The following is a 115266-nucleotide window of genomic DNA, read 5'->3' as shown; positions in this document are numbered from 1 at the left end:
GTAGGTTGGGGAGAACATTTCTAGAAATAATTTTTTTAAGAAATGTATTTTGCCAGTAATTTCTTGGTACAGTAGGTTGGAACACTGTTTTCATTCCAGCCCAGGCTAATGGAATGAAAGTCTCCTCTCCTGGCCGGCTGTAATGGTCCTGTGTGAAGCGAATTTTGGTGCTCCAAATCCATTCGTAGCGTGCATGGGGGCCCACTGCACGAAGCTGCCCACAATTCAGGATACAGCGACACTAAATTAGCAATTACACAGAATCTGTAAAGATTGCTAATGTGGAAAGTGGAAAAAAAAATCATCCTGGTTCAAGAAGTGTTCCTCTGAGGTTTAGGTACTGCTGGGGCAGAATAGTGGAAGCTTTACACCGAATCTGGTCAGTGATGTATCTGAGCTGAGAGTACTTGGTGCTGACATTGGTGCCTAAAAAAAAAGAAAAATGTGTTCTATTTATTCCTAGCTCTAAATTCTCTTTAATTAACGAACAAAAAAATCGCTCAAAAGAGAAAAAATCTTAGAAAACAGTGGCTTTATGAATCTTGGAAGAGCATTTGTTGTAATAAAGATAAAATTGTATGTATTAAAAAATAACTTTTGCCCTATAACTAAGAACATCCTTTCTGAAATTGTGATTATGTTTTCCCTGTTAATATGTTTACACAATGAATTCTGCTAAAGTACCCTTATTTACAAATGAAAATTACAGCACTTGCCAGACTTTCCTTTATCTCTCAAAAAGATTTTGTTTGCGTGTTTTCCAGGCATTATGTTATGGAGATAACAATGAATAAATTATACCAATTGAACCTAACTTGAATAATTAAATATGAATAATTGTAAAATAGACTTTCCTTAAAATGCAAAAACATATGTCCGATCTTTAGGAACATAAATGGATATATTAGCTATGCTAAAAGGGAGGACTTTTAATGAAACTAAATATTATAAATTCATTTGCAATTTCAAATGAATTATTTTAACTCGTGCTTCATTATTTGGCAGTTTTTTCTACTCATTAAGAAGGATACAAGTGAATGAACTATTCATCCACTTTGTGCAACCAGTTTCACCATCGTGTACTCCCAGATCAGGCATAGTATGGTTCCATCGACTTAAATTAGATAAGTCACCAGGTACGGATGGGATGCATCTTAGATTGCTGAGGGAATTACGGGTGGCAATTGCGGAGATACTGGCCATAATCTTCCAATCATCCTTAGATAAGGGAGTGGTGCCAGAGGACTGGAGAATTGCAAATGTTACAGTCTTGTTCAAAAAAGGGTGCAAGGATATACCCAGCAACTACAGGCCAGTCAGTTTAATGTTGGTGGTGGGGAAACTTTTTGAAACAATACGGGACAAAATTAACAATCACTTGGACAAATGTGGATTAATTAAAGAAAGCCAGCACAGATTTGTTAAAGGCAAATAGTGTTTAACTAACCGGATTGAGTTTTTTCATGAGATAGCAAAGAGGGTTGATGAGGGCAATGCGATTGATGTGGTGTATATGGACTTTCAAAATGCATTTGATAAAGTGCCACATAATAATCTTGTCAGCTGAGTTGAAGCCCATGGAATAAATGGGGCAGTGGCAGCATGTATACGAAATTGGCTAAGTGACAGGAGACAGAGAGGGTGAACGTTTGTTTTTTGGAGGAAGGTATACAGAGGTGTTCCCCAGGGGTCGGTACTAGGACCGCTGCTTTTCTTGATATGTATTAATGACTTGGACTTGGGTGTACAGGGCACAATTTCAAAATTTGCAGATGACACAAAAAAAAGAAGTGTAGTGAACAACGAGGAAGATAGTAATAGACTTCAAGAGGGCATGGACAGGCTGGTGGAATGGGCGGACACGAGGCAGATGAAATTTAACACAGAGAAGTGCGAAGTGATACATTTTGGTAGGAAGAATGAGGAGAGGCAATATACACAAAATGGTACAATTTTAAAGGGGGTGCAGGAACAGAGAGACCAGGAGTATATATGCACAAATCGCTGAAGGTGGCAGGGCATGTTGAGAAAGGAGGCATAGAGTACAAAAGCAAGGAGGTTACGATGAAGCTTTCTAAAACTGGAGTATTGTGTCCAATTCTGGGCACCGCACTTTAGATGTGAAAGCCTTAGAGAGGGTGCAGAAAAGATTTACTAGACTGGTTCCACGAATGAGGGACTTCAGTTACATGGATAGACTGGAGAAGCTGGGGTTGTTCTCCTTAGAGCAGAGAAGGTTGAGCGGAGATTTGATAGAGGTGTTCAAAATCATGAGAGGCTAGACAAAATAGATAGGGAGAAGCATTGGCAGAAGATCGAGAACCAGAGACATAGATTTAAAATAATTGACAAAAGAACCAAAGGCGACATGAGGAAAAACTTTTTTACGCAGCGAGTGGTTATGATCTGGAATGCACTGCCTGAAAAGGTGGTGGAGATGGATTCAATCATGGCCTTCAAAAGGGAATTGAATAAGTACTTGCAGGGCTACGGGGAAAGAGTGGGGGGATGGGACTATCTGGAATGATCATGCAGAGAGCTGGCACGGACTCGATGGGCCGAATGGCCTTCATCTGTGCTGTAACCATTCTATGGTTAGATGCAAAATAGAATAATTGTTGACCATAGTACAAAATTGTCATTTTAATGATCAGCTATAAACATACCTGAAAATAACTCCCCCTCCAGTATCAATTTTTAAAATCCATTTGATTTTAGCCCTGTTAGCGTGTGCTAGATTGTATAGAATCATAGAATCATAGAAGTTTACAACATGGAAACAGGCCCTTCGGCCCAACATGTCCATGTCGCCCAGTTTATACCACTAAGCTGGTCCCAATTGCCTGCACTTGACCCATATCCCTCTATACCCTTCTTACCCATGTAAATGTCCAAATGCTTTTTAAAAGACAAAATTGTACCCGCCTCTACTACTGCCTCTGGCAGCTCGTTCCAGACACTCACCACCCTTTGAGTGAAAAAATTGCCCCTCTGGACCCTTTTGTATCTCTCCCCTCTCACCTTAAATCTATGCCCCCTCGTTATAGACTCCCCTACCTTTGGGAAAAGATTTTGACTATCTACCTTATCTATGCCCCTCATTATTTTATAAACTTCTATAAGATCACCCCTAAACCTCCTACTCTCCAGGGAAAAAAGTCTCAGTCTATCCAACCTCTCCCTATAAGTCAAACCATCAAGTCCCGGTAGCATCCTAGTAAATCTTTTCTGCACTCTTTCTAGTTTAATAATATCCTTTCTATAATAGGGTGACCAGAACTGTACACAGTATTCCAAGTGTGGCCTTACTAATGTCTTGTACAACTTCAACAAGACATCCCAACTCCTGTATTCAATGTTCTGACCAATGAAACCAAGCATGCTGAATGCCTTCTTCACCACCCTATCCACCTGTGACTCCACTTTCAAGGAGCTATGAACCTGTACTCCTAGATCTCTTTGTTCTATAACTCTCCCCAACGCCCTACCATTAACGGAGTAGGTCCTGGCCCGATTTGATCTACCAAAATGCATCACCTCACATTTATCTAAATTAAACTCCATCTGCCATTCATCGGCCCACTGGCCCAATTTATCAAGATCCCGTTGCAATCCTAGATAACCTTCTTCACTGTCCACAATGCCACCAATCTTGGTGTCATCTGCAAACTTACTAACCAAGTCTCCTAAATTCTCATCCAAATCATTAATATAAATAACAAATAACAGCGGACCCAGCACCGATCCCTGAGGCACACCGCTGGTCACAGGCCTCCAGTTTGAAAAACAACCCTCTACAACCACCCTCTGTCTTCTGCCGTCTATAGGATGGAGAGCTACATGTGTGGATGGCAATGATTAACTTTTCCAGCGCTTCAACTATTTCAGTGTATAATACAGGAGTCTAAGTATAGGAGTATTTTTAAATGACAAGGATCAAAGCATGCTCTTCAGGTACAAGTCAATCCAGCTGTCAGGATGAAGTGCATATTGTTGGCTAAACTCATAAGATTTAGATCCTTTGTAACAATCCATGTGTTTCCCTTGGCAACTCCCCAGTGCAAAGCAAAACTGATCAGTATTGATTGTAATGTTATTGGTACACGTCTGATATCATTGTCCTGCAAAATGTAGGGGCCTCAAACCGAACCTTTGCACGGGGCCCCCTGCCGTCAACGTAGCACTTCCTCAATACTGCACTGGAATCTCACCCTACGTTATGCACTTAGGTTCTGGACTGGGGCTCAAGCTTACTATCTTCTGACCCAGTGCTACCAACCAAGCTGAGTGACAAATCCTTTGGGTTGCTTCTGGTTTTGACATGATTCAGTCAGTACTGCAGTGAAGTGTTCGCCTAGATATTGTACTTAAGTCCTCGATGAGGGCTTCAAACTCACAACCTGCTGACTCAGAAGAAACTGAGCAAAGACAACATATCTAGACAAAGATTATGTAGGTCACTACAATTGAGCTTTGTGATCAAAAAGCTAACCTTGACTTCATAAGAATATCTATAGACCAGAATGATCTATCCATTTTCAATACCCATTTCTCAGTAGGATCTCCCAATTAATGACAAAATATGGGCAGCTCCGTGCGGTTGGAGTCTATAAATATCATTTATAGAATCAGTATGTCCTCGATTTAAAAAGGATAATTTTTTCAAGAAACAATTGTTTGGTAAACCCTGTTGTTTTTTGAGGAAAGACGAGAGACATAAAAGATTTGCATTATTTTCATCACGATAATATCACACGGGAAGTGATGCATTGATACATCCACTTGCAACCTGTGTCATTGCTTCACAAGTTTGTAAATAAACAAAAGGTTTCCCCAACAAGAATTTTATCAGGACAGCAACTTACTGCCTCTCCGATCCTGCTGTTTTTTTAGCAGACACCTGCTGGAAGGCAGTGACCACAGGTGCTTCCCACAGGGTTTGAGCAGGAGGCGAAATCTCAGGAGTTAAAATCTCGCGGGTCTCAAGCTGTAGGGGGAGGGGCTGGATGGTTTACCCTACACCTTGCACCTTGTCCCCACTCCCCCTCCCCCCTCCCACCACTGCACGACTGGGAGTTAAACTCTGAGGTTTATAATGTGGAAGATACATGGTCTGTTAATAGAAATTGCTGATTTGAAAGGGAACATATAGATAAATGACCAATTTATCTCAGTGGAAAAAAACGCTTGTCCTCAGGAATACTGGACTGGGATTGTTCCTTTATTGTCGTGACTTTTAATCAGCCTTTTTATTATTAGGAGCTATTAGGTCTTCAAATTAAAAATAGTTTAATTTCTAGCCAGTTAAAGTACCAAATCATTTATAGCAAAGCCATTGGAGTGTAATATAAATTACAAAATGTGAGCTGAAAGTTCCATCTTGGGGGGTTGGGGAGAGATCTGTGGCTTATGAATGTGGAAGCCCATCTATATCAAAGAATTGCAGATGATACAAAGATGGGAGGGAAAGTAGAGAGTGAGGAGGACATAAAAAACCTGCAAGGGGATATAGACAGGCTGGGTGAGTGGGCGGAGATTTGGCAGATGCAATATAATATTGGAAAATGTGAGGTTATGCACTTTGGCAGGAAAAATCAGAGAGCAAGTTATTTTCTTAATGGCGAGAGACTGGAAAGTACTGCAGTACAAAGGGATCTGGGGGTCCTAGTGCAAGAAAATCAAAAAGTTGGTATGCAGGTGCAGCAGGTGATCAAGAAAGCCAACGGAATGTTGGCTTTTATTGCTAGGGGGATAGAATATAAAAACAAGGAGGTATTGCTGCAGTTATATAAGGTATTGGTGAGACCGCACCTGGAATACTGCATACAGTTTTGGTCTCCATACTTAAGAAAAGACATACTTGCTCTCGAGGCAGTACAAAGAAGGTTCACTCGGTTAATCCCGGGGATGAGGGGGCGGACATATGAGGAGAGGTTGAGTAGATTGGGACTCTACTCATTGGAGTTCAGAAGAATGAGAGGCGATCTTATTGAAACATATAAGATTGTGAAGGGTCTTGATCGGGTGGATGCAGTAAGGATGTTCCCAAAGATGGGTGAAACTAGAACTAGGGGGCATAATCTTAGAATAAGGGGCTGCTCTTTCAAAACTGAGATGAGGAGAAACTTCTTCACTCAGAGGGTGGTAGGTCTGTGGAATTTGCTGCCTCAGGAAGCTGTGGAAGCTACATCATTAGATAAATTTAAAACAGAAATAGACAGTTTCCTAGAAGTAAAGGGAATTACGGGTTATGGGGAGCGGGCAGGAAATTGGACATGAAGCTGAGTTCGGATCGGTCAATGCCCTGTGGGTGGCGGAGAGGGCCCAGGGACTATGTGGCCGGGTCCTGCTCCGACTTCTTGTGTTCCTTAGATTTGTGGTTGGGATCAGATCAGCCATGATCTTATTGAATGGCGGAGCAGGCTCGAGGGGCCGATTGGCCTACTCCTGCTCCAATTTCTTATGTTCTTATGTTCTAATCATGCAGCACAGAAGGATGCCACATAACTCATGTCCCTCATCCCTGGTACTGTTCTGGTAAATCTCCTCTGCACCCTCTCCAAGGCCTTGACATCCTTCCTAAAGTGCAGTGTAAAAATTGGCTGAGGTCTAACCAGTGATTTATAAAGGTTTAGAATAACTTCCTTGCATTTGTACTCTATGGGCTCGATTTTCGCACCCGCGATCGGGTGCGCTCGTGGCGGGGGGGCTGCGAAAATCGGGGATTCCCGGAGCGGGTCCGGAGCCAACCCGCCCACTTCCGGGTTTCCCCACTGACGCGCTGACACGCGCGCGCAGCCCCCGCATGTGAGACTCCCGCCGGCAATTAAAGCCGGCAGGGTGCCACTTAAAGTACTTGAACAGGTACTTCAGGTTGTTTACAGACCTGATTGACCTGTTATTTTAGCAGGGATCGGATTTTGCAACTGATTGAGACTGTTTCCCGTACTGGGGGAAACACTCCCAATTCAAATGGACGTGTTGCAGCCATCAGCCTGTGGCAGCTGCAAAGGTCCATTTGACAGGTGTCGGGGGGGAGACCCTCACTCATTGCAGGAGGCCACTCTGTCACTTTGGACAAAGTTTGGCCTCCACCACCCTGCTCCTAACAACAAAATTCACCAACTTGCACACTTACCCCGGTGTCCAGACACATTTACCTACCTTGCGGACCCCCTCAGATGTACATCTTCCGGATGGGGCCGCCGTAGCTGCAGTCATGACCTCCTCGGAGGGCGAACAGCATCACCAACCTCGCCAGCCACGCCGTCCACCTCTGAAACGTGGAGCTCCACAACACAGTGCTGTGACACATCAACCTGCACAGCAGGAGGGAGGGCAACCCCAGAGAGAAGCGTCGCAGAGGGCACTATCCTCGCCACAGGGTCCACAGACCGAGGCTCAGCTTCCTGGACCTCTCTGAGCAGCAGTGCACACGGAGGCTCAGAGTCACTCGACATGTAGTCGTGGACATCTGCAGCCTCCTTCATGCCGAGCTGCTCCTGGCTGGCCTGAGCACCATCTTCTTACCTTTCGCTGTCAAAGTCACCACTGCCCTCAACAACTTCTCCTCCGCATCCTTCCAGGGTGCCACCGGGGACATCGCCGACGTCTCTCAGTCGTCTGCACAAAAGAGCCCTACAAATGTACCTACACCCACTCTGCAGTGACACAATGGGTGGCATCAGTTGTGGGTCTTCATTGTGATCCTCAGGAAAGGGCATTATTGCACAAACCAGACAAGATTCGCAAAGATGTGGCAGTAGTGGTGCCAATATAATATGTAATGAGTTGATCAGAAATTAAATAGAAGTAAAAACCATGACAAACCCTCAAACACCCTTGTGCATCCCCTTCATGCTTACGACACGTTTGCCTTACGCTTCCTACTGCACATATGTGATGCATGCCCGGTGGCTGCAGCACAGGTTGTGGCAGGTTGAGTGAGATTGACTGTGAAAGAGATGCATGAGAGGGTGAGTATGAGATAGAGCCATGAGATTGTATGAGGATTGGGTTGAGTGGTAGTTGAGGGATGAGTGCTGGCGAGGTGGGTAAGTGCAGGTAAGATGAGGATGAAGTTTGAGTGGGTGTGAGGAGTGATGTGATAGAGTAGTGTTGGCTGTGCAGAAGGAGATGTGGGGTGGGGGCGGTGATATGGCAGACGGAGTGTAGGGGAATGAGTAACTGCACTCACTTTGGCTGACCTACTTAGGTCATTGAAGCGCCTCCTGCACTGTATGCAGGTGGGCGATATGTTGGTGGTGCAGGTGACCTCTGCCACCTCGAGCCAGGCCTTCTTGGTGGCAGAGGCAGGCCGCTTCCTCCCGCCCGCCGGGGGGAAGATCTCTGTCCTCCCCCTCCTCCTCACCCTATCCAATGATACCTGGAGTGAGGCATCATTAAACCTGGGAGCAGCCTTCCCCCTGGGCTGCTCCATGCTGTAATTTTTCCTATTTCCTGCAGCATCAGTCAGTGGAGGACTGCCCCTTTAAATAGGGCTCCTTCAGCTGACAGACCTCACTGCACATGCGCAGTCCGCCTGCCACACAGCTTAGCAGCGGGGAATCCGAAAGACCAGGTAAGTGGATCCAATTAGCCTGCGATTGCATGCGGATCACACTGATTTCAGCGGGCGCGTTACCCACACGCTCAATCGACCCCCCGCCCCGAAACCGCCGCCATGGTAATATAGGGCCCTATGCCTCTGTTTATAAAGCCAAGGATCCCGTATACTTTTTAAACATCTTTAACTACTTGTCCTGTCACCTTCAAAGATTTGTATATGTGAATCCCCAAGTCTCTCTGTTCCTGCACCTCCTTTAAAATTGAACCATTTTGTTTATATTGCCTCTCCCCATTTTTCTTTACAAAATGCATCACTTCACACTTCTCTGCATTAAATTTCATCTGCCATGTGTCTGCCCATTTCACCAGCCTGTCTTCGTCCTTCTGAAGTCTACTACTATCCTCCTTACTGTTTACTACATTTCCAAGCTTTGTGTTATCTGCAAACTTTAAAATTATGCCCTGCATACCCAAGACCAGGTCATTTATATTAAAAAGAGCAGTGGTCCTAATACTAATTTAAATGTTTCAGATTTGGAACAAATTTCATCTGTCTGGGCTGAAAATCCATACCTCAAACTACTACAGTCCATTGAAATTTAAGATCACCTTCTGCCTCTGGATTTCCAAACTCCAAATAGCTTTTCTGACTCTTCCCACCCTCCTTCCTACATGTATTTTTATCTGTTAAGCACTAGATATGAGCATTTTATGGATATTCCCCACCTGGTCATTGTTAATTTGCCCATCCAAAAAAAATTGTTTGCCAGTGGCCTCGTCATAAGATATACAGCAGCCTCTGCAGAAAGCGGCTGTGCCTGCGACTGCTGCTCTATATCTTACGGAGATTTCACCCACTGACAGGGGAGTACGATCACTTGGGCTCTGACCGGCAAACTAATAAAATAACAGAAAGAAAGACTTGCATCTACATAGAACTTTTCAGGGCCTCGGGACGTCCCCAAACGCTTTACAGCCAATGAATTGTAGTCACTGTTGTAACGTGGGGAGCCGCAGCAGCCAATTTGTGCACTGCAAGCTCCCTCAAAAAGCAATGCAACAGTGACCGGATAATCATTTTTTTAGTGATGTTGGTTGCGGGATAAATATTGGCCCAGGACACCAGGAAGAACTCCCCTGCTCTTCATCGAAATAGCACCCATGGGGTCTTTTACGTCCACCTAAGAGCCAGAATTTCTCCCTCTTTGCTTTAAGGGCATCATGGAATCCCTGACCTCCAATGGATCATGTTTAGAACCGCGACACAATAGAGTGTAAAGGTCCCGCAGCATCCCCTTCCCCCGACAATTCAGGAAACACAGCAGCAGTTATAGGTCCTCCGGCTATAACTGTACCAGAATGATGGGATGATCTTTCTCTCCGATAATTTATTATTTTTTTAAAAACATTGGCCCAGATTTCGCTGCAGTGGAGCACCTTGCAGCTTGCTCAGTTAGTTAGACGTTTTCCTTGCCCTTCAGCTTGAAAATTGTTTGCCCTGTAACTTGCTGATGACGCGCGGCGAGGGCAATGGGGCATCTGGGACCGGACCAACAGTCTATCGCCTTAATCAACGAGATTTAGAGGAACAACAGAGAATGGGGTGAATTAGAGCCAAATCAGGTACAGAAAAAGAAATAAAATGAGGGAAAGAAAGATTGGATTAAGACAGCGAGAAAAAAAGGACAGAAAGGAAAAGTAAGAAAAAAAATTAAAATTTTACAAAATTTAATTTACTACCTGCAGGAATGAGACTCCACAGTTTCAATTGTTCCCTTTCTGGGCCGGAGTGGCATTGCAGGAACGTAAATCTCCTCATTAAAAAGGTACTTACCCTATTAAGTACCAGCCCTAACTTTCTGCAGCAAGTTTAATGGGTAATTAATGCGCAAGTGCAGCAATTTCATGAACGTCACAGGGAGGTTGAGGATGAGGTACCATTTTTGCGAGGCTAACGGCGGAGCGGCGCAAATCGTGCAGCAACTTATGGCGATTCGCAACTCATGCGGTATCTCTCCCTCAGCACAAGTTGCTAGACGATTTACACACCAATAACGGCGATTGCAATTAAACTCATTGCTATTTTGGCAGCAAAATCTGGGCTATTATATTTTTTTCTTTTTCCACAAGTTTCTGCTTACCAGCTCCAACCTCGCAGCATGGTGAGATTGTAAATTCTCTCTGTGATATGAGTTGCTAGAGCAATGACAGACCCTCCTGACGTATCTAATTTTAAAAAGCCAAGCTGATTCTTGTGGGTATCACAGCTGAGCGCAATCGTGTCCTCACGCGGTGTCCACAAACATAACAACAACTTGCATTTATATAGCGCCTTTTATTTTAAATTCAAGGCATTGCTAGACCAGGAGCCAATGTAGGTCAGCGATACACAAACTTTCCAGTAGGAGAGTTATTGGTAGTGATCAAAAGCAGTATATCATGGTTGATTTTTTTTTTCCCCTCGCTTGCCAAGAGAAACTGATGCCGATTGTAATGCCCTGATTACCAGCCCTGGCTCAGTTAATTCAGATGGCACAAACCAGAGATCAAACCTGGGCTGTATGGCAACAAATATTTTAAAAGCCTTTTTGTCCTCACAAAACACTAGAATATTTTTGAAGAAAAAAATTTGGGGAAGAGTTTGATTTCTGTGAGTTTTAAAAAACTTTCAAAAGGGAATTGGATAATTACATGAAAAGGAAGAATTTGCAGGGCTATGGGGAAGCAGCAGGGGAGTGGAACTAATGGGATCGTTGTCAAAAGAGCTGGCACAGGCATGATGGACCGAATGGCCTCCTTCTGTGCTGTGTAATTCTATGAAGTTGTCCAGAGCTATTTTTAATGTGTTGTTCAATTGTGTTACCATAATATGATAAAATAAAAAAAATTATTATCCCCTGAAGCCAGAGTCTGAGTGGGTGGTAAGATTCTCCAGATCACAATATCTTCTGAAACCCTACTATTTGACAATAATACAATATGCAAACTCACCGATGGGAATTTCTTTTATTTGTTTACAGAAAGATCACTGATGAAAGAACCAAGATTCTAATTGTTAAATCTTTCACTACATTTGTTTCGTGGGCATTACGCCTCTATTTCCCTCCTATTGCTCCTCCTCCCCTCCCGTCCCCCACCTCTCTAGGCAACATGTCACCCACAACTCAAGTCGGTGGGATGTTGCCACCACCAACCACCAGGCAACCACCAAGGAGCCAGCCACCTGAAGGCATGAGGTGGGCCTTGGGATATCTGCCTCCAAATTCTTGCGCCACTTATTGTATTTTTCAACATTCACCAAAAATAAGCTAAATCCAGAAGGCACATAGAATCATACAGCGTAGAAGAAAGCTATTCAGCCCATCGTGCCAGTGATGGCTCTTTGAAAGAGCTATCCAATTAATTCCACTTCACTGCTCTTTCCCCATAGCCCTGCAAATTTTTCCCTTCAAGTATATATCCAATTCCCCTCTGAAAGATACCATTGAATTTTCAGTCAATGTTGTATTTGGTGATCTCAGTAAGGGCGATGGGAGGAGGAGAGTGGGGGGATCTAGAGGGGGCTAAAGAGAGCCTTGGTTCTTGTCCAGTAATGCTTGTAAAGTGCGAGTGTGTGGGGAAAGAGTGGGGTGTGGGGTGGGGGGAGAGTGGGACAAATTGGATTGCTCTTTCAAAAGAGCCAGCACAGGCACGATAGGCTGAATGGCCTCCTTCTGTGCTGTATGCTTAGGTGGGAACAGGATTGGACTAGCTATAATTCCCACGATGGTCAAATCAACTGCTGATATTCAGTATCTTGAGGCCCGCATGGGAAGAATGACCATTTGAGTGAGAAACAAAAGGGTGACCAGCACCTATGCAGCCGTTCCCAGCAAGATTTGAGTATTCAGAGGGGGCTGGGGGGGGGGGGGGGGTGAAAATAAAATGATGAGGAATTAGTTATCCATTTAAAAACCAAACACTCCAAGCATCTGGACACACGTCCCAATTAAAATAGAGCACTGAATATTATATACTGGAGAGCAAGCCTGGGATATCCTGGTCTGTGTGGCTCAGTACCACATCTATGGGGGTGATTGTTTCTGGCCGTCATGTGGGGTGAAATATTAAAACCAATTTGAGATTTCCTCTGGGTGGTATGTCTGGAGACTTTTCCTTTGTTTGAACAAGTTTTACAATTTTGCTAGGAACTAGGGGCCATAAGATAGTTACGAATAAATCCAATAGGGAATTCAGGAGAAACTTCTTTACCCAGAGAGAGGTTAGAATGTGGAACTCGCTACCATGAGGAGTAGTTGAAGCGACTAGAATAAATGCATTTAAGGGGAAACTAGATAAACACATGAGGGAGAAGGGAATAGAAGGACCTGTTGCAGTCTTTGACACGGTTGACCAAACCATCCTCCTCCAATGTCTCTCTGTCGTCCAGCTGGGTGGGACTCTGCTCACCTGGTTCCATTCTTACCTATCCAGTCATCACCAGAGAATCACTTGCAATGGCTGCTCTTCCTGATCTGACACCATTACCTCTGCAGTCCCCCAAGGACCTTTTCCTAGCCACCGCCTATTTCCCATCTACGTGCTGCCCCTCGCCGACATCATCTGAAAGCACAACGTCAGGTTCCATATGTATGTTGACAACACCCAGCTCTACATTACCACCACCTCCCAAACCCGCAACCTCTACCACCTAGAAAGACAAGGGCAGCAGGCACATGGGAACAACACCACCTGCACATTCCCCTCCAAGTCACATGCCATCCCGACTTGGAAATATATCGCCGTTCCTTCATCGTCGCTGGGTCAAAATCCTGGAACTCCCCACCTAACAGCACTGTGGGAGAACCTTCACCACACGGACTGCAGCAGTTCAGGAAGGCAACCCACCACCACCTTCCCAAGGGCAATTAGGGATGGGCTATAAATGCTGGCCTTGCCAGCAACACCCACATCCCATGAATGAATAAAAAGCGGGCTGCTTTGTCCTGGATGGTATCCAGCTTCTTGAGTGTTGCTGGAGCTGCACTCATCCAGGCAAGTGGAAAGTATTCCAGCACACTCCTAACTTGTGCCTTGTAGATGGTGGAAAGGCTTTGGGGAGTCAGGAGGTGAGCCACTTACTGCACAATTGACCAAAAAATTGATAAAAAGGGAGAAAATAGAATATGAAAGTAAATTAGCAAGGAATATAAAAACGGATTGTAAGAGCTTCTACAAGTATGTAAAAAGGAAGAGAGTAGCAAAAGTAAACGTTGGTCCCTTAGAGGCTGAGACAGGAGAAATAATAATGGGGAATCAGGAAATGGCAGATGCAGGCCAGTTAGCCTGACATCAGTCGCCGGGAAAATGCTGGAATCCATTATTAAAGAAGTGATAACAGGGCATTTAGAACATCATAATATAATTAGGCAGCGTCAACGTGGTTTTATGAAAGGGAAATCGTGTTTGACAAATTTATTCGAGTTTTTGAGGATGCAACCAGCAGGGTAGATAAAGGAGAACCAGTGGATGTAATATATTTGGATTTTCAAAACATATTCGATAAGGTGCCACATAAAAGTTTGTTACGCAAGATAAGGGCTCATGGGGTTGGGGGTAACATATTAGCATGGATAGAGGATTGGTTAACGGACAGAAAACAGAGAATAAGGATAAACAGGTCATTTTCAGGTTGGCAGGCTGTAACCAGTGAGGTACCGCAAGGATCGGTGCTTGGGCCTCAGCTATTTACAATCTATACTAATGACTTAGATGAAGAGACCGAGGGGTATCCAAGTTTGCTGACAATACAAAGCTAGGTGGGAAAGTAAGCTGTGAGGAGGACACAAAGAGTCTGCAAAGGAATATAGACAGATTAAGTGAGTGGGTAAGAAGGTGGCAGATGAAGTAAAATGTGGGGATATGTGAGGTTATTCATTTTGGTAGGAAGAACAGAAAAACAGAATATTTTTTAATTGGTGAGAAACTATTAAATGTTGGTGTCCAGAGAGATTTGGGTGTTCTGGTACAATAAACACAAAAACTTATCATGCAGGTACAGCAAGCAATTAGGAAAGCAAATGGCACTTGGCCTTTATTGCAAGGGGGTTGGAGTACAAGAGTAAGGAGGTCTTACTACAATTGTACAGGGCTTTGGTGAGACCTCTCCTGGAGTACTGCGTACAGTTTTGGTCTCCTTATCTAAGGAAAGATATACTTGCCTTAGAGGTGGTGCAATGAAGGTTCACTAGATTAATTCCTGGAATGAGAGGGTTGTCCTATGAGGAGACGTTGAGTAGAATGGGCCTATACACTCTGGAGTTTAGAAGAATGAGAGGTGATCTCATTGAAACATATAAGATTCTGAGGGGACTTGACAGGGTACTGGTGAGAGGTTGTTTCCCCTGGCTGGAGAGTCTAGAACTAGAGTGCGTAGTCGCAGGTAAGGGGTCGGCCATTTAAGACTGAGATGAGGAGGAATTTCTTCACTCAGAGGGTTGTGAATCTTTAGAATTCTCCACCCCAGAGACCTGTGGATGCTGAGTCATTGAGTATATTCAAGGATGAGATAGATATATTTTTGGACTCTAAGGGAATCAAGGGATTTGGGGATTGGGCAGGAAAGTGGAGTTGAGGTTGAGGATCAGCCATGAACTTATTGATTGGCAGAGCATGCTCAAGGGGCCGTATGGCCTACTCCTGTTCCTATTTCTTATGTTCTTATGAATACCCAGCCTCTGACCTGCTCTTGTAGCCACAGTATTTATGTGGCTGATCCAGTTAAATTTCTGGTGAATGGTTACCCTCAGGATGTTGATGGTGGGGGTTTGGAGATAGTAATGCAGTTGAATGTCAAGGAGATATGATTAGACGCTCTCTTGTTGGAGGTGGTCATTGCCTGGCACTTGTCTGGCGCGAATGTTACTTGCCGCTTAAAAGCCCAAGCCTGGATGTTGTCCAGGTCTTGCTGCGTGTGGGCACAGACTGCTTCATTATCTGAGGGGTTGGAATGGAATTGAACATTGTGCAATCATCAGCAAATATCCCCACTTCTGACCTTATGATGGAGGGAAGGTCATTGATGAAGCAGCTGAAGGTGGTTCGGCCTAAGACACTGCCCTGAGGAACTCCTGCAGCGATGTCCTGGGGATGAGATGTTTGGCCTCCAGCAACCACTACCATCTTCCTTTATGCTAGATATGACTCCAACCACTGGAGAGTTTTCCCCCTGATTCCCATTAACTTCAATTTTACTAGGGCTCCTTGGTGCCACACTCGGTCAAATGCTGCCGAGGGCAGTCACTCTCACCTCACCTCTGGAATTCAGCTCTTTTGTCCATGTCTGGACCAAGGCTGTAATACGTTCTGAAGTGGAGTGGTCCTAACGGAACCCAAACTGAGCATCGGTGAGCAGGTTATTGGTGAGCAAGTGCTGCTTGACAGCCCTGTTGATGACACCTTCCATCATTTTGCTGATGATTGAGAGTAGACTGACGGGGCGGTAATTGGCCGGATTGGATTTGTCCTGCTTTTTGTGGACAGGACATACCTCTACAATATAGATTGTAAATAGCTGAGGCTCAAGCACCAATCCCTGTGGCACCCCAGTAGTTACAACCTGCCAACCTGAAAATGACCCATTTATTCCTACTCTCTTTTCTGTCCATTAATCAATCCTCAATCCATGCTAATATATTACCCCCAGCCCCATGAGCCCTAATCTTATGTAACAATCTCTTGTGTGGCACCTTATCGAATGCCTTTTGAAAATCCAAATATACTACATCCACTGGTTCCTATTTATCTACCCTGTTAGTTACACACTCAAAAAACTAATAGATTAGTCAAACATGATTTCTCTTTCATAAAACCATATTATGATTTTCTAGTGCCCTGTTACTACATCCTTAATAATAGATTCTAGCATTTTACCTACTACTGATGTCAGTTTTAGAATCTAGGGAATTCTGGAAGATCAAAACCAATGCATCCACTATCTCTGCAGCCACCTCTTTTAAAACCCTAGGATGTAGCCCATCAGATCCAAGTGATTTGTCATCTTTTAGTCCCATTAATTTTTCTAATACTTTTTCTTCACTATTCGTAATTACTTTGAGTTCCTTGGTTCCCCATTATTTCTGGTATGTTTTTTGTGTCTTCTACTGTGAAGGCAGATATAAAATATTTGTTTAACGTCTCTGCCATTTCCTTTTCCCCCATTATAATTTCTCCCGTCTCTGCCTCTAAGTGACCCACGTTTACTTTTGCTCATCTGTTCCTTTTTATGTAATTGTAGAAGCTCTTACAATCTGTTTTTATATTTCTTGCTAGTTTACTCTCATATTCAATTTTCTCCTTCTTTATCAATTTCTTGGTTAAAATCATCGAAATCATAGAAAGGTTACAGCAGGGAAGGAGGCCATTCAGCCCATCGACTCCGCATCGGTTCTATGCAAGAGCAATCCAGGTGGTCCCACTCCCCAGCCCTATCCCCGTAGCCCTGCAAATTTTTTACTTTCAAGTACATCCAGTTCCCTTTTGAAGTCCATGATTGAACGTGCCTCCACCACCACCTCCGGCAGTGCATTCCAGATCCTAACCACTAATCCTAACCACTGTGTAAAAATGTTTTTCCTCATGTCACCTTTGGTTTTTTTGCCAATCACCTTAAATCTATGCCCTCTGATTCTTTACCCTTCTGCCAATGGGAACAGTTTCTCTCTATCTGCTCTACCTAGACCCTTCATGATTTTGAATACCTCTATTAAATCTCCTCTCAACCTTCTCTGTTCTAAGGAGAACAACCCCAACTTCTCCAGTCCATCCACGTAACTAAAGTCCCTCATCCCTGGAATCATTCTAGTAAATCTCTTCTGTACCCCCTCTAAGGCCTTCACATCTTTCCTAAAGTGCAGTGCCCAGAACTGGACACAATACTCCAGTTGTGGCCGAACCAGTGTTTTATAAAGGTTCATCATGATTTCCATACTTTTGTACTCTATGCCTCTATTTATAAAGCCCAGGACCCCATTTGCTTTTTTAACTGCTTTCTCAACCTGCCCTGCCACCTTCAACGATTTGTGCACATATGCCCCCAGATCTCTCTGTTCCTGTACCCCTTTTAGAATTGTGCCCTCTAGTTTATATTGCCTCTTCTCGTTCTTCCTACTAAAATGTATCACTTTGCATTTTTCTGCGTTAAATTTCATCTGCCACATGTCCGCCCATGCCACCAGCCTGTCTATATCCTCTTGAAGTCTATCACTATCCTCCATACTGTTCACTACACTTCCAAGTTTTGTGTCATCTGCAAATTTTGAAATTGTGCCCTGTACACCCAAGTCCAAGTAAATAATATGTATCAAGAAAAGCAGTGGTCCCAGCACCAACCCCTGGGGAACACCACTGTACTCCTCCCTCCAGTCCGAAAAACTACCGTTCACCACTACTCTCTGTTTCCTGTCCCTTAGCCAATTCTGTATCCATGTTGCTACTGCCCCCTTTATTCCATGGGCCGCAATCTTGATGACAAGCCTACCATGCGGTTCTTTATCAAACGCCTTTTGCAAGCCCATTTACACCACATCAACTGCATTGCCCTCATCTACCCTCTCTGATACCTCATCAAAAAACTCTATCAGGTTAGTTAAACACGATTTCCCTTTAACAAATCCATGTTAGCTTCCCCTAATCAATCCACACTCGTCCAAGTGACTGTTAATTCTGTCCCGGATTATCGTTTCTAAAAGTTTCCCCACCATCGAGGTTAAACCAACTGGCCTATAGTTGCAGTGTTTATCCTTACACCCCTTTTTTGAACAAGGGTGTAACATTTGCAATTCTCCAGTCCTCTGGCACCACCCCTGTATCTAAGGATGTTTGGAAGATGATGGCCAGCACCAGTGCAATTTCCACCCTTACTTCTCTCAGCAACCTAGGATGCATCCCATCCGGACCAGGTGACTTATCTACTTTAAATACAGCCGGCCTTTCCAGTATCTCTTCTTCATCAATTTTTAGCCCATCCAGTATCTCAACTATATCTTCCTTTACTGAGACTCTGGCAGCATCTCCTTCCTTGGTAAAGACAGATGCAAAGTACTCAATTTGTACCTCGGCTATCCCCTCTGCCTCCATGAGTTGATCTCCTTTGTGGTCCCTTATCGGTCCCACCCCTCCTCTTATTACCTGTTTACTATTTATATGCCTGTAGAAGACTTTTGGATTCCCTTTTGTGTTGGCCGCCAATCTATTCTCATACTCTCTCTTTGCCCCTCTTATTTCCTTCTTCACTTCCCCTCTGAATTATTTATATTCTGCCTGGTTCTCACTTGTGTTATCAACCTGACATCTGTCATACGCCTCTTTTTTTCCACTTCATCTTACTCTCTATCTCTTTTGTCATCCAGGGAGCTCTGGTTTTAGTTGCCCTACATCTCTCCCTCGTGGGAATGTACCTAGACTGTACCTGAACCATCTCCTCTTTAAAGGTCACCCGTTGTTCAATTACAGTTTTGCCTGCCAATCTTTGATTCCAATTTACCCGGGCCAGATTTGTTCTCATCCCACTGAAATTGGCCCTCCTCCAATTGAGTATTTTTACTTTAGAGTGGTCCTTGTCCTTTTCCATAGTTATTCTAAACCTTATGATGCTATGATTGCTGCTCCCTAAATGCTCCCCCACTGACACTCGCTTCACTTGGCCTGCCTCATTCCCTAGAACCAAGTCGAGCAATGCCTCCTTCCTCGTTGGGCCGGAAACGTACTGATCAAGAAAGTTATCCTGAAAGCATTTCAAAAATTCCTATCCCTTATATTATTATCCCAGTCTATATTAGGATAGTTGAAGTTCCCCGTTATCACTACTCTATAGTTTTTGCACCTCTCTGTAATTTCCCTGCAAATTTGATCCTCTATATCCTTCCCACTAGTTGGTGGCCTATAGAATACACCCAGTAGTGTAATGACACCTCTATTGTTTCTTAACTCTAACCAAATAGATTCTGTCCTTGACCCCACCAGGACATCCTCTCCTTAATCAATACTGCCACCCCCTCCTCTCTTTTCTTTCCTTCCCTATCTTTCCTGAACACCTTGTATCCAAGAATATTTAGTACCCAGCCCTGCTCTTTTTTGAGCCAGGTCTCTGTTATCGCCACAACATTGTATTCCCATGGCTATTTGCGCCTGCAGCTCACCAACCTTGTTTACCACACTTCGTGCGTTTACACACATGCACTGCAAACCAGTCTTAGACTTTCTTGTACTCTCTCTTAGTCTGATCCCTCCTAATACTGTTATTCTTTGCTGATTTCTAAAACCTTCCTATCCTCAAGCTTACTAACTACTCTTTTTGGCAACATTGTAAGCATCTTCTTTTAATCTAACACTATCCTTAACTTCTCTAGTTAGCCACGGTTGGATCATCTTTCCCGTGGAGTTTTTATTCCTCAAGAGTATGTATATTTGTTGGGAATTATGAATTATTTCTTTAAATATTCACCATTGCTGATCTATCATCATATCTTTTAATCTAATTTTCCAATCTACTTTAGCCAACTTGCCCCTCCTACCTACATAATTGGCCTTGCTTAAATTTAAGACCCTAGTTTCGGACTTAACTACATCACTCTCAAATTCAATATGAAATTCTATCATATTATGATCACTCTGTGCCAGAGGATCCTTTATTATAAGATTACTAATGAATCCTGTCTCATTACACAAAACTAGATCTAAAATAATCTGTTCCCTGGTTGGTTCCTTGACACATTGTTCTAGAAAACTGTTTTGGATGCACTTCATGAACGCATCCTCCAAACTACTTTTGCCAATTTGGTTTGCCCAGTCAATATCAAGATTAAAGTCCCCCATGATTATTGCATTGTTACATGCTCCTCTAATTTCCTGATTTACACTCTGTCCAACACTATAACTACTGTTCGGGGGCCTGTAAATTATTCCCACCAGTCTTTTCGGCCCCTTGTTATTTCTTAGCTCCACCCATACTGATTCTACATCCTGATTTTCTGAGCTAAGATCCTTTCTCACTACTGTCTTTATCTCATCCTTTATTATCAGGGCTACCCATGATTCCCCCCCCCCCAACTTTTCCATTTTGCCTGTCTTTTCTAAGAGTCAAGTACCCTGGAATATTTAGTTCCCAACCTTGGTCACCTTGCAACCATGTCTCAGTAATGGCTACTAGTTCAAACCCATTTATCTCTATTTGTGCCATTAATTCATCTATCTTATTATGAATGCTTCGTGCATTCAGATATAGCGCCTTTAATTTTAACTTATTTACTTTTTTTCCCTGATGTGACCTTAGTCACTAATGGCCTATTACATTTATTGAACTCTCTGTCCCTTCCTGACACACTCTGCTTGTTTTTACCCAAATCGCTACTCTGCTCCACAGCCTTGACTTTTCTTTTTATACTGAAAAAATTACCCTTACCTGAACCCTCCCCTGCACTTATTAGTTTAAAGCCCTATCTACCGCCCTAGTTATTCGATTCGCCAGGACACTGGTCCCAGCCCGGTTTAAGTGAAGCCTGTCCCAATGGAACAGCTCCCTCTTTCCCCAGTACTGGTGCCAGTGCCCCATGAATTGAAACCCCCGCTTCCCACACCACTCTTTGAGCCATGCATTTCACCATTTAATCTGTTTGTCCCTACGCCAATTTGTGGCTCAGGTAATAATCCAGAGATTATTACCTTTGAGGTTCTGCTTTTTAATTTGAACCCTAGCTCCTCAAACTCCATCGGCAGAACCTAGTTCTACCTATATCGTTGGTCCCTACGTGAACCACGACAACTAGATCCTCTCCCTCGTGCTCCAAGTTCTTTTCCAGCCGCGAAGAAATATCCTTAGCTCTGGCACCAGGCAGGTAACACAGCCTTTGGGACTCACGGTCACGACTGCAGAGAACAGTGTCTATCCCCCTGACTATACTACACCTTACCACTACCACATTCCTTTTTACTCCCCCCAGTTGAATGGCCTCCTGTACCACAGTGCTGTGGTCAGTTTGCCCATCCTCCCTGCAGTCTTTGTTCTCAGCCACACAGGTAGCAAGTACCTCGTACCTGTTGGACAAGGTCAAAGGCTGAAGCTCCTCCATCACTGCATCCTGGGTCCCCATAACTGCCTGTCTCGCAATCACATCCTCCTGTCCCTGACCACTGACCAAATCTAAACTACTACCTAACCGAAGGGGTGTGATTGTCTCCTGGATCAAAGTGTCCAGACAACTCTCCCGCTTCCTGATGTATTGCAATATCCGCAGCTCAGACTCCAGCTCAACAACTCTGAGCCGAAGTTCCTCGAGCCGCAGACACTTACTGCAGATGTGGTCGCTCGGGATCTCGCTGGTCCCCACAAACTCCCACATGCAGCAATTATGACACACCACCTGCCCTGTCATCCATATCTTGTTTTATATATTTAATTAGTTAAAGTTTTTATTCACTCGATATTTTTAGTTTTATTAACTAATTAGTTTATCTAGTTTAAGTTATTGATTTAATAGAGTAATAATTAGTTTCCCAGCTCTTGAGTTTAAACCATTGCCCAAGTTCAGAGAGCTACCAATCACCCACCTTCTGTCCTGTGACATCACACCTCGATTAATTTTTTCTCTCCCTCGACACTCTCTATACCCGGGTCGCTGTGAGGGATTCCCACACTCTCTCTATACCCGGGTCGCTGTGAGCGATTCCCACACTCTCTCTATACCCGGGTCGCTGTGAGCGATTCCCGCACTCTCTCTATACCCGGGTCGCTGTGAGGGATTCCCGCACTCTCTCTATACCCGGGTCGCTGTGAGCGATTCCCGCACTCTCTCTATACCCGGGTCGCTGTGAGCGATTCCCGCACTCTCTCTATACCCGGGTCGCTGTGAGCGATTCCCGCACTCTCTCTATACCCGGGTCGCTGTGAGCGATTCCCGCACTCTCTCCATACCCGGGTCGCTGTGAGCGATTCCCGCACTCTCTCTATACCCGGGTCGCTGTGAGGGATTCCCACACTCTCTCTATACCCGGGTCGCTGTGAGCGATTCCCGCACTCTCTCTATACCCGGGTCGCTGTGAGGGATTCCCACACTCTCCCTATACCTGGGTCGCTGTGAGCGATTCCCGCACTCTCTCTATACCCGGGTCGCTGTGAGGGATTCCCACACTCTCTCTATACCCGGGTCGCTGTGAGCGATTCCCGCACTCTCTCTATACCCGGGTCGCTGTGAGCGATTCCCACACTCTCTCTATACCCGGGTCGCTGTGAGGGATTCCCACACTCTCTCTATACCCGGGTCGCTGTGAGCGATTCCCGCACTCTCTCTATACCCGGGTCGCTGTGAGCGATTCCCACACTCTCTCTATACCCGGGTCGCTGTGAGCGATTCCCACACTCTCTCTATACCCGGGTCGCTGTGAGCGATTCCCACACTCTCTCTATACCCGGGTCGCTGTGAGTGATTCCCACACTCTCTCTATACCCGGGTCGCTGTGAGCGATTCCCGCACTCTCTCTATACCCGGGTCGCTGTGAGGGATTCCCACACTCTCTCTATACCCGGGTCGCTGTGAGCGATTCCCGCACTCTCTCTATACCCGGGTCGCTGTGAGCGATTCCCGCACTCTCTCTATACCCGGGTCGCTGTGAGCGATTCCCGCACTCTCCCTATACCCGGGTCGCTGTGAGCGATTCCCGCACTCTATCTATACCCGGGTCGCTGTGAGCGATTCCCGCACTCTCTCTATACCCGGGTCGCTGTGAGCGATTCCCGCACTCTCTCTATACCCGGGTCGCTGTGAGCGATTCCCGCACTCTCCCTATACCCGGGTCGCTGTGAGCGATTCCCGCACTCTCCCTATACCCGGGTCGCTGTGAGCGATTCCCGCACTCTCTCTATACCCGGGTCGCTGTGAGCGATTCCCGCACTCTCTCTATACCCGGGTCGCTGTGAGCGATTCCCGCACTCTCTCTATACCCGGGTCGCTGTGAGGGATTCCCGCACTCTCTCTATACCCGGGTCGCTGTGAGGGATTCCCGCACTCTCTCTATACCCGGGTCACTGTGAGCGATTCCCGCACTCTCTCTATACCCGGGTCGCTGTGAGCGATTCCCGCACTCTCTCTATACCCGGGTCGCTGTGAGGGATTCCCACACTCTCTCCATACCCGGGTCGCTGTGAGCGATTCCCGCACTCTCTCTATACCCGGGTCGCTGTGAGGGATTCCCACACTCTCTCTATACCCGGGTCGCTGTGAGCGATTCCCGCACTCTCTCTATACCCGGGTCACTGTGAGCGATTCCCACACTCTCTCTATACCCGGGTCGCTGTGAGCGATTCCCGCACTCTCTCTATACCCGGGTCGCTGTGAGCGATTGCCGCACTCTCCCTATACCCGGGTCGCTGTGAGCGATTCCCACACTCTCTCTATACCCGGGTCGCTGTGAGGGATTCCCGCACTCTCTCTATACCCGGGTCGCTGTGAGGGATTCCCGCACTCTCTCTATACCCGGGTCGCTGTGAGGGATTCCCGCACTCTCTCTATACCCGGGTCACTGTGAGCGATTCCCGCACTCTCTCTATACCCGGGTCGCTGTCAGCGATTCCCGCACTCTCTCTATACCCGGGTCGCTGTGAGGGATTCCCACACTCTCTCTATACCCGGGTCGCTGTGAGCGATTCCCGCACTCTCTCTATACCCGGGTCGCTGTGAGGGATTCCCACACTCTCTCTATACCCGGGTCGCTGTGAGCGATTCCCGCACTCTCTCTGTACCCGGGTCGCTGTGAGCGATTCCCGCACTCTCTCTATACCCGGGTCGCTGTGAGCGATTCCCGCACTCTCCCTATACCCGGGTCGCTGTGAGCGATTCCCGCACTCTATCTATACCCGGGTCGCTGTGAGCGATTCCCGCACTCTCTCTATACCCGGGTCGCTGTGAGCGATTCCCGCACTCTCTCTATACCCGGGTCGCTGTGAGCGATTCCCGCACTCTCTCTATACCCGGGTCGCTGTGAGCGATTCCCGCACTCTCTCTATACCCGGGTCGCTGTGAGCGATTCCCGCACTCTCTATATACCCGGGTCGCTGTGAGCGATTCCCGCACTCTCTCTATACCCGGGTCGCTGTGAGCGATTCCCGCACTCTCCCTATACCCGGGTCGCTGTGAGCGATTCCCGCACTCTCTCTATACCCGGGTCACTGTGAGCGATTCCCGCACTCTCTCTATACCCGGGTCGCTGTGAGCGATTCCCGCACTCTCTCTATACCCGGGTCGCTGTGAGCGATTCCCGCACTCTCTCTATACCCGGGTCGCTGTGAGGGATTCCCGCACTCTCTCTATACCCGGGTCGCTGTGAGGGATTCCCGCACTCTCTCTATACCCGGGTCACTGTGAGCGATTCCCGCACTCTCTCTATACCCGGGTCGCTGTGAGCGATTCCCGCACTCTCTCTATACCCGGGTCGCTGTGAGGGATTCCCACACTCTCTCTATACCCGGGTCGCTGTTAGCGATTCCCGCACTCTCTCTATACCCGGGTCACTGTGAGCGATTCCCGCACTCTCTCTATACCCGGGTCGCTGTGAGGGATTCCCGCACTCTCTCTATACCCGGGTCGCTGTTAGCGATTCCCACACTCTCTCTATACCCGGGTCGCTGTGAGGGATTCCCGCACTCTCTCTATACCCGGGTCGCTGTGAGCGATTCCCGCACTCTCTCTATACCTGGGTCGCTGTGAGGGATTCCCACACTCTCTCTATACCCGGGTCGCTGTTAGCGATTCCCGCACTCTCTCTATACCCGGGTCACTGTGAGTGATTCCCACACACTCTCTATACCCGGGTCGCTGTGAGGGATTCCCGCACTCTCTCTATACCCGGGTCGCTGTGAGCGATTCCCGCACTCTCTCTATACCCGGGTCGCTGTGAGCGATTCCCGCACTCTCTCTATACCCGGGTCACTGTGAGCGATTCCCACACTCTCTCTATACCCGGGTCGCTGTGAGCGATTCCCGCACTCTCTCTATACCTGGGTCGCTGTGAGGGATTCCCGCACTCTCTCTATACTCGGGTCGCTGTGAGGGATTCCCGCACTCTCTCTATACCCGGGTCGCTGTGAGCGATTCCCACACTCTCTCCATACCCGGGTCGCTGTGAGCGATTCCCACACTCTCTCTATACCCGGGTCGCTGTGAGCGATTCCCACACTCTCTCTATACCCGGGTCGCTGTGAGCGATTCCCGCACTCTCTCTATACCCGGATCGCTGTGAGCGATTCCCGCACTCTCTCTATACCAGGGTCGCTGTGAGGGATTCCCGCACTCTCTCTATACCCGGGTCGCTGTGAGCGATTCCCGCACTCTCTCTATACCCGGGTCGCTGTGAGCGATTCCCACACTCTCTCTATACCCGGGTCGCTGTGAGCGATTCCCACACTCTCTCTATACCCGGGTCGCTGTGAGCGATTCCCACACTCTCTCTATACCCAGGTCACTGTGAGCGATTCCCGCACTCTCTCTATACCCGGGTCGCTGTGAGGAATTCCCGCACTCTCTCTATACCCGGGTCGCTGTTAGCGATTCCCGCACTCTCCCTATACCCGGGTCGCTGTGAGGAATTCCCGCACTCTCTCTATACCCGGGTCGCTGTTAGCGATTCCCGCACTCTCTCTATACCCGGGTCGCTGTGAGGAATTCCCGCACTCTCTCTATACCCGGGTCGCTGTTAGCGATTCCCACACTCTCTCTATACCCGGGTCGCTGTGAGGGATTCCCGCACTCTCTCTTTACCTGGGTCGCTGTGAGGGATTACCGCACTCTCTCTATACCCGGGTCGCTGTGAGGGATTCCCGCACTCTCCCTATACCCGGGTCACTGTGAGAGATTCCCGCACTCTCTCTATACCCGGGTCGCTGTGAGGGATTCCCACACTCTCTCTATACCCGGGTCGCTGTGAGGGATTCCCGCACTCTCTCTATACCCAGGTCACTGTGAGCGATTCCCGCACTCTCTCTATACCCGGGTCGCAGTGAGGGATTCCCGCACTCTCTCTATACCCAGGTCACTGTGAGCGATTCCCGCACTCTCTCCATACCCGGGTCGCTGTGAGCGATTCCCGCACTCTCCCTATACCCAGGTCGCTGTGAGCGATTCCCGCACTCTCTCTATACCCGGGTCGCTGTTAGCGATTCCCGCACTCTCTCTATACCCAGGTCACTGTGAGCGATTCCCGCACTCTCTCTATACCCGGGTCGCTGTGAGCGATTCCCGCACTCTCTCTATACCCGGGTCGCTGTGAGCGATTCCCGCACTCTCTCTATACCCAGGTCACTGTGAGCGATTCCCGCACTCTCTCTATACCCAGGTCACTGTGAGCGATTCCCGCACTCTCTCCATACCCGGGTCGCTGTGAGCGATTCCCGCACTCTCTCCATACCCGGGTCGCTGTGAGCGATTCCCGCACTCTCTCTATACCCGGGTCGCTGTGAGGGATTCCCGCACTCTCTCTATACCCGGGTCACTGTGAGTGATTCCCACACACTCTCTATACCCGGGTCGCTGTGAGGGATTCCCGCACTCTCTCTATACCCGGGTCGCTGTGAGCGATTCCCGCACTCTCTCTATACCCGGGTCGCTGTGAGCGATTCCCACACTCTCTCTATACCCGGGTCGCTGTGAGCGATTCCCGCACTCTCTCTATACCTGGGTCGCTGTGAGGGATTCCCGCACTCTCTCTATACTCGGGTCGCTGTGAGGGATTCCCGCACTCTCTCTATACCCGGGTCGCTGTGAGCGATTCCCACACTCTCTCCATACCCGGGTCGCTGTGAGCGATTCCCACACTCTCTCTATACCCGGGTCGCTGTGAGCGATTCCCACACTCTCTCTATACCCGGGTCGCTGTGAGCGATTCCCGCACTCTCTCTATACCCGGGTCGCTGTGAGCGATTCCCGCACTCTCTCTATACCAGGGTCGCTGTGAGGGATTCCCGCACTCTCTCTATACCCGGGTCGCTGTGAGCGATTCCCGCACTCTCTCTATACCCGGGTCGCTGTGAGCGATTCCCACACTCTCTCTATACCCGGGTCGCTGTGAGCGATTCCCACACTCTCTCTATACCCGGGTCGCTGTGAGCGATTCCCACACTCTCTCTATACCCAGGTCACTGTGAGCGATTCCCGCACTCTCTCTATACCCGGGTCGCTGTGAGGAATTCCCGCACTCTCTCTATACCCGGGTCGCTGTTAGCGATTCCCGCACTCTCCCTATACCCGGGTCGCTGTGAGGAATTCCCGCACTCTCTCTATACCCGGGTCGCTGTTAGCGATTCCCGCACTCTCTCTATACCCGGGTCGCTGTGAGGAATTCCCGCACTCTCTCTATACCCGGGTCGCTGTTAGCGATTCCCACACTCTCTCTATACCCGGGTCGCTGTGAGGGATTCCCGCACTCTCTCTTTACCTGGGTCGCTGTGAGGGATTACCGCACTCTCTCTATACCCGGGTCGCTGTGAGGGATTCCCGCACTCTCCCTATACCCGGGTCACTGTGAGAGATTCCCGCACTCTCTCTATACCCGGGTCGCTGTGAGGGATTCCCACACTCTCTCTATACCCGGGTCGCTGTGAGGGATTCCCGCACTCTCTCTATACCCAGGTCACTGTGAGCGATTCCCGCACTCTCTCTATACCCGGGTCGCAGTGAGGGATTCCCGCACTCTCTCTATACCCAGGTCACTGTGAGCGATTCCCGCACTCTCTCCATACCCGGGTCGCTGTGAGCGATTCCCGCACTCTCCCTATACCCGGGTCGCTGTGAGCGATTCCCGCACTCTCTCTATACCCGGGTCGCTGTTAGCGATTCCCGCACTCTCTCTATACCCAGGTCACTGTGAGCGATTCCCGCACTCTCTCTATACCCGGGTCGCTGTGAGCGATTCCCGCACTCTCTCTATACCCGGGTCGCTGTGAGCGATTCCCGCACTCTCTCTATACCCAGGTCACTGTGAGCGATTCCCGCACTCTCTCTATACCCAGGTCACTGTGAGCGATTCCCGCACTCTCTCCATACCCGGGTCGCTGTGAGCGATTCCCGCACTCTCTCCATACCCGGGTCGCTGTGAGCGATTCCCGCACTCTCTCTATACCCGGGTCGCTGTGAGGGATTCCCGCACTCTCTCTATACCCGGGTCACTGTGAGCGATTCCCGCACTCTCTCTATACCCAGATCACTGTGAGCGATTCCCGCACTCTCTCCATACCCGGGTCGCTGTGAGCGATTCCCGCACTCTCTCTGTACCCGGGTCACTGTGAGCGATTCCCGCACTCTCTCTATACCCAGATCACTGTGAGCGATTCCCGCACTCTCTCCATACCCGGGTCGCTGTGAGCGATTCCCGCACTCTCTCTGTACCCGGGTCACTGTGAGCGATTCCCGCACTCTCTCTATACCCAGGTCACTGTGAGCGATTCCCGCACTCTCTCCATACCCGGGTCGCTGTGAGCGATTCCCACACTCTCTCTATACCCGGGTCACTGTGAGCGATTCCCGCACTCTCTCTATACCCGGGTCGCTGTGAGCGATTCCCGCACTCTCTCTATACCCGGGTCGCTGTGAGGGATTCCCGCACTCTCCCTATACCCGGGTCGCTGTGAGGGATTCCCGCACTCTCCCTATACCCGGGTCGCTGTGAGGGATTCCCGCACTCTATACCTGGGTCGCTGTGAGCGATTCCCGCACTCTCTCTATACCCGGGTCGCTGTGAGCGATTCCCGCACTCTCTCTATACCCGGGTCGCTGTGAGCGATTCCCGCACTCTCTCTATACCCGGGTCGCTGTGAGGGATTCCCGCACTCTATACCCGGGTCGCTGTGAGCGATTCCCGCACTCTCTCCATACCCGGGTCGCTGTGAGGGATTCCCGCACTCTCTCTATACCCAGGTCACTGTGAGCGATTCCCGCACTCTCTCCATACCCGGGTCGCTGTGAGCGATTCCCGCACTCTCTCTGTACCCGGGTCACTGTGAGCGATTCCTGCACTCTCTCTATACCCGGGTCGCTGTGAGCGATTCCCGCACTCTCTCTGTACCCGGGTCACTGTGAGCGATTCCCGCACTCTCTCTGTACCCGGGTCACTGTGAGCGATTCCCGCACTCTCTCTATACCCGGGTCGCTGTGAGCGATTCCCGCACTCTCTCTGTACCCGGGTCACTGTGAGCGATTCCAGCACTCTCTCTATACCCGGGTCGCTGTGAGCGATTCCCGCACTCTCTCTGTACCCGGGTCACTGTGAGCGATTCCCGCACTCTCTCCATACCCGGGTCGCTGTGAGCGATTCCCGCACTCTCTCCGTACCTGGGTCACTGTGAGCGATTCCCGCACTCTCTCTGTACCCGGGTCACTGTGAGCGATTCCCGCACTCTCTCTATACCCAGGTCACTGTGAGCGATTCCCGCACTCTCTCCGTACCCGGGTCGCTGTGAGCGATTCCCGCACTCTCTCTGTACCCGGGTCGCTGTGAGCGATTCCCGCACTCTCTCTGTACCCGGGTCGCTGTGAGCGATTCCCGCACTCTCTCTATACCCGGGTCACTGTGAGCGATTCCCGCACTCTCTCTATACCCGGGTCACTGTGAGCGATTCCCGCACTCTCTCCATACCCGGGTCGCTGTGAGCGATTCCCGCACTCTCTCCATACCCGGGTCGCTGTGAGCGATTCCCGCACTCTCTCTATACCCGGGTCGCTGTGAGGGATTCCCGCACTCTCCCTATACCCGGGTCGCTGTGAGGGATTCCCGCGCTCTCTCTATACCCGGGTCGCTGTGAGGGATTCCCGCACTCTCCCTATACCCGGGTCGCTGTGAGCGATTCCCGCACTCTCTCTATACCCGGGTCGCTGTGAGGGATTCCCACACTCTCTCTATACCCGGGTCGCTGTGAGGGATTCCCACACTCTCTCTATACCCGGGTCGCTGTGAGCGATTCCCACACTCTCTCGATACCCGGGTCGCTGTGAGCGATTCCCGCGCTCTATACCTGGGTCGCTGTGACCGATTCCCGCACACTCTCTATACCCGGGTCGCTGTGAGCGATTCCCGCACTCTCTCTATACCCGGGTCGCTGTGAGGGATTCCCGCACTCTCTCTATACCCGGGTCACTGTGAGCGATTCCCGCACTTTCTCTTAACCCGGGTCACTGTGAGCGATTCCCGCACTCTCTATACCCGGGTCGCTGTGAGGGATTCCCGCACTCTCTCTAGACCCGGGTCGCTGTGAGCGATTCCCGCGCTCTCTCTATACCCGGGTCGCTGTGAGGGATTCCCGCACTCTCCCTATACCCGGGTCGCTGTGAGCGATTCCCGCACTCTCTCTATACCCGGGTCGCTGTGAGGGATTCCCACACTCTCTCTATACCCGGGTCGCTGTGAGGGATTCCCACACTCTCTCTATACCCGGGTCGCTGTGAGCGATTCCCACACTCTCTCTATACCCGGGTCGCTGTGAGCGATTCCCGCGCTCTATACCTGGGTCGCTGTGACCGATTCCCGCACACTCTCTATACCCGGGTCGCTGTGAGCGATTCCCGCACTCTCTCTATACCCGGGTCGCTGTGAGGGATTCCCGCACTCTCTCTATACCCGGGTCACTGTGAGCGATTCCCGCACTTTCTCTTAACCCGGGTCACTGTGAGCGATTCCCGCACTCTCTATACCCGGGTCGCTGTGAGGGATTCCCGCACTCTCTCTAGACCCGGGTCGCTGTGAGCGATTCCCGCACTCTCTCTATACCCAGGTCACTGTGAGTGATTCCCGCACTGTCTCCATACCCGGGTCGCTGTGAGGGATTCCCGCGCTCTATACCCAGGTCACTGTGAGTGATTCCCGCACTCTCTCCATACCCGGGTCGCTGTGAGGGATTCCCACACTCTCCCTATACCCGGGTCGCTGTGAGGGATTCCCGCACTCTCTCCATACCCGGGTCGCTGTGAGCGATTCCCGCACTCTCCCTATACCCGGCTCGCTGTGAGGGATTCCCACACTCTCTCTATCCCCGGGTCGCTGTGAGGGATTCCCGCACTCTCCCTATACCCGGGTCGCTGTGAGCGATTCCCGCACTCTCTCTATACCCGGGTCGCTGTGAGCGATTCCCGCACTCTCTCTATACTCGGGTCGCTGTGAGCGATTCCCGCACTCTATACCCGGGTCGCTGTGAGCGATTCCCGCGCTCTCTCTATACCCGGGTCGCTGTGAGGGATTACCGCACACTCTCCGTACCCGGGTCGCTGTGAGTGATTCCCGCACTCTCTCTACACTCTCTCTATACCCGGATCGCTGTGAGCGATTCCCGCACACTCTCCGTACCCGGGTCGCTGTGAGCGATTCCCGCACACTCTCCGTACCCGGGTCGCTGTGAGCGATTCCCGCACTCTCTCTTTACCCGGGTCGCTGTGAGGGATTCCCGCACTCTCTCTATACCCGGGTCGCTGTGAGGGATTACCGCACACTCTCCGTACCCGGGTCGCTGTGAGCGATTCCCGCACACTCTCCGTACCCGGGTCGCTGTGAGCGATTCCCGCACACTCTCCGTACCCGGGTCGCTGTGAGCGATTGCCGCACTCTCTCTTTACCCGGGTCGCTGTGAGGGATTCCTGCGCTCTTTCCCCGGGTCGCGGTGAGCGACTCCCGCGCTCCCTCCATACCCGGGTCGCTGTGATCGATTCCCGTACTCTCTCTCCGTTCTCTCTATACCCGGGTCGCTGTGAGGGATTCCCGCACTCTCTGTACCCGGGTCGCTGTGATCGATTCCCGCACTCTCTCTCCGTTCTCTCTAAACCCGGGTCGCTGTGAGGGATTCCCGCACTCTCTCTCCGCTCTCTCTATACCCGTGTCGCTCGCAGTAAAGCTGAATTCCAGTGATGGGGCGAGAGTGACTGCCCTTGACCTCAAGGCAGCATTTGACAGAGTGTGGCATCAAGGAGCCCTAGTAAAATTGAAGTCAATGGGAATCAGGAGGAAAACTCTCCAGTGGCTGGAGTCATACCTCGCACAAAGGAAGATGGTAGTGGTTGTTGGAGGCCAATCATCTCAGCCCCAGGACATCGCTGTCCGAGTTCCTCAGGGTAGTGGCCTAGGCCCAATCATTTTCAGCTGCTTCATCAATGACCTTCCCTCCATCATAAGGTCAGAAATGGGGATGTTCGCTGATGATTGCACAGTGTTCAGTTCTATTCACAACCCCTCAAAAAATGAAGCAGTCTATGCCAGCATGCAGCAAGACCTGGACAACATCCAGGCTTGGGCTGATAAGTGGCAAGTAACTAACATTCGTGCCACTCAAGTGCCAGGCAATGACCACCTCCAACAAGAGTCTAACCACCTCCCCTTGACATTCAACGGCATTACCATCGCTAGAACCCGATCATCAACATCCTGGGGGTCACCATTGACCAGAAACTTAACTGGACAAGTCACATAAATACTGTGACTGCAAGAGCAGGACAGAAGCTGGGAATTCTGCGGCGAGTGACTCACCTCCTGACTCCCCAAAGCCTTTTCACCATCTACAAGGCACAAGTCAGGAATATGATAGAATACTCTCCACTTGCCTGGATGAGTGCAGCTCCAACAACACTCAAGAAGCTCAACGCCATCCAGGACAAAACAGCCCACTTGATTGGCACCCCATCCACCACCTTAAACATTCACTCTCTCCACCACTGGTGCACCGTACCTGCAGTGTATACCATCTACAAGATGCACTGCAGCAACTCACCAAGGCTTCTTCGACAGCACCTCCCAAAACCATGACCTCTATCACCTAGAAGGACAAGACCAGCAGGCGCATGGGAACGGGAACATCACCACCTACACATTCCCCTCCAAGTCACATTCCTTGTTTTCAAATCCCTCCATGGCCTCGGCCCTCCCTATCTCTGTATCCTTCAGCCCTACAACCTTTCAAGATCTTTAGCGGCTCGTTGGTCTAGGGGTATGATTCTCGCTTAGGGGATTTCATTGAATAATATGCGAGAGGTCCCGGGTTCAACTCCCGGACGAGCCCTGGGGGGAGTCGCTCTGCTTTAGGTCCGGCTAGCTCAGGCGGTGGAGCATGCGACTCTTAATTTCAGCGTCGTGGGTTCGAGCCCCACGTTGGGCGAATTCTGTTGACAGGGCTTGATGGCCGGCGCGGACACGATGGGCCGAAGGGCCTCTATCCGTGCTGTATAACTCTATGACTCTATACCATCCTGACTTGGAAATATATCGCCATTCCTTCATCTTCACTGGATCAAAATCCTGGAACTCCCTTCCCAACAGCACTGTGGGAGTACCTTCAGCACACTAACTGCAACAGTTCAAGGCGGTGACTCACCACCACCTTTTCAAGGGCAATTAGGGATGGGCAATAAATGCAGGCCTTGCCAGTGACGCCCACATTCCAAGAATGAATTTAAAAAATCCGCTCCATCACCAAGACCGCCTACTTCCACCTCCGTAATATCACCAGTCTCTGCCCCTGCCTCAGCTCATCTGTTGCTGAAACCCTCATCTATGCCTTTGTTACCTCTAAACTTGACTATTCCAATGCTCTCCTGGCTGGCCTCCCATCCTTCTCATCCTTGTTTTCAAATCCCTCCATGGCCTCGGCCCTCCCTCTCTCTGTAACCTTCAGCCCTACAACCTTTCAAGATCTCTGCACTCCTCCACTACTTGCCTCCTGCGCATCCCCTATTTTTATCGCTCCATCATTGGGTGGCCGTGCCTTCAGCTGCCTAGGCCCTAAGCTCCGGAATTCCCCCTTTAAATCTATCCACCCCCCACCCCACCCCCACTACTTTAAAACCCTCCTTAAAACCTACCTCTTTGCCCAAGCTTTTGGTCTGGTATAGGGTGCATTGTATACTTCCTGGACAATTCTCAATACTAACCATTTATTGAATGGAGCCAGCGTTCGATTTTTTTTTCTTTTTCTCAACCCATAGTTTGTGAGCATTTAGATTGCCCTATGAGAAGTTTCATTTTTTAAAACTAATAACCAGAACCAGATTAAGCACATTATTTCAGAAACCACAGGCTGCATCTAATGCAACATTTGCTCTGGATTTTTGCCTGCTGGAATAAAAAATGTGTAATAATGAAAAACATTCCTAACTTGTCTAACCACTGCTTATATTAATCACTGTGTCAGAGCCACATGTTGCCAGTTGTCTAATAACACTGGCATTGAGTTCCAGCACATAATACATACTTCCTACTGCAAGAATCAGATCTTTTCAAAGCATTATGTTCAATTCTGACAAAACCAAAAGGCATCTTTCCTCCTTTAAGACCTTCCTTAAAACCCACTTTAGCCAAGCTTCAGTAATTTATCGTCCTCTGGTTCAATGTCCATGTTTTGATTACAGCTTTGTGAAGCGCTTTGGGACTTTTTCCTACATTAAAGGTACTTATGAATACAAGTTGTTATTGATGGGTTATTTCCATGCTGTGCCCATTTCTGGAATGCTAGGTCTACCACTTGACAAAGGAGTATCCAATGCTCAATCTCAAGATCATCCTTGGAAAGGATTAGCAACCTCAGAATCTTAATAAATCTGACTTCTTTGATCTGCCCACCAAAAAAAATATTTCTTTTGTATTGGAAGAAGGAAGTATTGTTCACTCGAATGCTCTTGACTTCAATGTATCTCTTAAAATCACTACCTACACTGTGCCTACCTGTCGAATGCTAGACATTGAGTGGAGCCGGGCCAATTTATAGTGCTGATTTATAGTCTGTGACCTGCTATTTCCACACTGAAAACCTTTTGCAAATATAGCATCCGTCCATACTAGCTGGGGTGGTCAAGAATGATTAGGTGACCACTTGTCATTAGATCCCAATGCATAGTCTGACAATTCATCATCATGAACAATGCCGTTACATCGAGCGGCAGACTTTTGTTATTAGCCTATGGCCCAGTGAGAAGAATGCCAGTTATTGCTAAAAGGGCACAGAATAATGACAGTCATGGAATTCAATCCCCAAAGTGCCAATAATAATCCCAGAATAGCATTCAATAAAAATGGAATTGCTCAATTGATTTAAAGAAGCAGTGTCATCTGCATCCTCGTCTAGAACTGGCATGAGATCATGGACTTAGAAGTAAAGTTCATAAATAAACAAGGATTTAAAATGGTCAACAGACTATACAACTTGTCTAACCTTGATGGAACTATATTCTTCTGGGTAAGATTTTCCACAACTTAATTGCTTTATTCCAAATAATTCAGTAAAACCCTGTCTGATAGATTTATTTGCATATATGCACTAAAATCACCTGTTTGGGTGGATGGTTTTGACATTAGCTAAGAAAAGCAGCAAAATGAAAAAACAATATGCCATTTGTTCAGCTGAAACTCTCCTGCTCCACCCTGCTTACCTGTATAGAGTTTCTCCAGCAACTGGAGAAATTATTGGAGCCCCCTTCCCCCAATGTATTTTATTATTGTGGTTTACAGTAATACAGTAACTGACAGCAGGACTCCAGTTTTTATCTCTGCCAGGAAACCCACCCAGAGCTGGATTTTTGAAAAGACAAAAGCAACAAAATAGTCACAGAGACAAAATCTCCACATTTAATGTTAATTTAGCTCCTGGTTGCTGCTGTATTGGGGGTTACAAACCACTAATAGAAAATGGCACAAAACATTCTCACACTATGGTCCCCATTAATCTCACCTTATTTATGAAACTTCCTCTCTATACCATGCACTTATGACCTTTTAGCAAGTCCTAAAAGTAGCCTTATTAAAGCCAGCACTCTATAAATTTCAACTTGATGAACAATATTTTTGTAAGCTAATAACATTTTGTGCAGTGAGTCAGCAAATATTAATCCATTTGAAATTAAATGGAGAAGCAGCCAGTCAACTGTTTCAGTTATATGCAATAAATGTTTCAGAACTGACAAAAATTGAAAAGTTGCTTGGGCTTTAAAACTGAATAAAAAGTATCAGGTAGGCCAAAATTAAAGTCAGCAAAATAGAAAGAGTGAGTACTTCTTAGTAACATTAAATGTAATACTTGAAAGATACATTTAAAGAAATGTATCCTGCTCCACCAGAAAGTGATGAAACATTGCATGGTACCTGAAAAAACTAAAATTCACCATTATATTAATAAAAAGTGTAAAATATTACTCTATTAGAAAAGGAAACCAGTACATTTAGTCCAGTGTACAAAGGTCTTCTGTTTAATGAATTGCACAGAAGCAATGAATTTACTGTTGGCTCACTGCTAACTATTTGAATTAATGGCTTTCCATTTCATTTTTCTATTGCAACTCTCAAATCTCAAAACAAAATTTACAGTATGCATCTTTAACTTGAAAATGATAACACTTTCAAATAAAGTATATCCAGGATTTGGAACACTCCAGTAACTGTATCTGTTATCTTCACAAAAGTTTAAAACTTATTTAGATACTTCAGGGTGTACAAGCTATATTCTGTAGAAGCTTCACATTTTAAAGAAGTGCTTAGTTTTTAAAACAAGGCAACTGACAGATACACATGTAGCAAATCGCATCCAGTCAATTTTAGACAAATAGTCTTTCTTTTGATTTCCCCCCCCATCCCCCAATAAGAAGTTTTATTTGCAAAGGACCATGTAAACTGCAAAATAACACTAGCCACAAATACAGTTATTTTTTCTAGAATTACAAGACAGTAAATTTTCCCCTGGAAATTCCATTGTCGTAGATCAGTAAGGTGGTGAACACAGGCAGTGAACCGGTCAACTGCAATGATCTGTTCTTCCCAATCTTCCCACAAATGGTGCTTCCAGTTGGAATGGAAAGAGAGATCTTCTGCTCTACTGTTTTCATCCCCACAGCAAACTACAAATAGAAAATACAGACAATTAATTCATAAGATTACCCATTGCTTCATTCACAATGTCTTTTATCTAAATGTTTTCATAAAAACTACTGATCAGATATGGCTGTTTGGATTTCTTCTTTTAAATAGGTATTAAAATGTTATTTAAAAACTACTGAAAACATAAGCTAAAAACTAAGCATTGTGTAAAGCTTCCTTTAATGATATTTTAAAAACCATTTACAACTGCAAAGAAACAAAGGTTATACAAAGGTCACTAACATGGTAGATAAGGGAGTGTCTATGGATGTTATTTATATGGACCTCCAGAAGGCATTCGACGCTAGGAAAAATGGAAGTGCATGGAATTGGAGGCAACCTATTGACGTGGGTAGGGAATTGGTTAGGAGATAGGAGACAGAGAGTAGGGATAATGGGTATATACTCCAATTGAAACATTTGTGGGAAGATTGGGAAGAACAGATGATTGCAGTTGATAGCTTCACTGCCTGTGTTCACCACTTTACTGATCTACGACAATGGAATTTCCAGGGGAAAACTTACTATCTTGTAATCCTAGAAAAATTAACTGTGTGACACAAAGATAGGTGGCACAGTAAGTAATGTAGCTGGGTACAGAAATTTGCAAAGGGACATTGATAAATTAAGTGAGTGGGCAAAACTAAGGCAGATGGAGTTCAATGTGGGAAAGTGTGAGGTCATCCACTTTGGACCTAAGAAAAATAGATCAGAGTATTTTCTAAATGGTGAGAAGCTAGGAACTGTGGAGGAGCAGAGAGATTTGGGGGACCACGTACAGAAATCACTAAAAACTAATGGACAGGTACAAAAAATAATGAAAAAGCCTAATAGAAGGTGAGCCTTCATCTCAAGGGGCTGGAATACAAAGGGGTAGAAGTTTTGCTACAGTTGTATAAAGCTCTGGTTAGACCGCATCTGGAGTACTGCGTTCAATTCTGGGCACCGCATCTGGAGTACTGCATTCAATTATATCTGGGCAACATAATTAAGTGTTTAAGTTGAAGAAAGGATTTGATAGGGTAGATAATTTGCCTTCATTCTGTAGGGACGCATTTAGCTTCTGCTCTATCTATGGCTCCCACGATGGCCTAGACTGGCAATGCAGTGTGGGAAATTGCAGGTATGAACTTGTATTGTGCCACTGTTCAAGAGAGGGCATTTGTGCTCTAAAGAAACTGCATCATTGCACCACTTCTCGGTTAAACAAATTAATATGATTTTAAAAATCTACACTACAGCAACCAACTTCTATTTTCCACCCATTTCATAGCAAACCCCAAGTAATTTTAGTTTCTAACAATGAGAGTCAATGAGGAACTGAATACTACAAATTCTCTTTTTTAAATCTGGGATTATAGGATTTTTTTAAATCAGTTTTTGGAAATCATAGATTATGGTATGTGCTCAAAACACATACCATAATCCATAAATTTAACTGTCGGCAGTTCCACTGAATTTTTTGCTCCTAAACTGGGTAGTTTTTTCTTTAAAAAAGATCTCAGCTCATACACTCAGTGAAAATCCCCTAACAGGAGTTGCTTTATTACGGTAATATCAATGTTATGTTACAAAAATAGACACTTTTTAAAAAATATATAAATAATTAAGTGCTGTGGTCTCCTTTTTCTATTTTCCCTACTTTTTCCCAGTTTCTCTTTTTCCCCTATTTCACAATTTTATGGTGTTTTTTCTGACACATACCATTTCTTTTGAGATTCCTTTAAGTTATTTCTTATTTAATGTTACTTTTAAAACCTGCCTCTATGGAGTCAATGTCCATTCCTGGACTGTTAAGTTTGATACAAAATGGTCCTCGATTGGCTGAAAACAGGCTCCATAGGCCAAATTTTCAGCCAATTAAAGTTTTAGGACACTGAAGATTGACCTGATCACATAATTGGAGTGATCAGATTAATTTTATGGCAAGTGTTTTTACAGATCCAACCACTCATCAAGGTAAACAGGTCAGCAACTTAGTGGGCAGACATTGTCAAAACCGGTTATTTTATTAGCAGTGAACATAAGGTTAATATAAATATTCTTTAACATTTTCTTAATTTCACTTTTTACACAGATCATTAGTAAGTATGCGTAATAGTAATTGAGAAGCAGCACATTTCACAGTGGTTCAATTTGTCTGATGCAGTATGAGGATGCACTAAGATCTACAAAGAATGAATGAATTTCCTCAGCATATCCCAAAGTGGTTCACAACCAAATGGACACAGCAAGGTCTTACAAACAACAAATGAATCAATGAATAGATACATTTTTTTGGTGCTGGTTGAGGTGGGTATGTTGGCCAGAACACAACGTAATTGGTACAAAAACTGTATTTTGTATTCACAAAGAAATATGGTTACTTATTTTTTGAGAAGTATTTTCAGTCAAGTTAAGAAGAATTCAAAGCTTTTACCGTTGGTTTGTTAGTCCCTTGCAAACTAAAACTTCTATTATTTAATGAACAGGGGAGGAGTAACCATAGAAGCTCACAACACAGAAGTGGGTCATTTGGCCCACCATGTCTGTGCTGGTTCTTTGAAGTGTAGCGATTATTACATTCCACAACAAGGTCCCACAAACAACAAATGAATCAGTGAATAGATAATTTGTTTTTTTGGTGCTGACTGATGAAGGTATGTTGGCCAGGACACAATATAATTCGTACAGGCTGCATTCTATTTTCACGAAGAAACCAGGTTACTTATTTCTTTGAGAAGTTTTTCAAGTCAAGAAGAATTGAAAGCCCTAGTCCAATTGGTTTGTTTGATTAACCCGTTGCAAACTAAAGCTTCTTATATTTAATGTACAGGGGAGGAAGAACCATAGAAGCAGGTCATTTAGTCCTTCCTGTCTGAGCTGGTTCTTTGCTAGAGCAAAAAAAACAATTCCACTGCCTTACACTCTCCCCATAGTTCTATATTTTCTCCTTCCAATGTTTATCTACTCTCTTACCTTAAAAGACATAATAATCTGTCTCAACTACTTCCTGTGGCAAAGCATTCCATACTTGGAACATTTTGCATTAAAAAAAATTCTCCTACTCTCTCTTACTCTCCAAAGGGACAGGTTTAAATTGATGATCCCTTGCCACCAATTCCCCAACCAGAAGAAATAGTCTTTCCCCATTCATCCTATCAAAACCTTTCACAATCTTAAAAACCTTGATTAAATCACCTCTTAAAACTTTTCTGCTCGAGTGGAAATAGTCCCAGTTATCTCGAGTCTCATCAAAACTACAGCTTCTCATTCACAGCATCATTCTGGTCTTTATGGCATTAATGATCTTTCTATAATGGAGTGCCACAAGCACGTACAGTACTCTAAACTGTGGTCTAACCAAACCTATACAAATCGATTACTACTTCTTCATTCTTGTTATTTAGAAATTTTAGAAACCCCTATTTAGAAAACTTAATGCTGTTGGCCTTTTTAATGGCTTTATCTACCTGCACTCTTACTTTCAGAGAATTATGTATTTGAACCCTAGGTCTCTCTCTTCCTCTACACCCTTTAGCATCATTCCATTGAGTATATACCCATTCCTTGTTTTTCCTGCCCAAATGCATCACGTCATACTTCTCCATATTAAATTGCTTCTGCCTATTCTGCAAGCCAAGGTATCAGTTTAAATTTGCCTTGTCTTTCTGATGAGACGTTAAATCGAGACTCTTTCTGCCCTCTCAGGTGGACGTACAAGATCCCATGTCAATATTCGAAGAGGAGTTCTTCTGGTGTCCTGGGCCACATTTATCCCTCAACCAACACCACCAAAATAGAATACTGGTAATTTATCTAATTGCTGTTTGGGGAACCTTGCTGTGCACAAATTATTACCACATTTTAGAACAATGACTACATTTCAAAAGAACTTCATTGGCTGTGAAGTGCTTTGGGACCTCCTGAGGTTGTGAAAGGTGCTATATAAAGTTGTTTCTTTCCTGAAGTCTTTTACAGTTCTCCTTAATGTTTATCAAGCCTTTACCTTTATATCATCAGCAAATTTCGATATTGTGCTCTCTATGCCCAAGTCCAAATCATCTATTTACATTGAGAATCAAAATGGCTGCAGCACTGATCCTTGGGCTACACCATTTCCAACCTTTCTTCAATCTCAGCAACACCTATTAACATTAACCCTTTATTTCCTGTCTATCAACCAACTTTCTAAATGATTAACCTTGTCTGATAACATTCCAATGAAGCGCCTTGGAATGTTTTACTATGTTATTGTAAGTATAAACACACTGGATTTTAGACTTCAACAATTACTTAAGTAGATCTTGGACAAATTTACCCAGCCAGACACAATTTTCTTCTGGGGACTGTCAGAGAATATATCGTTCATTGGCAACAGTGGGATACTCCCAATATTGGAAGCGCAGGTCTCAGCTGTATGCAGATGCAGAAACTTGTAAGTGAACAGTGTTACTAGGTTGGTGAGTAGTTGTAATTCATATGTCAGTCCCATATGACGTGAAGTAGCCATTTATCCTGCAGAACTGAGTGAAGCAAGGCAGTGAAACGACATATGGGCAGAGAAGCCCAAAAGGCATGAAAGGGGAAAAAATGTGTTACAGGAGATAATAACAGCAACAATGAAGGTCATACGGATAGCACAAGTGAAGGCCAAAGAGAACAAAAGGAGCAGTGGGAACACAGCACAAGGCAAGGGTGAATTTGTTGAGAAAGGGGAGGCCTGCAGAGACAAAAGTTGGTGAATGTACGACAAGATGTAATGGTTAACTGCATTGCTAAGTTTTATACTTGTTTTCAGAAATCTTGAATTGTATGTGATGATTATATACAGTCTACTCAATTCTAATTTTTCTAGTATCAAATTCCCACTTTGTTATATTTATGTTCCTTACCTCAAATTATTGGATAATTCAAATTTTTAAGTGCAAAAACATGTGTCAGACAGACAGCGAGCAAGCGGGCAACAGACACAGACATGCACCCACCGACTGACATGCAGAGAGAGAGACACACACAGTCAGACGGGCAGGGCCACAGAGGGGGGGGACACGAGACGGGCAGGGCCACAGAGGGGGGGGGGGGGGGGGGGGATGAGACGGGCAGGGCCACAGGGGGGGGGGGGGGGGGGGGATGAGACGGGCAGGGCCACAGAGGGTGGGGGGGGGGGGGGGATGAGACAGGCAGGGCCACAGAGGGTGGGGGGGGACGAGACGGGCAGGGCCACGGGGGGGGGGGGGGGGACGAGACGGGCAGGGCCACAGGGTGGGGGGGGGGGACGAGATGGGCAGGGCCACAGAGGGGGGGGGGGAACGAGACGGGCAGGGCCACAGGGGGGGGGAACAAGACGGGCAGGGCCACAGATGGGGGGAGGGGGGGACGAGACGGGCAGGGCCACAGAGGGGGGGGGGACGAGACGGGCAGGGCCACACAGGGGGGGGGGACGAGACGAGACGGGCAGGGCCACAGAGGGGGGGAGGGGGGGACGACGAGACGGGCAGGGCCACAGGGGGGGGGGGGGGGGGAACGAGACGGGCAGGGCCACAGAGGGGGGGGGGGACGAGACGGGCAGGGCCACAGAGGGGGGGGGGGGGCGAGACGGGCAGGGCCACAGAGGGGGGGGGGGGGGGCGAGACGGGCAGGGCCACAGAGGGGGGGGGGGGACGAGATGGGCAGGGCCACAGGGGGGGGGGGGGGGGGACGAGACGGGCAGGGCCACAGAGGGGGGGGGGGGGGGGGGGGACGAGACGGGCAGGGCCACAGGGGGGGGGGGGGGGGGGGAGACGAGACGGGCAGGGCCACAGAGGGGGGACGACGAGACGGGCAGGGCCACAGGGGGGGGGGGGGGGGGGACGAGACGGGCAGGGCCACAGAGGGGGGTGGGACGAGACGGGCAGGGCCACAGAGGGGGGGGGGGGGGCGAGACGGGCAGGGCCACAGAGGGGGGGGGGGGGGACGAGACGGGCAGGGCCACAGGGGGGGGGGGGGGGGGACGAGACGGGCAGGGCCACAGGGGGGGGGGGGGGGGGGGGGGAACGAGACGGGCAGGGCCACAGGGGGGGGGGGGGGGGGGGGGGGAGACGAGACGGGCAGGGCCACAGGGGGGGGACGACGAGACGGGCAGGGCCACAGGGGGGTGGGGGGGGGGACGAGACGGGCAGGGCCACAGAGGTGGGGGGGACGACGAGACGGGCAGGGCCACAGAGGGGGGGGGGGTGGGGACGACGAGACGGGCGGGCAGGGCCACAGAGGGGGGGGGGGGGGGGGGACGAGACGGGCAGGGCCACAGGGAGTGGGGGGGGACGACGAGACGGGCAGGGCCACAGGGAGCGGGGGGGACGAGACGGGCAGGGCCACAGGGGGGGGGGGGGAGGGACGAGACGGGCAGGGCCACAGAGGGGGGGGGACGAGACGGGCAGGGCCACAAACATAGAAAATAGGAGCAGGAGTAGGCCATTCGGCCTTTTGAGCCTGCTCCGCTATTCAAAATGATCATGGCTGATCCTCTATCTCAATACCATATTCCCACTCTCTCCCCATGCTCCTTGATGCCTTTTGTGTCTAGAAATCTATCTAGCTCCTTCTTAAATGTACTCAGTGACTTGGCCTCCACAGCCTTCTGTGGTAGAGTATTCCACAGGTTCACCACCCTCTGAGTGAAGAAATTTCACCTCATCTCAGTCCTAAATGTCCTACCCCGTATCCTAAGACTGTGACCCCTCGTTCTGGACACCCCCCCCAGCCAGGGGAAACATCCTCCCTGCATCCAGTCTGTCTAGCCCTGTCAGAATTTTATATGTTTCAATGAGATCCCTTCTCATTCTTCCAAACTCGAGTGAATACAGGCAGAGTCGACCCAATCTCTCCTCATATGACAGTCCTGCCATCCCAGGAATCAGTCTGCACACCCTCTATGGCAGTAAATCCTTTCTTAGGTAAGGAGACCAAAACTGCACACAATACTCCTGGTGTGGTCTCACCAAGGCCCTGTATAACTGCAGTAAGAAATCCTTGCTCCTATACTCAAATCCTCTTGCAATGAAGGCCAACATACCATTTGCCTTCCTAAGTGCTTGCTGCACCTGCATGTTTGCTTTCAGTGACTGGTGAAGAAGGACACACAGGTCCCTTTGTACATCAACATTCCCCAATCTATCACCATTTAAATAATACTCTGCCTTTCTGTTTTTCCTTCCGAAGTGGATAACTTACACATTTATCCACATTATACTGCATCTGCCATGTATTTGCCCACTCACTCCACTTGTCTAAATTGCCTAGAAGCCTCTTTGCATCCTCCTCACAACTCACGATCCCACCTAGTTTTGTGTCATCAGCAAACTTGGAAATATTACATTTGGTTCCCTCATCCAAATCATTGATATATATTGTGAATAACTGGGGCCCAACCACTGATCCCTGCGGTACCCCACTAGTCATTGCCCGCCACCCCGAAAAAGACCCATTTATTCCTACTCTTTTAACCAATTTTCAATCCATGCCAGTATATTCCCCCCAATCCCATGTGCTTTAATTTTGCACACTAACCTCTTATGTGGGACTTTATCAAAGACCTTCTGAAAATCCAACTAAACCACATCCACTGGTTCTCCCTTATCTATTCTACCTGTTACATGCTCAAAAAACTCCAGTAGGTTTGTCAAACACGATTTCCCTTACATAAATCCATGTTGACTTTGTCTAATCCCGTTGATATTTTCTTAGTGCCCTGTTATCACGTCCTTTATAATGGACTCTGGAATTTCCCCTACTACTGATGTTAGGCTAACCAGTCTGTAGTTCCCTGTTTTCTCTCTCCCTCCTTTTTTAAATAGTGGGGTTACATTTGCCACCCTCCAATCTGCAGGAACTGTTCCATAATCTATAGAATTTTGGAAGATGACAACTAATGCACCCACTATTTCCATGGCTACCTCTTTTAGTACTCTTGGATGAGATTATCAGGTCCTGGGGATTTATCGGCTTTCAGTCCCATTAATTTCTCCAGCACTTTTTTTTTACCAATACTAATTTCCTTTAATTCCTCCTTCTCACTAGTCCCTTGGTTCCCTAGCATTTCTGGGAAGTTATTTGTGTCCTCTTCCGTGAAGACAGAACCAAAGTATTTGTTTAATTGCTCTGCCATTTCTCTATTCCCCATTATAAATTCGCCCATTTCTGAATGTAAGAGACCTACATTTGTCTTCACTAATCTTTTTCTTTTTACATACTTGTAGAAGCTTTTACAGTCCACTTTTATGTTCCTTGCAAGTTTACTCTCATACTCTATTTCTCCCCTCATAATCAATCTCTTGGTCCTTTTTTGCTGAATTCTAAACTGCTCCCAATCCTCAGGCTTGATACTTTTTCTGGCAACTTTATATGACTCTTCTTTGGATCTATCCTTAATTTCTTTTGTTAGCCATGGTTGGGTCACATTTCCCTTTTCTGTTTTTGTGCCAGAAAGGGATGTATAATTGTTGCAATTCATGCATTCGTTCCTTAAATGTTAGCCATTGCCTATCCACCGTCATGCCTTTTAATGACGCTTCCCAATCTATCATAGCCAACTCACTACTCATACCCTTGTAGTTTCCTTTGTTTAGATTTGGGACCCTAGTTTCGGATTGGACTACTTCACTTTCCATCTTAATGAAGAATTCTATCATGTTATGATCACTCTTCCCTTAAGGACCCCGCACAACAAGATTGTTAATTAACCCCTTCTCATTGCACAATAATCAATCTAGGATAGCCTGTTCCCTAGTTGGCTCCTCCAGGACTGGTCTAAAAAAACCATCTCGTACACACTCCAGGAATTCATCCTCCACAGTATTATTGCTAATTTGGTTTGTCCAGTCTATATGCAGATTAAAGTCACCCATGATTACTGTAGTACCCTTGTAACATGCATCTCTAATTTCATGTTTGATCCCATCCCCTACATTACCACTACTGTTTGGAGGCCTATAGCCAACTCCCACCAATGTTTTCTGCCACTTTGGTGCTTCTTAACTCCAGCCAGACTGATTCTACATCTTGATTTTCTGAGCCAATATCCTTTCTCACTATTGCTCTGATTTCATCCTTTACTAACAACGCCACCCCACCTCCTTTACCTTTTTGCCTGTACTTCCTAAATATCGAATACCCTTAGATATTCAGCTCCCCGCCTTGGTCACCATGCAGCCATGTCTCTGTAATTGCTATTATATATTATCCATTTACATCTATTTGCGCTGTTAATGCATCTACCTTATTACGAATGCTCTGTACATTCAGATATAGTGCCTTTAGATTCTCTTTTTAACATTTTTAGATACCATAACATTTTTTTGTACGATGGCCCTATTTGTCTTATTACCATTTTTTCTTACCCAGACCCTTTTTGTTGTCTTCTGTTTGTGCGCTGTGTTCCTTCCTGACACAATCTGGTTATCCTTATCCCAATCACTTTCTTGCACTACTTCTTTGTCTTTTCTCTTTAGCGTTCTAGATTTCTCTCCACCAGGACCCTACCCCCTTATTTAGTTTAAAGCCCTATCGACCTCCCTCGTTATTCGATTCGCGAGAACTCTAGTCCCAGCATGGTTCAGGTGTAGTCCGTCCCAACGGAACAGTTCTCTCTTTCGCCAGTACTGGTGCCAGTGCCCCACAAATTGAAACCCCTGTCTCCCACACCAATCTTTGGGCCAGAGACACGGGGGGGGGGGGGGGGGGGGGGGGTAGAAGAAGGGCAGGGCCAGAGGGGCAGAGAGAAAAATAGGCACGGGGTAAAAGAGAGAGAGGGAGAGAAAGAAAAATAGGCATGGGGAGAAAGGGAGAGAGAGAGAAAGAGTGAGGAAAAGAGGCATGGGGGGAGAGAGAGAGATAAAGAGGCATGGGGGGAAGAGAGAGAGATAAAGAGGCATGGGGGGAAGAGAGAGAGATAAAGAGGCATGGGGGGAAGAGAGAGAGATAAAGAGGCATGGGGGGAAGAGAGAGAGATAAAGAGGCATGGGGGGAAGAGAGAGAGATAAAGAGGCATGAGGGGAAGAGAGAGAGATAAAGAGGCATGGGGGGAGAGAGAGAGATAAAGAGGCATGGGGGGAGAGAGAGAGATAAAGAGGCATGGGGGGAGAGAGAGAGATAAAGAGGCATGGGGGGAGAGAGACAGAGAGAGGCAGACAGACACAGACAGACAGAGAGAGAGAGAGGCAGGCAGACAGAGAGAGAGGGAGGCAGGCAGACAGAGAGAGAGGGAGGCAGGCAGACAGAGAGAGAGGGAGGCAGACAGAGAGAGAGGGAGGCAGACAGAGAGAGAGGGAGGCAGACAGACAGACACAGAGAGAGGGAGGCAGGCAGACAGACACAGAGAGAGGGAGGCAGGCAGACAGACACAGAGAGAGGGAGGCAGGCAGACAGACACAGAGAGAGGGAGGCAGGCAGACAGACACAGAGAGAGGGAGGCAGGCAGACAGACACAGAGAGAGGGAGGCAGGCAGACAGAGAGAGAGGGAGGCAGGCAGACAGAGAGAGAGGGAGGCAGGCAGACACAGAGAGAGGGAGGCAGGCAGACACAGAGAGAGGGAGGCAGGCAGACACAGAGAGAGGGAGGCAGGCAGACACAGAGAGAGGGAGGCAGGCAGACACAGAGAGAGGGAGGCAGGCAGACACAGAGAGAGGGAGGCAGGCAGACACAGAGAGAGGGAGGCAGGCAGACACAGAGAGAGGGAGGCAGGCAGACACAGAGAGAGGGAGGCAGGCAGACACAGAGAGAGGGAGGCAGGCAGACACAGAGAGAGGGAGGCAGGCAGACACAGAGAGAGGGAGGCAGGCAGACACAGAGAGAGGGAGGCAGGCAGACACAGAGAGAGGGAGGCAGGCAGACACAGAGAGAGGGAGGCAGGCAGACAGAGAGAGAGGGAGGCAGGCAGACAGAGAGAGAGGGAGGCAGGCAGACAGAGAGAGAGGGAGGCAGGCAGACACAGAGAGAGGGAGGCAGGCAGACACAGAGAGAGGGAGGCAGGCAGACACAGAGAGAGGGAGGCAGGCAGACAGAGAGAGAGGGAGGCAGGCAGACACAGAGAGAGGGAGGCAGGCAGACACAGAGAGAGGGAGGCAGGCAGACACAGAGAGAGGGAGGCAGGCAGACACAGAGAGAGGGAGGCAGGCAGACACAGAGAGAGGGAGGCAGGCAGACACAGAGAGAGGGAGGCAGGCAGACACAGAGAGAGGGAGGCAGGCAGACACAGAGAGAGAGGCAGGCAGACACAGAGAGAGAGAGGCAGGCAGACACAGAGAGAGAGAGGCAGGCAGACACAGAGAGAGAGAGGCAGGCAGACACAGAGAGAGAGAGGCAGGCAGACACAGAGAGAGAGAGGCAGGCAGACACAGAGAGAGAGAGGCAGGCAGACACAGAGAGAGAGAGGCAGGCAGACACAGAGAGAGAGAGGCAGGCAGACACAGAGAGAGAGAGGCAGGCAGACACAGAGAGAGAGAGGCAGGCAGACACAGAGAGAGAGAGGCAGGCAGACACAGAGAGAGAGAGGCAGGCAGACACAGAGAGAGAGAGGCAGGCAGACACAGAGAGAGAGAGGCAGGCAGACACAGAGAGAGAGAGGCAGGCAGACAGAGAGAGAGAGAGGCAGGCAGACACAGAGAGAGAGAGGCAGGCAGACACAGAGAGAGAGAGGCAGGCACACACAGAGAGAGAGAGGCAGGCACACACAGAGAGAGAGAGGCAGGCACACAGAGAGAGAGAGAGGCAGGCACACACAGAGAGAGAGAGGCAGGCACACACAGAGAGAGAGAGGCAGGCACACACAGAGAGAGAGAGGCAGGCACACACAGAGAGAGAGAGGCAGGCAGACACAGAGAGAGAGAGGCAGGCAGACACAGAGAGAGAGAGGCAGGCAGACACAGAGAGAGAGAGGCAGGCAGACACAGAGAGAGAGAGGCAGGCAGACAGAGAGAGAGAGAGGCAGGCAGACAGAGAGAGAGAGAGGCAGGCAGACACAGAGAGAGAGAGGCAGGCAGACACAGAGAGAGAGAGGCAGGCAGACAGAGAGAGAGAGAGGCAGGCAGACACAGAGAGAGAGAGGCAGGCAGACACAGAGAGAGAGAGGCAGGCAGACACAGAGAGAGAGAGGCAGGCAGACACAGAGAGAGAGAGGCAGGCAGACACAGAGAGAGAGAGGCAGGCAGACACAGAGAGAGAGAGGCAGGCAGACACAGAGAGAGAGAGGCAGGCAGACACAGAGAGAGAGAGGCAGGCAGACACAGAGAGAGAGAGGCAGGCAGACACAGAGAGAGAGAGGCAGGCAGACACAGAGAGAGAGAGGCAGGCAGACACAGAGAGAGAGAGGCAGGCAGACACAGAGAGAGAGAGGCAGGCAGACACAGAGAGAGAGAGGCAGGCAGACACAGAGAGAGAGAGGCAGGCAGACACAGAGAGAGAGAGGCAGGCAGACACAGAGAGAGAGAGGCAGGCAGACACAGAGAGAGAGAGGCAGGCAGACACAGAGAGAGAGAGGCAGGCAGACACAGAGAGAGAGAGGCAGGCAGACACAGAGAGAGAGAGGCAGGCAGACACAGAGAGAGAGAGGCAGGCAGACACAGAGAGAGAGAGGCAGGCAGACACAGAGAGAGAGAGGCAGGCAGACACAGAGAGAGAGAGGCAGGCAGACACAGAGAGAGGGAGGCAGGCAGACACAGAGAGAGAGAGGCAGGCAGACACAGAGAGAGAGAGGCAGGCAGACACAGAGAGAGAGAGGCAGGCAGACACAGAGAGAGAGAGGCAGGCAGACACAGAGAGAGAGAGGCAGGCAGACACAGAGAGAGAGAGGCAGGCAGACACAGAGAGAGAGGCAGGCAGACACAGAGAGAGAGAGGCAGGCAGACACAGAGAGAGAGAGGCAGGCAGACACAGAGAGAGAGAGGCAGGCAGGCAGAGAGAGAGAGAGGCAGGCAGGCAGAGAGAGAGAGAGAGACAGGCAGACAGAGAGAGAGAGACAGGCAGACAGAGAGAGAGAGAGAGAGGCAGGCAGACAGAGAGAGAGAGAGAGGCAGACAGAGAGAGAGAGAGGGAGAGAGAGAGGCAGGCAGACAGAGAGAGAGAGAGAGAGAGAGAGAGAGAAAGAGAGAGAGAGAGGGAGGCAGGAAAAGGGAGAGAGAGAGAGAGAGAGAGGCAGGAAAAGAGAGAGAGAGAGAGAGGCAGGAAGAGAAAGAGAGAGAGGCAGGAAGAGAAAGAGAGAGAGAGAGGCAGGAAGAGAAAGAGAGAGAGAGGCAGGAAGAGAAAGAGAGAGAGAGGCAGGAAGAGAAAGAGAGAGAGAGGCAGGAAGAGAAAGAGAGAGAGAGGCAGGAAGAGAAAGAGAGAGAGAGAGAGGCGCAGGAAGAGAAAGAGAGAGGCAGGAAAAGAGAGAGAGAGAGAGAGGCAGGAAAAGAGAGAGAGAGAGAGAGAGAGAGAGGCAGGAAAAGAGAGAGAGAGAGGCAGGAAAAGAGAGAGAGAGAGGCAGGAAAAGAGAGAGAGAGAGGCAGGAAAAGAGAGAGAGAGAGGCAGGAAAAGAGAGAGAGAGAGGCAGGAAAAGAGAGAGAGAGAGGCAGGAAAAGAGAGAGAGAGAGGCAGGAAAAGAGAGAGAGAGAGGCAGGAAAAGAGAGAGAGGCAGGAAAAGAGAGAGAGAGAGGCAGGAAAAGAGAGAGAGAGAGGCAGGAAAAGAGAGAGAGAGAGGCAGGAAAAGAGAGAGAGAGAGGCAGGAAAAGAGAGAGAGAGAGGCAGGAAAAGAGAGAGAGAGAGGCAGGAAAAGAGAGAGAGAGAGGCAGGAAAAGAGAGAGAGAGAGGCAGGAAAAGAGAGAGAGAGAGGCAGGAAAAGAGAGAGAGAGAGGCAGGAAAAGAGAGAGAGAGAGGCAGGAAAAGAGAGAGAGAGAGGCAGGAAAAGAGAGAGAGAGAGAGGCAGGAAAAGAGAGAGAGAGAGGCAGGAAAAGAGAGAGAGAGAGGCAGGAAAAGAGAGAGAGAGAGGCAGGAAAAGAGAGAGAGAGAGGCAGGAAAAGAGAGAGAGAGAGGCAGGAAAAGAGAGAGAGAGAGGCAGGAAAAGAGAGAGAGAGAGGCAGGAAAAGAGAGAGAGAGGCAGGAAAAGAGAGAGAGAGAGGCAGGAAAAGAGAGAGAGAGAGGCAGGAAAAGAGAGAGAGAGAGGCAGGAAAAGAGAGAGAGAGAGGCAGGAAAAGAGAGAGAGAGAGGCAGGAAAAGAGAGAGAGAGAGAGGCAGGAAAAGAGAGAGAGAGAGGCAGGAAAAGAGAGAGAGAGGCAGGAAAAGAGAGAGAGAGGCAGGAAAAGAGAGAGAGAGAGGCAGGAAAAGAGAGAGAGAGAGAGAGGCAGGAAAAGAGAGAGAGAGAGAGAGGCAGGAAAAGAGAGAGAGAGAGAGAGAGAGACACAGAAAGATTATTCGTAGACGTTCATAGTTGCATAGGTGAAGAAACATTAGCCCAGATTTTGCTGCAACAGGGCATCTCGTGGTGTTCCCCATTAGTTAGACTTTTCCCCTCATCTTTCAGCTCAAAAATTTTGTCCTGCTGGATGCTGCAAGTGCGAGCTGATAGTGGCATGTCGAGGGCAATACAGCATCAGGAATCTTGGTGAATGATGGGACCAACCATCTATCTCCATAACCAATGAGATTTAAGGATCGAGAAAGAAAGAGGAACGACGGAGAAGGAAATAGGGCGAATTACAGTCAAATCAAGTACAGAAAGAGAAGTAGAGGGAAAGATTGGATTAAGAAAGGAATAAAAGACAGAAAGGAAAAGAAAAAGAAAATTGAAAAATGTAAAATTTTATGTTTTAAAAATCTCTTAACAACAATTTACTAACTGTAGGAATGAGACTCCACAGTTTAAACTGTTCCCTTTCTGGGCCGGAGAGGTTGAGTGGCATTGCAGGAACATAAATCTCATTAAAAAAGTGCTTACGCTGTTAAATACCAGCCCCAACTTTCTGCGGCGAGTATAATTGGCAATTAATGCTAAAATGCAACAATTTCAAGAAACTCAGGGAGGTTGTTGGCGAGCTGCCGTTTTTGCAATGAACTTATGGCAATTCACAATTCACAAGATATTTCTTACCTTGCTACAAGTTACTGGACGATTTACACATTATTAACGCAAACACAATTAAACTCCCTGTTATTTTAGCAGTAAAATCTGGGCCAAGCTGCCTGCTGCTGCTTTTCCCACCTGTCTATATTTTGGCTAATCAGGAAACTGACATTTTTCCTACTTGTAACACATTTCTAGGTTTGCACAAGATATTTAATTAGACAGACAGGTAGGCAGTCAACACAAGAGTAGCTTCTGTAGCCGCTTAGAAGAAATATCCTGATATTTTTCTCCATGCATTAGTTGTTTGTAAACATACCAACAATGTTAAAATTATGCAGAGGGGAGAAAAATTGGCAAAAGTAAAAACTGGCAGTAATTTCTTTCAGAACTTGTTACCACAGTAACTGAGGCAATGCTTGCCACCTGCCCCTCCTCCAAACACTGACAAGGCCAAGATTGGGAATCCTCTGCAAGGAGAACTGCAGGCATAAAACTACATTTTACCACTCCAAAACAGAGTACATACAACTACAAAAATTATGCATCTTCACTGAAAATATAGGCATATTCCTATCCACATTTGTAAAATTTTATACATGCGGAGCAGGAGGCGATTTAGCCCGAGGGGGGAGCGGGAGCGGGAGGCGATAAAGCCCGAGCGGGGAGCGGGAGGCGATAAAGCCCGAGCGGGGAGCGGGAGGCGATAAAGCCCGAGCGGGGAGCGGGAGGCGATAAAGCCCGAGCGGGGAGCGGGAGGCGATAAAGCCCGAGCGGGGAGCGGGAGGCGATAAAGCCCGAGCGGGGAGCGGGAGGCGATAAAGCCCGAGCGGGGAGCGGGAGGCGATAAAGCCCGAGCGGGGAGCCGGAGACAGTTGGAGTCAACTCACCACAGGCAGAAATTGAAAGAGTTACGTCACAACACAGCAGTTAGGTGATTGGTTGGTGAGTATTACTGTTTTTTCACTCTGTTAGGGCAAGGGTTTAACTAAGAACTTAAATCAATAACTTTAACTAGATAAATTAATTAGTTGATAAAACTAAGAATAGCGAGAGATTAAAAACTCTATAAAGTATATAAATAAATGCTGGTTCGACAAGCGATGGCAGGGCAGGTGGTGTGTCATAACTGCAGATTGTAGGAGTTAGTGGGGAGCAACGTGATCCCCAGCAACCACATCTGCAGTGAGTGTCTGCAGCTCGAGGAGCTTCGGCTCAGAGTTGTTGAGCTGGAGTCCGAGCTGCAGGCATTGCTATGCATCCGGGAGGGGGAAGAGTTACCTGGACACTTTGATCCAGGAAGCAGTCACACCCCTTAGATTAGATAATAATTTAGATTCGTTCAGTGTTCAGGGACAGGAGGGTGTGACTGCAAGTCAGGCAAATATGGGGACCCAGGATCTAGTGATGGTGGAGTCTCAGCCCTTGACCTAGTCCAACAGATATGATGTACTCGCTACCTGTATGGATGAGAGCAAGGACTGCAGGGAGGATGGGCAAGCTGACCACAGCACTGTGGTACAGGAGGCCATTCAAGTTGGGGTGGGAGGGTAGTGAAAAGGAAAGTGGTAGTGGTAGGGGGATAGACACCCTGTTCTCTGAGCCGCGACCGAAAGTCCCAAAGGCTGTTTTGCCTGCCCGGTGCCAGGGTTAAGGATATCTCCTCGTGGCTGGAAAAGAACTTGGAGCATGACAGGGAGGATCCAGTTGTCATGGTCAACGTAGGAACTAAACGACATAGGTAGAACTAAGAATGAGGTTCTGCTGAGACAATTTGAGGAGCTAGGGACTAAATTAATAAGCAGAACCTCTGGATTACTATCTGAGCCATGTGCAAATTGGCATAGGGACCATGCGTGGCTCAGAATGGTGTGGGAGGAAGGGGTTTCAATTCATGGGGCACTGGCACCAGTACTGGGGAAAGAGGGAGCTGTTCCAACTGGACGGACTCCACTTAAACCGGGCTGGGACCAGTGTCTTGTAACTAGGGCTGTAGACAGGGCTTTAAACTAAAAAAAGGTGGGGGGAGGGGTCAGGTGAGGGGAAATTTAGAAATCTAATAAGAAAACTTAAGACAACAGAACAGTGTAGTGACTTGGGTAAAGATAAGCAGAGTGTAGCAGGAAGGGACAGAGTTTACCAATAATAGTGCAGGAAAAAAATGGTATAAAGTCAAAATTAAAGGGTCTTTATCTGAATGCATGGAGCATTCATAACAAGATAGATGAATTAATTGCACATATGGAGATAAATGGGTTTGACTTAATAGCCATTACAGAGACATTGTTGCAAAATGACCACGGTTGGGAACTAAATATTCCAGGGTACACGACCCCATTTAGAAATGGCAGGCAGAATAGAAAAAAGAGGGGGTTGTAGCCCTAATAATAAAGGATGACATAAGGACAGTGTGAGAAAGGATCTTGGCTCAGAAAATCAGGAAGTAGAATCAATATGGGCAGAAATTAGAAATAACAAGGGGCAGAAAACACTGGTGGGAGTAGTTCATGGGCCCCCTAATAGTAGCTATACCGTTGGACAGAGTATTAATCGTGAAATAATAGGAGTTTGTAACAAAGGAAATGCAGTCATCATGGGGGACTTTAATCTGCATATGAACTGGGCAAATCAAACTGGCAACAGTAGTTTGGAAGACGAGTTCATGGAATGTATTCGAGACGGTTTCCTAGAGCAATACGTCATGGAACCAACCAGGGAACAATCTATTTTTGATCTTGTATTATATAGAGATAGGATTAATTAGTAATCTCACAGTAAAAGAACCTCTGGGGAAGAGTGATCATAATATGATAACAATTTCACATTCAGTTTGGAAGTAACAAACTTAAGTCAGAAACTAGAGTCTTAAACTTAAATAAAGCCAATTACATAGGTATGAGGGGTGAGTTGTCAAAGGTAGATTGGGAAATTAGATTAAAGGGTTTGACAGTTGAAAAGCAATGGCAAACATTTAAAGAAATATTTCAATATTCTCAACAAATATACATTCCATTGAGAAATAAAAACTCCACGGGAAAAGTGATCCACCGTGGCTAACTGAAGAAGTTACAGAAAATATCAGATTGAAAGAAGAGGCCTATAATGTTGCCAAGAAGAGTAATAAGCCTGGGGATTGGGAGAGGTTTACAAACCAACAAAGGTCGACCAAAAAATTGATAAAAAGGGAGAAAATATATGAAAGCAAACTAGCAAGAAATATAAAAACAGATTGTAAGAGCTTCTACAAGTATGTAAAAAGGAAGAGAGTTGCAAAAGTAAACATTGGTCCCTTAGAGGCTGAGACAGGAGAAATTATAATGGGGAATCAGTAAATGTCAGATGCATTAAACAAATATTTTGTATCTGTCTTCATAGTAGAAACACAAAAAGCATAGCAGAAATAGTAGGGAACCAAGGGGTAAATGAGAGTGAGGAACTTAAAATACTTAATATCACCAGAGGAAAAGTACTGGACAAACTAATGGGACTAAAAGCTGACAAATCCCCTGAACCTGGTGGCCTACATCCAAGGATACTAAAGGAGGTGGCTGCAGAGATAGTGGATGTGTTGGTTATGATCTTCCAAGCTTCTCTAGATTCTGGAACGGTCCCAGTGGACTGGAAGGTAGCAAATGTTACCCCACTATTCAAGGGAGGGAGAGAGAAAACAGGGAACTACAGGTCACTTAGCCTGACATCGGTCGTCGGGAAAATGCTGGAATCCATTATTAAGGAAGTGGGAGCAGGGCACTTAGAAAATCATTATATGATTTGGCAGAGTCAACATGGTTTTATGAAAGGGTAATCGTGTTTGATAAATTTATTAGAGTTTTTTGAGGATGTAACCAGCAGGGTAGATAAAGGGGATAGAAGATTGGCTAAAGGACAGAAAACAGAAAGTAGGAATAAACGGGTCATTTTCAGGTTGGCAGTCTGTAACTAGTGGGGTGCCGCAAGGAACGGTGCTTGGGCCTCAACTATTTATAATCTACATTAATGACTTAGATGAAGGGACTGAGTGTAATGTATCCAAGTTTGCTGACGATACAAAGCTAGGTGGCAAAGCAAAGGGATATAGACAGATTAAGTGAGTGGGCAAGAAGGTGGCAGATGGAGTATAATGTGGGGAAATGTGAAGTTATTCACTTTGGTAGGAAGAATAGAAAAACAGAATATTGTTTAAATGGTGAGAAACTATTAAATGTTGGTGTCCAGAGAGACTCGAGTGTCCTCGTACAAGAAAAACAAGAAAGTTAGTATGCAGGTACAGCAGGCAATTAGGAAAGCAAATGGCATGTTGGCCTTTATTGCAAGGGGGTTGGAGTACAAGAGTAAGGAAGTCTTACTACAGTTGTGCAGGACTTTAGTGAGACCTCACCTGGAGAACTGCGTACAGTTTTGGTCTCTTTATCTAAGGAAGGATATACTTGCTTTGGAGGCAGTGCAATGAAGGTTCACTAGATTAAATCCTGGGATGAGAGGGTTGTCCTATGAAGAGAGGTTGAGTAGAATGGACCTATACTCTCTGGAGTTTAGAAGAATGAGAGGTGATCTCATTGAAATATATAAAATTATGAGGGGGCTTGACAGAGTAGATGCTGAGAGATTGTTTCCCATGGCTAGAGAGTCTAGAACTAGGGGGCATAGTCTCAGGATAAGAGGTCGGCCATTCAAGATTGAGATGAGAAGGAATTTCTTCACTCAGAGGGTTGTGAATCTTTGGAATTCTCTACCCAGAGGGCTGTGGATGCTGAGTTATTGAATATATTCAAGGCTGAGATAGATAGATTTTTGGACTCTAGGGGAATCAAGGGATATGGGGATCGGGCGGGAAAGTGGAGTTGAGGTCGAAGATCAGCCATGATCTGATTGAATGGCAGAACACTGTAGAGGGGCCGTACGGCCTACTCCTGCTCCTATTTCTTATGTTCTTATATTGCATATATCATACTAAGTGATTATTGCAATTTCAGTATTTACCTCAGAAGATTGGGTTCCGGCATGCCTGGGTCTCCACCTCTCCTAAAACCTGCAAGAAATAAAATAAATATTTACAACAAATTCAAATAACCAATATCGAGACCACCTGAAATATATTTAAAGTCTAAAAAGCACAGCCATAATTTAGACTTACTATATCCAAAGTATAGCAGAAACTTCACATTTCATCAGTCAAAGAAAATACCAGTGCAAAGCAGAGAGAAGCTAGGCACCATATTATATATACTGGCAAACAAAATCTCAGTAATCAACTGCAGGTTGGTTCTTGATAAACCAACTCAGACATGAAGCACAGTGAGAGTTAATGCCCAAAGTGGTAAAATCAGCTGATGCAAAAACAAGAAAACTGCCATATATACCTGAAACAGTATACATCGCTGTCATGGTTTCTGTCACACTAAACCCACTGATTAAATTTTTGCTTTGCAGGTACAGATGGTACAGTAGGTCAGCACACTGTCTCTTCATCCCATCTACCTACCTAATGCGTTGAAAGTCTCATCTCTAAGAGTCAGGTCTACATAAAATGAGTTTGACCAATCTTAATGGACACAATGCCTCAGCACAAAACTCCTCATGTTTCTGCAAAAAAATTCTCACTCAGAGGGGCCACAGTAAAGCAGGCAAGGAAAGTGAAAGAATTCAAGCTGGGATCGAAGTACATTGCTACTGCAGAATAGAGAATGCTTCACTGAGCACCTGACAATACTATAACTGACATTCCATGTCCAATGTGGAAAACTGTTCCATTTCCCAACACAATGCTACTCACCTTGAGCATACTATGTCATCAAAAAACACAAAAGGTTACTGCCTTGGAATCACTCAATTATTATTTTCCATAGATTTCACTTTTAGGATTTAAATTGCACAAGACAAATTAGTAGGAAATGTCTATGCATTAAAATTATTTGCACACAAGTGCTGCTAGCAGATACTATGCAGGAACACAGGACATAAATTTATCTCGGAAAAACGGGAGGGTTGGGGGCAGGCAGTAAAAAAATTTTAAATCTAAAACCCGCCCTCAACCCGTCCATTTCTGGTTTTAACAGGAGGCGGGTTGGTCACTAAAAACTTTCAAGGAGTCTATGGGCCTCCATTTTAACAGATTTTTTGTTTTTAACCCCTCGGGGCTGGGATTCCTGGTCCTTCTACTTCTCACCACGTGAGAGGAGGCAAGGCGGCCCAAAACTGCAGGTAAATGCCTTTTTAGCACAGCTTGTGGGCCCAGGTGAGCAGGAGTGCTTCCCCCAGGCCCAACAAGCCTACCTGCAGCAACCACCCCCACGATCTCTGACCCCCCCCCCATCACGATCTACGACCCCCGATGACCCGTACAGATGACCCCCAGCCCCTCCCCAAGACTTACCTGCTCGCATCCTCTTCCTTCCTCTTCTCTCGTCTGACTGAGACCAGTTTGTCAATCAGGCTGGCCTGTCAGGTGGGAAACCGACAAGAATTCCCCTCCCGCTGGCTTCCCGGCTCAGGAAATACAAAATTTCTTCTGCCGATGTGCAAAGAGCTGCAACTGCAATTAAGTCCTATTAGCTGTAATTTTTGTTAAATCTTTTGCAGCTTAGTTATGTATCCATGAACAGTTGGAAAAGATCATTGAGTTTCCTGATTGCTTTGTAAGAATACCCAGCCTCTGACCTGTTCTTGTAGCTGGTCTAGTTAAGTTTCTGGTCAATGGTGACCCCCAGGATGTTGATGGTGGGGGATTCGGCGATGGTAATGCCGTTGAATGTCAAGGAGAGGTGGTTAGACTCTCTCTTGTTGGAGATGGTCATTGCCTGGCACTTGATTAGCACAGATGTTACTTGCCACTTATCAGCCCAAGCCTGGATGTTGTCCAGGTCTTGCTGCATGCAGGCACAGACTGCTTCATTATCTGAGGGGTTGCGAATGGAACTGAACACTGTATGCCTCTATTTATAAAACTCAAAAGTTTTATCATATACTTTTTAAAGTTTCAGTTTGGTTGTATGTTTTAGTTTAGTCAGGTTGAAGAGCATAAGAAGAGGGAACACTGAGAGCACTCTGCTTGATATTGAGATGCAACAACACAGGATACTCTTCTCCCTTCAACCAATCCCTATACAAGCAAGAAAGTGATCAGGACATCATGTGGATGTGACTTTCTTTCAGGTGTAAATGAGTTAGATGGACAAAGAATATTGGGGGGAGGGGGAAGGGGGCAGGGTCAGTTATTGGTATTAAAACTCTAGGATAAGGCCATTATAGAGCATTTCCTTAACAACATGCTGAGTGAACTTCAGCTAGCTCCCATTACGTACTTCAGCATGTACATAGGTCAGCTTCAGTTACTGTAGTGATATTAGTCTTGGCCAGAATAAGATCTAAAGGACCAGCATTCACAAACATGGCATGTCCACTGTCTAATACAAGAGGATTCTGGTAGCATACTGAACATTTGACATTCAAATCACAATATCCCACATTAAAATTTTGCTACACATGTAAAATAGATATCCTTATTTAAATGCCTACCATGAAATTCTACATCAATCTCTTAACTCTGAAGAAAACCCTGTAATCCTTTGTTTGGCTTTTACAGATTACAATTAGAAATTGATTATTGGCACAGACCTAAACCAATTTGACATTACTTGTGTGATTCAACAGTATAACTGTGATTGAAACAACAGCATGGTGTGAATGTGCAACTTTTACAGCATGAAAGCAATGGGGCACAATAAAATATTGCAAATAAATTAGCAATATGATAATGTATAGAAAGTAACCACTCACTTTAAACTTGTTCTTTGCCATGGAAAATTAATATGATTCATTTCTTCTACATCATATGTACTATAAAAATGCAAGAAAGGAAATTCCACAAACCCACTTCAAATAAAATCCTATAGAAACCTAAACTGTCACATCATCCAAAAAGAATGCAAGCACCAACATTGATTATAGTCTTTACTTTTTAATCATCTTCCTTCACCAGCCACCGCCCCCCCCCCCCCCCCAAACAAATTTATTGTTTTCTTACTCAAAATCCCACAGCAAAACCAGATCACAATTTGATTCATGAGGAGCTCAGCCTTTCCAATTGCAAAAAAAATCCAAAAAGCATCAATCCATCTGCCACTCGTTTTTGTCTAGTCAGTGATTAAGCTCAGCCTCCAACTAGATAATACAACCAATGTTTTAATTCGTTATTCATTTACAGGAAATACTAATGAATCTACAATTCTCTCCATGGTGCGTGACTAAAAATAACTGCAAAGTCAGAAACTTGCCAAATCATTTTCAATAACTACACTATAAGAGAAAGCTCTGCACTCAGAAGTCTAACGAGGACTACCTCATTCAGCATTAGGCTGCATAATCAACTCTATGTTTTCAACTCCCACAGGATTTAATAGTGCAATTATAAATAAAATAATTCCATTCTTTAATTCTCATAAATAATTTAACAAATCAAAATGCATCTTTGGCCAGTGTGCAAGAATAAAATGCTCAAATTTACGTGAGCGTAAAGCAAGATGCTAATTGAGAAGACATACAGGGCGTGAAGGACCAAATTATTTGAGTGTTTTTATTCTGCAGCTACCAGTCTGAAGTCGGCAATTATAGCATCAGTTTCAGCCGGGCAGTTTCTTGATTACACTGCCCAACTCAATCAAATTTTCACAGCTAGCAGATAGCTCTGCACACATCTGCATATACACATATGCAGAGCTCCCTTCTCAGTCATTCGTTTTCAAATGTTTTGAGAGAGCAGACAGGAGGGTTCAGTGAAGGCCTCCAGAAACAGGTGAGGGAGGAAACAAATATGTATGCTTCATCTCCAGCTTCACAAAACTCAATTGAGTCTTAAAGAAATTTGCGGTTTACCTCATACTATGGATTCAAAACTTAAGTTAAAGTGGAATAAAAAACTTCCAACGTCCTGATTCACTTATACATTTACTTACTAGCATCAAGCTGGCAATTATAACACCCTGTAATAAAGAAGCTAGCATTTACTTACAAGGTCCTCCCCACCAGCTTATTATTCCAAAGCAGATCCAAAATTAGTTTTTAGTACTTAATGGGAAGTGACAGACACATACATGTTTTGTTTCACGCCATTCATTTAGAAGATAGCAACAACTGCATTTATATAGCACCTTTAACGTAGTAAAACATCCCCCAAGGCACTTCACATGAGCATAATCAGGCAAAAATTGACACCAAGCCAAAGGAGGAGACATTAGGACAGGTGACCAAAAGCTTGGTCAAAGAGGTTAAGGAGCGTCTTAAAGGAGGAGAGTGAGGTGGAGGGGCGTTGGGAGAGAATTCCCGAGAATTCCATCTTTGGCCTTTAACGCAATGGTGACTCTGAGTCTCCATTTTTGTGTGTTGGTCTGTAGTAGCCTGTGAACAGATATGTGTCATTGTGCTTTGGGAATAGGGGGAGTGTTATCTGTGGTCACTTTCTTGGGTAAATTCCATTACCCATCATTGAATCAAACTTCATTAAGTCACAGGGGAAATTCTATACAAAACAGGCTTTCCTTAGAAACAGGAACAAAACTGAATTGAGAGTTCTCCATAAATCCATTTGATGTATTATTTAAAAGGAGCTATATGAGACAGGGTCCACTTAGCAGCCAGTCAGGAAGACTTCTGGCCAAACTGAAGGATGATAAAATAGGTAGGAGATGGTAATTCCAAGAAAGATTTAATAGTGACAGTTTTAGGTAGGAACAGAGGTTGCGGTTCCTTGCATCTCCATGAAGTGCCTTGGAACAATTTTTCCATGTTAAAGGTGCTTTTTAAAATGCAAGCTGTTGCAGCAACCTAACGACATGCAAGGTACAACATGATTACTGGAGTTTCAAATTTGCTCATTCCTTGGATGAAAACTACCACCAGCAAGAGTCTTCGATGTTAGCAACCTGAAATTGCAAAGAAGTAATCCCTCAAACTCTAAATACATAAATTTAGCAGATAGGTGTACTCTGTGTGACATGAATTCCCAAGGGTCTCAGAGATTAGTATTAAAAACTACTGCAATAGTTAAAGACATGAATGAGAGCTCAAAGAATGTGTTTTAATAGTTTTCTAACAAGGGGCAGCTCCCTGGGCTTTCCTTTGTACAGTAAGGTTACAATATGAGAGAAAGAAATTCCTTATACAATCTGGAACAAGGTATCTATGAAGACAAAGCCTTGAAGGCATGAGACATGATTTTGGTTAGTTACCTCAGAATCCTAGGTCCTGAAGTGTGGAGAAGCCAGTAATTAAGATGAGGGTATACATCGGGCTTCTCGCCCAGTACCAATGCTGCTCAACATCAAACAATTAAGTTTAGCATTAATATTCTGTACCGATGCAGTTACATTAAGACAAAAACTTGCATTTATAAAGCGTCTTTAATGTAGTAAGACGTCCCAAGGCGCTTCACAGAAGCGTTATTAGACAAAATATGACACCAAGCCACATAAGGAGGTATTAGGACAGGCGACCAAAAGCTTGGTCAAAAAGGTAGGTTTTAAGGAGCGTCTCAAAGGAGGAGAGAGAGGTAGAGAGGTGGAGGTTTAAGGAGGGAATTCCAGTGCTTAGGGCCTAGACAGCTGAAGGCACGGCCACCAATTGTGGGGCGAAGAAAATCACGGTGCACAAAAGGCCAGAACTGGAGGAACAAAAGTTCTCAGAAGGTTGTAGGGCTGGAGGAGGTTACGGAGATAGAGAGGGGTGAGGCCATGGAGGGATTTGAAAACAAGGATGAGAATTTTAAATCTGAGCGTTGCTGGACCGGGGGCCAATGTAGGTCAGCGAGCACAGGGGTGATGGGAGAACGGGACTTGGTGTGAGTTAGGATGCGGGCAGCAGAGTTTTGGATGAGCACAAGTTTACGGTGGGTGGAAGATGGGAGGCCGGCCAGGAGAGCATTGTAGTCGTCAGGTCTGGAGGTAACAAAGGCATGGATGAGGGTTTCAGCAGCAGATGGGTGGAGGCAGGGGCAGAGCCTGGCGATATTAAAGAGGTGGATGACAAGCAATTCTTTAATGTCAAAAAGGTTTTGGATTTTCTGCATTGGCCTTAAAGGACCAACCAACCAATGATTGATCCATCCAAACACGACAGCCTAAGTTATTAGCAATCAACCACCCAAAACTTCACTGGCTGTCTTAGACAGCTTATCACCTGAATGCCAGTCTCAGTATGAAGATAGAGGAGAAAGAGTTGTCAGAACAAATCAGAAAGTTTCATTTACTTCTGAACCTTTCCAATAGTATATAACAAGAGCTATCCATAATGTGACAAGCAGATTCCCAATCCCCTTATCAAGATGCCATCCTCAAATTTATGTCCTCTGCCAGTACTCATTTCCCAATTCCAGATTTTGTTTAGAAGTAAATATAGGCTTTACACAAATCAGCCGATCAAGCTCTCTATCAGTTCATGTTGGCACTTCTATAACAGCCCCATTCCAGGCATAGATGCCTTGGCAGCAACTTGAAGACAGACTATATTAGCATACCTGGTACAATCCAAGTTTAGGAAATTCCAAGCGCAAGATAAAATCCTGGTCCCTCCAGAAAGTTTAAACATTTCAATACCCGCTGACATAAAAACTTAATATCAGGATTCCTGTAAGCGAAAATTGCAACTTAGCAGCCTTCCGCCATAAACTGAATTCAGTTTTCAGAGTGTAGACAGTAGGAATGGGCATTATCATACCCTATTACATCTGGTTGCACATTCCTGCCCTGCCTACTGTTTTACAAGTGAAGATATTAGAAATTCTTCCAATAAACAGGCTTTCTTCAAGGAGCTTGTAGAAGCACACAGGGGATCTAGAACAGATTCACAAGCTGCACAGAACACTCCCTCAAATTTTGAGCTGATGGCTATGCTTATAGTATTGACTCTAGAGCTTCAACTGCTGGTCGTCGAGGTAAAACCAGACAACAGTAACCACTTTGTCCTATTTACATAATATAGCATTGATTACTGCAGAGTAATCACATTTTCCCCAAATGCATAAGCATTTTGAGACCTGAAAATAAATAACTTGCATTTTTACAACCTCAGGACATCCCAAAGCACTTTACAGCCAATGAATGTAGTCACTGTTGTAGTGCAGGAAAACGCGTCAGTCAATTTGCACACAGCAAGATCCCATATAAAAAAATGAGATAATGACCAGATAATCTGTTTTAGTGATGTTGGTTAAGAGGTAAACATTGACCAGAACACCATGAAGAACTCCCCTGCTCTCCTTTGAATAGTTCAATGGGATCTTTTACAACCACCTCAGGGAGTAGACGGGGGCCTCGGTTTAATATCTCATCTGAAAGGCGGCACCTCCGACAGCGCAGCACTCCCTCAGTACTGTACTGAAGTATCTGCCTAGATTATGTGCTCAAAATCTCTGGTGTGGGACTTGAACCCACACCTTTCTGACTCAAAGGCAGCAGTGCTACCTACTACTGAGCCAATGCTGACACCTACATCAGGTTTTGTAGCCAAGAAACAGTGAATCAAGAGGGTGGTGACCACAAAAATTTTCCAAATCTGTCAATTAAACAGGAGCAAAACAGGTAACAAAGATAAGCAATAAATATAAGTTTGAAAATTCTGTAAATACACAGCAAGTGCACCAGCATCTGTAAAAAGAAACAGATTAATATTGAGTACAGACCCTACATCACATCACCAAACATTAACCTATCTTTTCTCTTTGCAGATGCTGATGACCCTGCTATATATTTCTAGTATTTTCTGTTTTTGTCTTTGATTTCCATTGTTTCAGTTTTTCTCTTTTTAATAATGAGCATGAGTAATGGAAGGACAAAAATTGATTTTAAAACTTACAATATCCTGCCATATATGTCATTATTAAGAGACTCCAACCCTTTTCTCCCCAAAACCCCTTTTTAAAGCTTTTTTTGGATGTGTGTACTGTATAAAATCTGTGCCTGACCTCTATCCCATCCCATTGACTTGGATATTTATTTGACCTCTTCCTACCATCACACTGAGATTTCTGCAGAGAGCACAAAAGATGCTTCTTTCTAAATACACCGATTGGAGGGTAGCAAATGTTGTGCCTTTGTTTAAGAAGGGCGGCAGGGAAAAGCCTGGGAACTACAGACCAGTGAGCCTGACATCTGTAGTGGGTAAGTTGTTAGAGGGTATTCTGAGGGACAGGATCTACAGGCATTTGGAGAGGCAGGGACTAATTAGGAACAGTCAGCATGGTTTTGTGAGAGGAAAATCATGTCTCACGAATTTGATTGAGTTTTTTGAAGGGGTAACCAAGAAGATAGATGAGGGCTGTGCAGTAGACGTGGTCTACATGGACTTCAGCAAAGCATTTGACAAGGTACCGCATGGTAGGTTGTTACATAAGGTTAAATCTCATGGGATCCAAGGTGAGGTAGCCAATTGGATACAAAATTGGCTTGACGACAGAAGACAGAGGGTGGTTGTCGAGGGTTGTTTTTCAAACTGGATGCCTGTGTCCAGCGGTGTGCCTCAGGGATCGGTGCTGGGTCCGCTGTTATTTGTTATTTATATTAATGATTTGGATGAGAATTTAGGAGGCATCGTTAGTAAGTTTGCAGATGACACCAAGATTGGTGGCATTGTGGACAGTGAAGAAGGTTATCTAGGATTGCAACGGGATCTTGATAAATTGGGCCAGTGGGCCGATGAATGGCAGATGGAGTTTAATTTAGATAAATGTGAGGTGATGCATTTTGGTAGATCGAATCGGGCCAGGACCTACTCCGTTAATGGTAGGGCGTTGGGGAGAGTTATAGAACAAAGAGATCTAGGAGTACAGATTCATAGCTCCTTGAAAGTGGAGTCACAGGTGGATAGGGTGGTGAAGAAGGCATTCAGCATGCTTGGTTTCATTGGTCAGAACATTGAATGCAGGAGTTGGGATGTCTTGTTGAAGTTGTACAGGGCATTGGTGAGGCCACACTTGGAGTACTGTGTACAGTTCTGGTCACCCTATTATAGAAAGGATATTATTAAACTAGAAAGAGTGCAGAAAAGATTTACTAGGATGCTACCGGGACTTGATGGTTTGACTTACAGGGAGAGGTTAGACAGACTGGGACTTTTTTCCCTGGAGAGTAGGAGGTTAAGGGGTGATCTTATAGAAGTCTATAAAATAATGAGGGGCATAGATAAGGTCGATAGTCAAAATCTTTTCCCAAAGGTAGGGGAGTCTATAACGAGGGGGCACAGATTTAAGGTGAGAGGGGAGAGAGACAAAAGGATCCAGAGGGGCAATTTTTTCACTCAAAGGGTGGTGAGTGTCTGGAACGAGCTGCCAGAGGCAGTAGTAGAGGCGGGTACAATTTTGTCTTTTAAAAAGCATTTGGACAGTTACATGGGGAAGATGGGTATCGAGGGATATGGGCCAAGTGCAGGCAATTGGGACTAGCTTAGTGGTATAAACTGGGCGACATGGACATGTTGGGCCGAAGGGCCTGTTTCCATGTTGTAACTTCTATGATTCTATGAATATAAAGTGGATGTAGTGGATGGTTTAGTATATTTTCAGTTTTCAACCTCAACACCAGACAGGAGAACTGTATATAAGTTGGGTGTTTGGAACGGGAAGAGTTAGAAAGAAACCAAAACAAACAAGCAAGCTTATTGTGCTGAAATCAAAGCTTCTCCTGGCCAATCACAGAGTAGCAAAAGTAAAGCGGTCTGTGGCACAGAATGAGTGCACTCTCTCTAACTGCCGAACATGACAAAAGAGAAAATAAGCAGAAAAAGCAAAGAACCACCACTCCATGCCAACAAGAATCCCAAGCTATGTCTGTTAAATAGAAACAAATAAGTTTTTAAAAAATCAACTCTATCCACATTGATAAATATAGATGAGGTCATTCAGCCTACCTATCTCACCTTTCCATAGAAATTTACAGTCCCCCTTCCACATCATCCAATTGCTTCTTGAATGACTCCAGACTTTATGCCTTCATTAAGCTATCCAGAAGATTATTCCAGGTATGATTCCTCATGAAGCGCTTCTTGCCATTAATCCCTAAAGCACTTCACTTATTACAGCTCCCCACTCCAACATCACTCCCGTAAACTAGTACTCGCTGCTTCCTTCCGCTCAGCCAATTCCTTTTCCATCTTCAAATTTTACCTATGAATAGCTTTCCTGTGGAGCTTTATTGGAAGATTTTAGATGTCTAAGCACTTTACATCATACAGCGTTCCAACACAACTTGGGATGTCACTTCCTGAAAAAGTCAAGAAAGTTGGTTAAGCAGAATCTCCCTTTTCTGAAATTGCATTGGCTGAAATTTACTATGTTATTTTTATACAGGTAATCAACAAACTTGTCTCTGATGATTAATTACATTGTTCTACCAGTTACTGGTTGTTAGCCAGATTTGTTGTGTTCCCTTTTTTGAAAATGGGTACCACATTGTCTTTTTTCCAATTCAGTAAGACCTCTCTGAATTCAATAACTCATGATGAGGATTAGCACATTGTATATTTTGTCTCTAATCTCACTTGGAATTCTCAGATGTATACCATTTGCAACTGGAGATTTATGGCGATTTCTTTATTCATTCACTTAAGCACAAACTTCTCGGACCTACTCAGAAAGGGCACAAAACATTTTTTACTCCACACCATTGAAAATATGAGTAATTTATAAAGTTAGAATTCAGTACTTGATGGGAGAGGGTGTTCAACATAATGGGCAGTCTAACTTCCTTTGTACAGTGGTGGCTAAAATGCAGTACAATAGGAGGACAGCTGTACCTTATCTGACCACTGATGCCCTGCATAATCCACAGATGAAAGCCATTCCATTGAAATGGGAATAACAGCCCATCATTTAGCAAAAAGTTGAATTTTTGCTAATTGACCATTTTTTTCCAAAAGCCACTGCACGCACAACTTCTGGCCTAGTACCAAGGGGTTTGCCAAATGAAACTCCAAAACTTGACTTTTTAAAAAAAAATAAAAATAGATCATGGCTCAATGCCATAAAAGGAACTTCAAAATCATCCTCAGTCCAAGAGTTGATGTAGTACCATGCAAGGGTTATCAATAGTATTTTTTCTTTCCTATTTATAGCCTCTCTTCACTCATCACATTTATGCGCTGTATTAATGTGGTAAATGTCTCAGGGACTTTCAAAAGACTGATTAGGAACACATGCATTTTTTTCCTGCTTATCAAGGTGAGGAACATTAGTGCTGGGGAATGGGACACTTCCAATTCAGGCACCCAGTATCAGCATCAGGTACTCACAGGTCATAGCATAGCCAGATGCAGAATAGAGCTCCCTTTACTTTGGCTGAAGCAAACGGCATCAGAATAACACTCCTATTGCCCCTGTTTGATAGAGTACTGTGTTCAGTTTTGGGCACTGAACCTCAGGAAATATATATTGGCCTTGGAAAGGGTACAGTGTAGATACACCAGAATGACATCAGAACTTAAAGGGTTAAATTATGAAGATTGGATGCAGAAGCTTGGCTTGTGTTCCCTTGAGTTTAGAAAGTTAAAGGGTGATTTAATCGAGGTGTTTAAAATGATTTAAGGGATTTGTTAGGGTAGATACAGAGAAACTATTTCCTCTGGTGGGAGAACTGGGGATCCTAGTGCAAGAAGATCAAAAAGTTAGTATGCAGGTGCAGCAGGTGATCAAGAAGGCCAACGGAATGTTGGCTTTTATTGCTAGGAGGATAGAATATAAAAACAGGGAGGTATTGGTGCAGTTACATAAGGTATTGGTGAGACCGCAACTGGAATACTGCATACAGTTTTGGTCTCCATACTTAAGAAAAGACATACTTGCTCTCGAGGCAGTACAAAGAAGGTTCACTCGGTTAATCCCGGGGATGAGGGGGCGGACATATGAGGAGAGGTTGAGTAGATTGGGACTCTACTCATTGGAGTTCAGAAGAATGAGAGGCGATCTTATTGAAACATATAAGATTGTGAAGGGGCTTGATCGGGTGGATGCGGTAAGGATGTTCCCAAGGTTGGGTGAAACTATAACAAGGGGGCATAATCTTAGAATAAGGGGCTGCTCTTTCAAAACTGAGATGAGGAGAAACTTCTTCACTCAGAGGGTAGTAGGTCTGTGGAATTTGCTGCCCCAGGAAGCTGTGGAAGCTACATCATTAAATAAATTTAAAACAGAAATCAACAGTTTCCTAGAAGTAAAGGGAATTAGGGGTTACGGGGAGCGGGCAGGAAATTGGACATGAATTTAGATTTGAGATTAGGATCAGATCAGCCATGATCTTATTGAATGGCGGAGCAGGCTCGAGGGGCCGACTGGCCTACTCCTGCTCCTATTTCTTATGTTCTTAGAATCCAAAGCAATGGGGCATAATCTCAAAATTAGAGTCAGGCCATTTAGGAGTGAAATTAGGAAGCACCTTTTCACATAAAGGGCAGTGTAAATTTGAAACTCTTCCCCTCAAAGGCTGCAGATGCTGGATCAATTGAAATTTTCAGGACTGAAATTGATATATTTTTGTTAGGTAAGGGTATCAAGGGATATGGCGCAAAGGAGGATTAATGGAGTTGAAGTACAGATCAGACATGATCTAATTGAATGGTAAAACAGGCTCAAGGGGATAAATGGCCTACTCCTGTTTCTATGTTATTATGTTCCCAAACTAGCCACCCATAGGACAGTTTGAGTGATATTGCCAGATTAGTAGTAGGTGTGTGCTGTAAGCCAATGCCCTTGAGCAACTGAATTAATACTGCCCAGTATGCATGTTCCTAAGACTGCTAAGTAGACCTAGAATGAGGAAGCATGGGGGTGAATAGGAATTGGAGAAATGGCAATGATCAACATGGTAGTTCTTGTAATAATTCACAAAATGTCTGCACCTTTGATCAATATGATGGCGATGAAATGAATGGCACAGTAGAACTGCAAATTCCAACAGTGAGATCTACTGGCCAGGCCTGCAGGTGTCATTTTGGAGCATGATTCCAACGATATTGTGAAGAACAGAAATTTGCATAGCTCTGAAATCTTACTGACAACCAGAAAAGCTTTTATTGCAACCTTTGCTGTAACTTTCTTTTGAGTGACATTTAACATCTATCAGGCATCTGAACAAATCATATTCATATGAGCCAGTCACTGTCCACATCACCATATCTTAATAAGATGCAATGGTTTCAAGTACTGATTCCTCTAGTCTAAATAAACATAATGCTGAATATTGATCTAAATGTTATGCTTTCTGCTTCTTCTGAGCCTTGTAAGATTAAGGATTGCTGGTTCCGAATCAATGACAATCCTGTAAATCTCAGTAACTTGTTTTGTAGTTAAAAACCACAAAATGACCACTGAAGACAATGTTTTTAAGACTCCCACATATTTTCATAAAAGTTCCCACTTTGGTAAATCAGATAGTTCCTAGCATGCTAATATTTGCCTCCCCACCCCTTTATAAAGGTTCCCACATTAGGCACTGCTCTTGGTTCGAGAGACCAGATGGGCAGATGACAAACACCCAGCCCCATGCCAACATTCTTCAACTAGCTCTCAGAAATTGCACCACAAGCAGCACAGCAGGACCTCTGAACATCCCACTTCCCCTGTTGGAACATGCCAAGTCTCCGTCAGTGACTAAGTGATAGGGGTCATTTTTAATTGAGAATTCACCTGGAATAAAGACATGAGATGCCTAATTCTGTGGGGTGAAAAAAAGAACTTGTGTAACCCAGAGCCTGACTACAGTTTACAGTCTCAGAACCCTTAAAATGAAATCTTGTTTTGTATTATTGGCTCCTCCCAATGGACTCATACAGTACACATTTTTGTAAGATGCAACTACCACATATATCCCTGACCATTCCCTGAGATGAAGTTCCTCAATATGCCTCAGACATTCAAAACCACAAATCACAAGACAGTGACATGAATAAGCAGGAAGTAAATAGAAGACATTCCAATGAGGGACTATTAATCACATTAATGACACAAAATGATACTCCCAATAAGTAGGTCAGATCTTCTAAACAATCTGATTATATATACACACATATATATTTAAAACAGTTCATATATTACCTTATAGAGCAGGACCATCCTCTACTGAACCACTACTGATACCAAAGGCACTTGGCTGTCCCACTGGCACACTCATCCATATGCCACCAAAAATCCCACAATTTACAAACATGCCAGCCATTCTAGAAATTGCATTTTGAGCAAAGCATGTTGTTCTTGTACTCTTTCCATGCCTTCATCCATTTCCTCCAAGGGTGGTTAAAAGGAAGAGAAAGGTAGTATGGTTTGAGACAAGGCTAGAAATACTTAACGGAATGAATAAAGAAAACATCCTGAGGTTTAAAAAAAAAATTAAACTATTAAAATGATAGAAATCTGGTGCCAAATCAATTCCAGTCCAAGTTTAATTTTAGTAAGGCAGTCTTACTGTATATGGTACAGATTATCAACAAGTTAAATTTTAATCCTCCTCATCTCCTTTAAACTTGAACAAAATTGATAAAAACATGTGGAGGCAGCAATTAGGGTCCCACATCAATTCAGCTGGAGCTCAAGGCTGCACTGGGCAGTAAATTTACTTGACTCACAGGCGGGAACATGGTGAGCGGCCAGATGACAGGTGAAGGCTGTATTATGAAAAACAATGGCCCAGAATTTGCTGTAGCAGGGCAGCGAATGGTGTCCGCCGTTAGTTAGACTTGCCCCTGCCCGTTTAATCTCGATGATATTTTGCACTGTAAATTGCTGGGAATGCAAGATGGAAACAGGGTGGCGCCCCCTACAGGGCATCTGGGATCTGAGTGAACAGGGCAAGCAACTGTGTATCTCTTTAACCAATCAGATTGTAGGATTGTGAAGTGTAAGATAAAGTAGGTGAATTTGGGGGTCGGCTCTGAGGCTTTCCGCGAACGGTGGGCACCGCAGGGGCTGGAGTGCATCCTGGACGAGGAAAATAAAATTTTAATTTGATGCCTGGTTTCGTTTTATTTGGTTTTTAGTACTTAAGCACACCCTACACCCCCCCTTCTTAAAAAAGGGGGGCCTAAAAAAAAAAGAAAAAAAAAGGTGCTGGTCGGTCAGTAAAGTGATAGTTGAGTTAAAGAAAAAAAAAAAATTTTTAAAATAAAAATTTGGGGTTCGGGGTTACGGGGGTTGTCAGTGCTGTGCACCGAGCTGACCTCTGCAAAACCACCTTTGTCACTCAATGCGTGAAATGGCCAAACAGCGGCGCGAGTCGAAGATTCAAAACCCAACCGCTCTCGGGGACAATCAGGCGCGCTCACCCACACCGCGAGCACGCGGGCGAGGGGCCGCTACACGTCCGCCCACCGCCGATACTGACCCAGGTAGAGGACGGTCGGGATGAATCCCCAGCGGATGGCGAACTGTCCACAGCGGAAGACCTGCTGTAGCCGCCGTTTGGTCTCTTTACTCATTTTGACCATCTCAACGAAGAACTCTCGCCACACTGCGGACACCAGGAAAGACAAACAGACCGGAAACCTGCCACTAACCTAGAAGATGAACGACAGTCGGCCAGGGCAGCAAACCGAGATTAACGTTCCTCCGATCACAGCGCCACCTACAGTCCAGAGGTCAAAATCAAAATACTGCGGGATGCTGGAAATCTGAAATAAGAACAGAAAATGCTGGAAAAGCTCAGCAAAGTCAGGCAGCATCTGTGGAGAAAGAAACGAAGTTAATGTTTCAGGTCGAAGACCTTTCGTCATAAATGGAAGATGTTAAAAAAAATCTTCCATTTCTGATGAAAGGTCTTCTAGGAACATAATGTGGAGATGCTGGTGATGGACTGGGGTGGACAAATGTAAGGAATCTTACAACACCAGGTTATAGTCCAACAGTTTTATTTGAAATCACAAGCTTTCGGAGGCTGAGGAAGGAGATTCCTTACATTTATAGGAACATAGGAACAGGAGTAGACCATTCAGCCCCTCGTGCCTGCTCTGCCATTTGATAAGATCATGGCTGATCTGTGATCTAACTCCATATACCTGCCTTTGGCCCATATCCCTTAATACCTTTGGTTGCCAAAAAGCTAGCTATCTCAGATTTAAATTTAGCAATTGAGCTAATATCAATTGCCGTTTGCGGAAGAGAGTTCCAAACTTCTACAACCCTTTGTGTGTAGAAATGTTTTCTAATCTCGCTCCTGAAAGGTCTGGCTCTAATTTTTAGACTGTGTCCCCTACTCCTAAAATCCCCAACCAGCGGAAATAGTTTCTCTCTATCCACCTTATCTGTTCCCCTTAATATCTTATAAACTTCAATCAGATCACCCCTTAACCTTCGAAACTCTAGAGAATACAACCCCAATTTGTGTAATCTCTCCTCATAACTTAACCCTTGAAGTCCTGGTATCATTCTAGTAAACCTACGCTGCACTCCCTTCAAGGCCGATATGTCCTTCCGAAGATGCGGTGCCCAGAACTGCTTACAGTATTCCAGGTGCGGTCTAACCAGGGTTTTGTATAGCTGCAGCATAACTTCTGCCCCTTTGTACTCTAGTCCTCTAGATATACAGAGGCCTGTCAGTGTGAACTGCACGGTGTGCGGACTACACAGTGTGTGCTGCTGAGAGTTCGGTGAGTGTGGGAGTTCGGTGCAGTGGGGGAAGGAGGTGCTGCTTTGCCTTGCTTTTCCTGACGTTTTCCCCAGAGCGGCAGTGTACCTGAGAGTAGAAGACTGAGATTGGGGAAAAAAAGCAGCAGCAAACCTACAACAAGAGAAAACTACTGTGCGACGTCACAGGTGAGGCAGGAGAGTCCAAGAGGTGAGCACAGTACAAAAGGGGAGACCTAGAGCGGGAAGAGAGTCTGAGAGTGTAAGGCAAGTCATGGCAGCAGAGCTCGCACCCGTGATATGCTCCTCCTGCACTATGTGGGAAGTCATGGACACTACCAGTGTCCCTGGCGACCATGTGTGCAGGAAGTGTGTCCAGCTGCAACTACTGGCTAACCGTCTTTCGGAGCTGGAGCTGCGAGTGGACTCACTGTGGAGCATCCGCGATGCTGAGACTATCGTGGATAGCACGTTCAGTGAGGTGGTCACACCGCAGGTAAAGACTACGCAGGCAGTATAAAGACTACGCAGGCAGACTTGGAAATATATCGCCGTTCCTTCATCGTCGCTGGGTCAAAATCCTGGAACTCCCTTCCTAACAGCACTGTGGGAGAACCGTCACCACACGGACTGCAGCGGTTCAAGAAGGCGGCTCACCACCACCTTCTCAAGGGCAATTAGGGATGGGCAATAAATGCTGGCCTCGCCAGCGACGCCCACATCCCGTGAACGAATAAAAAAAAAGAAAGGAAATGGGTGACCGCCAGGCAGAGTAAAAGGACTAGGCAGGTAGAGCAGGAGTCCCCTGGGGCCATCTCCCTCTCAAACAGATATTCTGCTTTAGATACTGTTGGGGGAGATGGCTTATCATGGGAAAGCAGCAAGAGCCAAGTTCGGGGCACCACGGGTGGCTCTGCTGCACAGGAGGGGAGGAAGAGTGGCAGGGCTATAGTGATAGGGGATTCGATTGTAAGGGGAATAGATAGGCGTTTCTGCGGCCGCAAACATGACTCCAGGATGGTATGTTGCCTCCCTGGTGCTAGGGTCAAGGATGTCACGGAGCGGCTGCAGGGCATTCTGGAGGGGGAGGGTGAACAGCCAGTAGTCGTGGTCCATATTGGTACCAACGACATTGGTAAAAAAAGGGATGACGTCCTGCAAGGTGAATTTAAGGAGTTAGGAGATAAATTAAAAAGCAGGACTTCAAAGGTAGTGATCTCAGGATTACTACCGGTGCCACGTGCTAGTGAGTATAGGAACAGGAGAATGGACAGGATGAATGCGTGGCTGCAGGGATGGTGTAGGAGGGAGCGATTTAGATTCCTGGGACATTGGGACCAGTTCTGGGGAAGGTGGGACCTGTACAAGCGTGACGGGTTACACCCGAGCAGGACCGGGACCAATGTCCTCGCGGGGGTGTTTGCTAGTGCTGTTGGGGAAGGTTTAAACTAGAGTGGCAGGGGGATGGGAACCTGAGCGGGGAGTCAGAAGGGAATAAAGTTGAGAGCAGCAAGAGAGGGGAAGACCCAGGGGAAATCTACAATACAAATAGTACAAACAGTTGTTCAAGAACAAGTGAAAGGGAAAAGCATAGAGCAGCGGAAAGAAAGTGTACTTTAGGCACGAGACATAAAATAAAAACTAGAAGGTGCACGGCGATTAACCCAGCATCAAAGCTGTGGCAGGGGGTTGGGAACATGAGCAGGGAGACAGAGGAAAGCGTGTCAGGAAGGGACAGAAGGTATGGAGAAAAAGGTAAAGTGTTAAAAAAGGAAAAAGCAGGAACTAAGTGTCACAAAACATATTTGAAAGTTCTTTATCTGAATGCACGTAGCATTCGTAACAAAATGGACGAGTTAACGGCACAAATAACGACGTATGGGTATGATCTTGTGGCCATTACAGAAACATGGCTGCAGGGTGACAACGACTGGGAATTAAATATGCCAGGGTATTTAACAATCAGGAAGGACAGGCAGGAAGGAAGGGGAGGTGGGGTGGCTATGTTAATAAGGGAAGGAATCACTGTAATACAGACAAAAGATATTGGGACAAAGGATCAGGATAATGAAACAGTTTGGGTAGAGATAAGGAATAATAAGGGGAAAAAAACACTCGTGGGCGTAGTATATAGGCCTCCTAATAGTTGCAACTCTGCTGGAAGAAGTATTAATCAGGAAATAGTCGGCGCGTGTAATAAGGGAACAGCTATAATTATGGGGGATTTTAACTATCATATTAACTGGACAAATCAAATTGGGCAGGGCAGCCTTGAGGAAGAGTTTATTGAGTGTATTAGGGATGGATTTCTTGAGCAGTATGTAACTGATCCTACAAGGGGGCAAGCAACCTTGGACCTGGTCCTGTGCAATGAGCCAGGATTAATTAATAATGTCCTAGTTAAGGATCCCCTTGGAATGAGTGACCATAACATGGTTACATTCCATATCCAATTAGAGGGTGAGAAGGTTGGTTCTCAAACAAGCGTACTGAGCTTGAATAAAGGAGACTATGATGGTATGAGAGCGGAATTGATTAAAGTGGACTGGGAAAATAGTTTAAAGGGTAAGACGGTACATGAACAGTGGTGTTCATTTAAGGAGTTATTCTACAACTTTCAAAAAAAAAATATTCCACTGAGGAAAAAAGGGTGTAAAAGAAATGACAGCCATCCGTGGCTAAGTAAAGAAATTAAGGATAGTATCCGACTAAAAACAAGGACATATAAGGTAGCCAAACTTAGTGGGAGGATAGAAGATTGGGAAGTCTTCAAAAGACAGCAAAAAGTAACGAAAGGATTGATTAAGAAAGGGAAGATAGATTATGAAAATAAATTAGCAAAAAATATAAAAACAGATAGCAAGAGTTTCGACAGTAAAATAAAAAGAAAAAGGGTGGCTAAGGCAAACGTAGGTCCCTTAGAGGATGAGACCGGGAAATTAATGGTGGGAAACATGGAGATGGCAAAAATGCTGAACAAATATTTTGTTTCAGTCTTTACGGTAGAGGACACTAAGAATATCCCAACAGTGGACAAACGGGGGGCTCTAGGGGGGGAGGAGCTAAATACGATTAAAATCACTAAGGAATTGGTACTCAGTAAATTAATGGGACTCAAGGCGGATAAATCCCCTGGACCTGATGGCTTACATCCCAGGGTCTTGAGGGAAGTGGCAGTAGGGATTGTGGATGCTTTGGTAATAATTTTCCAAAATTCTCTGGACTCGGCAAAGGTCCCGGCAGATTGGAAAACTGCTAATGTAACACCGTTATTTAAAAAGGGTAGTAGGCAGAAGGCTGGAAATTATAGACCAGTTAGCCTAACATCTGTGGTGGGTAAAATTTTGGAGTCTATTATTAAGGAGACAGTAGCGGAACATTTGGATAAACATAATTTAATAGGACAAAGTCAGCATGGCTTTACGAAGGGGAAGTCATGTCTGACAAATTTGCTTGAGTTCTTTGAGGATATAACGTACAGAGTGGATAAAGGGGAACCAGTGGATGTAGTGTATTTAGACTTCCAGAAGGCATTCGACAAGGTGCCACATAAAAGATTATTGCTCAAGATAAAGAATCACTGGATTGGGGGTAATATTCTGGCATGGGTGCAGGATTGGTTATCTAACAGGAAGCAGAGAGTTGGGATAAATGGTACATTCTCGGACTGGCAACCTGTAGCCAGTGGTGTTCCGCAGGGGTCGGTGCTGGGTCCCCAACTCTTTACAATCTATATTAACGATTTGGAGGAGGGGACCGAGTGTAACATATCAAAGTTTGCAGATGATACAAAGATGGGAGGGAAAGTAGAGAGTGAGGAGGACATAAAAAACCTACAAGGGGATATAGACAGGCTGGGTGAGTGGGCGGAGATTTGGCAGATGCAATACAATGTTGGAAAATGTGAGGTTATGCACTTTGGCAGGAAAAATCGGAGAGCAAGTTATTATCTCAATGGCGAGAAACTGGAAAGTACTGCAGTACAAAGGGATCTGGGGGTCCTAGTGCAAGAAAATCAAAAGGTTAGTATGCAGGTGCAGCAGGTGATCAAGAAGGCCAACGGAATGTTGGCTTTTATTGCTAGGAGGATAGAATATAAAAACAGGGAGGTATTGCTGCATTTATATAAGGTATTAGTGAGACCGCACCTGGAATACTGCATACAGTTTTGGTGTCCATACTTAAGAAAAGACATACTTGCTCTCGAGGCAGTACAAAGAAGGTTCACTCGGTTAATCCCGGGGATGAGGGGGCGGACATATGAGGAGAGGTTGAGTAGATTGGGACTCTACTCATTGGAGTTCAGAAGAATGAGAGGCGATCTTATTGAAACATATAAGATTGTGAAGGGGCTTGATCGGGTGGATGCGGTAAGGATGTTCCCAAGGATGGGTGAAACTAGAACTAGGGGGCATAATCTTAGGATAAGGGGCTGCTCTTTCAAAACTGAGATGAGGAGAAACTTCTTCACTCAGAGGGTGGTAGGTCTGTGGAATTTGCTGCCCCAGGAAGCTGTGGAAGCTACATCATTAAATAAATATAAAACAGAAATCGACAGTTTCCTAGAAGTAAAGGGAATTAGGGGTTACGGGGAGCGGGCAGGAAATTGGACATGATTTTAGATTTGAGGTTAGGACCAGATCAGCCATGATCTTATTGAATGGCGGAGCAGGCTCGAGGGGCCGATTGGCCTACTCCTGCTCCTATTTCTTATGTTCTTATATAAAGGCCAACATTCCATTTGCCTTCTTGATTATTTTCTGCACCTGTTCATGACACTTCAATGATCTATGTACCTGAACCCCTAAGTCCCTTTGGACATCCATTGTTTTTAACTTTTTACCATTTAGAAAGTACCCTGTTCTATCCTTTTTTGATCCAAAGTGGATGACCTCACATTTGTCTGCATTGCATTCCATTTGCCACAGTTTTGCCCATTCACCTAATCTATCAAGATCGCTTTGTAATTTTATGTTTTCATCTACACTGTTTACAATGCCACCAATCTTTGTGTCATCGGCAAACTTAGATATGAGACTTTCTATGCCTTCATCTAAGTCGTCAATATTGTGAATAATTGAGGCCCCAAGACAGATCACTGCGGGACTCCACTAGTCACATCCTGCCAATGTGAGTACCTACCCATTATCGCTACTCTCTGTCGCCTTTCGCTCAGCCAACTTCCTAACCAAGTCCAAACTTTTCCCTCGATTCCATGGGCTTCTCTCTTAGCTAACAGTCTCTTATGTGGGACCTTATCAAATGCCTTCTGGAAGTCCATATAAATAACATTCATTGACATTCCCCTGTCCACTACTTTAGTCACCTCTTCAAAAAATTCAATCAGGTTTGTCAGGCACGACCCACCTTTCATAAATCCATGCTGGCTCTCTCTGATTAACTGAAAATTCTCGAGGTGTTCAGTCACCCTATCCTTAATTATAGACTCCAGCATTTTCCCCACAACAGATGTTAGGCTAACTGGTCTATAATTCCCCGGTTTCCCTCTCTCTCCTTTCTTAAAAAGCGGAGTGACATGTGCAATTTTCCAATCTAGAGGGACAGTTCCTGAATCTAGAGAACTTTGAAAGATTATAGTTGGGGCATCCACAATGTGCTCACCTACTTCCTTTAAAACCCTGGGATAGAAACCATCTGGTCCTGGGGATTTGTCACTCTTTAGTGCTGTTATTTTCTTCATTACTGTTGCTTTACTTATGTTAATTTTATCGAGTCCCTGTCCCCGATTCAATATTAGTTTTCTTGGGATTTCCGGCATGCTATCCTCTTTTTCGACTGTAAATACTGACGCAAAGTAATTGTTCAACATGTCCACCATTTCCCCATTGTCAATGACAATATCCCCACTTTCAGTTTTTAAGGGGCCAACACTGCTCCTGACCACCCTCTTTTCCTAATATAACTGTAAAAATTCTTCGTATTGGTTTTGATATCCCTTGCGAGTTTCTTTTCATACTCTCTTTTTGTAGCTTTTACTAACTGTTTTGTGACCCTTTGTTGCTCTTTGTATCTTTCCCATTCACCAGGATTTGTGCCATTTTTTGCCTTTTTGTATGCCCTTTCCTTATGTCTTATACTGTCCCTTACCTGTTTAGTTGTCCATGGCTGTTTTTTTTGGCAAGTAGAGTTCTTGCCCCTCAGGGGTATAAACCGATTCTGTATCGCGTTAAATGTTTCTTTAAACATTTCCCACTGATCATCAGTCATTTTACCCATTAACAGATTTGCCCAGTTTACTGCGGACAGTCTCTGTCTCATCCCATTGAAGTCGGCCTTGCCCAAGTCTAGAATCTTAGCAGCTGATTCACTTTTTTCCCTTTCAAACACTACCTTGAACTCAATCATGTTATGATCACTATTGGATAGATGTTCACGCACAGTTAAGCCGTTAACTAAATCTGGTTCATTACTCATTACTAAATCTAGTATGACTTGCCCCCTTGTTGCCTCTGGGACATACTGCTGTAGAAAACTATCCCGGACACACTCAAGAAATTCACTACCTTTCTGACAGTTGCTAGTCTGCTTTTCCCAATCTATATGAAGGTTAAAGTCTCCCATTAAGACCACCATGCCTTTGCTACATGCTTGTCTAATCTCTGCATTTATACAATCTAGCACTTCAGAGCTGCTGCCAGGGGTCCTATATACAACTCCCACTATAGTCTTAGATCCTTTCCTATTTCTCAATTCAACCCACAAGGTCTCTGTTTGCTGCTTACCTCTCGTTATATCCTCCTTTATCATTGAAGTGATTTAATCTCTAATCACTAAGGCTGCTCCTCCCCATCTTCCATTTTCCCTGTCTCTCCTGTAGACCTTATAACCCGGTATATTTAGTTCCCAATCCTGACCATCCTGCAGCCATGTCTCAGTAATAGCTACCATGTCATACCCTCCAATTTGAATTTGAACCTGTAGTTCATTTAATTTATTCCTTATACTCCGTGCATTTGTATATAGAACTCTTAGTTGGGCCACACATCCTAGCCTGACCTTCAGCTTTGATGCTGGGTTAATCGCCTTATGCCTTCTAGTTTTCACTTTAACTGTAGTGCCTAAAGTACACTTTCTTTCCGCTGCTCTACGCTTTTCCATTTCACTTGTTCTTGAACAACTGTTGGTACTATTTGTATTGTAAATTTCCCCTGGATCTTGCCCTCTCTTGCTGCTCTCAACTTTCCTCCCTTCTGACTCCCCGCTCAGGTTCCCATCCCCCTGCCACTCTAGTTTAAACCTTCCCCAACAGCACTAGCAAACACCCCCGCGAGGACATTGGTCCCGGTCCTGCTCGGGTGTAACCCGTCCCGCTTGTACAGGTCCCACCTTCCCCAGAACCGGTCCCAATGTCCCAGGAATCTAATCCCTCTCTCCTACACCATCCCTGCAGCATTGATCCGGTCTATTCTCCTGTTCCTATACTCACTAGCACGTGGCACCGGTAGTAATCCTGAGATCACTATCTTTGAAGTCCTGCTTTTTAATTTATCTCCTAACTCCTTAAATTCACCTTGCAGGACCTCATCCCTTTTTTTACCTCTGTCATTGGTACCAATATGGACCACGACTACTGGCTGTTCACCCTCCCCCTCCAGAATGTCCTGCAGCCGCTCCGCGACATCCTTGACCCTAGCACCAGGGAGGCAACATACCATCCTGGAGTCATGTTTGCGGCCGCAGAAACGCCTATCTGTTCCCCGTACAATTGAATCCCCTATCACTATAGCCCTGCCACTCTTCTTCCTCCCCTCCTGTGGAGCAGAGCCATCTGTGGTGCCACGAACTTGGCTCTTGCTGCTTTCCCCTGATAAGCCATCTCCCCCAACAGTATCCAAAGCAGAATATCTGTTTGAGAGGGAGATGGCCCCAGGGAACTCCTGCTCTACCTGCCTAGTCCTTTTACCCTGCCTGGCGGTCACCCATTTCCTTTCTGCCTGTGTAATCTTTACCTGCGGTGTGACCACCTCACTGAATGTGCTATCCACGCTAGTCTCAGCATCGCGGATGCTCCACAGTGAATCCACCCGCAGCTCCAGCTCCGAAATACGGTTAGCCAGTATCTGCAGCTGGACACACTTCCTGCACACATGGTCGCCAGGGACACTGGTAGTGTCCATGACTTCCCACATCGTGCTGGAGGAGCATATCACGGGTGCGAGCTCTTCTGCCATGACTTGCTTAGGCTCTCAGACTCTCCTCCCACTCTCAGTCTCTGCTTTTATACTGTGCTCACCTCTCTGACCCTCCTGCAACGTTAACTCTGTTTCTTTCTCCACAGATGCTGCCTGACTTTGCTGAGCTTCTCCAGCATTTTCTGTTTTTATTAGAGTCTAGAGGTGACAGTTCCACCTACAGCCCGAGGGACTCGGGGCCGCCTACAGCCCGAGGGACTCGGGGCCGCCTACAGCCCGAGGGACTCGGGGCCGCCTACAGCCCGAGGGACGCAGCCCCGCCTACAGCCCGAGGGACTCGGCGACACCTAGAGCCCGAGGGACACAGCCCCGCCTACAGCCCGAGGGACGGGGCCGCCTACAGCCCGAGGGACTCGGGGCCGCCAACAGCCCGAGGGACTCAGCGCCACCTAGAGCCCGAGGGACTCGGGGCCGCCAACAGCCCGAGGGACTCGGGGCCGCCAACAGCCCGAGGGACTCGGGGGCACCTACAGCCCGAGGGACTCGGGGCCGCCAACAGCCCGAGGGACTCGGGGGCGCCTACAGCCCGAGGGACTCGGGGCCGCCAACAGCCCGAGGGACACGGGGGCGCCTACAGCCCGAGGGACTCAGGGCCGCCTACAGCCCGAGGGACTCGGGGCCGCCTACAGCCTGCCTCCGCGACTTGATGACAAGGAGCATGATTTTAAGTCGGAAAAATGGGTGAGTTGGGGGCAGTAAAAATTTTTTAAATCTAAAACCCGCCCATTTCCAGTTTTAACAGAGGTGGTTCTAGGTGCAGGCGACCAACCCGCTCTCAGGAGGCGGGTCAGTCAGTAAAAGCTTTTAAGGAGCCTGCGGGCCTCCATTTTAACAGATTTTTTGCTTTTAACCCCTGGGGGCCAGGAATTACTCAGCAGGTTAGGCAGCGTCTGTGGGGTGAGAAACAGAGTTAACGTTTCAGGTCGATGACCTTTCATCAGAACTGGAAGAAGTAAAGATTTAACAGTTTTTAAGCAAGTACGGAACAGGGCAAAGGGGGGGGTGGGGTGTGGAGAAGGGGAGGGAAGAACAAAAGAGGTCTGTGATAGGGTGGAGGGCAGGAGTGATTAAATGACAAAAGAGATGATGGTGCAAGGTAAGGAGGTGATAATGGGACAAGAAACAAAAGATGAGTCCAGAGGAGCTGTAAATGGCAACAGCAGAACCATTTCCATCACCTGCTGTCCAAAAAAATAACAGCTGTGGTTATGATCTGAAGTTATTGAAATCAATGTTAAGTCCAGAAGATTGTAAAGTAAAACAGAGTTAGCTTGTGAGACTGTACCAGCCAATTACAGACAAAGCATTTAACTTTATAAGTGCCCGAGATCAGAGAAAGGTCAGTGTGTAGCCAGCTCAAATATCATCATTCATGCGTAAGGTGTGTTCAGTTGTAGCCAAGATCCAAGAGGAAATGGATAGCCTCGCTGCCGAAATGGGGTTCATCATCTCAACAATCCAGAAGCTAAAGTCCCAGGGAAGGAAGGAGATTAACTCAAACACGCCGCTTGTGAGAACGGGATCATGTAAATTCTGAACACCATTAATTACATATAGAGAGATGAGCTATTTAACAGACTAGCTGTTCAAAGCTGTTAACTTGTCACCTGTCTAAGGAATTACACCAATTTATAATCTCAGATTCTGGTCACTGCTATAATTAGTGCTCAGCATTTGTTAGTGCTGATTTACAATGATACACTAAATTGCCTGTTGTAACCTACGTTACTCATTTTGTTAGGTAACTCTGTCCATTAATGATTTGTTGCTCAACTGCTGGATAACTCTGATTATATTTATGCATGTCTATTAAGCGTTTGTGTACCCAACTTTAACTTGTGATTTGTAATCAATAGTGTTTAGTGCATAACTTATGGTCTGGCTTCTTCCTTGATTGCTCACTCAGCAGCTTGAGGATAACCCAACCAAAGGTTAGCAACTTAAATTAATTTTGATCCGATTGGGTTAAATGTAAGACACTTCGGGCGACAAGCATCAATCATCCCTACACCTATGCTGGCAGGTAAATCCCCAGAAAAAATCCTTAGTAAAGAGTTAAAGGAGGGAATTAAGAATTTGTCTGGTTCCTCGCCATATATTTGTCAGGATATCGAAACGCAGCTTTCTTATAGGGTGCACTACAATGATCAACCTGATTTTTCCATGTTTGATTTGCAGGACTCTAGACCAGTGCCATTAAGACCTCAATCCCCAGACTGTCCCACACCTATTATGCTCATCCAGTTCCACTGGCTGCATGGCCTCTGTGTGCACACAGCCACGCTTCAGCCCTCTGTGCCTGCTTACAACCAGCACCCTGTCGCTCAGCCCTGGACCTCTACCTTTGCCTATCCCTCTCATCCTGACACCATAGTCCTCTGACTCTGCGATGGCCGTTGGTCCTTGCTTACCACTTACTTTCTGCACTGCCTCTGTCTCTCCTTAAACCTGACAGACCATACCCTTCTGCTGAACTTTGTTCCTGCACCTTCCCTTCTTTTACTGTCCTGCTGCTAACAACTCCAGGGTGAGAGGCAGCAGAACAAAAATCCAACAATGGTAATGGTTTGACACAGAGAATTTTCCACGTGACCAGGATCGAACACCTTTTCCATCAATATCAGCTAACAGTTTGGTGATGCAGGGTCTTATACACCGGTCAGTACAGCTTTGGATCCATTGTTGCAAAATAAATCCACTCCTTTTAGATCCACCCTGCAATTTTGTTTCAGAATAAAATCTACCAGAGTTGGGTTTAGAGAGAATTTATTTCATTGAATTGGAAAATTTGTTTTGATAAGGGAGACTCGGTACTAGGATGGATTCACTGGGGTTGGATTTGTTATGGGTTTATTTCATAACATCAACACCAAACTGCGAATCAGTAGTAAAAGCACCAGTTACTGTTTGAGGTCTGATGACATGCAGAGGGAGAAAGGTAGTGGCATAAATGGGCAATTTTCCTGAGGTGGAAAATACAATCGTAGAAACTGACTGGATATGAGATAGATTAGCTTGGGATCAAATCAAGTGTCAAGACTGCGTGCTGGAAGTGGTATCAGTGGCCCATAGAACAGAATAATTTCTCCAAATGTATGAGAAGCAAAAGAGAATCAAACATTAACAGAATAATAAGGAACATTTGGAATATTACAAAGAAAAATACAATTTAAAATAAGTTATGTCTGGTATTCTAGGTAACAGCATATTCATTGTGCATTTTACTATGCTAATCGGCAGGATGAGGGCAAAAGGCCAGGGGTAAGTTTCCCACTCCATTTAAAATTCTCCATATAGAATGTGCAGAATAGTCAAATATTAGGTCCTACAAATTATATTTTTGATTCAAAATACCCACAACCACAATTTCCTTAACATTAGAAATAGGACAAGGCAAATGTCCCAAAAAGCGGTTGAGTTACTTCAATTATCATTTCTTGCTGTCCCGGCAATAACCCCTCTCATCTCGAGTTTTGTCATTTGTGGTATGATCAAGTTACCAAAAAAAGAGCTGACTTTTCTTTACATTTTATCTAAACTGGTTACTAAGGCAATATTTATGCAACTTATGAAAGCACAAATTGTAGTCAATATGACCCAATTATATATCTTCCTGATAGGCTGGAACAATTCAGTTTTTGAAATATTGTGCAGTTTTGTTTTCAACATATATAAAGTTTCTTCAATGTCTACAGGCTGATTTATAAAGATTTAAATAGTTTATTCTTTTAGGATCTGCTGTAAATGCCTTTATGCGTAAACTTTTGTTAGGTATAGTCAAAATAGTTGCATTTATATTTCGACATCAGTGGCGGCAGATAGGCAGTAGTTGAATATTTAAGAATCTGCCGTGTCACAATAGGAAGGAGTTAGAAAGAATTGCCATTTTCTTCTGTCAAAGCTGTACAAAGGTGCATTCTGGATTGGTAATCAGTGAAGTCTCAGGTGAGCCATACTCCTGTATTGTATGCATCCTGGGATGTTTGAGGAAATTCAGCATTTTCCACTTTACTAGTAGTCCTTTTTGCTTTTCTATCCCGCTCCAATGCCACCTGGCCATTACTTCTTTTTGTGTATATAAAATACATTGTGTGTCCGGCCATTACAAACGTAACTGAGATAATAACCAAGAGCCCGAAATGTTGAGGATTAGGTGCTGCCATAACCATAATAAAATGAAGCAGATCCATCAAATAGTTCATTGAACTCTGTACACCATTTACAATTCCTCGCTGAGGTTCTGGAATATTCTCCTGTAGAAGTTGAGTTACCGTCAGGTCAAAAGCCCAAAGACCTAAAAAGGAAACACAGTTTTGTAATCTTGTTCTGGGTAAGCTGATTGTTATGAACCAGTAGAACAGATTGCTTGCATGATCCAATATTGCACAAGACTTGCTGAGTAAAATCATTTAATCCCATGTTTATTATACAGCAGTTCAACCAAGAACGTGACCCTAATAATTTTTCTTTTATTTTTGTCCACTCTTAGTAGACAACTGTGAAGCACATCGTTGCAAGAGGAATCATTGCCACTAATAGCCATGCAGTTCCTCTATAATTTCAGGAAAACAAACAGAATTGAAATACACCATTCAACTATCCTATTGCTAGTACAATGCATTTTCCTAAAAATCTACCTATATGGCTTCAAGTTCTGGCTGATAAAAATTTATGTTTGGTGTTTTATTTTTATTTATTATCTAGACAATTATCTATTTTTCTTCTAATTGTTTACATGAGGCTGTGTTTCAAATGTTCCTTATTCATAGATGTGGAATTTGAAGAAATCTTACAAATTGAAAGGAAAGAAAAGCAATGTACGCAAAAAATTTGCATTTTGTCCAAAGTCAGGTTGTTCGCAGCAGTGTCCAGGAGGTTAATCTTTAATTCCTGGAGATTCTAGGACAATCCTGATAGGTTGGTAAGCCTAGGCTTACTCACATGTAGAGCTTTCAGAATGCACTGCCCACAGAGGCCTAGGGCCACCAGAATCCCAGCCCGCCGTCAATGAAATCCTGTAGCCAAAAAGCACACTTACTCCTTCCAAAAGCAGATCACTTAGAAAGAGTGATAAGTTAGGTGTCACACATCTGATACAAAACACAAACACCAAGGGGCAGCACCAAACCAATTCAAGCTACTTACTCACAAAGTAAATCATAAAGAAAATCAATGCCCTGCAGTTGACTTTAACATTTTGCTGAGTATTCATTTGCCAATGGTTACAATATAGCAGAAACACAGCATAAGATGGCAATCGATGGTGTTGAAAGAAATGTGTATGTAAGTGTACGACAAGGTGGTTTTCCCCCTTTAAGAGATGGTGAAAGTATAGCACTCTTTCAAAGGCATCTGGAATTAGTGCTTGACACACCAGATTTAATTGTTACATTGCTGGTACTGCTGTCGATTGGTGTTTCCACTGTTATTTTGCCATTGCTTTGCCTTCTTGGTCATCAATCTACATGCAGAGGCATCTTTTCAGGGTGCAGTTACACAACACAGAAGTTATTCTGGATCGCTGGGATGTTGTACTGATCCCTTGATCAGCCCAGACATGTAATGCATTGCTTCAAGATACTAATAGCATGTTTGATACTTCTAGTTGTAAATGTAAGGAATCTTACAACACCAGGTTATAGCCCAACAGTTTTATTTGAAAATCACAAGCTTTCGGAGGCTTTCTCCTTCGTCAGGTGAGTGTGGGATTCCTTGAAGGTTACTGCATATATAGTCAGAGAACAATGCCTGGTGATTACAGATAATCTTTCCAACTGCCCGTTGTCAAGGCAATCAGACAGAGAGACAGTACATACAGGAATACTGAATATACAAATGGTCCGAACCCAAAGACAGAGAGAGAGAGAGAGAGAGAGAGAGAGAAACATCCGAAAGGAAGAGAGAATGACCAGTTGAATTCAAAACAGATAACTCTTTTTTCGCTGGTGGGGTTACGTGTAGCGTGACATGAACCCAAGATCCTGGTTGAGGACGGCCTCAACCAGGATCTTGGGTTCATGTCACGCTACACGTAACCCCACCAGCGAAAAAAGAGTTATCTGTTTTGAATACAACTGGTCATTCTCTCTTTCTCTTCCTTTCGGATGTTTCTCTCTCTCTCTCTCTGTCTTTGGGTTCGGACCGTTTGTATGTTCAGTATTCCTGTATGTACTGTCTCTCTGTCTGATTGCCTTGACAACGGGCAGTTGGAAAGATTATCTGTAATCACCAGGCGTTGTTCTCTGACTATATATGCGGTAACCTTCAAGGAATCCCACACTCACCTGACGAAGGAGAAAGCCTCCGAAAGCTTGTGATTTTCAAATAAAACTGTTGGACTATAACCTGGCGTTGTAAGAGTCCTTACATTTGTCCACCCCAGTCCATCACCGGCATCTCCACATCATCACTCCTAGTTGTAGACTAAGCTTCAATGTACCTACACTCCACTGTCTGTTTTAGTGCATAGGTGTCATGAGCCAGCACAGCATAGGGTAGCCTTGGTCTCCCTGGTGCCATCCCTCCACTCTTTATTCCCCCTTAAATAAGAGTGACATAGATGATTACCTTAAAATAAATGCATCACAACAGCTTCAGGGTAGCAACTATTATTCTGTTCTAATAAAAACAAAAAATGCTGGAAACACTCAGCAGGTCAGGTAGCATTTGTGGAGAGAGAAACAGAGTTAATGTTTCAGGTCAATGACCTTTCATCAAAACATCATTATTCTGTGCTGTTGGTCACATAACATGTAAAATCCCTTTCAGGTCATAAAGGGCATAGTATTGTGCACAGAGGCCCAAAAAGCAGCATGGGTGTAGTCGATGACCCTCTGGACTGTAGGAAAGCCAGCAGTTCTGTAGAATTATGTTGCCCTCTTATGTTACTGCTTTGGTCAGTAACAAAAGTGATGAGGTCATTGGCCCTGCTGAATAATGCAACTGTAATCTCCATGATACATCTTTGAGCAGCAAACTAGCTGACACTGCAGATGTCCCCAGTGCTAGCCTGGAAGGAATCCAACACATTAATACTGAGAACCACGCTATCTTCGACAGCCACTGACTATACTATATGGACATTACATGTTGTCCAAAGGCCTTCCTGAAGGAGATGGCACAGCCTCCATGCTAAACCTTAACCGCTTGAGGCAAATGCTTTTGTCATTATCAGATAGCTGTGACTAGTATGTAGCAGAGTAATGAGACTTGATGGCAAACCAAACGAGCCACCTAACCTCACGGACAGGCCTTTCTTGCTTATGCTGGTTCGTCTTTGCCAAGTTCAGTGCAATGAATGCAATCCCCATAGTGCACAAAAACTTAGCATGGGAAGGAAAACTGAAATCAATTCACCTTCAAATGAAGACTCCAAGGGGATCATTTAAATTTTTGGCAAAAGTGTAGAACAGGCGATATTGGATCGGCCACCCATTATACACCTTCCTCAATTTTCCTTTCCATTGACTTCACTTCAGAGCACATCTCCAAAAATCAGCACTGAATAGAATTTTCTTTATTAGTATCAATAAACATTGTTGTTTAAATGTAGTTTCCTGAGCTGTGAATGTAGGATCACATGATATAGTACACACTATTATACATGCTTAGAAAATATTTTTTAAAATGCCCCATCAGTCTGAAAAAATCAATTTGATCAAATTGAGAAGTATTTTTCCTTTTGTTAATCCAATTTGATTTATTAAAATTGTTACTGTGAGGAATTTTCACTATGGAAGCATAGCTGTTATTCCCTCCAATTCATGGTTTCAGTCAGGCTAAGTAGTGCCAAGGTGTTTTCCCACAGGGAGAGAAAATCAGAATGGAATCAATCTCATGCATTTCCAAGTGTCCAAAACTAGAGTGGCATAGCCAGGTGGCACAGTGATATGATGCATTAGAGCCATTTCAATGTTCTGTGCCATGGAGTGATGGGATACCAGTTTTTCCTGCTCCTTTTCCATCTCCCCATTTCAGCTGTGCTACACTGGAGAGGTATGTAGAAGAGGTGAGGCAACACCAAAGGAGGGAAGCAAACTGGAGAGTCATCTCTTATCTGCTCTTGCATACCTCCTTGCAGCAAATTTCTATAGGTCCGTTGTAAGAAAACAGCAGAATCTGATTTTATGTAGATATGCTGAATAATTGATTACTTGTGTCTCTATAGCCTGCATTTTCAGGAATACTAGGGGTAAAACGACAAATTCTGACGTATCTTTTCTCTTATGGTTAAATATGCTAGTCGATCACCCATGGCATTACTCACGGGTAGTCATGGACCTGGGCTACAGTTGCTGATGCTTAACAAAAATCAAGATGGTAGCTGGAACCACTTTTTAAAAAAAATTAAGCAATGTAATTGATTCAAATTGCCGTATTTGAGTTGGTTGCTTTTCTGTGGGTCTTTCCTGATCTCTATTTCAGTCAATCAGTATGGTTCAGTTTCTTACTTAAACAGAAAAGCACAATATTTAATTTTTTCTGTCATGGACAGATTGAATGTGCTACCCTACACATTTAATGTGTGACCTGCTACGTGCAAGACTTTTAATTAAATATACAGTTACATACAAACATACATATACGCATACAAAGATTTAAGTATATTTAGGGAAAATAGGTATTTGTACAAAATGTTCTTCCTTCCTCTCTTGAAGTCAATAAGTGACTAGGAAGAAGAGTGATTGGCACCACTAAAACTGCAGACCAGCATGGATTCAATGTGTTCAGGGGGAGGGGGAGGCATGCGAGAAGGGGATAAAACTGTCAAAAAAGAATGCCAGAGCTGCATGCCATGGTTTGATGACTGTATTGCCCACAAGGTCAACATTCTAACCTTTGCTCGGCTATCCTAAAAGGAGGTGAGCACAGATCAGTAATTTATCCATAGAGGTGGGGGGGAAAATAGAGTCACCCCAGGTGGCTCGTGCATATCTCACTGTAACCAGTTGTAAAGTGGCACTGGTGGAGGACTGAAAGATCACCAGCCCATTTTTCAGGCCAGGACAGTGCTTGGCACAGGTAGAACAGGAGGACAAAAAAAGGAACAGAAAATAACGTTTTTTTGTAAAAAAACGAGCGGCAAATACTTAATTAACACATTGTTATTTCACTATAAACTCACCAATTCTTGCAGATATAACACCAGAAAAAAGTAAACTGATAGAGACGTAGGAGTCTGGATAATTCCCAGCTGGGAGACTGTCATACAGCAAGGTGTTATTTGTCCAGTGAATAGAAGAACGATCCGACAGCAATGGCTGATTCATATTTGTGCTAGGGAGGTAGGAATGCAATTGATTCATCTCTGTATCTGGAACAGTCCGGTTCTCTAATGAAACATTGGTATGTGAAGATGTCGGAGTGGTGCTCACATCCAAGGGGCTGCCAGGTGCAAAAACAGAAAACACACAAAGCAACAAACAGCCTAAGTGCAGGCAACTGGATATGACTCCTGTAGATACCAAGCCACAACATTTTCGTAACAAAGTGAACAAAATAGTGCCCATTAAGCCGACAATGGTAGAAACGCCCATGAGGAGACTAAGAAGTGAGCCACTTATGCCTTGAGTGTAGGCATACCCTGTGGTGATACAGTCAAACCCCAAAACTGTGGTGTACAGAAATGCTAAGCTCATTCCTGCTAGGTAAACCGACTGCTGGTAGTATGCTTTCCAACCGATTTTGCTGATGTACAGCATCCTCTGTATCCTTCGTAGAGCAGTATAAAACCCCAGAAAGTTTTGCTGAGCAGATAACCTGGCATTATAGTCTGAATCTGATGAGATTGGGGTTATTTCTGATCTGCTGTTGCATCCATGCTTGGAGAACTGCTGAGCATCTATGAACAACACAATATTAAACAATCTAATGAACAGTTACATCACCAAACTTTCCATTGCTTTCAAGCTGTCTATCTCTACACAATGTTTTCAAAACTACTGAGACAGAAATATTCTTAATACAATTAAACAGTATCTCATGAGATTTGTTTTTGAATCATTTTATTCATAATGGAAAAGGCCTATGGCAAACTGCTTGGCAAGTAAATTTAGAGTGACCCAAAATGTAATGAATATTAATTTATGTTTAGCAGTGAACACTCCCCCAATGGCTCAGTTCAGAATTGTAGTGCCTAGCGTGAAAATGAACCATACAGACCAAGAAGATTCTCGGTTCAGTCCGCAAATTATCCTCTCAGCGTCTCTGGGCTAAGGAGGAGAAGGCAAAAATCAGCCAGTGTGGAATGTCCTGCTGTAGAATTCAACTTTGTGGCACCCATTCTGGACCCCAAAAATGTGCAAGAAACGCATTGCAATTTCTACCCCATAGTGCTTCTATGAATCTTCTTTCATGTCAACAACAAGCCAGAACAGATCATTCAAAATGAAAAGTGATTCTGACTGACTGGTTAATTGATCAAGAAATAAAGAACATACATTTTTATAGCGCTTTTCACGTCTTCAAGATGTCCCAATGCACATTGAATTACTTTTAAAATGCAGTCACTGTTTTGTAGACAAACGTAGCAGCCAATTTGTACACAGCAAGGTCACACAAACAGCAAATGAGATAAATGACCTTTTACCTTTTGTGCTTATAGTCTCTTTTGTTCTTTCAGAATAGCTAATCTGTTCTTCATACCGTTCTGGTCCAGCCTTAAATGCAAGAGCAGGGACCATTCTGTAAACTCTTGATAGACAAATAAATTCAACCAGCAGTGAAACTAAGGTCCAGCCAAGAATGAAGACACAACCAACTACATTTGATGCTGAAGTCATGATCTGGCCCACAGTCATTGCAGCCAGGATGTTGACAACTTGATCTATTCTCCTCATAACAGCATTCAGATCTGTAATGAATATTAAATTAGGTTAGGAGAATAATAATAATACTAGCTTTATATTTATGATACATCAGGTTGTCAAACTAGATGAACAAAGTTTACACTCTATGCACTGTGATGAGAAAATCCCCCACTTTCAAAGATTTGTGTACATATACCCCCAGGCTTCTGTTCCTGCACCCCTTTTAGAATTGTACCATTTAGTTTATATTACCAATAGCTCGTATCAGATTTTTCTGCATTTGAATCCTAATTTCAGTCTTTGATAATTCATATTATTTTAATAACAAGACACAAGCAGTGTTTATTACATGAAGAAAAAATAAATTCAAGAGAAATAAATGATTTGGGGGAAGAATTTTTTTCCAATGGGATAGACGAAGAAGGATGTGGGGTTGGAAGTCGGTAGGGAGATACGGGTGGTGAGGGATACAAGGAAGTGATCAGAGAAAGCTAAAGGGGAACCAGTGGATGTAGCATATTTGGATTTCCAAAAGGTATTCGATAAGGTGCAGCATAAGAGGTTGCTACGCAAAATATGGGCTCATGGGGTTGCGGGTAACATATTAGCATGGATAGAGGATCGGTTAACGGACAGAAAACAAAGAGTAGGGATTAGCGGGTCATTTTCAGGCTGGCAGGCTGTAACTAGTGGGGTGCTGCAAGGATCGGTGCTTGGGCCTCAGCTATTTACAATCTATATTAATGGCTTAGATGAAGGGACCGAGTGTAATGTATCCAAGTTTGCTGACGATACAAAGCTAGGTGGGAAAGTAAGCCGTGAGGAGGACACAAAGAGTTTGCAATGGGATATCGACAGGTTAAGTGAGTTGGCAAGGAGGTGGCAGATGGAGTATAATGTGGAGAAATGTGAGGTTGTTCACGTTGGTAGGAAGAACAGAATTTTTTTTAAATGGTGAGAAACAATTAAATGTTGGTGTTCAGAGGGATTTGGATGTCCTCGTACAAGAAACTCAAAAAGTTAGCATGCGGGTACAACAAGCAATTAGGAAGGTAAATGGCATGTTGGCCTTTATTGCAAAGGGGTTGCAAGAGTAAGGAAGTCTTACTACAATTGTACAAGGCTTTGGTGAAATCTCACCTGCAGTACTGTGTACAGTTTTGGTCTCCTTATTTAAGGAAGGATATACTTGCCTTAGAGGCGGTGCAATGAAGGTTCACCAGATTAATTCCTGGGATGAGAGGGTTGTCCTATGAGGAGAGATTGGGTTGAATGGGCCTATATTCTCTGGAGTTTAGAAGAATACGAGGTGATCTCATTGAAACATATAAGATTCTGAGGGGGCTTGACAGGGTAGATGCTGAGAGTCTAGAACTAGGGGGCATAGTCGCAGAATAAGGGGTTGGCCATTTAAGACTGAGATGAGGAATTTCTTCACACAGAGGGTTGTGAATCTTTGGAATTCTCTTTCCCAGAGGGCAGTGGACGCTGAGTTGTTCAATATGTTCAAGGCTGAGATAGATAGATTTTTGGACTCTAGGGGAATCAAGGGATATGGGGATCGGGCAAGAAAGTGGAGTTGAGGTCAAAGATCAGCCGTGATCTTATGAATGGCGAAGCAGGCTCGATGGACCGTATGGCCTACTCCTGCTCCTATTTTTTATGTTCTTATGAGGCCTTGTCTATGATTGACACAATGGGGTGAAGGGGCCACGTGAGATGGCAGGGTCAAGAGGGTGGCCGTAAATTTGGGTAAGAGAGTTTATATGGAGGGAGAGGTTAAGAGAGGACAGGAGGGCAGTGAAATAAGAGAGAGGGAAAGGTGAGTTGAGATGGAGATTGAAATCATCGAAGATGAGGAGATGCTCAGTGCAGAGGCTGAAGGAGGAAATGAGTGAGGATATCTCAGTGAGAATCTTGGGATAGGGCTTGGGAGGAAAGTGGAGAAAGAAGATTTTGAAGGTGAGGCAAAAAGGGGTGGAAAAATGTGAGGTACTTGAAGGAGAAGAAGGTGCCAGAGGAGTCGAGGGGGGGATGGGGGGGAAAGAGAGAGGAGACCAAGGCATGATTTGCAGGGCAGGTGGTGGAAAGTATAACCTGACATGGGGGCCTCAGTAAGGGGTGTATTGCGACCCATCTGCCCACTTTTGTCAAAGCCAGGATGTCAACGTAATTATCTACAATATGATTGTGGACATCAAGGTCCTTGTTCCCGAGATAGCAGACGTCCAGGAGGCAAACGCAGAGAGAGGTGGTGATTATTGATCTGCAGCACAGTCCAATAGGGTAGCAGTGTGTGAGATGATTGGGAGGGGAAAGAGATTGGTGAGATTAGCCCCCAGTTGGCGTGCTGGGCGGGAAGGTCAGCGAGAGAGGAAGAAGGAATAATTGGAGTTGCTGTTCTCAGGTGCAGGAAGTGTCGTCAGCTGGAGGAGCTCGAGCTCCAGCGCACAGTGGCTGCAGTGTGTACCATCCACAGGATGCGCTGCAGCAACTCGCCAAGGCTTCTTCGGCAGCACCTCCTAAACCCGCGACCTCTACCACCTAGAAGGACAAGAGCAGCAGGCACATGGGAACAACACTACCTGCACATTCCCCTCCAAGTCACACACCATCCCGACTTGGAAATATATCGCCGTTCCTTCGTCGCTGGGTCAAAATCCTGGAATTCCCTTCCTAACAGCACTGTGGGAGAACCATCACCACACGGACTGCAGCGGTTCAAGAAGGCGGCTCACCACCACCTTCTCAAGGGCAATTAGGGATGGGCAATAAATGCCGGCCTCGCCAGCGACGCCCACATTCCATGAACGAATAAAAAAAAAGATTTCGGAGCTTAAGCAGCAGCTGGCATCATCACTGTGTATCTGCGAGGTTGAGAGCCATGTGGAGAGCACGTTTTAGGAAGTGGTCACCCCGCAGCTTAAGAGAGTGCAGGCAGAGAGGGACTGGGTGACCGCCAGACAGACAAGGAGGACCAGGCAGCTAATGCAGGAGTTCCCTGTGTGCATCTCGCGCTCTAACCAGTATTCAGGTCAGGAGAGCAATAGTGATAGGGGATTCAATACTTAGGTGAACAGACAGGCCTTTCCGTGGCCGCTGACGTAATTCCAGGTTGGTATGTTCCTCCCTGGTGCCAGGGTCAAGGATGTCACTGAGCGTCTGCAGAACATTCTGTGGGGGGAGGGTTAACAGCCAGAGGTCGTGGTCCATATCGGTACCAATGACATACGTAGAAAGGGGGATGAGGTCCTGCAGGCAGATTTTAAGGAGTTAGGAAAGAGATTAAGAAGCAGGACCTCAAATGTAGTAATCTCCGGATTACTCCCAGTGCCATGCACTAGTGAGTATAGAAATAGGAGGATAGAGCAGATGAATGCGTGGCTGGAGAGATGGTGCAGGAGAGAAGGCTTTAGATTACTGGGACACTGGGACCAGTTCTGGGGAAGGTGTGACCTGTACAAGCTGGACTGGTTGCACCTCCACAGAGCTGGGACCAATATCCTCGCGGGGATAGTTCTGTGGGGGGTTTAAACAAATTTGGCAGGGGGATGGGCACCAGGATGCAGCAATGTAAAGGAGAAACAAGGGGCACAAAGGATCAGGGGAGAAAGATAGCACTAAAGCAAGTAATTTGTACAGTATTAGGTGGGATCAGACTAAGAGAGAGTACAAGAAAGTCTAAGACTGGTTCGCAGTACATGTGTGTAAATGCACAAAGCCTGGTAAGGAAGGTTGGTGAGCTACAGGCACAAATAGCCACATGGGAATACAATGTTGTGGCGATAATGAGACCTGGCTCAAAAAAGGGCAGGAATGGGTACTAAATATTCCTGGATACAAAGTGTTCAGGAAAGATAGGGAAGGAAAGCAAGTAGGCTGGGGTGGGGGTGGTGGCAGTATTGATTATGGAGAATATTGCAGTGCTGGAGAGAGAGGATGTCCTGGAGGGTTCAAGGACAGAATCTAATTGGTTAGAATTAAGAAATAAAAGAGGTGCCATTAAACTACTGGGTGCATTCTATAGGCCTCCAACTAGTGGGAAGGATACAGAGGAACAAATTTGCAGGGAAATTACAAAGAGGTGCAAAAGCTATAGAGTAGTGATAACTGGGGACTTCAACTATCCTAATATAAACTGGGATAACAATAATAATATAAGGGGCACGGAGAAGGAGGAATTTTTGAAATGTGTTCAGGATAACTTTCTTAACCAGTACATTTCCAGCCCAACGAGGAAGGAGGCATTGCTCGACTTGGTTCTAGGGAATGAGGCAGGCCAAGTGGAGCAAGTGTCAGTGGGGGAGCAGTTAGGGAACAGCGATCAAAGTATCATAAGATTTAGAATAGCTATGGAAAAGGACATGGAAAATACTCAATTGGAGGAGGTCTAATTTCAATGGGATGAGGGTGTATGATAGATGTCAGGTTGATAACAAGTGAGAACCAGGCAGAATTTAGAAAGTTCTGAGGGGAAGTGAAAAAGGAAATAACAGGGGCAGAGAGACAGTATTACAAGGGAAAAGCGTAGAGCAGCGGAAAGAAAGTGTACTTTAGGCACTACAGATAAAATAAAAACTAGAAGGCGTAAGGCGATTAACCCAGCATCAAAGCTGAAGGTCAGGCTAGGTTGTGTGGCCCAACTAAGAGTTCTATATACAAATGCACGGAGTATAAGGAATAAATTAAATGAACTACAGGTTCAAATTCAAATTGGAGGGTATGACATGATAGCTATTACTGAGACTTGGCTGCAGGATGGTCAGGATTGGGAACTAATTATACCGGGTTATAAGGTCTACAGGAGAGATAGGGAAAATGGAAGAGGGGGAGGAGTAGCCTTAATGATTAGAGATGAAATCACTTCAATGATAAAGGAGGATATAACGAGAGGTAAGCAGCCAACAGAGACCTTATGGGTTGAATTGAGAAATAGGAAAGGATCTAAGACTATAGTGGGAATTGTATATAGGAGCCCTGGCAGCAGCTCTAAAGTGCTAGATTGTATAAATGCAGGGATTAGACAAGCGTGTAAGAAAGGCATAGTGGTCTTAATGGGGGACTTTAACCTTCACATAGATTGGGAAAAGCAGACTAGCAACTGTCAGAAAGGTAGTGAATTTCTTGAGTGTGTCCGGGACAGTTTTCTGCAGCAGTATGTCCCAGAGGCAACAAGGGGGCAAGCCATACTAGATTTAGTAATGAGTAATGAACCAGATTTAGTTAACGGCTTAACTGTGCGCGAACATCTATCCAATAGAGATCATAATATGATCGAGTTCTAGGTAGTGTTTGAAAGGGAAAAAAGTGAATCAGCTGCTAAGATTCCAGACTTGGGCAAGGTCGACTTCAACGGGATGAAACAGAGACTGTCCACAGTAAACTGGGCAAATCTGTTAATGGGTAAAACGACTGATGATCAGTGGGAAATGTTTAAAGAAACATTTAACGTGATACAGAATTGGTTTATACCCCTGAGGGGCAAGAACTCTACTTGCCAAAAAAAAACAGCCATGGACAACTAAAGAGGTAAGGGACAGTATAAGACATAAGGAAAGGGCATACAAAAAGGCAAAAAATGGCACAGATCCTGGCGAATGGGAAAGATACAAAGATCAACAAAGGGTCACAAAACAGATAGTAAGGGCTACAAAAAGAGAGTATGAAAAGAAACTCGCAAGGGATAACAAAACCAATACGAAGAACTTTTATAGTTATATTAGGAAAAAGAGGGTGGTCAGGAGCAGTGTTGGCCCCTTAAAAACTGAAAGTGGGGAAATGGTGGACATGTTGAACAATTACTTTGCGTCAGTATTTACAGTCGAAAAAGAGGATAGCATGCCAGAAATCCCAAGAAAACTTATATTGAATCAGGGACAGGGACTCGATAAAATTAACATAAGTAAAGCAACAGTAATGAAGAAAATAATAGCACTAAAGAGTGACAAATCCCCAGGACCAGATGGTTTCCATCCCAGGGTTTTAAAGGAAGTAGGTGAGCACATTGCGGATGCCCTAACTATAATCTTTCAAAGTTCTCCAGATTCAGGAACTGTCCCTCTAGATTGGAAAATTGCACATGTCACTCCGCTTTTTAAGAAAGGAGAGAGAGGGAAACCGGGGAATTATAGACCAGTTAGCCTAACATCTGTTGTGGGGAAAATGCTGGAGTCTATAATTAAGGATAGAGTGACTGAACACCTCGAGAATTTTCAGTTAATCAGGGAGAGCCAGCATGGATTTGTGAAAGGTAGATCGTGCCTGACAAACCTGATTGAATTTTTTGAAGAGGTGACTAAAGTAGTGGACAGGGGAATGTCAATGGATGTTATTTATATGGACTTCCAGAAGGCATTTGATAAGGTCCCACATAAGAGACTGTTAGCTAAGAGAGAAGCCCATGGAATCGAGGGAAAAGTACGGACTTGGTTAGGAAATTGGCTGAGCGAAAGGTGACAGAGAGTAGGGATAATGGGAAGGTACTCACATTGGCAGGATGTGACTAGTGGAGTCCCACAGCGATCTGTCTTGGGGCCTCAATTATTCACAATATTTATTAACGACTTAGATGAAGGCATAGAAAGTCTCATATCTAAGTTTGCCGATGACACAAAGATTGGTGGCATTGTAAACAGTGTAGATGAAAACATAAAATTACAAAGCGATCTTGATAGATTAGGTGAATGGGCAAAACTGTGGCAAATGGAATTCAATGTGGACAAATGTGAGGTCATCCACTTTGGATCAAAAAAGGATAGAACAGGGTACTTTCTAAATGATAAAAAGTTAAAAACAGTGGATGTCCAAAGGGACTTAGGGGTTCAGGTACATAGATCATTGAAGTGTTATGAACAGGTGCAGAAAATAATCAAGAAGGCAAATGGAATGTTGACCTTTATATCTAGAGGACTAGAGTACAAGAGGGCAGAAGTTATGCTGCAGCTATACAAAATCCTGGTTAGACCGCACCTGGAGTACTGTGAGCAGTTCTGGGCACCGCACCTTCGGAAGGACATATTGGCCTTGGAGGGAGTGCAGCATAGGTTTACTAGAATAATACCAGGACTTCAAGGGTTAAGTTCCGAGGAGAGAGTACACAAATTGGGGTTGTATTCTCTAGAGTTTCGAAGGTTAAGGGGTGATCTGATCGAAGTTTATAAGATATTGAGGGGAACAGATAGGATGGATAGAGAGAAACTATTTCCGCTGGTTGGGGATTTTAGGAGTAGAGGGCACAGTCTAAAAATTAGAGCCAGACCTTTCAGGAGTGAGATTAGAAAACATTTCTACACACAAACGGTTGTAGAAGTTTGGAACTCTCTTCCGCAAACGGCAATTGATACTAGCTCAATTGCTAAATTTAAATCTGAGATAGATAGCTTTTTGGCAACCAAAGGTATTAAGGGATATGGGCCAAAGGCAGGTATATGGAGTTCGATCACAGATCAGCCATGATCTTATCAAATGGCGGAGCAGGCACGAGGGGCTGAATGGCCTACTCCTGTTCCTATGTTCCTACAATAGACTGGTGGCCAACATAAAAGCGATTTCAAAAGTCTTCTACAGGCATGTAAACAGTAAACGGGTAGTAAGAGGAGGGGTGGGACTGATAAGGGACCATAAAGGAGAACTACTCATGGAGGCAGAGGGGATGGCTGAGGTACTAAATGAGTACTTTGCATCATTCTTTATCAAGGAAGAAGATGCTGCCAGAGTCTCAGTAAAGGAAGATATAATTGAGATATTAGATGGGTTAAAAGTTGATAAAGAAGAGGTACTTGAAAGGCTAGCTGCACTTAAAGTAGATAAGTCACCCGGTCCTGAAGGGATGCACCCTAGGTTGCTGAGGGAAGTAAGGGTGGAAATGCGGAGATACTGGCCATAATCTTCCAAACATCCGTAGATACGGGGGTGGTGCCAGAGGACTGGAGAATTGCAAATGTTACACCCTTGTTCAGAAAAGGGTGTAAGAATAATCCCAGCAACTATAGGCCAGTCAGTTTAACCTCAGTGGTGGGGAAACTTCTGGAAACGAAAATCCGGGACAGAATTAACAGTCATTTGGATGAGGATGGATTGATTAGGGAAAGCCAGCACGGATCTGTTAAAGGCAAACCTGATAAGAGTTTTTTGATGAGGTATCAGAGAGGGTAGATGAGGGCAATGCAGTTGATATGGTGTATATGGATTTTCAAAAGGCTTTTGATAAAGTGCCACATGGTAGGCTTATCAAGATTGCGGCCCATAAAATAAAGGGGGCAGTAGCAACATGCATACAGAATTGGCTAAGGGGCAGGAAACAGAGCGTTAGTGGTGAACGGTTGTTTTTCGGGCTGGAGGGAGGTGTACAGTGGTGTTCCCCAGGGGTCGGTACTAGGACCACTGCTTTTCTTGATATATATTAATGACTTGGACTTGGGTGTACAGGGCACAATTTCAAAATTTGCAGATGATACAAAACTTGGAAGGGTAATAAACAGTGAGGAGGATAGTGATAGACTTGAAGAGGATACAGACAGGCTGGTGGCATGGACGGACACGTGGCAGATTAAATTTTACGCAGAAAAATGCGACGTGATACATTTCGGTAGGAAGAACAAGGAGAGGCAATATAAACTAGAGGGCACAACTCTAAAAGGGGTACAGGAATTGAGAGATCTGGGGGTGTTTGTGCACAAATCGTTGAAGGTGGCAGGGCAGGTTGAGAAAGCAGTTAAAAAAGCATACAGGATCTTGTGCTTTATAAATAGAGGCATAGAGTACAAAAGAATGGAAATCATGATGAACCTTTATAAAACACTGGTTCGGCCACAACTGGAGTATTGTGTCCAGTTCTGGGCACCGCACTTTAGGAAAGATGTGAAGACCTTAGAAAGGGTGCAGAAGAGATTTACTAGAATAATTCCAGGGATGAGGAACTTTAGTTACGTGGATAGACTGAAGAAGCTGGGGTTGTTCTAGGAATAGAGACGGTTGCGAGGAGATTTGATCGAGGTATTCAAAATCATGAAGGGTCTAGACAGAGTAGATAGAGAGAAACTGTTGGCGGAAGGATCAAGAACCAGAGGACATAGATTTAAGGTGATTGGTAAAAGAACCAAAGGTGACATGAGGAAAAACATTTTCACACAGCGAGCGGTTAGGATCTGGAATGCACTGCCCGAGGGGGTGGTGGAAGCAGATTCAACCATGGCTTTCAAAAAGGAACTGGATAAGTACTTGAAAGGTAAATATTTGCAGGGCTACGGGGAAAGGGCGGGGGAGTGGGACTAGCTGGATTGCTCTTGCATAGAGCCAGCGTGGACTCGATGGGCCGAATGACTTCCTTCCATCTAAGGAGGCTGCACCAGGTGCTTTGATGGGCCCTACGGGGAATGCTGAGAGAGGCACAGAGGGTCTGTCGGCTTATTCAAGGGGATTCAACCCATTAAAATTGAGATGAGTTGTTTAATGTCATTCATTCATCCAAAGATTACAAGATCATGGGAACCTGGATTTTCATGGACAAAATACAGAGGCATTATTGCCAATGCTGGAAATATAATCAAGATCAAATTGAAACTAAATACTATTCATTTCTAGGCAGTTTTATAAAACACATACACATTCCATAACATACATAACATATTTCAAGAACAACTACATGTTGATAAGACACAAAGTGAATTATACAGAAATGAATTAATTATTAGCAGCAGCTTCATCACAAAAGGGGTTTATTATGTACATAACTAACCTGCTATGAATGTTGGAAGAGGGCATAATTATTAGCAGTTAGATATTTTGCATAACCAAATTTCAGATGAAGGAAACATAAGACTAATGGCACTCATCTCAAGAGACAAACCACAATTATCCACTCACAATAGTATCACCTACAATTAGACACATAGGGCAACAATTTATTTTCCCCTTAGAGACTGTAAAGAAAATCAAAACTTAAATGCAGAAAATTATAGATTTAACCACCACTGCATTTGCATGTCCCAAGCACAGTGAAAGAACAGCACTACATAAACCAAAATATTTTTGTTCTGCAAATTAGTGTAAAATCTAGTTAGATGAACACAAGATAAATGAATAGAGATGAGCACTAAATCGGAATCTAAACAGAACTGAATGAAGTCCCTTCAAAATAGTTTGAAAAAGAAACCCCTGTCCTGTCAAACAGTATGTTCATTCTGCACAGAGGAAATGCCATTTCAATATCCTACAGAAAGTTTCTCTCTTCCATGCATCTACAGAAAGAAATGGTGGAGGCTCAGCTACATTTCTTCATTAGGACAACTGCAGCATAAGCTACAGCGGTAAATTTTTAATTCTAAATTGAAAGGCTAACCTCTGGCAATCTAATCGCAAGAGGATGGAGGCCTCATTGTGAGTATTGTACAATCCTATCCCTAGTAGTTTAATGGGGAAGGTTTCAAATAGCCTCAAACTTCCACACCATCTCCACCCAATCCTCAGTCCATCGCTACTGTAACCCTTATAGGAACATAGAAACAGAAGTAGGCCATTCAGGCCCTGAGTCTGTTTTGCCATTCAATTAAATCATGGCTGATCTGTACCTAAACCCAATTTACCCGTCTTTGACTCATATCCTTTGATACCCTTACCTAACAAAAATCCATCAATCTCAATCTTGAAAGCTTCAATTGACTCAGCATCCACAGCCTTTTGGGGGAACAGAGTTCCAGATTTTTACTACTCTTTGTGTGAAGAAGTGCTTCCTGATTTCACTCCTGAATAGCCTGGCTCTCATTTTAAATTATGCCTTTGTCACTTCCAGACTCAATTATTCCAATGCATTCCTTGCCAGCCTCCCATCCTCCACTGTCCATAAATTCAGATTGTCCAAAATTCTGCTGTTTACATCCCATCCCACACCAAGTCCCACCTGCTCATCATCCCCGCCTTGCTGACCTACATTGACTCCCAGTCATTCAATGCCTCCTAATTAAATTTCCTGTCCTTGTCTTTAAATCCCTCTACAGCCTTCTTGTCTCTAAACTCCTCCAGCTCTACATCCTCCCATGAATGCTCCACTCCTCTGACTTTGTCATCATCTGCACCTCCCCCCTTCACCCCACCAATGGAAGCTGTACCTGCAGCCACTTCCACACTCTGGCATACCCACCCTAAACCCCTCCACCTTTCCATCTCCCTCTCCTCAAAGCTGTAAACAGGAGCAATAGATGTCAATATTACTCCCAAGTGAGTTGACAGCTATTTGCTTTTGCTTTTTACCATTTACTGGTACCTTTGTCTGAAGAACAGAATTTGCTCTCAAGTTATGTTTATCTTTTATCGATACAAATGACTTCAAAGGTCACATGTGGAGCTTATTTTTACATGGTAATGCATGAACAGGATCTACACACATGGTTCTCTGTAGCTGTCTTACCAGCAAGTCCACTCCTGTTGCATCCTGTGATTACAATAATCCAGTCCCTCTGAATGGCAATTGTCAAAGCTGTGCTTGCAAGGTTTGCTGCATCTGCTAGACCGATGACCACCATGTAACAGACCACCTTGTGTGAGTTACATTAAACAAATGGGCAATAGATAACAGAAATGCTACTCATACATTTACACATGCAATAACTAACACTTTTATGGGATTTAATTCTTAGCTTTTATTCCGGCTTTAAAAAAATGGTAACTTTTCTAATCTTTTGAGTTCTTAAACATGAAAACATATATACCAATTTAAAATAGACAGTATAAAGCTGAAAATTCATATTTCTCAAATCTATTACTGAAGTTCTCCATCAACATCAAAGGAATGTGCTTAACTATAATCAGTGTTCTGCTTTTTATTGTTTGGTTGCTGACTCTGGTAGTGAATTACTGACATGCAGAATGTATTTTTCAGTCATCTGCTCATCTAGTGACAAGTCCTTCCAGTTAAAAGGGATGTGTTCCAAAATATCATTGCTGTTGGCTGCCAATGTATTAATATAAATACCCCTCAGCTGGTCTGCTAACACTAATATATACTCTTATGATTTTTTAAAGATTATATCTGTGGAAACAATCTGATTTTTCTTAGACTCCTTAATGCCACTTTACATAACCAGTTGGGAATCAGTTTCACTTTTTCTGTGCATAGTTTTAAACTAATCCCAATAACAGCTGCCTTGAAATTGGAACAACTGCAGCACCGAGATGTCAAATGGTGTACAGTTTTATTGTCTATTTGACCCTTTTTCTCCCAACAATTTGCCGGCGCAGGCTCGATGGGCCGAATGGCCTCCTTCTGTGCCGTAACCATTCTATGATTCTATGAATTTCCAGAATTTCTATTACCTTCAATGGGAAATGGCTGGAATGTTTTCCTCTGCTTTTTAGGGGAAAGTGTTAGGATCACGTCAGTCTATTGCTGCTATTAACATTGATGTAGATTTCAAAATGAAACTGCTTTACCATTGTGGCCAAACATGTAGTGTGTCCTGCGCTGTTTTGTTCATTTTGATGATTTAGCACAACAGGGTCTGTAAATCAAGGCCCACATTCACAAAACAAACAAATATTATTGTGTAACTTTTATTCTTTGACGGCATTTTGCAAAAACAAAACCTCAGGCAACATACTGAGTGGGAACTTCCTCTGCTCGCATCTGAAACCCTATTAAAGGTCTTGAGTCATGTACAAACTACTTTTTATAGCAATGGCACAGACATTCCAAACAGTTAGCAAATATTTATTTATAACTTCAGTTCTGGAAAAAATTACATTCTTCGGGTCCCTTGTGGTGCTTCAGTCTACCGTTATCAGTCCTTAAGTTTTAGTGGTGCATGTTTTTACTGCAATTAAAATAATAAAAGGGGGAAAATACATCAATCCTGATTTTTAAAAAACACATCAGCACCACATAACAAGCCCAATTACAGCAGATCAAGGAGGTCATCAAAAATACTATTTAACATTAATTATATTTTAAAGTATTAATTTGGGTACATGGGATTAAATGGAAACAATGGTCCTGAAAACCCACAATCTCACTATGCTGCCATAACAATGGCGGAGTGGGACTGCCAACGTGTCCAAGAATGAGGTCCCTGACCCTGTCGAATTTTCTGGGGTCAGGCAATTCGTATCTTGTTGGCAGGTGTCTGCTTCAGTTTTGGCATTGTTGGGGGTCCATGTTTGGTGGGGGGGGGGGGGGTCCGGAAAATGTGGCAGTGGCCCAGCCGCTTGGGGGCAAGGCCTGCGGTCATGCCTCCATTTAAAATGTCAGGTTGCAAGGGAAGTATATGCAACAACTCTCTGCTCCCAGGAAATCTCAGTGCAAGTTCCAATAGGGTGGAGATCAGGCATCATCAGGTATCACCCCAATTTCTGCTATTGAAGGTCTCTGCCCACCAAGAATCCATCAGTAAGTTCACAGATTTTCGCAGCCAATATGTTTTACTTAGTTTGGAGTTATAAAAAAAATTCCTCAACAAATACTTACAGTTAACCATCCATCCCAGGTTTGTTCAATCCATTTCTTGTATGAAAATACCAAAATCAGGATGATACTGCAGAGAATGACGGAACCATTCTGAATAAACAGGGATCCATGAGCAACTAAAATATGATTCATAAAGGATATATTAATTTCAAACTAATTGTGCAGAAAGGTTTTCTCTGAAATAAATTAACACAGGCCTCTGATTCCTTGTACTTTTGTAAGCCCCCACCAACAGTGAATTTAGAATAGAATCATAGAAGTTTACAACATGGAAACAGGCCCTTCGGCCCAACATGTCCATGTCGCCCAGTTTCTACCACTAAGCTAGTCCCAATTGCCTGCACTTGGCTCATATCCCTCTATACCCATCTTACCCATGTAACTGTCCAAATGCTTTTTAAAAGACAAAATTGTACCCGCCTCTACTACTGCCTCTGGCAGCTCGTTCCAGACACTCACCACCCTTTGAGTGAAAAAATTGCCCCTCTGGACCCTTTTGTATCTCTCCCCTCTCACCTTAAATCTATGTCCCCTCGTTATAGACTCCCCTACCTTTGGGAAAAGATTTTGACTATCTACCTTATCTATGCCCCTCATTATTTTATAGACTTCTATAAGATCACCCCTAAACCTCCTACTCTCCAGGGAATATAATGGTTTACTACCAGAGTTTGGTTTCCACTGATAAAAGTAGCAATTTCAAAAAACAAAGCATTCTGATAAATGTTCGACAGTGTTAGGCATTTTGATTACATAATAATTTTGAAATCTGACTCTACCATCCCATCCCTGGGTATGTTCTGTCCCACTGGCAGGGCAGACCCACCAGAGGTGGCGGTACAGTGGTATATGGTCAGGAGGGAGTGACCCTGGGAGTCCTCAACATTGCCTCCGGAACCCATGAAATCTCATGGCTTCAGGTCAAACATGGGCAAGGAAACCTCCTGCTGATTACCACCTACCGCCCTCCCTCAGCTGGAGAATCAGTCCTCCTTCATGTTGAGCACCACTTGGAGGAAGCACTGAGGGTAGCAAGGGCACAGAATGTACTCTGGGTGGGGGACTTCAATGTCCATCACCAAGAGTGGCTCGGTAGCACCACTATTGACCGAACTGGCCGAGTCCTGAAGAGCATAGCTGCCAGACTGGATCTGCAGCAGGTGGTGAGCGATCCAACACAAGGGAAAAACCTACTTAACCTCGTCCTCACCAATCTACCTGTCATAGATGCATCTGTCCATGACACAGTCCTTGTGGAGACGAAGTCCTGTCTTCACAGTGAGGCCACCATCCAACGTGTTGTGTGGCACTACCACCGTGCTAAATGGGATAGATTCAGAACAGATCTAGCAGCTCAAAACTGGGCATCCATGAGGCGCTGTGGGCCATCAGCAGCAGCAGAATTGTATTCCAGCACAATCTGCAACCTCATGGCCCGGCATATTCCTCACTCTACCATTACCAACAAACCAGGGGATCAAGCCTGGTTCAAGAGGAGTGTAGAAGAGCATGCCAGGAGCAGCACCAGGCGTACCTAAAAATGAGGTGCCAACCTGGTGAAGCTACAACACAGGGCTAGATGCATGCTAAACAGTGGAAGCAACATGCTGTAGACAGAGCTAAGCGATTCCACAGCCAACGGATCAGGTCAAAGCTCTGCAGTCATGGCCACATCCAGTCATGAATGGCGGTGGACAATTAAACAACTAACGGGAGGAGGAAGCTCCGTGAATATCCCTAGCCTCAATGATGGCAGAGTCCAGCATGTGAGTGCAAAAGACAAGGCGGAAGCGTTTGCAACCATCTTCAGCCAGAAATGCCGAGTGGATGATCCATCTCAGCCTCCTCCCAATACCCCACCATCACAGAAGCCAGTCTTCAGCCAATTCGATTCATTCCACGTGATATCAAGAAACAGCTGAGTGCACTGGATACAGCAAAGGCTATGGGCCCCGACAACATCCCGGCTGTAGTGCTGAAGCCTTGTGCTACAGAACTAGCCGCACCTCTAGCCAAGCTTTTGTAATACAGCTACAACACTGGCATCTACCCGACAATGTGGAAAATTGCCCAGGTATGTCCAGGTATGTCCTCTCCACAAAAAGCAAACATGGATAAAAGAGCTGAATTCCAGAGGTGAGGTGAAAGTGACTGCCCTAGTAAAATTGAAGTCAATGGGAATCAGGGGGAAAACTCTCCAGTGGCTGGAGTCATACCTAGTACAAAGGAAGATGGGAGTGGTTGTTGGAGGCCAATCATCTCAGCCCCAGGTCATCGCTGCAGGAGTTCCTCAGGGCATTGTCCAGGGCCCAACCATCTTCAACTGCTTCATCAATGACCTTCCCTCCATCATAAGGTCAGAAATGGGGGTGTTCGCTGATGATTGAACAGTGTTCAGTTCCATTCGCAACCCCTCAGATAATGAAGCAGTCCATGCCCGCTTGCAGCAAGACCTGGACAACATCCAGGCTTGGACTGATAAGTGGCAAGTAACATTCGTGCCAGACAAGTGCCAGGCAATGACCATCTCCAACAAGAGAGAGTCTAACCACCTCCCCATGACATTCAACGGCATTACCATCGCTGAATCCCCCACCATCGACAACCTGGGGGTCACCACTGACCAGAAACTTAACTGGACCAGCCACATAAATACTGTGGCTACAAGAGCAGGTCAGAGGCTGGGTATTCTGCACCTCCTGACTCCCCAAAGCCTTTCCACCATTTACAAGGCACAAGTCAGGAGTGTGATGGAATACTCTCCACTTGCCTGGATCAGTGCAGCTCCAACAACACTCAACAAGCTTGAAATCATCCAGGACAAAGCAGCCTGCTTGATTGGCACCACATCCACCAACCTAAACATTCACTCCCTTCACCACCGGCGGACCGTGGCTGCAGTGTGTACCATCCACAGGATGCACTGCAGCAACTCACCAAGGTTTCTTCAACAGCACCTCCCAAACCAGTGACCTCTATCACCTAGAAGGACAAGGGCAGCAGACATATGGGAACACCACCTGCACGTTCCCCTCCAAGTCACACACCATCCCAACTCGCCGTTCCTTCATCATCGCTGGGTCAAAATCCTGGAATTCCCTACCTAACAGCACTGTGGGAGAACCTTCACCACACGGACTGCAGCGGTTCAAGAAGGCGGCTCACCACCACCTTCTCAAGGGCAATTAGGGATGGGCAATAAATGCCGTCCTCGCCAGCGATGCCCACATCCCATGAACGAATAAAAAATATTGCATGGGCAGCAACGCCCTTCGACCATTCAATCAAGTGACCATTTTTTGTGTGCGATTCCAGGCATTCTGGAATTGAGGTGCTGGAGGGACTCTGGCATCTATGGAATCATAACCCCAGCAGGAGTCAGTGCCTTCAGGAAAAAAGGGGAGAAAATTGCAAAAAGAATGTCATCAAGAAAACATATATGCTGGTGTAAGCTCCTGTCACTACCTTGTGGAGACCTGATAGCCTAGTCACATCTCAAACATTGCTTTACTGTATCCCAGAATCCATGTTGCACAATTTCATTCAGTTTAATAGTCTTAATGACATCAAACTTTACTGAGTGTTGGAGATAAAGAGGGCATTTCTCTGCAACCTGCCAAACAGGACAGCAACATTCTACAGGCTTTGTGGAACACTATGTTGCCAACTGCGACAAGTAGTGCAGACCTAACCAAGGAGATGGAAAGTTTTAATCAAAGGCTTGCTTCCTTATCGACAGATAGGTGTGTGACATTGTGGTGAAACCTTCTCAAAAGAATTATTGATTCTATCAGCACTGAAGATACCACATTTGTAACCTACTTATTTCTGCCTATATTTGCCTGTAACGGTTCAGATGCTTTTTGTCTTTCAAATGGGAAGTTACAGAGTGGTGTCATCACCAAAAGAACATCACTTCTCTTAGTATCTATTCGGTCACCCATGAAGAGAAGGAAGAGAGAGGTGGGGGAGGGGTGTAAGCACACTCCCCTTCAGAATCCCACTGCAGATATTATGTTCAAACAATGTATGAACATTTATCATGACTAGATGCTCCCTCTGAGGAAGTCACATGGGACAGGATTTTAAATGGGGAAAATGGGTGGGTTGGGCGCAGGGGGGCATTGAAAATTGCAACAATTTCAGACCCGCCTCCAACCCGCCCATTTCCAGATTTCACCAGGCCAGGACGAGGGGCGGGCAACCAACCCGCTCTTAGGAGGCAGGTTGGTCACTAAAACTTTTCAAGGAGGCTGCGGGCCATTTTGAAAGGTTCTGTGATTTCATCCTCTGGGGGCTGGGATTCCCGGGCCTTCTCCTTCACGCCATGTGAGAGGAGCCAAGAAGGCCTGAAACTGCAGGTAAGTGCCTTTATAGCACAGCTTATGAGCCCGGAGGAGCAGGAATGCTCCCCTCAGGCCCAACAAGCCTACCTGCAGTGACTCCCCCCAGCCATCGCTGACCCCCCCTCAACAATCGCGACCCCCAATCCCGAACCCCCCCCCCCCCCCCCCAGTGTCTGACACCCTATCAACCCCCCCCCCATGACCCTGATCCACCCAATGACTGACCTCCCCCCCCCCCCCCCCCACCGATGACCCCCATGCCCACCAATGTCTCCACCTATCCATACAATCTAAGGCTTACCTGAACACTTCCCTGAAGATGTCCTCTTCCTTGGTCTGCTCCCGTCCGACTGAGACCAGCCTGTCAATCAGGCCGGCCTGTCAGACGGCAAACCGACAAAAAAAAAATGCCCTTATGTCAAAATCGTAAGGACATCCGAGAAACCTGTACTTGCAGGTTTCCCGCCGCGATTCGACCCCCACCACCCAGGCTAAAATCATGGCCATGATGTTTTGTCAACAGTTTTAATATTGTAGTCAGAAAGAGGCTTTTCCACATTTAACATAAAAGTAGTCATTGCAACTCATGATGTTGGTAGTTACAACATAACTGTTTTCCCCAGTACAATTTTGGATTCTATAATACGGTACATATATGTACGTAACTACACATTCTGCCGTGTTACCTTTAATTCTTGGATTCCTGTCAACCCAGTCTCCAACCAATGCACCAAAAACTAGCACAGATCCTGCTACTACCAAACCAACCACAGCAGTTAATAGCAGGTTATGTCCATACAGTTCAATCAAAAAGACAGATATGGCAAAATGCCACATGCGGTCTCCCTGAAAGACAAAACAAGAAGTGAGATTCTGAGCAATTACAGCTGTGTGACAGTACTAAAAATTACAAAAATAGTGCACGCATATTTATTAAAGGAACAGTACGCCTTCATTGATCTTATTGGCAGTAGATTTTTTAATTTAGAGAAAATGTGAGTTACAGGCCTAGCATTCTGCAATTTTGAGAGGGCTGGCTTTTCAATTGTAGGTGGAATAAGCAGGCTGCAGATGCTCATTTTCACCCACTTACTTGTAAGATGATTTAAATTCCCAGATACTACCAGTAGAAACTGGGCAGGTGGGCATTTAAAATGCTCTTGCTGACTTACCTGCCAATTTCCTACCTGCTTCGCGTCTAAACTGATTTAAACTTGCTCTTCTGAGCAGGTGGCAAAAGCAATGTTTTTCTTTAGATATGTAGATTGGGGTCCGATGACATAGAAATGCTCAAAAACCAAGTGGATCATTGGCTTCAGAATAGTTTGCCTCTATGCATATGGAGCTATTTTAGATTGCAACAAGGAAATATTGCACCAGTGGAGTAAGGATTAATGATACCCTGTGCTATTTGTGCAACAAGTGACTGTTGTACCTTTTCATATAGGCATTTAAAAATAACATTATAAAAAACAGTACCCTTTGGAACAACCAAGGTACATTATACACTGATAAGGAAAAAAAAGATATACCATTGTTTAAAATTTTCTACAATCACACAAATTACAATTTTTAAAATGTTCATAAGCTTGGGGCAAGTTTATAATTTTATAAATTAGAAAAACCTCAACACCAAAAAGGTCTGTTGTTGTGTTTTTAAATGTAATACATAAACTCAGATTTAGTAATTTGAGAGGTTTTTTGCTTACCCACATTGACAGCGCCCCACTGACATAAATCAGACACCTTGGGGTCTTAATGAAATTCAAGATCAGACCTGGGAAAAAAGATTATTGGGGAGAACCAAGTCTTAAAACACAAGAAACATTTAAAGAAAGGCAATTAACTTCTGGAGACTTAAAATCCCCAAACTAATAATCTTCATTTGGCTCTTCTTGTTACTAAATCTTAAATTACTTGCAAGAAAATAAAAAAGGAAAACTACTCACCAAAAAGCCTCCTTTGCAAATATATTTTCCCTTTCCGTTTATCTTCTTGCTCAACACGGACCTTTTTGCAATCTGGCATTTTGCAATGCAATGCAGATAAATCCCGGAGTGTCCAACTCCTTGCACTGTGATAACCAAGTGTGACAGTTCGGTGATCTGGGACACTAATACAATTGTTCTACTAACCGGAACACTATAACTGGATGTACGATTTTTTGGAATATTTCCGCTAAGTATAAAACACATTCCTCTAAGGCAATCAGTTTATGGGTATTTGTTCATTTTCACCATATATTAAATATGAAAATATCATTACTCGTATAGCCGAGAAAAAAATACACACACGCTTTTACCGCAGACTTCTTTTTGCACATTTGCTTCTCCTCGTGTGCACTTTATTCACTCGCAGCAATTGACATAAATTAAGTCACTTGGATGCGATAGCCCAGTAGCCAAGTGACGCGACGTTGGTAAAATTTGCTTTAAAAAGCAGAAATTCCCAATTGTTGTCGATGACACGAGACCGGCACATTGGAAGCCATGTGACAGCACCAGGACAATTAGCCCGGTGAACCCAGGGGGACAGTGAGGGGAACACGGCAGGCAGCCAGCGGAAGACAAATGCTTATTTACATTCACCGTTATTTGTTATTACAAAGCAAAAGTACAAACCAGGCTATTACCTTGCACAAACAGTAAACGAAGCACGCAGCAAACAATCAAGATTTTTATTTAAAAATGCATTCAACCTTATTCTGAGCAGTTGGCCTCTTAGGTTAGGAAGGTTGATAATTCAAGCCCCACTCCATAGACTTAAACACCTGGAGATTAAATGGCTTTTGGGTGGGGTGGTGAGTGTATATATTGTGATGCACAAGGCATTGCAGTTGTGTGAGATAGTCTGGAGGGAGGAGTAAGTCTTTTCTTGTCTGTCATTAACTTATGTTATTTAAATTATTTTGTGAGGTTAGTATTATAATAGCCCCAACTACCTCCCCCCACCTCCAACTTACAAAGTTCTTTTAGTGTCCGTTAGACTCTGCTTTTAATGCTGGAAAAATAGTTAACAGCAGACGTAAGAAAGTTAACTAAAGTATGGGGTAAATTTACAAAATTGCATTCTTGGTGCCTTGCCTTGCTGACCAGAAGTAACTATCAGGAATTGGGGTGCATGCCCTCCAACACCACCATTGAATAAGGCAGATGAGCTGAGGGCACAGATAGACACGTGGCAGTATGGTATCTTAGCTATTACAGAAATATGGCTTAAAGAGGGGTAGGAACTCACCGCCTGACTCCCCAAAGCCTTTCCACCATCTACAAGGCACAAGTCAGGAGTGTGATGGAATACTGTCCACTTGCCTGGATGAGTGCAGCTCCAACAACACTCAAGAAGCTCGACACCATCCAGGACAAAGCAGCCCGCTTGATTGGCACCCCATCCACCACCCTAAACATTCACTCCCTTCACCACCGGCACACTGTGTACCATCCACAGGATGCACTGCAGCCACTCGCCAAGGCTTCTTCGACAGCACCTCCCAAACCCATGACCTCTACCACCTAGAAGGATAAGAGCAGCAGGTACATGGGAACAACACCACCTGCACATTCCCCTCCAAGTCACACACCATCCCGACTTGGAAATATATCGCCGTTCTTTCATCGTCGCTGGGTCAAAATCCTGGAACTCCCTTCCTAACAGCACTGTGGGAGAACCTTCACCACACGGACTGCAGTGGTTCAAGAAGGCGGCTCACCACCACCTGCTCAAGGGCAATTAGGGATGGGCAATAAATGCTGGCCTCGCCAGTGATGCCCACATCCCATGAACGAATAAAAAATAAAGGAATGGCAGCTCAATGTTCCTGGTTACAGGGTTTTCAGATGAGGTGAGGCGGGTGGCAATTTTGGTTAAAGAAACAATTATGGCTGTGAGGAGGGATGTTTGAAGGATCATCAAATGAGGCCATATGGGTTGAACAAAGGAACAAAAAAGGGGCAGTCACACTATTGGGAGTGTACTATAGACCCCCAAACAGTCAGAGGGAGATAGAAGAGCAAATATGTAGGCAAATTTCTGAGCAGTGCAAAAACAATACAGCAGTAACAATAGGTGATTTCAACTACCCAAATGTTAACTGGGATACAAATAGTGTGAAGGATATAGAGGCCACAAAATTCTTAAATTGCATTCAGGAGAACTTTTTTAGCTGGTATGTAGCAAGCCCAACAAGAGAGGGGGCAGTTCTGGACTTAGTTTTAGGAAATGAAGCTGGGCAGGTGGAAGGAGTATCAGTGGGAGAGCATTTTGGTGGTAGTGACCGTAATTCAGTTACATATAGCATAGTTATGGAACAGGACAAAGTTAGAACAGGTGTTAAAGTTCTCAATTGG

General features: G+C 45.3%; 2 protein-coding genes and 1 non-coding gene across 3 annotated transcripts; 1 reads left to right on the top strand and 2 right to left on the bottom strand.

Moving 5' to 3' along the window:
* The first annotated feature begins 33533 nt into the window (after positions 1-33533).
* Positions 33534-33622, top strand: trnap-agg (transfer RNA proline (anticodon AGG)). Its single transcript is given in 2 exon segments — positions 33534-33569; positions 33587-33622. It is a non-coding gene; the product is annotated as a tRNA-Pro (tRNA).
* Positions 33623-36157: 2535 nt separating this feature from the next.
* tomm7 (translocase of outer mitochondrial membrane 7 homolog (yeast)) lies at positions 36158-73025 on the bottom strand. The gene is made up of 3 exons (XM_068003615.1): positions 72860-73025; positions 57489-57537; positions 36158-37442 (listed from the first exon to the last, which is right to left on the bottom strand). The coding sequence occupies exons 1-3, from the start codon at positions 72960-72962 to the stop codon at positions 37427-37429; spliced, it is 168 nt and encodes a 55-aa protein (XP_067859716.1). The 5' UTR covers positions 72963-73025; the 3' UTR covers positions 36158-37426.
* Positions 73026-86007: 12982 nt separating this feature from the next.
* On the bottom strand, positions 86008-112671 carry LOC137333848 (ferroportin-like). Its single transcript, XM_067998241.1, has 7 exons — positions 112630-112671; positions 111607-111766; positions 106575-106690; positions 104523-104649; positions 92899-93162; positions 91435-92151; positions 86008-86604 (listed from the first exon to the last, which is right to left on the bottom strand). The coding sequence occupies exons 1-7, from the start codon at positions 112633-112635 to the stop codon at positions 86252-86254; spliced, it is 1743 nt and encodes a 580-aa protein (XP_067854342.1). The 5' UTR covers positions 112636-112671; the 3' UTR covers positions 86008-86251.
* Between the last annotated feature and the right edge of the window lie 2595 nt (positions 112672-115266).

This window comes from Heptranchias perlo, chromosome 2 (genome assembly GCF_035084215.1).
Source record: "Heptranchias perlo isolate sHepPer1 chromosome 2, sHepPer1.hap1, whole genome shotgun sequence".
Lineage (NCBI taxonomy): Eukaryota > Metazoa > Chordata > Chondrichthyes > Hexanchiformes > Hexanchidae > Heptranchias > Heptranchias perlo.
Note: the sequence above shows the minus strand (reverse complement) of the source record. Positions and strands in the feature narration are given on the sequence as shown.

Excerpts from the sequence above, each read along its gene's own strand:
- tomm7 (XM_068003615.1), bottom strand. The coding sequence starts at position 72,962 with ATGGTCAAAATGAGTAAAGAGACCAAACGGCGGCTACAGCAGGTCTTC. Across the intron at positions 57,538-72,859 it reads CCCGACCGTCCTCTACCTGG|GTTTTAGGAGAGGTGGAGAC; the intron begins GTCAGTATCGGC and ends TATTTCTTGCAG.
- LOC137333848 (XM_067998241.1), bottom strand. Across the intron at positions 106,691-111,606 it reads CAGGAATCCAAGAATTAAAG|TTGCTCATGGATCCCTGTTT; the intron begins GTAACACGGCAG and ends ATCATATTTTAG. Across the intron at positions 104,650-106,574 it reads CCTGGGATGGATGGTTAACT|GTGGTCTGTTACATGGTGGT; the intron begins GTAAGTATTTGT and ends AACTCACACAAG.